The sequence below is a fragment of the Eubalaena glacialis genome, chromosome 2 (assembly GCF_028564815.1).
Source record: "Eubalaena glacialis isolate mEubGla1 chromosome 2, mEubGla1.1.hap2.+ XY, whole genome shotgun sequence".
Taxonomy (NCBI): Eukaryota; Metazoa; Chordata; class Mammalia; order Artiodactyla; family Balaenidae; genus Eubalaena; species Eubalaena glacialis.
The window spans coordinates 37,972,179-38,098,246 of record NC_083717.1 but is presented as its reverse complement, the minus strand read 5'-3'; the positions used below and the strand labels follow the sequence as shown (position 1 = coordinate 38,098,246).

At 41.9% G+C, this 126,068-nt stretch overlaps 1 protein-coding gene, 1 long non-coding RNA gene and 2 pseudogenes across 3 annotated transcripts; all 4 read right to left on the bottom strand.

Annotated features, from left to right (window-relative positions):
- Positions 1 to 14,416: 14,416 nt before the first annotated feature.
- LOC133084583 (EEF1A lysine methyltransferase 2-like) lies at positions 14,417 to 15,572 on the bottom strand (annotated as a pseudogene).
- Positions 15,573 to 16,917: 1,345 nt separating this feature from the next.
- On the bottom strand, positions 16,918 to 21,813 carry LOC133084942 (uncharacterized). 2 transcript variants are annotated; one of them, XR_009699496.1, is made up of 3 exons: positions 21,525 to 21,813; positions 20,201 to 20,275; positions 16,918 to 17,034 (listed from the first exon to the last, which is right to left on the bottom strand). It is a non-coding gene; the product is annotated as an uncharacterized LOC133084942 (long non-coding RNA). The 2 variants fall into 2 exon arrangements; XR_009699495.1 differs by having other exon boundaries at positions 21,531 to 21,813.
- A 2,059-nt stretch (positions 21,814 to 23,872) lies between these two features.
- BLM (BLM RecQ like helicase) lies at positions 23,873 to 112,870 on the bottom strand. The gene is made up of 22 exons (XM_061181761.1): positions 112,854 to 112,870; positions 87,071 to 87,172; positions 85,430 to 86,130; positions 83,299 to 83,461; positions 80,029 to 80,150; positions 75,259 to 75,391; positions 74,083 to 74,786; positions 72,128 to 72,319; positions 70,587 to 70,705; positions 69,521 to 69,634; positions 66,785 to 66,883; positions 66,427 to 66,575; positions 55,720 to 55,826; positions 53,797 to 53,957; positions 47,219 to 47,414; positions 44,874 to 45,064; positions 40,783 to 40,930; positions 34,147 to 34,346; positions 33,516 to 33,708; positions 30,276 to 30,398; positions 27,950 to 28,151; positions 23,873 to 24,119 (listed from the first exon to the last, which is right to left on the bottom strand). The coding sequence occupies exons 2-22, from the start codon at positions 87,166 to 87,168 to the stop codon at positions 23,942 to 23,944; spliced, it is 4,293 nt and encodes a 1,430-aa protein (XP_061037744.1). The 5' UTR covers positions 87,169 to 87,172; positions 112,854 to 112,870; the 3' UTR covers positions 23,873 to 23,941.
- Positions 91,385 to 92,281, bottom strand: LOC133084940 (SIN3-HDAC complex-associated factor-like; annotated as a pseudogene).
- Positions 112,871 to 126,068: the final 13,198 nt, after the last annotated feature.

The window sequence follows — 126,068 nt, the reverse complement described above, 5'->3', positions numbered from 1 at the left end:
CCACTTGTCCCAACACCATTTATAAAAGAGTCTGTCTTTTCCCCACTGGTTGGTGATGCCTCCCTGTCATATAGCAAGTTCTTGTTTATGCACAGTTCCACCTCTGGGCCCTTCTCTTCTTCTGTTCATTTTATCTCTTTATAGCCTGATGCTGAAGGTGGTCTGCTTAATTTCCTTAAAAGGTTTTTTTAAAAAATAAATTTATTTATTTTTGGCTGCGTTGGGTCTTCATTGCTGCGCACGGGCCTTCTCTAGTTGCGGCGAGTGGGGGCTACTCTTCTTTGTGGTGCACGGCTTCTCGTTGCAGTGGCTTCTCTTGTTGTGGAGCACGGGCTCTAGGCGCGCAGGCTTCAGTAGTTGTGGCTTGCGGGCTCTAGAGCGCAGGCTCAGTAGTTGTGGCGCATGGGCTTAGTTGCTCCGCGGCATGTGGGATCTTCCCGGGCCAGGGCTTGAACCTGTGTCCCCTGCATTGGCAGGCGGATTCTTAACCACTGCGCCACCAGGGAAGTCCCAAAAGTTTTAATATTTAGTAGGACACAGTAGAGGACTTGAAGACAGGAAATGGTGGAGTCAGAATGATGCTGTGTCGAGGTCACTTTGATGAGTGAAGAAATGGAGTTTAGAGGCCAAGGCAAAGGGTCAAGAGTCCAGCTGGTGGCTGCTGCAGTGTCCAAGCCAGAGGCGAGCAGCATGGCTGAGGCGTGGGCTGATGTTGGATGTGTAATGGATGTAAAGCAGACGGGATTTGCTGATGGATCAGAAAAATTGGGGATCAAAGATGACTCCTTTTTTTTTTAGCCGAAGTAGCTGGTGGTGCCATTTGCTGAGATGGGAAGGCCTGGGGTGAAGCTGACAGGTGGGCCCTTAGAAAGTGCCTGACGAATGAATGAATGAATGAATGAGTGGGGGGAGTGAGCCGGCAGGGCCGCCCCACTTCCTGCAGCCCTTCCATCTGATGCCTTAGGGAGGATTAAGCACCATCCTCCTAGTTTAACACCATTAGTTGTTTCAGCACGTGTGTGTCATTTCTCCCAACCACGACTGTCATCGCTGGTGGGGAGGAACATCTTCCCTGCCTGTGCGGTGGCACCTCCCCACCCTCACCCTGGCTCAGAGCAGGGCCCCCAGATTCATGGTCCCCGGACACTGGCCTCCAGACTCACAGGAGGCACGAGGCACCTGGGGAGGACCCAGCAGGCCGCTGAGGCTGCAGGACCAGCTTTGTTACTCACCTCCTTCCTTAGTAAAGGAAGTGGCCTGGGTGAGTCTCCATGTCATTTGGGGGTGGGGGGTGGGCAGGGCCTGTGCTATCTGCCAGGGTGAAGGAAGGAGCCCCTGGCACATGGGCATGAAGGAGGTCCTGCCACCACTGTGGAGAAGCTTATAGCCTCAGCAGCCCTGCTTGTGTGTGGGGCCTCAGACCAGGGCGGGTTTTTTTGCTCTGTTTACAGCCTGCTTCTGGCTCATCATCCCCGGCTATTATGAAAACACCTTTAGTCCATAAAACGTGGAAAATTGCGTCTGAGCACTCAAGCTGAGTCACTTTTCTGAGCAAGCCTTCAGTCGGGGCAGTGTTTTGGGCCAGGCCCGGGGTGGGGCTCTGTGTAGGTCGGCGTTTAGCCTGTGGGCAGCCCCAGGTGGCCTGGCCAGTGGCCAGCTCGAGGCCCAGGGCGCAGGCTTCGTTCTTAAAATCAAGAACGATTTTAAGCCTCTTGTGTGTGTTTAGAGTGAAGCCCTGTCACCAGGATGGCTGAAGAGCAGGGAGGGACCCCTGGGTTCTCAAGTCGCCAGATAACCATGGGGGCGTGTTGGGCCGGCGTGGGGGGAAAGATGAAGAGAAAGGGCAGGGAGCGTCTCAGCTGGGGGTGGGGAGGAAGGCCAGGCTCAGCCTGGGTCCTTCGCTGCCAGTGAACCCGGGAGCCCTTGGCCTGAGCACTGCCCATCCCACCACAACCCTGGCCAGGGGCGACCTTCACACTGGGGCCCAGCATGACTCTTGGCTGTAAGGGAAGGAGGGATGAGGGCGGGAGAGGAGAAACCAGTCTTTCTTAAGCAACTACTTCATGCCAAGCCCTTGGCTAAGCTTGTTCTTAGGGCCTCGCGCCTGGTCCAAGAATGCTGGACGCTTGCCGGCTGCAAGGCCTTGGGCCAGTGACTTCACCTCCTAAATGTTCTGTCCTCATCTGCCTCATCTTCCTCATCTGGTCTCAGGCTTGCTGTGAGGATCAAGTGAGATGATGCAAAGGCAGTCAATAAATGGCCCTTCGTGTTTTTATAAACAGTAATGACATGGTTCACATTTATTGAGTACACCCTGTACCAGGCTCTATGCTAAGTGCTTTCCTCACGGTAACTGACTTGATCCCCCCCCAGCAACTTTGAAGTAAGTTTAGTCCCATTTTATAGATGAAAACACTGAGGTGCAGGGACATTAACTTGTCCAAGGCCACAGGAACACTAACGCTGGAGCCAGAATTCTGACCCAGGGGATAATAATTTATGTATTATTAAATACCTCAAGTCAGTTGGATTAAATTGGTGTTTCTCAATGTGAATTCTCCAGAACCTTTGCCTTTGCTCCATTTAAAAACTTTGCTTCGCCACCCGATAAGCATGGAAAATGCTGGAACATTGCATTCTCCTTCTGAGAGATTCATAGGGCACTCTGATATATCAAAGGCTCTCAGATGTGCTGTGATGAAAAGGGAAAAAGCAAAGAAGCTGTTTATGTTTAACCCAGCATTTCCAAGCTTGTCTGCTCTCAGAGCCTTATTTCTGAGATGCCCTTAATAAGATGAAGCTGGAGACGTACACATTTTCACGAGGCACTGTTTACCTTCAACTGCTGCATCACAGGTCTTTTACTGTCTTATGGGGGCACCCCGTGGACCACCTTGGTTTAAGGACTCTGTATTGTTCCTTTGTTCTCTCATTCATTCATTCAACAAATGTCTCTCTGAGTTCTCACAGGAACAATGACAGGTAGAGAAGATGCAACTTCTATTTATTTATTTACTTTTGGCTGCACTGCGAGGCATGCAGGATCTTAGTTTCCCAAACAGGGACTGAACCCATGTCCCCTGCAGGGGAAGCACAGAGTCTTAACCACTGGACTGCCAGGGAAGTCCCAAGAAGATGCAACTTCTTTTTTAAGAACCTCATAGTCTGATGGAGGAGACAGTGTGATCAGAAGTTGCAGGGACTGGGGGAGCTGAGCGGATGGCACCTACCCCGCCTGGAGCCAGGGAGGGTGTCCTTGAGGAGGCGTGGCCTCAAGCAGGTCAGTTGAAGGACTGAAGGACGTTGGGTGGTCAAGGCTGTAGGCGAGTCTTTGTACAATCTGTGAAAAGCTCTGCATTATCTCAATTTGCAGGACATCCCTGGGATTATCGGATTCCAGTCTATGACGGCTATTTTACAACTCTGCAAATTGCAGGTAACTGATAGTGATTAAAACTAATTCCTGTCTACACTGTAGATTCTGAACCGACCTGCAGAACAGATTGACTTCCCCTCCTCAGTATTGCCTCTGTGTCCACATTCATTTCAATAGTCCTGATCAATAAATGTGTCTGTTCTTCACATTCTCTTTTGGACTGATTATAATACCTCTCTTATTGATTTAGGAGTATAATACACTCTTTAACACCTGTTCATTTTTATATATGTGTGACAGTCACGATTCTACCTCTTTTTAAAAGGATAGTAGCAGGAGGCTCCTCAGGCAGAGGGACACGCAGGCAAAGGCCCGGAGGCTTGCTCTCAGCACCCGGCAGTGAGCAGCAGGTGGGCCGACCCCGATCCTCACCGGAGCAGACCATCAGGAGTTGCCGAAATGGGCTGGTTTTTCAGCCTCCACTTACGAAGGGTGGAAGCAGTTGGAGTAAAACGAAAACATGCTAGTTGCCAGGCATCGATGTGTATGGAAACTGGGGATTGCGCGGCTCTGTGTCACCTCCTGATTAGTGTGTCTGCAGGGGAGTTGAATGCACTTCTGCAGTGGGATCCATCGCATCTTCTGACACTGCCATTGAAGCAGTCTTTCCTCACCGGCGGTCAGGGAGCAGACAATGGGCATGGCCACTTTGTTTAATGAGCTCGCCCTGGCACACAGACGCAGGGAAAACTTACCAAGAACAGAAGTGAGCAGGGACACCTGAAGCCTTGTGCCTGAAACCAGGCTTGTTAGAATCCCCAATCCTAGGCACCAGAGCCCTTAAGTTAATCAGCTGAAAAAATTCCTGAAATGCACAAAAGAAGGTGAAAGAAACTGGACTCTCTATCTAGGAATGTCATATAATATATGCACCATTTGAAGGAAGCTGGCTTGGGCTCCTCCAGCCTCGCCCCAAGTAGCCTCAGGCTCTGGGGGAAGGATTTCTTCATTTCTCTTCCTCCTCCCTCGTTAATTTGTTGCTGGTAGCTCTGGCTGAAGTGCTGATGGAACCCCCCTTTCCTGTCCTCCCCAAGGCCGGGTCCTGTTTGGGGGCCCTCGGCCAGGCACGGCTTTGTCCCCATTCCCTGCCGGTGTGCCGCTCTCAGGGTGTTCAGTGGGGCACAGCACTGGGCATCTGTGATGTGCCAGGCTCTGTGCTGGGCACCCAGGACCCAGACCCACTCTGCTGTCACAGAGCTCACTACCATGCTGAAGGGTCAGGGCTGTGGGCACATGGGAGGCCCCATTGGATGTTCCTGCATCAGTGGGGGACCCTGTGTAGGCAGCTGAGGGGCCAGAGCTGGCAAAGGGGAAGGAAATGGCCATCCAGTCTCAGTACCTGCCCAGACTGGCTTCTGAGCTCACGTAGACACTCTGGATGGACTCCCAGGAATGCAGGGAATAGGGCTGAGGGACTGGGGCGATGGCTGGACCCATTTCCCTGGGACTGGGTGGTCACTGCGCCTTCCCTGAACCCCTCAGGCCTTCTGCATGGGTGGGGCCCCTACATCCCCTTATTCCCTGGCAGGCAGCCCAGCAGGAACCTCTCTGCTCCCCAAGCTCTGCTTTCTTGTTTGAGTTGCATAACAATCTGCCCAGACCAGCTCTGTACCTTGTGCACCCAAGGCTGTAGCCCAGCACTGCCCTTTGGCTAAAAAAACCCAACCAGCCAACCAAACAGATCTCTGGCATAGGGAAAGGCTATTGGTGGTTCTGGGCAGTCTTTCTGGGGAACTGGCTCTTGGGGACTGGCTGGCTCTGGAGTGAGCTTGGCTGAGTCCCAGGTGAGGGGTCCTCCTGGAAACTGTGTCCTCCTGGCGAGAGGCCCAGCATCCCATCTGTGGGGCCTGCCGGAGCCCTGGAGAATTTATCCTACACACACACACACACACACACACACACACACACACACACAGGCATGCAAAAAGATGTCATCACAAGGGTAGTCATCACAGCACTGTTGTCTTAGCAAGACTAGAAATAACCTACGTATCCAACAGTGCGGGAGGGGGATCAGGGATTCTGGGCGTCCCCTCAGTGGAGTGCTACAAGTCCGGAAGAAGAACGAGAGTCCCTGGAGTGTGCTCACAGGTGAGGGGGCAGCTCCTCTGTGCCCATCCCTCAGAGGCTGCCATAAACCCTGCAGCTGGGGCTCCCATGTCCCTCAGAGGCCCCTTCCCCATGCAGCCTCACTCAGCGCCCTCTGCATCACACTGCTCTGTCCCTGCTGGGTACTAGGGCTGGGGCAGAAAGGTGAGCTGGAAGACCTCAGAGCCAGGTGGGCTGCTAATCCCAGCTGTGTGGCCTACAGCAACCCATTCACTGCTTTTATGCCTCAGTCTCCCCATCTGTAAAATGGGGACAATTTACCTACCTCGCAGGTGAGGTGAGCACCTGGTACACAGAGTAGGTGTCCGACAGAGGTGAATGTGACTTTTAAGTTCTGCCCAGTGGGAACTGTGGGCGTGCAGATCAGAGGCCGGGTGGGTTCGGGAAGGTGGGGGAGCTGCGGGCAGGGAGGAGCAGGGGCTCAGGCTGCGGCCTTGCCTGTCACACGCTCTGTGTGCGCCCACGGCAGACGAGGGAAAGAGTTCACGCCGCTGTTTTCTGAGGGAGGAGGAGGCACATCAGGCGACACAGGGTGACAGCCCCAGCCCTCACCCCCGCCCCCCCCAGACCCCGCCTGCCTGGAGATTCACCCGGCACTGCTGGGGTGGCGGTGACCTCAATTCACCCACGGGTGATGGGGGCTTGCCCCAGAGCTGCGTTTGCTCAGAGAGCTCGCTACGTGAATAGAGAAAACGATTCGAAGGAACTTCTAGGGGAGCTGCTGGATACTGTGTGGGGTGATGCTTCCCAGCGTTCTAAGGGGCACAGGGGGTGCTGAGCTGGAAGGCATGGGGGTCTGAGAAGGAAGTTCCCACTGGGTCTGGAGGCCGGGGACCCAGCCCTGCCTGGGGTCCTCTATGGTGTCTGATGGTGTCCGACCCCCTGGACCCACAGACCCTCAGTGGGTTCTGTAGGGAATCTCTGTCCCCTCAGGAAAGTTGGACCTTTTTTCCCAATTAAACTCCTTATCACTTTTCTTCCGTTACTGACTTGATGATTTCCCCCTTTCACTTCCCCTCCTCCTTTAAGCTTATATCTCATTGTTATTCTTTTAATAAACTTTAAAATAAGAAATACATGTTATCTTTTTTATATCTTTCAAGGACCTCATGAAGAAGATTTACAATGTCCTTATTAAAAAAAAACAGGGCTTCCCTGGTGGCCCAGTGGATAAGAATCTGCCTGCCAATGCAGGGGACACGGGTTCGATCCCCGGCCGGGGAAGATCCCACATGCCGCGGAGCAACTAAGCCCGTGCACCACAAGTACTGAGTCTGTGCTCTAGAGCCCGCGAGCCACAACTACTGAGCCCGCATACCTAGAGCCCGTGCTCTGCAACGAGACGCCACTGCAATGAGAAGCCCGCGCACCGCAACAGAGAGTAGCCCCCGCTCGCTGCAACTAGAGAAAGCCCACGCACAGCAACGAAGACCCAACGCAGCCAAAAATAAAACAAACAAATAAATAAATTTATAAAACAAACAAACAAACAAAAAGGGACTTCCCTTGCGGTCCAGTGGTTAAGACCTCACACTTCCACTGCAGGTGGCGCAGGTTCTATCCCTGGTTGGGGAACTAAGATCCCACATGCCTCCACACAGAGTGGCCAATAAAAAAAAAAAAACCAAAAAAACAAACATACAATGTCCTTATTTTTCAGATGAGGAAATAGTCAGCGAGGACAAGGGACCTGGCTGAGGTCACCCTACTGGTAAAAGGCCAAGGCCCAGTCTCACTCACATGCCTTCCTGGCTCCCCGACACCAGGCACCGGCTGGCACTGGGCCATAGGGCTGAGCAGAGCAGGCTGGCCCATGGGGGCCGGGGCAGGTCACAGCCCACAGAAGGGGGCAGGGGCCTGACCTGTGGGTTTGGGAGGTATGTCAGGGAGGCCTCCAGAGGAGGGGGTCTTGGGATCTAGGGGTGAGGGAAGGAGGGTAGGAAGGGGATTCTGGTGGAGGAAAAAGCGTGTGCAAAGGCCGGGTGGTGTGGGGAAGGCGAACTCAGGCCAGGGTGGCTAGAGTGAGGGTGCAAATGGAGAAGGATGGGGTCAGGGCTGCACTCAAGAGGTGGGAGTGGGAGGTGAGGGTAGTGGAGTCAGATGGAGCTCGGGTGCCCCCAAGGCTACAGGGAGGAGAACCCTGGCTGGGCATGTCCCAGACACTTACCAAGGCTGGGCCAGGCCCTCAGCTGCCTGGGTCCAGGGCCAGCTAGAATGGGCATCTGTCTCACAGGCTTAGGATCCCAGGACAGGGACAGGAAACTCTGGCCGAGGGGCCAGGAGACAAGCTCAATGGTTCTTCCAGCCAAGAGGGGCTGAAGACCCTGGAAACCAACTCCCCTCTTCAGCTCTTCCCAGGATTTAGGTGCCCAGGTCGGGATCTGCAGAGACTCTGGGTCCTCATGCTGCCTTCCTAAAAACCTTATTTACACTAAAGTGTTAATGACTCATACAGCTTAAAATGTAGTGGTTCTCAACTCTGGCTATTCAGAAGAATCATCTGAGGTGTGCGTGAAGGTAATGACCATTGTTTATATAAAAATGACACATGCTCGTTCTCAGACAAAACAAAACAAGCAATCTAGAAAAGTACAAAGAAGGAAGCCATAAATCCCCCCATTAGAATGCCAACTTCCTGAGCACAGGATTTTTATCTCTTCTGTTCTCTGCTGTATTCTCAGCTCCTAGAACTTTCTGGCACAGAGCAGATGCTTAATACAGCCCATCATTCACTGTTAACATTTGGTGAACGTCATCTGTACACAGAGAACTTCGGAGAGACAACGAGGTACAGGTAGAGAGAAAGGTAAATAGGTGGAAATAATTTTTAAAAATGGGATTGTACCACACCTGCTATATTTTAAACTACTTAATTTTAATTGAGTTTAACAGAAAGAAAATGAAAAAATTGCTGAATCTTAAATAAATTTTTACTTTCCACAGAGATATTAGTTCATAATGAATGTCTCTAACAGTAAGAAAAAAATTATGAAACTCATTAAGAGATTGGAGTCTTGGGGAAAAAGAATAAACCCTTCACTTTGGGCAGGCTCAGTATTTCTTGGGATGAAAAAGATGATCACTTCCTGTATACATCCTCCCTCCCCACACCCTACAGCTCCTGATTTTGATGCTAATATTTTCACTTTGTCAAGGTTTATAACACTTATACTCTGTTTTGCAACTATAATTCTCCTAGTATTTCTTCTTAGTCCTGTACTTAAATAGATTGCATTCCATTTTTTAAGCTCACTGTGCCCCTGAGTTTTGCATTCGGAGTCATTTCTTGGCTGAATCAGGAAAATCTGTGAAGGACTTTGAACTAGACCAACAAAAAAGACTGGTGGGTGTCCTGCATTTAGGGACTCATGCCGTTCATTGTCTTTGAGCAAATCTAAGTTGTAGAAAACCTAGAGTAGGGCTTGTCCATCAGAAATGCAAATGGATTTTGTCCAGTGGAATACAACTGACTGCTGTAAATCCTATGTAAATTCATTTCAGTATTCCTTATCTGCCTATATATGTGTGTGTTGTTCCAATTTTCCCTTGAACCAACTGAAAAATATTACTTGTTCCCTAATTACTTAAGTAATTACATGGAAAATATTACTTGTTCCCTAATTACTTAATTGGAAAATATTACTTGTTCCCTAATTACTTGAGTTTAATAAAAATTTTGACATGTGTTCATTTTATATTGTCTGAGAGTCATGATTTTACCTTGGAAAAAATGGACGCTTTTTTTTTTTGGCTGTGCTGTGTGGCTTGCGGGATCTTAGTTCCCCAACCAGGGACTGAACCTGGGGCCATGGCAGTGAAAGTGCCGAATCCTAACCACTGGACCGTCAGGGAACTCCCCAAAACAAACACTTTTAATGGTTAGCTAGATTTCACGGCTGAGTATGTTTTTTTTTTTTTTCCTTCAAAAAAAGGCTCAAGGGTGCTATTTTCCTCCACCCTTTCCATGTTGTCTATGAATCCAAACAACCTCACTGGGTGTCAAATTCTTGGTTTCCCCCTTTCCATACCACTTTGAACACTCAGCTCCCTTGTCTTCTGGTCTTGAATGTTGCTGTGGAAAAATCTGAGGCTGTCAACCAAAAAAAAAAAAAAAAAACCAACCCTCACAAGGCTACAAATAAGAAAAGAGTTTATTTGGGGTCTTAAGGATTTTAAGTCAGGAGACACACACTTGGGTAAAGCCAAAAGAGTGCTCCAGGGAAGAGGAAGAGTCAGGGGCTTGTAAAGGCAAAAGCCACGAGGCTGTACTGATGCAAGAAAGGAAATATTTGTCCTTAAGGGACTGGCTGTCATGAGTTATTTGAGGGTAAGGGTCCAATAAGTATCTGGAGTTTCTGGGACATTGGACAGATGTTCTGGATGCCTGTGTTAACACGAGAAGATTCCATCTGGGCTGAGGCGTGCTTAAGTCACACTCCCTCAGTGGCCTCCGGCTCCATTTTAGAGAGCTCCCTTAGCAATACTGACTCCATTTTTATTTTCCTTTCATGAGGTCAGATTGATTTTTCTCTCCCCTCGTTGTTGACTTGGTTTTTCCTCATGGGTGCCTGAAGGGTTGTTTTCTTTATCCTTAAAGTCCAGCAACTCCACGTGATTCAGTGTGCTCCCGGTGTCCATCAGTCTGAATCTCTCTTGTACCCTTTCAATCAACACAGTGGGTTCTCCCTTTGTTTCAGGGAGAGTTTCTCTAAACATCCTTTTGCTTTAGCTGTTGGATAATCTACTTCAGGGACTCCAAGCCCTCTGAGGTGGGAAGGTCTGTGTTCCACAATGATCATCTTCTCTTTAGTTGTTTGAATTTATGTGTCCTCTTTCTCTGAATTCACTGTGACTAGTTCAAGTTTCTCTCTGTGCCATGAATTTGCTTTTCAGACCTGGGCCCTGTGTGTTGTAACTCAGTTTTTAGATGTGCAGTGGTCCTGCTTGGGTCCTCAGTGTGTGTCCTTTCCTCAAGCTCTCTTTGCAACTCCTGACGCTATATATATATATATATATATATATATATATATATATATATTTTAATTAATTAATTTGTTTATTTTTGGCTGCGTTGGGTCTTTGTTGCTGCGCGCGGGCTTTCTCTACTTGTGGCGAGCGGGGGCTACTCTTCTTTGTGGTGCGCGGGCTTCTCACTGAGGTGGCTTCTCTTGTTGCGGAGCACGGGCTCTAGGCACACAGGCTTCAGTAGTTGTGGCTCGCGGGCTCTAGAGCGCAGGCTCAGCAGTTGTGGCGCAAGGGCTTAGCTGCTCCGCGGCACGTGGGATCTTCCCGGACCAGGGCTCGAACCCATGTCCCCTGCATTGGCAGGTGGATTCTTAACCACTGCACCACCAGGGAAGCCCCTGATGCTATTTTTAATCATCTCTCCTCTGTGCTCTTTTTATATCCGACTCATCTTCTCATTAACTTTTCTCTCTCCTGAAGCTATTAGTTTCAGGGAAGCTGCCTTTGATCCTCAGCCCCATCCCCTTCCAGCCGTGCCCTCATGAGATTTCCTTCCCCTTCCTGGCAGTTGGCAGGGTGGCCTTGCGAGTTCTTTTCATCTTGCTCAGTTAATTTGAGCAACTCCTGCAGAGTTGGTGGAGCAACTCCACCACTTCTCACACGGGAACCAGGCTGCCTTCCCCCAGAAGGACGGTTTCGAGAGCTGTGTTGTTTTTAGTCTGCTTTTTGGGAGCCCAAATATGCAGGGGTTGGGGGAGACTCCCCCCCACCGAGGCCACCCTTGCTGGGGGCACAGGTCTTCTGTTTCCTGCCATCCCTCACATACCCTGCACCCCAGACTCCCTCTGCCCAGCCAGGCCTGTGTCCTACTCCCATGTCCCAGGCAGCCCAGGATTCGTGAGGACAGAGGGCCCTGGAGGCCACTGCTCTGGAGATTGTCTTCTTAGTGTGTCGGCTCATTCTCTTCATAATTTGGCGTTGTTGCTCACTTTGTCAGGTATTGGTGTAGGTAGAGTCTGTGTTCTCCCCTCACTCTGCCTTCTAAAGTCTGAAATCCTCTCCTAGGCAGCCTCTTAACAAATGCAAATCTCCAGGTCCTGCCCACCCAGAGGCCTAGAGGCCCAGAGACTCGATTCTGTGGGTCTGGGTGGGACCTCTCCCTTCCCATCCCAAGTGATGTGGGTGTACAGGCCAGGGTTGAGGACTGCTGAGTCATTTACCAGGGCCATTTACATTTTTGTCAGATTAAAGGAATGCATCTCTGATTATGTAAAATCACATGGCTATGAACATTTCATAGTTTTGGAATGTCCTAGTGGGTGGGCATATTGGATCATTCATTTTATTGGTGAGGATTCTGAGGCCCAGAGAGGGGAAGTGACTTGCCCAAGGTCACGTAGCAAGTCAGCAACAGGTTTGAAGGACTGAACAGACAGGTTTGAAGAACTGGAAATTCCAACCCCAGATATGGGGCCTCGGGATCAGGGTAGCCAACCTCAGAGGGCAGGAAGGTCTTTGCCTATGGCATGAGCAGCTCACTTCCCATCTTGGGGCCTTGAAGAGAAGATATGGTTGTGGCCCTTCCCCTGGGGAAATTTGGTCTGGAGCGTCACTGGGGAGGGGGGCCAGGCCAGGAGGCACACCACCAATCCCAGCCCTCCCAGGAGGAGTAACCCCACTTCCCCTCATGCCTGCCTCACCCCATTCACCCACTGCCCCATAGCCACGCTCTCATCACCAGCCCAGGACCTGGTCAGGACCTTGGGCCAGGCGGCAGTTTGAGTTGTCCTGGTGAGGAAGCAGCATCCGAATAGGTGGGGAATCTGGGATCAGGGCTAAAGAAGGATCGGTCAGGCCTTTCTGGGAGGGTCCCCTACCTGCCCAGGGAAGGGGCTGCGGGAGCGGTTTGGGCCATGACAGGGCAGTGCAGCTTGACCCTCCATCAAGAGGATGGGCCAGGGACTTCTCTGGTGGTCCAGTGGTTAAGACTCTACGCTTCCACCGCAGGGGTGCGGGTTCAATCCCTGGTCAGGGAAGATCCTGCATGCAGTGGGACCTGGTCAAAAAAAAAAAAAAAAAAAGGATGGGCCAGGAGCCTCTGGGCAGCTGGGTCGAGCTCTCAGCATGTCCTGGGTGTTGTTAGCCCCTGGCCTGTTCTCGTCCTGCCCCACCAGCCTGGTGACATCAGGCAGCCTGAGGAGAATCCCGGGCCCAACCCTGCCTGGTTTCAGGGCTCAGCTGCCTCAGGGACTAGCAGGACCCTCTCACAGGTTGCGGTGAGGGTGGATTCCTGCAAAGGCATGGGAAGCGCAGGCTCCCTGTAATGGAGCTGCTGAGCTCGGAATACATCCATTCCACAGGGAAACAAGAAATACTTTATTGGAGTATTATTGTGAGGAGATGGAGAAAAGGAATCTCATCCTTCCCCATAATAAAGCTGCAACTGCTTTTCTCTCTGGGACATTTCTGCTCTTTCCTTGCTAAACGCCCCCTCCTCCTCCTCTCCCACCCCCACCTGGAGTCCTCTCTATTGTTCAATCCCAGCCCTCTGTTTGCACAGCTCTTGCCAAAACAGGGGGGGCGCTGACAGTAGCCCCCAAGGGTGTCCCGCTGAGCGTGTGAATGAGGATGGTGGCCACGGCTTGCCCAGCGCTCGCCATGCTCTGGGAAGTCCAGGAAGCGAGCCTGTGGCAGGACCACCCTGACCCCATTAGACATAGGAGCGCCCAGGGAGGAAGTGCCAACTCGGGATTCAGACTCAGGCTACCCAGGCCCCAGCTGCTGCTGCAGCCGACCTTGAACCCATCACAACATGCACGGGCTTCTTGGCTCTACAGCAAGCCCAGGAGGAGACAGGCCAGGTATCTACCACCATCCCACCAAATCCCATTTTTCAGATGAGGAAGCGAGGCTAAGGGAAGCTAAGGGCTCACGTGGCTGATAGGCCCCAGAGCCTGCACTCACCCTGTTCTGCAACTCCTTCGGCTGTTTTAGTCTGAGCTGCACCATGGACTCTGCACACCTCTCCATGCCCGATCCTCCGGCTGTCCCAGCCACCCCGCGGAGCACACCATCTGCTTGATCTGTGATGGGGCAGCTCCCTCCCTCTTCCCCGAGGCTTGTCTCCCCCACTAGATTGCAGGCAGCTGGTCATTATGGAGAACTGTCATCAGACTTTTTTGCCTGGGGTTTACACTTCCTAATTTGTTCTCACCATTTTGTAGTGTTGAGTCCTCTCCTCACTTTGGAGAAGGCTTGGCTCTCAGGTAAGGAGGTGCAGAGCTAGCTGAGTCCTGGGTCTTGGTTTCAGGGAGCCCCTGTGTGTTCCTGGGAGGAGCTGTACTGTCCAGGGAGCCTGCTGAGGCCTTCTTCAGCCTCTCTGAGGGTGCTGGCCTCTTTGACCATCTGAAGAAAGTCGTGGCCCTTCTCCCAGAAATCTGCACAGACATACAAAAAGAGTACATACAATTTAGAGGTTTATACACCCTCTGACATCCATCCCTGGGTCTTCCAGGGGTTCCTAGAGTCTGTATTGAGACCTCCTATGTTAGGAGGTGCTGTCTGCCAATTTCCAGAACCCAGAATCTGGTTGCTTATGATGATTAGATAGCTGGATGTGTCCATGCCTGAAGGAGGCTTTTTTTTTTTTTTTTTGCTTTCTGTAAATTCATTTACTGCTTTAAAGTTTTTAACTGTTCGGAGTTACAGGAATCTTTTTTTAATTAGAAAGAAAAATATTTACATCTCAAATACAAAAGAAAAATTTAAATTATTCTTGGTTGATCTCTAAAACCCAACCACTTACATGTGCATGATTTTTTTTTACCAACCCACTTTATCTATTCAACATGTGCATCCTGTGTACTTACTAAACATTTACTTGCACTTGCATTTTCTGTGTCAGGTTTATTCTCTCACCCTGGAGAGAGATTTCACATGTTGCTTCCTCTTCTCAATTGCATTGTCAGGATTAAGGCTTATGGCATCAAAAGTTCCTTTGTCAATACAAATATGAAATCCAGACAGCTTTGTGGAAGGATTCAAAAAGTCTTCTTCATTTTTTTATAACTTTAAAACACAATTAATTAATTTTTGGTTGCACTGGGTCTTCGTTGCTGCACGCGGGCTTTTCTCTAGTTGCGGCGAGCGGGGGCTACTCTTTGTTGTGGTGTGCAGGCTTCTCATTGCAGTGGCTTCTCTTGTTGTGGAGCATGGGCTCTAGGCGCACAGGCTTCAGTAGTTGTGGCACGCGGGTTCAGTAGTTGTGGCCCTCGGGCTCTAGAGCGCAGGCTCGGTAGTTGTGGCGTACGGGCTTAGTTGCTCAGCAGCATGTGGGATTTTCCTGGACCAGGGCTCGAACCCGTGTCTCCTGCACTGGCAGGTGGATTCTTAACCACTGCGCCACCAGGGAAGCCCCCAAAAGTCTTCTACGTTCAACTTAATGTTAGATAAACCTTCTTTCTCTATAATACTTCCAGAAAGCTGTATTGCAGAAGGAGAGTAATCAATTTCAGAAATATTAGAGAAACCAAATTTTGCCTCCTATTCTTTTAGTGATCTCAAGCCATATTCTTCAAGATCTTTGTTTCCTCCCAGTTTCCCTCATTTCCTTCTCTATCAGACCAACAAGTTCAGCCAGTAAAACGCCATTCCCGTTCCAGTATCAAGCACTGATGCATCCAATGGAATCTTGTGTTTCTGCCTCCACCTTATTAGTCAAGCCATAACCAGATTTCTTCTGTATCTCCATATTCTTGGAAAGTTTGCAGCTCTCTCTCACAGACAGCATCCCAATGCTCTCAGGTGCCCAGTACAGACGGGGTGAAGTCATCCTCTCCAGGACTGCCCTCTCGGGTGGTGGCTTCTTTTATTGAGAGAGCAATTTCAAAAAAAGGATCAGGTTGAGAATGGCTGATCTGAGTGAGGACTACATGCAGTTTATTCGCCAATTTCTGCACAGATACAAGCAACAGACAACACAAACATAGGGGGGTCTATGCTACAATAACAAAAGTTCATGTTCAGTGAGTGTCAGGCAGTGTGCTACCTGCTGATCACGCATTATCTCATTAAACCCTCATAACAATCAATCCCATAGGGTTATGCTATTATGATCACTCTCAGGCACAGAGAAGTTAAGTAACTTACTTAAGGTCACACAATAAATGGATTCAGTTGGCCTTTGACCTCAAGCACTCTGACTCCAGAGCCATTTGATAGTCTTCCTTGCTATGAACTGGTGAAACACAGCCCGCAGGGTGACTGGCCCCATTCTGTTCTGAGGTTTGGCTTTGGATGTTGTAGGGTCGAGGCAAAGGGACCAGGCTCTAAGTGGATGCTGAAATGACGGTTTTCTGGAAAGCCTCTGTAGCACATTGGCGCCCCAAGCCCCCTATCTCAAATCCCCAACGGACTGTATCATGAAGTGGCATTTGCCTGGCTTGGCAGGGAGACAGAACTCCACTCTCCAGCAAATTTGGGGGGGTCATGTGACCCCATTTGACTCCACAGGCTGGCAAGGACTGGGAAATCTCAACTTACACTCTTTCCACCGCTTTTAAGGTTTCCTTTACCTCCAGTGTTCTCTGCAAAGCGCCTGCGGGAAACAGCGTTCCTGCTTCTGCTTCCCTGTTGCTGAGTCTGTTGAAGACGTACTTGGGTGCTGGAGGAGCTTTTCCGTGACACCAGACCCCTTCCTGCAAATAGCTCTCACCAAGCAAGGCTGTTCCACCCGCACGTTCCTAAACACCCTCTGGAGGCTTCCGGCCCACCCTACAGCCTCGGCTGACATTGCGGGAAACCAAGGATGAAAGAGGTTGCCTTGCCCAAGGCCCAAAGCTAAGTTCCCAGCAGCTGAGGTTTGTATTCACCCTGAGGGCTGACTCCTGGTGCCCTTTCCTCTGCCCTAGGCAGGTCTCAAAATGTGGGCCCGGGGACTTCCCTGGTGGTGCAGTGGTTAAGAATCGGCCTGCCAATGCAGGGGATACGGGTTCGATCCCTGGTCCAGGAAAATCCCACATGCCGAGGAGCAACTAAGCCCGTGTGCCACAACTACTGAGCCCACGCGCCACAACTACTGAAGCCCGCATGCTTAGAGCCCATGCTCCGCAACAAGAGAAGCCACCGCAATGAGAAGCCCGCACACGGCAAAGAAGAGCAGCCCCCGCTCGCTGCAACTAGAAAAAGCCCACGCGTAGCAACGAAGACCCAACACAGTCAAAAAGAAAAAAAAAAAGTGTGCCCGGGGTGGCTGGTGGCCTCAGCATCACCAGGGAGCATGTTAGAAATGCAGACCCTTAGGCCCCAGTCCAGATCTTCTGATCCAGAAACTGTTTTACCCAGCCCTCCAGAGATGCTGAAGCTTTCAGAACCACTGACCTAGGCTTCTGCCTTCTCAGCTGGGATGAAGCTCTGCACAGGTAGCGATGATTAAAGTTTGAATTCCAAGTCCTCCATGCATCCTGGTCTTCCCCACACGTGAGTGGACTCCAGAAAATCAATAAATGGGGAAATCGGCCAGCTTTCTGAGAATGAGTAAGACACCAATAATCAAAAGCATCAATGCACACATACAAAAGGAAATCTAAGTGAATACTGAGGCCAACTGGAAGGCAACTTTCACTTGTCTTGGTGAAGCCAACAGAAGCAGTAAGGGGGGAGCCTCCCCACAGGCCTGGCAGTGCCAAGTGGGCAGCGGGATTTTAAGATCCAGTGGGCCCCAGGCCCCCGTCCCCATCCTCCTATCTCATCCTCTCATGGGGAGGGCCGTCTAGGCAGGTGCCTTCATAGCGGCCCCTTCACCCACTCATCCAACAAATGTTATTAGGCACCTGCTGTGTGCTAGGTCCTTCCAGCCAGAACCCCAGTCTGGGGCAAAGCGCAGACCTCAGCTAAGGACTGCGGAGGGAGTGGCAGGACTTGTAGGGTGGGGGTCCTTGCAGGCCACCTGGGGCCCCCTTCTCCTTTCCCCCGTGCAGCACCCTCTCCTTGAGCTGGAGTTCCTGCTGTGCTCCCCACTGGCACCTAGGCAGGTGACCCAGCACAGGACACTCGTCCCCTGGAAGTGAGAAGGGTGGCCAGGTGGGGAAGTGTCGCCTTCTGCTCAGGAATGGGCAGGGTGGCCCCAGTGGCGATGGCCAGACCCTGGGCTCCCCAGCCTAGAGGCCACAAGCCACTCCAGCCTCAGCACCCTGTGCAAGTTCAACTCCACTGACGCCTGCTGGCCTCGCTTGGTCCTGGCCCTGGGCTGGCCCTGGGAGGGGGTGCTTGCTCCAGGCCCACAGCCTATTCCTAGTCCACTGGGGGCTCTGACCCCACAGCCCTTCTGGAGCAAAGCCAAACCCCAAGGTGGCCGAGTGGCTCTCCCTTGCTTTATTCTGATTATAAAAATGATAAGAGTTTTTTTGTAAAAAGTCAAGCAATTCAGAAAAGTAAAAATCATCTCAATTCCACTACTGTTAATATTTTGGTGAGCAACCCTATCTAAACACACACACACACACACACACACACACACAGGTAAAGTGACAAATAAAATCTTTACTAGCCATGTTGTTCTGTATCCTTTTTAAAAAAATGAGCTGTCATTTAAGAGACATACAATGCCGAGTGCTGTGCCTTATGGCATGGCCCTTCCTGCAGCCCACGAGGGACCTGGGGTCCCAGGCTGGGCAGCAGGGTGGCATGGATTTACAGCAAAGGAGTAGGACTCTGTTCGGCTCCTCAAAAACATGCTGTGGATGACTTTCTAGGTCAATAAGCAGAGCATTCATCACATGCTCTTAAATATAAAAAATAAATTAGCACAGAGTTGGCATTTTTTTGTGGGGTGTTGGTGTGGCCTTTGCGGAATTACTTGCCAAGCTCGGAGGAGGCAGTGTGGGCTGGACAGAACCCTCATGCGCACACGCATGCATACCCCACACATCGCAGAAGATCCTGGGCCCCAGGGGGGCTGCACTGGGGCCTGGACCAGGGGCTCCCAAATTGACCCCTCAGGCAACAAAGCGTCCTCCTGCCTGCAAAGGGCCAGGACTGTTGGTCTCCCTGATGTGGGATCGCTATCTCTCGGGGATGTCTTCAAAGCATGTCAACAGCCCCTGTCCCTGCCCCATGTCCCCTCCTTGGCCAGTGGGATCTGTCGACTCCTGTCACCTTGCTACCCTGAGAGCTGCTACTTCTCTTGCTGGATGAGCAAGAGCCTCCTGCCTGTCTGCTGGCGTCCGGCCTCACCCACTCCCATCCTTTTCTGACCCTGGGGTCAGAGTAATTTTTCGAAGGCAAATCGGATCATGTCTCTCTGGCTTCAGAGCCTTCCCTGGGGACAGGTTCCCGCTCCTCAGCCAGGACCATCTTGGATGGCTCCTCCACCTACCTCAGCCCGTCCTTAACCCCGGGGAGGTCCCCTCTCAGGCCAAGCTCCATCACACCTCCAGCCTTTACCCCTGCGGTTCCCTGGGGTGTCCTTCTCATGTTCTGAATTCCTACTCATTCTCCAAGGCTCAAACTTCATTTCCTGTGCCCCCTGGACTGGACTAGGTCTCCCCTGGGGGCTCCCGCAGCACCCCCATACCCCAAGGCTGCTTCTCCTCTCCTTCCCCTGGGGTGAGTGATCGCTGTTTCCCTCCCTGGCTGTGACCTCGCTGAGTGCCAGGGCCATGCCTGGGTCTCTGTGTTTGGCCCAGCAAACATTTGTGGGACCTCTGACCAGAGGTGCCGGCAACCAGCTCGGGCGGCAGGGCCAGCGGCTACGTTTACCGTGCAGATGAGAAGTTGAGGCTCAGAAAGGCCACAGAGCTTGCAAAGGTCACCCAGCGAGTACAAAGGGAGCAGGACCGCTGGGCTGGGAGCCGGGACCAGGCGGTGACAAGTGGATGGCGGTCCCCCGTGGCGGGGCACGTGTGGTCTGCACTTGGCAGGCTCGTGGGGCTGGCGTGGGAGGCCTGCTCTCGCAGTAACTGTCAAACCACGGCCGCCGCAGAGGTTGATGCTTCCGTCTTGAGGTTAGCAGGGTTCCCTGCTCCCCAGGTCACGAAAGGCTTGGGGGCCCCTCGCTGGGGAGGAGGCTCCGGGGTGCTGGCCGTGAGAGGGATTCCGGCCGCAGTTCTCCTTTCTCAAACACGCCTCCTTCCAGGCTGGGGTTTCAGACCGGTCCCGAGAGCAGTGAAGGTCACCGGGTCTGGATGTCCAGTCACCTCCCCTGCGGTGCCTGGCTCCAGCTCCTGCCCCACGGAGGGGGACGCAAGGACCTGTGTGCTCTGCTCCCACACAGAGCTGGGCAGGGGCCAGGGCCCGACCTCTGTGGGAGCTTGAGGCTCCTGGCAGGGGCTGAATACGTGGGACCAGGACAGGCCGTGCGTGTGGGACCCACAGGGACAGACAGAGGCCCGCTGGAGTGAGCTCCCGCATCCCGAGTAGGCTGAGGGGCCATCCAGGTTACCTATGGTCACCAAACTCTCTGTGGGATGCTGGAACCACGCGGTCGAGCTGTGACGACACCAAAACCCCATCCCCCACACCTGTAGGCAGTAGGGACACGGCCTTAGGCCCTCCTCCCTGGTTGGGAAATGCCTCCCTTCCTCAGAACCACTTGGTTGTGTGGACTCAAGTTCAGGCTTCTGGCTAGCCTCTTGTCCTGTCCTCTGTCCTCTGCCCCGCAACCAGAACAGGGGCCCAGCAGCCCACTCTAACCTCTATGGGATTCTGTTTCCTTCTTCCTTCTTCTCTTGCCAACAGGGAACACGGGTCTGGCTGAGGAAAGTCGGTCTGGGGGTGGGGAGAACAGGAGAGTGAGTGTTTTTTGAAAGGCAGGAGCTTTCTAAAGGCCAAGGGTGCTTGTCTTAGCAGCTCTGGTGGTGTCTGGCACAACTGTGGAAATTGAGCCCTTGACTCCTAGCAAACGGGGGCTGGGCCCATGGCCTGCGGCACCTAGCAGGGGCTGGTAAAGGCTTGGGTCCCCCGAGCACGTCCCACCAGTCTGCTTCTCCAAATCCTGTCCGTGATGCCACGTGGGGGACATGATTTCTGCCTTGAGTGAGAAGTGACTGCTGGAGCCTCCTGGGGACTCCACCCTGGCCTCCGCTACAGGCCTTAGGGGCCATTGTCCCTCTGCTCAGAGGCCTCTGTCAGGATGGGGGCCCAGGGTTGGGTGAGATTCACCCCTGCCACCAACCCAGGCGGCTGCTCAGAGCAGGAGAGCCAGGGCGGGGACTCTGGGAGCCTCCCAAGCACAGGTTGGGCCCTGGGGGCTCAGAGCAGCTCCAAGCCGTAGAGGAGCAGTTTCTTAAGAAGAGCAAGAGGGCCTGGACCACAGCCTCTGCTTCCTCTTCTGGATAAAAAACCACAGCTTAGCTGTGCTGGCTGATAATTCTGCAGCTTCTGTCCCTGGGGACTGCCCCAGGGGCCTGAAGTTTTGAGCAGGCAGGCCCTGGGGCTTTGGGTGGAAAAATGGGGTTGGGAGAGGAGGTTGGATTGTTCAGGGAAAGAGCATAGACCTGGATTCCTTATAATTTATCTTCTAAACTGGAGCACTTTCAAGAATGAAAGGGAGCTGTCTTAATTATTACACCTGGGCAGCAGATGCAAACTGGGACTCTTCAGGGCAAACTGAGATGTATGTTACCCTAATTACCACCATTTCCTAGCTGTGTGGATTTGGGCAATTACATAACCTTTCTGAACTCTAGTTTCTGCATAAGAAAAGACTGATATCATGTGCCTGTCTCCCAGGGCTGGTGGAAGGATTAAAGGAGTGAATTACTGTGTGTGAAAATGCCTGAACAGTCCTCAGCATAGACTGGGCTCTCCATGTTTGCTCTCTTCCAGTGAGATAGTGGGTTCCCTGTCCCTGGAGATAAGCAAGGACTTGTCAGCTCTCTGGAGCAAGTTCTCATGGTGGGAGAGGGGCTGGGGAAGGTATGTATATAGCTGGAGAGTCAGATTCTAATCCTTCCTGTGCCCTCCAGAGGGGTGATGGCGAGGGTGGGAGAGCCCGAGCCCCCACCCTCAGGCCTACCTGTACCTGTGGAGGGCGGGCCAGTGAAGGGTCCTAGGCTGGAGCTCCTTTGTGGATTTGTCCCCGCCTCTCCTCCCAGGTGGTGGTGATTTCGGCGCTCATGGAGGACCCCTACCAGCGCCCAGCCTGGATTGGCTTTGCTATCACCACCTCTGTCTTCAGCTGCCAGAGGTCCCAGTTTTGGTTCAGGGAAAGTCCGTGTGCTTCTGTCCTCCTAAGATGGCCCTGTATGGACACGGTTGCATTCTCTGGGAGCTGGAGGCTGAACTGAAGGAGGCTGCTTGCATTTTCTGTGGCTGCTCCTGGGGACTGAGAAATTGAACAGACCCTGCTCCAACCTAACATTTTTTAAAAAAATTAATTAATTTATTTTTGGCTGCACTGGGTCTTTGTTTCTGTGCGCGGGCTTTCTCTAGTTGCAGCGAGTGGAGGCCACTCTTTTGTGGTGGTGCGTGGGCTTCTCTTGTTGCGGAGCACGGGCTCTAAGCACGCGGGCTCAGTAGCTGTGGCTCACAGGCTCCAGAGCACAGGCTCAGTAGTTGTGGTGTACGGGCTTAGCTGCTCCGCTGCATGTGGGATCTTCCCGGACCAGGGCTCGAACCCGTGTCCCCTGCATTGGCAGGCGGATTCTTAACCACTGCGCCACCAGGGAAACCCCGCAACCCAACATTTTTAAAGAGGTGGGTGTGGGGCCTGCCTGACCCCGGGCTACTCCAAGGTCTCCAGCCTTCAGCTTCCTGCGGCGAGTTCCTCTTCAGTGCTTGGTGAAAGGCGTAGGTGACAGGGGTGGGGGTGGTGCTGGCCCTGCTCACAGACTCTGCGTTCCACCCTGGGGCTCCCACTGCACTGCCTTCGCCTGTCCTCCCCATTGCTCCGGGAGCCCCTGGAGGCAGAGTGGGCACTGCCGAGGGCACAGCTAGCTCCAGAGTCCCGGCAGAAGAGGGGCTCAGTAAAGGAATGAATGAACGAGTGAGGTCAGAGCCGGGAAGTGACCCGATGTCTGTGGCATCAGCTCTGTGCAGAGGCTGCCCCCTCTGTCCCCAAAGTCAGAGCTGCTGAAGGGTAGAAGGGTGTGACCTCCTGCCAGACACCCTTGTGCACTGCCAGCTCTCCAAGGCGACCTCAGGCCAGTGACATTATCCCAGCAGCCTCGACTACTGGCTACTCTGCCCTCCATTTCCTCTCCTCACCCCAAGGAGGTTCTTCTGGCCACTTGAGTCAGAGCTTGCCAGAAAGATGGTTCCTGAAAATGTCAGCTCTTGCAGGCATCTGGAGGTTAACAGTGCATGGCCCTCAGCAGACTCCTGTCTGGCCAGTCTCTTGCGTTAAACAAGGGCCCAAGGGCCCAGGTGGAGGTCGAGGAGGCAGGAGGTAGGCGTGCAGTTACAAGGGAGGCCCCTCGGGGTGGGTGCAGGGTCTGCCTCAGCACCGTCTCCAGGCCAAGGCCCCAGACTTCCAGCCAACTCCGTCTTCCAACACCTTTGGCCCAGGCAAGGTCTCCTCAGCTCTACCTTCTTGACGGAGGTCAAGGAGAGAAGTGGGACACCAAACAGGTGTCACCAAGGTTGCATGACAGCTAAGAAAAGATGTCTCCAAAAATGAGGGACTGGAAGTCCGAAAAGAGGTGCCAAAATCCCACTGTGAGGCTTGCTGGCCCATCAGCCGATTCAGGGAGGGGTCTTGAAAAGTAAGGCTTCCCTGATGCTAAAGGACGTCACCAGCATTTAATACATTCTTAACATTTGACCCTGTTCTTGTGGACCCCAGATTCGGAATATCATCTAAGTGCTGACAATTTGCTAGGCAAGAGAATGGCATCTCATTGTTCTAATTGGTACTTTTAATGAGGGAGATGGAGCATTTTCCACATATTTGTGGGCTGTTTGCATTTCCTTTTCTGAGAACAGCCTACTCACATCCTTTGTTCATTTTTCTACTAGGTTGTCTTTTTTTTCTGAATGATTTATAGATACTCTTCGTATATTATGGATATTAATCCTTTGCCATGTATTTTTTCCCTTTTTTCTCTGTCATTTATGTTTTAATTTTGTTTACATTGTCTTCTACAAAAAGTTTTACAGTTTCATGCTGTCCCATGCGAGTCTTTTTCTTTGGCTTCTGTGTTTCATGATGTTGTACTTAAAATTTCTCTCACTGAGATGATTCAGCTGCTGCTTCAGATGTTCTGAGAAACGACAGCCACAACACTTGCAGTGGCAGCAAATTATGCATGTGTTTCAAAAGAAAATGTTTATTTTAAAAATAAGAACTGTCACCCCAAGCACTTATTTAAATATTAATAGATATGGATAAAAATTACAAATGGTATAATGAAACTAACAGCTTTATATTCACAGATGGTCAGATGCTGACAAACAACAACTAAGATCTATGTACACTGAGATGAGATTTGGTTGTTATGAAAATGCATATGAAGGCTTAAGAAACGGCCTATTTACAGGCTTTGGTGGAGCCATAATCCCCAATTTTCTACTGACTCCTGACGCTGCTTGAGAGCCATGCAAAGCTGAACTGGGTCCAAATATGCTGGAGGATTTAGTTTTAGAAGGTATCCTTCTGCATGTGCTGGACCCCCTAAAATGCGACAAAGAAAAGAAAATTAAAATGTCAAATAAAACCAAAAGTGAACAGTTTTCTTTCTCTTAACCTGCATGCAGCTATATAATCCATGATTTTCCTTGGTGTTCCATGTCTCTGTGCATTTTCTGCCTATAATGGCCCTGGATGGGGTCAGTTTCCTTTACAATTCAAGGAGTAAAGGACTGTCGCCCTTTACACCAATTTGTCCTACATTTGTCCTCCTAAAACGTCAAGGATTCTGTGACTTGAGCCCAACCCCATGTGCCTTCTCTCTACCCTTTCACAGACCCCTCCCTCTCCCACGCCTCCCTCCAGGCATCTGAGCTGAGATCCACACTCCCCATCTACTCCGACCACAGAAAGGAAGTGAGAATACCTTGTTTTAAGGCCCCAATGCCCAGACAATAGACACTGTGGAATTACTGTGCTCCCACAGTCCAGAGGTAGGGGGCTTTGTGGGTGGGTGGAGACGGAGCAGAGCAGAGCAGAGCGAGCCTCCTCCTGGCCAGCCCTGCCGAGGGAAAGGCTGCACATGTGGTTCCCCGGGTCCCGTAGCAGCTGGGACCTGGCACATCTCTGTCAGGGCCCCGTTGCCAGGGGCTCGCTCACTGGTCTACATTCCAAGATCTGCCTGCTCTCATCTCCCACTCGTTGCCTTTAAAAAAGGGTGAGAGGCCCCTGCCACAGCCTATTACAAAGTCCTTCCAGCACCTCACTTCCCCCACTGATCTGAAGATAACAGCTTTTTCTCTCCCCTGAAAATAAATGGTAAAAAAAAAAAAAAAAATCACAGGGTCAGCATGTTAGCCTTTCCCTAAACGAGTATTTCCCGCCCCCTTGTAACCAGGCTGAATTCGTGCCTGGTGTTAATTCCCTAACATCAGGGCACACAAGTGGCCTCCGATCTGATCTCTGAATTTAGGGGCCCGGGTATCAGGGCCACCAGTCTGCTAATGACATTTTGGTGGGGTTGAGTGAAGAGTGGTTTTTTAAAAACTCTTGCTCAAGGGCAGTTTTACTGCAGAACTGGCAAAGATGTGCTAAACCAGCAGAGAAGCAGCCTTAAATTTCCCTATGCTGATTTCCTGCTGAGAAATTAAGTCCTGAGCAAAACCCTGCTGTTTATGTTGATTTGCAGAATGAATCTGCCATCAGCAGCCTCTATTTCACCAGAGTCATCCATTTTACTCCCACTCAGAGCCCAGAACACAACCCGTTCATTGCGTGTTCTTCTGAAGATGTGAAACTCTGAGGGTAGGGTGGGGTGTTAAGGGTTCTGGCAAAGAGCCACGTTTATTTTGTGGCTGCGTGGATCCTCAGCCAGGTGAGCAGCCTGGACACGTGGGAAGCCACCTTGCAGAGTGGTTCAGTGGAAACGAGGATAACGGGGCACAGATACAAACAGGCTGCTACAGGGTAAAGCAAAGTTACACTACTTCCTGGTTTTAGCCAGTAGGGACTAGAAAATAATCCCACCTTAAACACATGGGCTAATTAAAAAATAGCATAAAAAGTGGTACTGGCTTTTGGACAAATATGAGTTTTACTACTTACTAGCTTAGGTTCTAGGCCATAGGGCAAAGTGCTTCCGTCTTATCAACAAAAGTTGTGAAAACAATAAGGGAGTCAATGGTTTACTTTGTTCTAACTAGCAACAACGAGGAGATCATGATGGGTTTTCAGGAATCTCCGTGGACCAGGAGCAGCAGTGAAAGTGCTCCAGGCAGGCCTGGGCGAGCCAGTGTCCAGTCCCACCTGTGAGACTGGTACCAGGCTGGGGACAGCTTCACCTAAGCCTTCCCCAGGGGAAGCTTCAGGAAGCCTCAGCTTCCTCATGATAAATCCCAGGGAGTTGGACAGAGGCCTTTTAAGGTCTTCTACTCTGTGTGAGTGCCTGAGGAAATGAGTATTTCCCAAAATGGGGGAATAAATGAAGAAGATAAGAAAATGTCCCTACTGAAGAGCATCTGCAGGTCACTGCACACTAAAAACCACAAAAATTATTATTCGGCCATAAAAATGAATGAAATCCTGCCATTTGCGACAATATTGATGGACCTCGAGGGCACTATGCTAAGTGAAATAAGTTAAGGACAAATACTGTATGACCTCTCTTACAATGTGGAACCTAAATATATATATATACATATATATAAACCAAGTTCATAGATGCGAGAACATATTGGTGGTTGCAAGAGGCTGGAGTGGGGTGGGTGTAGGATAAATGGGTGAAGTTTTTTTTTCTTTTAAAAGTTTAAATAGAATTAAAATAAATAAATAAAACCCACAAAATTAAACTAATATTTACTAATGCCTTTAATTTCTGTACCCCAACAGAAGGATTAGCACATACAAGATGTTTGTTTATGGACTTAACAAGGAAATGACAATTTGGTAACATCTGCCTTCCTTTCTTTTCCCCCACTCAATTTTTGGTCTTTATTACCCAGAAGGAAAAGAGGTAGAAAAACTGAAAAAGAAAAACACAACAGCTTGCACAAGTTTCCTGAGGACTTGTTCCCTTTTTCTGTAAGCATTTCTGTTACAATACATAGATGCTTGGGGCCACATTCTCCAGACTGACGGGGTGGTCACTATCCTACCAGACCTTACCTACAAGGCAAGGGCAGAGCATGTCCTTGCAGAAACCAGGAAAAAGGGGCTGTCAGAAGCAGTGTGATTATGAAGAAATAAGATGCTGTCCGGATCGTCACCAGGACCTGACAGTAGTGCTATCTTTGTTCCGCCTTGGTGAGCAGAGAGCACCCAAAGCGGGTGCAACCCAGCTCAGGAGCCAGGCAGATGTAGGAAAGGGAAGATGGCGGGGCTGGACTGACCTCTTGGGGTTCCTGCTGTGGCCTCTTCTCTGCTACCCCGTAAAACTTGGGAGGCTGGCTCTCCCAGGTGTTACTGAACGGCAGGGAGTGTGCGGAGCCTCCGGGTGGAGGCCCTGCAGATTCTGCAGCAATAGAAGCGGTGTGGCAAGTATTGGCGAAAGCATAAGAGTGATGAGAAAACAAAACCCTTTATTGGGACTTCCCTGGTGGTGCAGTGGTTAAGAATCCTCCTGCCAATGCAGGGGACACAGGTTCGATCCCTGGTCTGGGAAGATCCCACATGCCGCGGAGCAACTAAGCCCATGCGCCACAACTATGGAGCCTGCACTCTAGAGCCCGTGAGCCACAACTACTGAGCCCACACGCCACAACTACTGAAGCCTGCGTGCTCTAGGGCCCCCAGGCCGCAACTCCTGAGCCCGCATGCTGCAATTCCTGAAGCCCGTGTGCCTAGAGCCTGTGCTCCACAACAAGAGAAGCCACTGCAATGAGAAGCCCGCGCACTGCAACAAAGAGTAGCCCCCGCTCGCCGCCAACTAGAGAAAGCCCGTGCACAGCAACGAAGACCCAACGCAGCCAAAAATATATATATAAATAAAAAGAAACTTTAAAAAAACAAAAACCAAACAAACAAAAACCCCTTTGTTTATTCAGCTAGTATATGATTTACAGTATTTTAGGTGGAAAATTAACTTAAGAGCAACTGGCAGAAAAAAAAAATGTTTTTTTCCTAAGGTAATGTCAAAATTGGAGAAGTTTTTGCAAACTAGAAAACTTTAGTGATCATCAACCTAGGAGTAGATATCTTAAAAATCTGAAACAAATGTTTTTGTTTGGGATCAGACCTTAATCCTCACTCCACAAACGGGAGAGGCAACATTTAACAATGGCTTATTTTAATAAATGCTTCAAAGCAAATCAGAGCAGCTGTACTTTTATATTTTTCTCCCTTCTACCCTACATTGCAGAAAAGGTGGCAGAACTTACCCTTTTGTCTTGGAACCACTGAAACCAGTTTTTCTCCTCTTAGACCTCTGGGAGGCTGGCATCCTTTTCCTCTTTCTTTCATTTTTGGTTTTATTTGCAAAGTAGTGAGAAGATATGGGTGTTTCCTCATCCAGCTCCTCAGGGGCATTTCTTCCAGTGCCTCTGCTGCTGGAGGGGCTTCTCCGTGAGGAATTATCCTCAGCTACAAATGGACAATGCAGACATTTACCGGTGATGCCATGCTGATCCAAGTGTGGTTATAGTCTACGCGGAGATACACAGCACAGGGGTGCAGTTCAGCCAAAGCCCAGCTGCTTTCCTGTAGCATCTTGCCACTTGGATTCAAACATCCCACAAGAACTGAGCACTTCTTTTATTTCACAAAGCCCCAAAGTAGTCAATGGCAATTTATTTTTAAAGAAAGGGGTTCAGAATTCATTAAGAAAACGTGTGATGCTCTTTAACTTAACCAGAGACGTCAGGTTTTATTAGCTCACATTCTGTAGCCCACGTCCCTGTTATTGTTTGGGCAATTAATCCTGTTAAGTTCTTTGAAAAGTATAAAGTGCTAAACAAAAGACAATTTTATTTATAGTTTTACACATGCTGAAAAAATAAGTCCAACATAAGGAAAACATAACTATGTCCTGCACCTCATCTTTGGGCGATACTTACTTAGTAAATGGCTGTCAGAAAATTCTAGACCACATTTTACTCTTCTTTGCATAATAGTTGTGAACATTTCACATACTATGCAGGAAATGGGTCTGTATGAAAGCACACATTTGCAAAGAAGATGGTAATTTCCATAGGTATTTGCAACCCAAGGCATACCCAAAGCATGAAATCTCCTTCTAGGTTAACAGTGACCAGGTCTTCATTTTCTGAAGATATTTCCTGGCTGGTCTGGTTCACCCTCAGGCTACCCTACCTTACTGCATGGTAGGAAGGACACACGGGCAGACAGTGCAGCTCGGGTGAAGAGTGCTGTCATCCCAGCTGTGGGACTTTGCGGAAATGAAAAGGCCTCACCACTTTTCACCTCTAAAATGGGTGTTGGGGAATTCCCTGGAGGTCCAGTGGTTAGGACTGGGCTCTCTCACTGCAGTGGGCCTGGGTTCAATCCCTGGTCAGGGAACTAAGCTCCCACAAGCCACGTGGCGTGGCCAAAAATAAATTTAAAAAATATATATAAAAAAATAAAAATAAATAAAAAAACAAAATAAAATCAGTGTTATAAGGATTGAATGACACAAAATAGGCAAAGCTCTTGGCTCTGTCCTCCCTCAATAAGTGGGAGTGATCATGACCACACTGTGGGCTATTTCCGCAGAGCAGCCCTACCTTACGTGGGCAAAAATCCCTATCCAAACAAGTTACTATACTAAACAAACGTTAAGTTCCCACCAAGAGGTTAATGTATTTGAAGTAAGGATTTATGGAATAATTACCATACAGAGGAATTAACGAAAACCTGACTCTTTGGCGTTTTGTCAATGGATAAAACACGACTGTGGAGAGACAGAACGTGAAATGCATGCTCACTCATGTCTCATCCTGCTACTCTGAGAAGGACCCCTCCCGTGGTCCGTTACAGAAACAGGGAAACATTTCACTTGGCTAGTCTGCATATGGCAATACGCTGGAGGAGGGTGCCTGACTCCTGCACCTGTATCTCCCACAACGAAATCTTTCTTTGTTGTCGATTTTCCCTGCGCGCATGCTTTCTACAGCTCAGTGTTGAGCTTCGTAATTAGAGGTGCTACATGACAGGCTTCCAGCAACCTTTGGGAACGTCCGCTAATGATGCACTCACTCGGGCAGATTCTTTCAGTGGCTAATAACAGTAAGATTCTCCAGTAGTCCAATTACATGTTCATTTTCCCAAAACATTTAAACTCCACTCTTAAACTTTAGACATGCTTGTCAGATAACACTTCCCGTCCTCAGACATGGAAACTGAAAAACAAAGAGGCTATGTGTGGCCTACCAAGGATTACAGAGTGATATGTGATCTGCACCCAGGGCTCCAGATTCCTCAGGCACTTGCCTTAACAGAACAAGCAACTCCTGGGCCCAAAGGTTGTCCTCTGGGTCCTGTTAGCAAGTTCAGTAACTGGTCTCCCCTGGGGGACCTGAGCACCGGTGTCCTCTAAGAGGTGCCCGGAACACCACCGGGGTCTGCTCTGAGAACCTGGATGTCAGTGTGACAAGGTGTAGGGACCATTAACACAAGCCAGAAACCACATGAATCTAATCCAGTGAGATGCATCGTTTAACATTAAAAGAGGCTTTCAGAAAACCCATATTTGGCTGTATACTGAACCTGGCAATGTCCACTCAGAATATTTCTGTAATATTGGAATCACTTCTGCACCATATTTTTCCAGTTTGTCTTCAGTAACACCATCAATTTGAAGCAAAACCTCAGGATCAGACGATAAAGATTCTGTGCATGGGCATAAAATTAGAAATTTAAATTACCACCCAGAGAAAACCCACTGAATTTATGCTCATTCACCCATTCAGCACATGTTTGTTAAGTGCCAACTATCTGCAGAACACCGGGTACATGGGCTGATTTTCTAAAAGGCAGTTAAATGCCGACAGAGGCAGCGCACAGGCCCAGAGGGCAGGAGCCCGTGGTCCAATCCCAGGAGCAAAGGTGTGTGGAGTCAGGGCTGAGAATGGGAGGGAGCACGGGACGTGGGGGGAAGCGGAGTGGGGGTTCCTGGGCAGTGTGCCCCAGAGGTAACTGGACTTTGCTCTTGGCCCACTGTTCTCACAACCAAGACTTGTCTAGCTACAAGTATGGTGATGCTTGTTTGCAGAGAAGGCCCACATCTGTATTTCCAGCTCTGACTTCTCCCCTGCACTCCACATTTGTATACCCTACTCAGTAAGGCCTTAACTGAATTCTTACTTCCCCCCAACCCAAACCTGTTCTTCAGGTCTTTCTGCACGTGGGTGAAGCAAGTACTCTGCCTTTAACAAGTAGGCCATTAAGAGTCTTCTGCGTAGGGCTTCCCTGGTGGTGCAGTGGTTAAGAATCCCCCTGCCAATGCAGGGGACAGGGGTTCGAGCCCTGGTCCAGGAAGACCCCACATGCTGCGGAGCAACTAAGCCCATGCGTCACAACCACTGAGCCTGTGCTCTACAGCCTGCGAGCCACAACTACTGAGCCCATGTGCTACAACTACTGAAGCCCGTGCACCTAGAGCCCGTGCTCCTCAACAAGGGAAGCCACTGCAATGAGAAGCCCACGCACAACTGAGTAGCCCCCCCCCGCCACAACTAGAGAAAGCCCGTGCACAGAATGAAGACCCAACGCAGCCAAAAATAAATAAATAAATAAATTTAAAAAAAAAGAGCCTTCTGCATAGAGAAGGCACAACAGTCTTATAGCTAGACAAGCCTGTTATTTTAAAGATCACTCTGGCTGCTGTACACAGGAAATGGATTGTAAGGGAAAGAGGGGAAACCGGAGCCTGATGGAAGCCACTACAGGTGCGAGAGAGGATGCTGTGAACTAGCGGGTAGTAGTGGAGACAGAGAGAAGAAATAGATTCGGACATGTTTTGGAGGCTGGGTCTGTAGGATTTATTGATGCACTGGCTATGGGCAGTGAGGGAGTAATAATTCCCACGTATCTGAGTTGAGCAAAGGGTGGATTTCAAATCCGTGATTGTAACATCATTTCTACGTTTAGAGGAAAAGAACAGACCTGTGGGACAGACCAGGAGGTTTATGGAAAGGGTTACTGGAAGATAAAGTGGGGGAGCCCCAGATCCCTGGGACTTCCCTGGCGGTCCAGTAATTAAGACCCCACACTTCCACTGCAGGGGGTGTGGGTTCAATCCCTGGTCGGGGAACTAAGATCCTGTATGCTGTGAGGGTGCGGCCAAAAAATATAAATAAATAAAATAAAAAGAAATGCAGATTCCTGATAGAATTTGTACTTTATCTGGAGAGCTGTTGGAATTTTAGCCAAGTATTTAGAAGATTAAAATGAATATCATGTTCATCATCTGGAGATAAGGAGACCAGTTAGGAAACTTCACTAATAGCCTAGGAACAAAATACTACATTTCATTGATTCTAAGAGATACTCTTTTTTTTTTGCGTTTTGGCATTCCTGAGGTCAAGAGGCGTCTTACAAGTGCTGATGGCCAAATGGCAGCTGTGCTGTCACTGCCTGCGCATGTGAGAACTCAGTCATAGCTATCAGTGCTGCCGGCATGCCGACAGCGCCACTGCAGTGCTGGTCCCTCACATGTTGAATTGAACTGCACATGAAATGTGTTAGAAAAGACTAGACTGTGATTAGCATTGAGAAAATGACTGTGCATGCAGAAAAGCTCAGAAACGGAGTAACGGGGGATAAATTTGGCATTAACAAAGCAAATTGTATGTCCTGGAGGAAATGACAATTCCACAGTTTCTTGCAAGCAACAACCAAGTGCTTTACATGACCTGAAGTAGATGAAGCAGTGTTACATTTGTGTTACTGAGAGACGTGCAGCCTCCCGCGGACACTTTCTGGTATCATCAAGAAAATGTCACCATCAAATCAGAACGGGTGACAAGGATTTTGATCAAAATCTTGGGGAACAAAGTGGAGCATGCTAAAAAGGCTGTATCACTAACGTTCCTGATGACATGAGGGAAAACAAAGACATGGACAACTGACTCAAAAAATGATTCAGAAGAGTCAGGTTTTGAACGTGAATTTTTACAAGTACTTAAATCAATCTACTTTGACTGTATGCATTTTCCATATATGCACAGTTATATATGATAAAAATCTAAAAAAAGTAAAAACAACTCTTTCAATAAAAGCACTGTGTCACAGTTTAATTAGTAGAATTTTTTCTTTCTCAACAGTCCATAAAATAACAATGTGGCACTTTAGAGTTGATGAAATACTGTAATGACCTATGGTGGCAGGAGTGGGAATGGAGGAGAGAGAACGTGATGATTATGAGCTTTTATGAAGGAAGAGGGTGGAAGGAAATGTACACTAGTCAGTCAACCATGTGGCCAACTTATTTTCCAGGGACTTTACTATTAGAATTCTGGGTTGAGCTGTCTGAAGCCATGGAAATAACTCACGTCAGCAAGTATTTATCAAAAAATACTTAGACACAGCAGTGTGTTAGATCCGGATTCAGAGAAGCATAAAACAAAATCTCTTTTCAAAAGGAACTTAGCTCCGCATTGCAAAGACGTGTACACACATAGTTAAACATCATAAGGCAGGCAAATAATGCACACAAATTCATTAAGTGACATCTGGTGTTAGCGATTAGAATTATCCATATCCTAACATGCAGCATTAGACTGAAGTATAAGATTGAAATTATACCATATGTCTGAATAACAAAGTACTGTGTATACCTTAAAAAATATATTTTATCTCAAGAATGAGTTTAAACTGTTTTTCTGAGCTTTCAATTCAGAGATCAAAAAGACTGAGATACATTAATGCTCTTGATAAGTTCCTTAGCAAGATTAACTTTTAGCCTATTAATTTATGCCACGCAACAGAAGACTCACACACACCAACCTGCAAGCTTCTTGAGAGTGACAGTATTAAAAATATTAAAGTAATGGACACCAAAAACTTTTCCCAGAGATTTGCAGACTTCCGTAAGCTCTCCAAGACATTTCTTAACCATCTCTTCCCTCTGAGATACCTTTGCCACTAAAGCTTTTTGTTTTTTCACACTGCTGGAATTTTCCGTTTCCATAAAGTCTACCTTTGTGAGAGAAAATGAGAGCACAGGAATGAGTGCATGCACATAGAGGCTTTATTTAATGCTTAATTACATTTTTTGGGGGGTATTTCTGTTATGCCAAGTAGATAGTAAGTCCCTTGGGAACGGGGCTGTATATTCTCCATCTTTATATTTACCGTGCCAGCACAGACTAGCTTTCTGATAAATGTTTATTTAATGAATATATGATGATTTAATGATCTGACAACCCATTCAATTCATTTTGACAGGTGTTACATTACTTGGGCTCAATTTTAAGATCTCTTTCTAAATTAAGAAGAATAGAATATGTTCATACAGGACAGTATATATAAATTCAGTATCCATAAGCTTTGGAAAAGACACTTGAGTTTGCAGTGAAATAGTTCTGTCTACTCATTGTGAGATAATAAAATAAAATAAACATTTAAAATACCATACCTTTAAATGACCATTTAGTACATGTTGGGCTTTATTTCCAGGCATCACATATGCAATTGGTTGATCATTGGCATTGATATATAAGTCTTCATCCAAAATCCTGTCAAGTATCAGCTTTTTAAAAAGTCTTTCAGCATTGTGTCTTGAATAAGCAGATCCCTTTCCAAATATTCCTGACTGAATTTTTGCACTCTTACTCCCTGGTAAGAAGGTAAGAGAAATTAGATTAGTAAATGTAGATATATCATAACTCTAATAGAAGAGGCTAAAAAAGCCATTTATGGACAGGTCTGGGTAAATGAGATAGCTAAGCTCTTCCGCAGGAAAAACCATGGCACAAATAGACACTTGTTTCCATGAAGTAAGAATATTTGAGTAGAACGCTAAAATAATTGTATGTACTTCTCTTCATCTTTTTATAACGTGCATTGGCCAAAAACAGCAGCAAAATTAAGTTTATCATTTTAGCATGTTGCATGTACAGCTTATAAAATTATATTAGAGCAAACAAATCAAAGACATAGTTCATATAAACCTTAATAGCTTCATATCACTGTTGCATAACACTCCACAAGGCTGTATACTTCCCTCCTCCTCCCACTGACTGAGAGTCCCACCCCCAGCTGGATCCTTGGTTTCACATCCACGCTGCACTAATGACTAATGTTTTCATCATAAACACAATTTTTAAAAAAAATTTTATTTATTTGTTTATTTATTTTTTTGGCTGCGTTGGGTCTTCGTTGCTGCGCACGGGCTTTCTCTAGTTGTAGCAAGCGGGGGCTACTCTTCCTTGTGGTGTGCAGGCTTCTCATTGCAGTGACTTTTCTTGTTGCGGAGCACAGGTTCTAGGCGCGTGGGCTTCAGGAGTTGTGTGGCACGTGGGCTCAGTAGTTGTGGCTCGCGGGCTCTAGAGCGCAGGCTCAGTACTTGTGGAGCACGGGCTTAGCTGCTCCGCGGCATGTGGGATCCTCCCGGACCAGGGCTCGAACCCGTGTCCCCTGCCTTGGCAAGCGTATTCTTAACCACTGTGCCACCAGGGAAGCCTCACAATTTTATTATAACAATCTACTTAAGAAGGCTTGTGACACTGATTATAATCAGAATTAACAATTACTTTGTAAAGCTTTAGCTCTATTTTAAGAGTTCCAAATAATTACATTATTGTAAATTTCAGATGGCTTCTGGTCATAGATGCTGAATGATTCGTTTTTCCTTCTTCAAGTGATTTATATCCCTGAAATGTCACATTCCTGGGGCAGGACTACTGCTCTGGTAACGGGCTGGCTGATGTGGACCAACCCTAGTGTTGAGGATAACTACGAAATCTGGACGAAACGTAAACAATTTTCTTAAAAAACACATAAGAGCTAAGGAGAAACTGAAGAATGTGTCAGAAAAATGTCTGACTTAGCAATCTACATGAAAGGTACAAACAGAGATGTAGAGGAGGGTGTATTTAAAAGGCTATTTATCACATCACTATTTACAATAGAAAAATATGTCCTAAAATAAAACTATTTAAATACATTTCATCAATATGATAAAATATAAATTAAAAACTACTTAAGAATAAAAAAAAAAGAAAATGCTTATATCCTGTTATATAAAAATGACAGAAACTGTACATACAATATGATAAATATGTGATTGTCAGCAAACACACATTAAAACATTAGCAGTTTTTTGGGGAGTTATTTGTATTTTTCGATTTTCTACATATTATAATGTAGAATGATCATGTATCATTCTTATAACAAATTATTTTATCTGCAACCCCTTGTACCCCCAAAAGAGTCCAAACTAGGAGTAGGCAAGAATCCAGAAAGGGAAGACCACCATTAAAAGCTGCTTTGTCCTGAGAAATGTGCAGATCCAGGAGACACAGCTGAGAAACTGAACAAACCATCTTCCTACTCCAATCTAGGCTATTAATTTTTTAATTGCTTTATAGATTTTCAATTAAAGTAATACACGTACATAGGAAAAAAATACAATATAGCACAGGAGGGTTTATAATTAAAAGCAACACTCCTCTGTTCCACCCTTCCCCTCCCTAGTCTTACTCCTCTCCAAAGCAATCACTTTTTTTAAAAAATTTAATTTTTTTTATTTTTAATTTTTTTTGGCTGTGCATCGCAGCATGTGGGATCTTAGTTCCCTGATCCCTGGTCAAACCCGCGCCCCCTGCAGTGGAAGCACAGTCTTAACCACTGGATCGCTAGGGAAGTTCCGGCAATCACTTTTTAAATAGCTTGTTTTCAGCTCTTCTGGTGGTTACCTCTGCATGGAACCCATACTCTTGCTGTCATTCCACTGGCCAGAATCACCACCTGACATTTATATATTGACCCTTCACAATGAAAGATGAGGCTTTATCTCATTTATACCACCCTCTTCACTTTACCCTGCCCTGAATTTTGCTAGTTACATAATACTGGTTCATCTATTGATTTTTGGGGTAACTTTAGAGTGTCTGACCACTCTCCCTCCCCACTATGTAGGAGGCTACCAGCACCCCAAGCTGTCCATATACTCCTCTTTTATTTTTATTTATTTATTTATTTATTTAAATTAATTTATTTTTGGCTGCACTGGGTCTTCATTGCTGCGCGCGGGTTTTCTCTAGGTGTGGCGAGCAGGGGCTACTCTTTGTTGCAGTGCGCGGGCTTCTCATTGCGGTGGCTTCTCTTGTTGCGGAGCACAGGCTCTAGGCACGCAGGCTTCAGTAGTTGTGGCATGCAGGCTCAGCAGTTGTGGCTCGGAGGCTCTAGAGCGCAGGCTCAGTAGTTGTGGCGCACGGGCTTAGTTGCTCCGCAGCATGTGGGATCTTCCTGGACCAGGGCTCGAACCTGTGTCCCCTGCACTGGCAGGTGGATTCTTAACCACTGCGCCACCAGGGAAGTCCCCCCTTTTATTTTTATTTATTGTACTTTTATTTTTACATCAAGATTAACGTCTATATCCTGCTCTGTTCTCTAACCATGTTTAAGTCTATACATTGACTCTATTGTAGCTAATCAGTAACATTTATATTACAACAAGCTTCCTTCCCCACTTAGAACTCATGACTCTTGTGCAACTCTAAGGAGGATGTTCACTGTATTCAGACAAACGGATTATTTTTTTGTACATTTTATTAATTACTCAAAATCATGCAGCCAATTCTTTTGTTTTCTATTTGACCTTGGCTCTCTTTTATAATCTTTCCCCGGGAGTTTCTTTTTTTTTTAAAGATTTTTTTTTTGCTGTGAGCCATTTTTAAAGTCTTTATTTAATTTGTTACAATATTGCTTCTGTTTTTTATGTTTCCATTTTTTGGCCCCAAGGCATGTGGGATCTTAGGTCCCCGACCAGGGATTGAACCCGCACCCCCTGCATTGGAAGGCGAAGTCTTAACCACTGGACCGCCAGGGAAGTCCCTCCCCAGGAGTTTCTAAGTGCCTTTCTCCTTTTGCTGTTGAGAAGTAACATTTGTGTTCTTTACTGTCATCAATAAAAAAATTCATTTCTTGTTCTTTCTCTATATTGCTTGGGACTTATTTTTCCCGACTTTCTGTTACAATTTGTACAGACTGCTTACTGGACCTGCTGCATAGCTGTGACTCTGGGATTTCTTCTCACTGGACCCATGGGTCAGTTCCCCTGTTTATGGTATACATCATATCACCTTCTTTGCCTTCTAGTCTCCAGGGCTACTGACATTAATCTGATGTCAGTTTGGTTTTGGTTTGTTTTTTCTTTCCAAAGCTTTCTGGAGTATCTCTGAAGGGGTCCAGAACATGCCACAGTGGCATAAAAATTATTTTGAGCAGAAGGTACCTGAATTTCTGAAATCCATCTGCCAAAAAGCAGAGACTCCCAAAAGAACTCAGTTGTCTTAAATCCCCTCCCCAGGAGCAACCAGAGAAAACTGACTCTTATCATTGGAGATGAGAAGTCTCCACACAACACCTAAACAGACACTGTCACAAAAACTGCCATGTCTCCCCGCTATCTTTCTCCTAAGGGCCCATTTATCTTTCCCTCAAGTCATTTGTTTCCTCCTAACCCTTCCCCTGCCTCTACTTCCCCTATTAAAATGGTATACAAGCCTCAAATTCTAATTGTCCCTTTGAGTCACATTTTCTATCAACTCCCACACATACGTGATTAAATCTGTCTTTTCTCTTGCTAATGTCCCCAACAATTAAATATAACAGAGTGGAGAAAAAGTTTTTCTTCCCTAACATCTCGTTACTCTTGGTATTCTTAAATGTCATCTTATAAAGCATCTTATTTAGCATTAAGTGGGCATTTAAAAAAAAATTTTGGCCATGCCGCGTGGCTTGTGGGATCTCAGCTCCCCGACCAGGGACTGAACCCAGGCCACAGCAGTGAAAACACTGAATCCTAGCCACTAGACCACCAAGGAACTCCCCAAGTGGGCATTTTTTTAAAATTAATTAATTAATTAATTAATTAATTTATGGCTGTGCTGGGTCTTCGTTTCTGTGCGAGGGCCTTCCCTAGTTGCGGCAAGCGGGGGCCACTCTTCATCGCGGTGCGCGGGCCTCTCACTATCGCGGCCTCTCGTTGCGGAGCACGGGCTCCAGACGCGCAGGCTCAGTAATAGTGGCTCACGGGCCTAGTTGCTCCGCGGCATCTGGGATCCTCCCAGACCAGGGCTCGAACCCGCGTCCCCTGCATTGGCAGGCAGACTCTCAACCACTGCGCCACCAGGGAAGCCCCCCAAGTGGGCATTTTAATTAAGGTTTTTTTCTTTTCCATTCTGGGAAATTTTCTTTTATCATTGGTTTGATAATTCCCTCTCTCTACTTTCTATTTCAAAATTTTATTTGTCAGATTTTACATCTCCTAAGAATTGATCTATATTTTGTCTCTCACATTTTCCATATAGCCTTTTGCTCAGGTCTTAAGAAAATTTTCTTGACTTTATCTTCCAACCTTTCCACTAAATTTACTTGCGTCAATCATTTAAAATTTTTAACAGCTCTTTCTGTAACATTCTATTATTATTTAAGTCTTTATGAAGATACTAATCAGGAGTTTCCCCTCCCACATCCCCGAAGCTATTGCTTATTTTCTAAATTATCTCTATCCCCAGGGTCAAATATGCTACTTATTTGGTCTTTCGCTTTTTTCTTTTTGGCTGCACCTCGCGGCTCACAGGATCTTAATTCCCAGACCAGGGATCAAACCCTCGCCCCCTGCAGTGGAAGTGCGGAGTTCTAACCACTGGACCGCCAGGGAAGTCCCTTGGTCTTTCTCGTGACTGTCTTTTTTTTTTAAAGATTATTTATTTATTTATTTATGGCTGCATCAGGTCTTAGTTACAGTGCACGGGCTCTTCCTTCAGCGTACGGGTTTCTCTCTAGTTGTGGCACGTGGGCTCAGTAGTGGGGCTCAGTAGTTGTGGTGCGTGGGCTTAGTTGCCCTGCGGCATGTGGGATCTTAGTTCCCTGACCAGGGATCGAACTGGCGTCCCCTGCATTGCAAGATGGATTCTTAACCACTGGACCACCAGGGAAGTCCCCTTGATTGTCTATTTATATTTAGTCTTTAGGGACCACGTTAAACTTTTTAGGTGGATTTCTTGTTATTTTATATCTAGGTCTATTTCCCCCCAAATTCCTCCCCTGAATGGGGATATCTAGTTACCAGGTTTGCTTTAGGGTAAGTGGGCTGGGTGGCCCCCAAATGCCACTTAGGGGCGCTGGCCCCCAGCTCAGCTGTCTTTCTACTCCTCAAACAGTTTGTTTATCTTTGTTCTAGAATCAACTGCAGGCTGGTATTCCATGCAGTTCTTTTGTGAGCAGACTTTCTTTTAACCGTCCCCTCCTATTTTTGGCTCCTCTGCTTTTACTCCCACCCCCCAGGCCTCTGAGCTTCCAAGTCTGAGTCGGCCTGGTGATAATGGGGTTCTGCCTGGTTGACAGCCCCTCTGCTATAACTTTCTCTACATTTATTGTGCATTGTGATTTACTGCATTTCATTCCATTTTTCAATATGCTTCCATCCATTTCGTCAAAGATTTTTAAAACCTCTAATCTGATGATGGTCTCTTTCTGGTTTTCTATGCTGTTATGGATTTAATCCTCATTTTATTTCCTTGCTACTATTTTAATGGGGCCTCAAGCGAAAAAAGAAGACAGATACTTATGCTCAGGCTGCCATCCTGAACTGGAAGTCAGTCAATGGGTAATTCTCCAGGGAAGTTATATTCCATTCACTCAGATGAAATTGTATAAACTTTATTATTTTCATTTTTGTTTGTGGACACTCATCTTAGGGACTTACATAAATTCTATAAAAATAATTGGTAATAATTCATAAAAACTGATTTTCTTTTGTTACTCAAAAAGGTTTTATTCTAAAACTCTTAGCTTCTATAAGAAAATAGAAGAGTTTTTTTTATGTACTTGTAATGAATTCTTTAGAGGTTCAACTTTTTTTTTTTTTTTTTTTTTTTTTTGGCTGTGCCGTGCAGCTTGTGCGCTCTTAGTTCCCTGACCAGGGATTGAACCTGCGCCCCCTGCAGTGGAAGTGCAGAGTCCTAACCACTGGACCACCAGGGAATTCCCTAGATGTTCCATTTTAATCGATGTAACTCTAACAATAAAACATATGACTTACCCAAGAAAATGTCAACCAGCATATTCATAGTAAATCTCCCAGAAGGACCTACATGTTTTATATTTCTTGTTCCTTGTGATGAACTGTGTTCTTGAACAAATCTTACAATATTTTTTACATCATCAGTCACATCTCTTGTCTTATAATCCTATAAGAGATAATAAGAGATTATTATCTTATTATAATAAGAGATAATATAAGAATAAAAAGAGATTACCTTTTGCTATAATTAAGATACCGATACCTAGATTGCTAGGATTTAATACTAACTGTAACAGTCCCACAATAAACCATTTCCAGGCTAAAACCAAGACCAAAAACCAAGGAAGTTTCAAATGTTCATTCTTTTCTAAGTTCTTATATTAACCTTGTGTCTACAGTAATTAGCACTCTACCATATCTATTTCATTTCTGTTTCACAGACAGTTACCTGAGAGCACTCAGTGGGTAGAAATATTCTTTTTCTTTCAAAACCCTTCATACCTCTTTCGGTCACTTACTGGATGGTGACCTTTAGGGATGAAAAACATTGTCCAACCATGCAGATGTATGAGTTCTGATCTCTTTTGGGTCTTTGGTGCCACAGTCAATCCTTTTTATCACCTCCGGTCAGTTCCCTTTCTCATTCCCCTCAGTTGTCTCCAAACTCTGCCTACCATTACTATGTGGTCTTTTGCTATCGTCTATCCTAGTTCTCTAACCTAGCAATACTAAGCACCTGCAGTTCTCAAAAGCTGCATCATGCTTCTGTGCCTCTGTATATGCAGTTCCTCTACCTTCTAATCCTTGTTCATCCACCACAGTCCTGAAGACAAATAGGTTTCTTGTCCTATACTAACAATTGGTAGTGATTCTGAGGCTCTATCTGGCATCATCACGAAAGAGTGCCCCATCACTCTCTCCAACATCATTCCTGCCTTAATTCTTGGTGACTAGTGTACAGAGATGATCCTCCCACACCTTGGCCTTTGGCAACTTGATCTCCTGTACTCCAGTGATCCTGTCCTCCACATATGTCAGCCCCTCACTCCCATGGTCACACCCACTACCCAGCCTTACTAGTATCAGCAACCCTTTTGTTCTCTGACCGCTACCTCCTGCCTTTCTAACTCACGCCATCTAGTTTCTGACTCCAGCAATCCACTGGGACAGCCTATCCATTGATCCTCGTCCTCAGATGTTCAGCTTCAATTCCAGAGCCGATCATTATAACATAACCTTTCATATACCTTCAACTCCCCTGCCCTTGGGTCACACTGTTTGACAAAACACGAGATCCAGTTCTCCACCATTCCATGCCTACACCTGTGTAGCTGAACTTGGCAGGAGAAACACACACAACTATGCCGACTGTTTTCACTTTCAGTACAGGGCCACAAACCTCAAGTGGATCCTTAATGCTGCCAGGTAATCAATGATACATGCTTAGTCTATCTCTCCCTCATTCTCTTAGAATAGCAGTCAGCAAATTACGGCCCATGAGCTGTACGCCTGTTTTTGTAAATCAAATTTTATTGGAACACAACTATGGAAAAATCGGTGTATTTATGTCTGCTTTTGGGCTAAAATAGCAGAATTGAGTAGTTGTGACAGAGACTGCCCACAAAGCCTGAAATGTTGGGTTGGCCAAAAAGTTCGTTTGGGTTTTTCCATAAGATCGTATGGAAACCCGAATGAACTTTTTGGCCAAGCCAATATTTACCACCCTCTGGCTCTTTAAGATAAAGTTTGCTGACTCCGTCTTAGATGACAATCTCACACTTTCTCCTTTCTCTTCAATCCCCACTCTTGTCCTGTCAGCTGACTACCTTGCCTCTTACTTTGCTGAGGAAACAAACAATCGGAAGAGAGCTTTCAAAACTTCCTTCACTACGTCCATCCCCAGCACCTGCCCCGCATTTTCTCTTCTTACTTCCTGTTACTATAGACGAACTACCCAAGCTCCTGTCTAAGCCAGTCTTTGTCCTTTTGCACTAGCTCCCAAGCCCCCTTGCTTACTCAGGGACACTGCTTCAGCAATTCTTCCCTCTCCTCACACATCAATTTCCATCCTCCGTAGGTACGTTCCTATCAGCACACAAATATGTTATTTCTCCTGTCTCTTCTTGACTCCACTTCCCCTGGCAGCTACGGTTTCATTTCTCTGTTCATCCTTGAAGCAAAACTTGAAAGAATTCTCCATATGCACTGCCTCCAATTTTGCCCCTCTCCACTGAAACTGGTCAAGTCCAGGTCCCATATTTCCGCGGTGCTAAACCCAACGGTGACTTATGGTACTTGGCTCGGCAGCAGCAGGTGACTAGGTAGCGCTCCCTCCTCCCTGATGCACTCCTACGCTTAGTTGCTTTGGTCTTCCTCCTACCTCACTTGTTCTCTTTCCTGGTCTCCTTTCCTAGTTCTTCCTCTTCTCCTCAACCTCTTCAAGTCTCAGGGCTCAGTCTTTGGTTTTCTTTTCTTCTGTCTAAACTTATACCAGTGAAGATTTCATCTGCTTTCATGACTTCAAATTCAACTATATGCCAACCACTCCCAGAGTTATGGTACCACCAGCCTCTCTTCAGAATTGCTGGATCCAAGACATATCTAACTCACTACACCCCAGACCAAACTCCTGATCTTCCCTGCCAGCCTTCCCCGAACGTCTCAGCTGAGGGCTGCTCCACTCTTCCAGTTTCTCAGCCCTCCAGGCACCGTTCTGGCCGGCCTCACCTCTCCCCCTGGGCAGGCACGTGAGCTCCCTCACTACCCCTCAAAGGCACAGGCATGCCCCCCACCTCAGGGCCTCTGGTTTTGGCTTTAGCGAAGAACATCCGTATTTGAGAGCTGCTCAGCTAACTCCTTTCTTCAAGTCTTCGCTCAGGTCTCATCTTTGCAGTAAGACTTCCCTGGGCCACTGCATCCTGCACCCCATTCATCATTCCTGACTCCTTACACTGCTGTACTTTTCATCAAAGTTCTTTCCTCTTAACATGTACTTATAATGTATATTGTCTTTATTCAGCCTCCCTCTGCTAGAATGTAAGCTCCACAAGAGTAGGGATCTTTATATTTTGTTCAGTGATGTATCCCAAACTCCTAGAACATTGCCTATCACAGAGCAGGCATTCAACAAATATTTGTTTAATGAGTGAACTGATTAGCAATGTTTACAGAGTGGGGTGTGGGGGGTTGAGATGGCCATAAATCCACAGATTCCACCCCAAGAGAGAGTAAATCACCCTCTGCTTGGCTAGCGCTGCCTACGGTATCACAGTGATATGAATACATACATGTCTGTCTCCCCTCCCGTCTGTGAATTGGCCTATATCATGTTCATATGTGAATCCCCAGCACCTTGCAGATATTTCAAATAATATATCAACTGTGAAAATGCTCTGTAAACTGTGAAGTACAGTAGACATTAAAACGTAGAATTACCATGATAGGTACAATACAGTACCTAACGATTGAATTTAACAACCTCCCAAAGTTATTTTTAGGACAGATGATAGCAAACTCATCCTGAAGCTATTGCCCTTACTCTTTACAGTTTTTTAAAAACCAGTTTACAGAGTAATCTAATTGATCTGAATTCAAACACATAGTACACTAGTTATAACCCTTTTGAGAATGAAGATGTTTAAATATAATTAGAGTTGAATGTAAAATATTCTACCTGCCCACGCTGGATCTTTTTGGGTATTTACAGATTAATGATATTTCTTAAATATCCTATAAACCACCAAAACAGGTCTAGTCTGTTTAATAGTATTTCTGTGGAATATCCGTAGAACTAGATAGTTCTACGGATATTCCACAGAAATACTATTAAAATGTTCTACGGATATTCCACAGAAATACTATTAAAATAGTTCTATGGATATTCCACAGAAATACTATTAAAATAGTTCTATGGATATTCCACAGAAATACTATTAAAATGTTTCTATTCCCAATTAACATGGGGAGGAAGCCATCGTCCCCTTGTTAAAATCCCTAGGACCCACTTACTGCAATCTAACTTGTATCTAACTTTTCTAAATTAAGAGAAGAAAAAAAAAAAATCTTGTCAAGTTCCTTATCACAAAGAATTTAAAACTTTCTTATTTTACCTTTGTTTTACAGCAATTATCACAAGAAACATCTGGGTATTTCTTACAAAAATAAGGATTAAATCCATTTTCGCCAAAGTAAGCCAAAAGCTGTATTCTCCTGCATTCTGTTATATTTTCGCAGTAATGTACCATACTATACAAATTATTGAAGTGAGTCTCTTTCGTATGACGGTTTCCATCTTTTTCCACTAAAAGAGATGAAGAACATAGTAAACATACTTATTAGAGTAGAAAAATAGAAAAGAATATCACTTTTAGAATAGGTTCGTATAACTTTAAATATTAAATGAAATAACATTATTCATAGCATTATATATCAACATGACATGAATCTATATTATAATTAACTGAATATTTATGTTCATCTTCAAGATTGTAGTTTTGCAGGAATAAGCATAGGTTGTCAGGAGTAGCTGAAAAAATTTTGCAGCTCTTCATTATTCCCAACGATAAATATCTGAATTATATTTACTATATTTATCAGACAAGGATGTACTGAACCCAGCATCCAAAGTAAGCAGAGCATGGAGCCATGGCAGTGGGCTGTGCATCTCCCCGAGTATCTGGGATCAAAGTGGTTAAGCCAGTGGTTCTGAAACTATGTACCAAGGACCCCCCAGGGCTGGGGTGGGTGCTGCAATGAACTCACAGGGGTGCTGGCAGGTGTTTTAAATTTAAGGGAAACACAGCAATACCTGACACCTGTTGAACACCACACAAGCAACTAGTTGGAGGTAGTTTATGATGTGCTACTTTCCTTCTAATGACATTGTGAAGCTGAAATTTTGGCAGTTGCTATGATAAAAATAAGTACCTCCAAAAAATCAATGTGAAACAGGAAATGAGGGTGGCAGTGTCCAATCTGATTCCAAGGTTTGAGAACAACATGTACATACTTTTCATTTGTAAGCAATTGTTGTTAGTTAAAAATGAAATAAAAAATTTTTTTTCTGGTTTATGAGTATTATTTTTTTCAAATGGTTGCTAAGTGTTTAGCATTTAAATACTTACTAAATTATTTGGACCTAACTTAATATAGGTTCTGCTTAAAAACACAAATGGATGCACTAAGTTTAAAAGTTTCATTTTTGCACTGAGAATTATCTTGGTATAGTGCAAGGGACATGGACTTTGCAATCAGATGAACCTGGATTCCATCAGGGCTCTGCCACTTACCTAGCTCTGTATCTCATTTTCCTCTTCTGTAAAACGAGGAGAATAATAGTAGCATCTTTTAGGGTTGTTGTGAAGATTAAATGAAGTGATATACGTAAAGCATTTAAGACAGCAGCATATAGTAAGTGCTAAGGAAACTTTATCATCATTATCACTACCCTTCCCCTTACCGCTGCTGCTGCTCTTGGGGGCAAGTTACAAAACCTTTCTGAAGCTCACTTTTCTCATGGGACTATCTCAAAAGCTAGTGGTTACAAGCAAATAAGGTGAACATTACTTGGCACAGAGCTTGGTAAGTGCCATTTCCGGTGCTCAGTATCTCTGCCAGAGTTTATTCAAAAGTGGTCTCAAAAGAGGCAATTTTACTTATTTACCTATTAGAAGGGGACTGGTTCAATAAACATGGAATATCATACTATGGAATTCTATGTAGTCAAGCTATGTGTACTAGTTGGAGTCATAATTACACCCTAGTGTTGACTGGAAAAAAAATCAGGTCAACATATACATATTAAAAAAGCACATTTATATAATAACTATAAATAGAGTATAACCTTTAAAAATTGTGAATCACTACGTTGTACACCTGAAACTTATAATAATACTGTAAATCAACTACATCTTAGGAAAAAAAAAAGCACATATAATGGAATCGCATTTATATTGTAAAAAACCTGCATTTGGGAAAGGTAAATATCAAATATAAGATATTGCCTAACTCCAATGAAGAGGTAAAGGGATGAGATAGGAGGGGGCTATGTAGGGGTTTTATTTCCTAACCTGGACGGTGGTACGTGACAATTCATTATTTTTTTCCATTTTACCTTTCTGCATGTTTGAAATATGTTACATACAAGGATGCATGCAAAAATTGGGCCTGGAAGGATACAAAGGAAATCAGTAACTGGAGTTATTTCTTAGGGCAGGACTGCATACGAGGCATGATTTGGAAAATTTTCAGCCTTCAACACATCTGTATCATTTGAATTTTACATAACAAGCATGTAATACTTTTATCGTAAACATGAACTAAAATAAAACTTCCATATCTATCTAAGTGCCTCTATTTTAAGGAAAACTGGACCCAAAACACCACAACTGCAGGGGTAGATGACAATCACGAGACTGAGGAGGACAGCATGTGTCCCCGATGGAGCTCAGCTTACTTAGTATAAGCCTCTTCAGTCTGGTCACATCATGGTAGGTATAGAAGAGCAGGCAGTGAGAGATTTCCCCATCTCTTCCAGCTCTGCCAGATTCTTGGTAGTAACCCTCCATGGATTTAGGGAGGGATGCATGGATCACAAATCGCACATCAGGTTTGTCAATCCCCATTCCAAATGCAATCGTTGCACAGATAACCTGATGTAAAAGCAAAAGCCTATTAGGCTCATAATGCATTTAAAGGAACATTTTTTAAATCAATCAATCAATCAATCAATTAATTTTTGGCTGCATTAGGTCTTTGTTGCTGCGCGCGGGCTTTTTCTTTAGTTGCGTTGAGTGGGGGCTACTCTTTGTTGTGGTGCGTGGGCTTTTCATTGTGGTGGCTTCTCTTGTTGTAGAGCATGGGCTCTAGAGCGCAGGCTCAGTAGTTGTGGCACACGGGCTTAGTTGCTCCGCGGCATGTGGGATCCTCCCGGACCAGGGCTCGAACCCGTGTCCCCTGCACTGGCAGGCGGTTTCTTAACCACTGCGCCACCAGGGAAGCCCTAAAGGAACATTTTAATAATAGATGCTTCTAGAAGCTTTATCTTCTATTTTACTTTAAAATGTACTCATTATATAAGAGTCTAATATCTTAACTTGGTTCCATTATTTAGCATGACTAATATGAGATTTTCATATTGATAATTTGCAGTTCTATTCAGACCCAAGAAAGTAAAGAGAAGCTCGGTGTGGCAGGCACTTGCTTGTGTGATTTGGTGCTATCACCAAGGGAGCCAGGATCAGCAGCAGTCGCCTCCTGATGTGTTACCACTGTTTGCTCCCGTATGTTTTTGATATGGAGGTGTGGGGGTGTGGCTCACCCAGCCATGATATCCCTGTTGCCCCAGTAACTGTGTTTCTCAGGAGCTCTGGTTGTTCCCAGGGCTTGGGCTTTTAGAGGTCACTGCTGCTAGATTTTCCAATGATTCAGGAAGAGTGGCGTTCTCACCTGCTCCAGGTGAGAACTTACTATCTGTTTTTCCAGTGGTAGCAAGTGATCACACACCAGCTCCTTTTATTCATCAGCTAATTTCAGAGTCAAAACTTGTGAAAATTTTATTGGAACTCATGTGGGCAAAAGTCTGAGAGTTGCTTATACTAGGGGAAAAAAAAGGCTGGAGACCGTGGATCTTGGCCTATGCAAATTACTCAGTGGAAGCAAGGTGATAGCTAAATTTCGGGAGCTTGATGTATCAGTTTTTAGTAAAAAATCTCTTTCAAGCCTATCGATTTCAGTGGCAAATTTAGGACCTATAACCCAGCCAAAAATATTATATCTCCAGGCAAAATTACATTATACAAATAAAGCTGCAAGCCTTTTTTTACCACCTAAAAAAATGAATTGCTACTTCAAAAATAGTATTTCAAAAGCAACTGGACGATCTGGCAGCCAGACTGAGGCTAATGACATGATTTCAGTAACTGTAAGTACCACAGCTAGGAACTGCACGCCATGGATGGCAGACGGGGGTGCTCATCAACGCTGGAGATGCTGGTGGCCTGTACTTTAGGTCAGCCATCTGTCTAAATTTATGGCACTGTGATCAAAGGCGAATCTCCTTGGAAAGAGAATGTCTACTGTAGTCTCTAGAGGTGGGAGAGCAGGTGGAGAGGCTGTAAAGCAAGGTGTGTCAGCCCACAGGCGCACAGGTTTCCAAGAAGCCTGGGTGCGTCTCCCAAGGTCGGGTGAGCACAGGGCTGTGAGGGAGGCTGCAAGCTCATGAGGTGACTATGACACCAACGCCTTCTGAGACTCTTTATTTCTTATAACTGGGAATACTGGCTTTGTGGAGTTGTTAATTCCTTCTTTATTTCTGTGTTGCTTTTAAAACTTCAGGCTAGGGACTTCCCTGGTGGCACAGTGGTTAAGAACCTGCCTGTCAACGCAGGGGACACGGGTACGAGCCCTGGTCCGGGAAGATCCCACATGCCGCAGAGCAACTAAGCCCGTGCGCCACAACTACTGAGCCCATGCGCCACAACTACTGAAGCCTGCACACCTAGAGCCTGTGCTCCACAACAGGAGAAGCCACCGCACCGCAACAAAGAGTAGCCCCTGCTCGCCGCAACTAGACAAAGCCCACGCGCAGCAACGAAGACCCAACGCAGACAAAAAAGAAAAACCCAAAAAACAAAAAAACTTCGGGCTACCATCATATCTTTGTGAAGAAAAACAACCAAGTTTTATTCTATCCCACAAATCTAGTAAGATCAAGGCTGTCCAGTTGGTTATATTATTATACCTTGATTGTGAGGATTAGCTGCTGAGAGCAGAAACAATTAGATTAAAAAAAAAAAAGCTCACCAATTAAAAAAACTATATATTTGATCAAAGTGTTTTATATATAAAAATATGTATACATGTATGTATGTATGTTATAGAATATACTATATATAAAGAATTAAAGAACTTTAAAAAATTGGCTTTCTTTTTTATTAGTTTTCTATTCAATTTTTTTATGATTGAGATTACACACTTTTGAATTATATTTTTCCCTACATTTATCCATCATTAACATTCGAACATTTTCATATCATTAAAAAATTCTTCATAAACCATTTTTTAATGGCAGGGATGTACCATAATGTAACCAATCATGCTCTCAGGACATTTAAGCTATTTACTATTAAAAATAACACTGATGTAAATTCCACACCCATGTTTCAGATTTGAGGCTCTTAAATATGGTCTACCACACTGTTTTCCAGAAAGGCTCTCACGAGTACTACAGGAAATCGTCTCTGACAACACGGTCCCCGACAGTTAATAAAAGTTTGCTAATACAACAGGTAAACATGATCTCACTGTTTTAAATTTTAATTCCTTTGATTATTAGCAAAATTGCACTTAAAAATTTTGTATTTAGCCCTCTGTAGTTCCTCCTTTCCAACAGTTTCTTGATAGCCTTGCGTAATTTACTATTTGAGACTCATGTTTTTCTTCTCACAATTTTACAAGCTCTTCATTATGTTTTATTTGAGGAAGCTATAGTTCCCATTTTGCTGTTGCCTTTAATTTTTGTTTTACAGATATAGAAGTGTTTAGTTGTTTAGGTTTTTAATCATTTCTAGCAATTACTTCCTTTTTGGCTGTTTTTAAGCTTAGGTTCTCTTTCACTCAGTGTGCATACATTTAAAAATATCTGTACCTTTATTTACCTATAATTAACTTTGATATGAGGACTCAGAACGATTCTCCCCATCAGGTAACCAGTACCACTAGTTGAATAATCTTCCTTTCCTGATTAATTTTAAACGCCTTCCTTATCATATATTGTTTTTACCTGTTTTCCAGTCTATTTCTGGATTTCTGTTCCATTGATCTTTAACGTATTGCAAAGCCAGTGTTTGTGTGTTATTATTTTCTTGCCAAATTCTTTTGGTTATTTTCACTTGAATATTCTTCCAGGCAAACTTTGGGAAAAGTTTATCAAAGGAAGAAAACACTGCAATTTTGATTAGCTACATATTAATTTGGGAAGAATGCCTTCTACAGTTATGTCAGTGAAAATAAACCAGTATTTTACATATCTGAAAAAGCCTTTCTATTGTTTCCGACATAAATGACAATGAGCTGGCGTGAAACTCTTCAGTCCCAGCCTTCCCTCTTCTGATTCTGGAGATAGTTCGCTTCTGTTTTTTTAATTTAGTGTAACTGTCTCAGGCATGTCTATTACTCGTTCTTCTTTTTTTTTTTTTAAATTTTATTTATTTATTGATTGATTTTTGGCTGCGTTGGGTCTTCGTTGCCATGCGCAGGCTTTCTCTAGTTGCAGCGAGCGAGGTCTACACTTCATTGCGGTGCGTGGGTTTCTGATTGCAGTGGCTTCTCTTGTTGTGGAGCATGGGCTCTAGGCACATGGGCTTCAGTAGTTGCAGCATGTGGGCTCAGCAGTCGTGGCTCGCGGGCTTTAGAGCGCAGGCTCGCTATTTGTGGCGCACGGGCTTAGTTGCTCCGCGGCATGTGGGATATTCCCGGACCAGGGATCGAACCCGTGTCCCCTGCATTGGCAGGTGGATTCTTAACCACTGCGCCACCAGGGAAGTCCCTGTCGTTCTTTGTTGAGTAACCTATTTCTTTACCTTCATGAATACAATTTCTTATAACTGTAAATCAAACAAAATGTTCTGAACTATGTCTACATGTAAGTTTTTCCCCAGTGATTTTGAGATAACTCTTAAATTTGTTACATATTTGTTATGTATTTATTTATAATACATTTGACTACTCTAGCGATCTCAACTATCCCTATTTCTTTTTTGGGTATACTTATTCTTAGGCTGAACCCCTACTCTCCCAGCTACCAATAATTTTTTTGTTTTTTTCCGTTCAATTTTCATATGTTTTTTTCCCCTTCACATCCTCAAGTTATTCACTACATCACTGATTCAAATGTCTGCATTGAATTGAACCATTTGTGTCTTGATATATAATTCTATTTGTTTTGTTTTTCTTGTATTTTCTTATCTGGATAAACTGACTTTTTATTTATCCCTTCATCTCAGCCTCTTCATAACATCTTCTTATGGCAAACTGTTTCTAGTTCATATAAGTCAAGTCTTCTTAAATCTTTCTGAGGATATTAAGCTGATATCCTCTAAGATTTCCTTTTGTTTTCCCTCAGGAAATAATTTTGGGAGATACTTTTCCTTCTGAATCTTCACGGCAATGATTTCTTTTTTTATGAGCTGAAAACTTCATAGGCTACAAAAAAATTATTAGTCATTCTCCTCAAATGCATCCTTGTACGTAGAAAGATCTATCCAAGTTTCATATTTGTCACAGTATGGGATGCCCTAGAGTGTTCTTGCTTCCTTCTTGATCTACTTGGGTGACAAATTTATCCTCTCAGAAGTAGATGCTCAACATCATTAGTTATTAGGGAATGCAAACAAAAATCACAACGAGATACCACTTTACATACACTAGGATGGATATAGTAAAAAAAGACAGTAATAAGTGTTGGTGAGATGGAGACATTGGAACCTCATACACTGCTGGTAGGAATGCAAAATTTTGTAGCTGCTTTGCAAAACAGTTTGGCAGTTCCTCAAAAAGTTAAACAGAGTTCCCACATGACGGAGCAATTCCAATCTTACATCTAGCCAAGAGAACTGAAAACATGTTCACACAAAAACCTGTACAGAAATGTTCACAGACGCATTATTCACAATAATCAAAAAGTGGATACAGGGACTTCCCTGGTGGCGCAGTGGTTAAGAATCCGCCTGCCAGTGCAGGGGACGCGGGTTCGAGCCCTGGTCTGCGAAGATCCCACATGCTGCAGAGCAACTAAGCCAGCGTGCCACAACTACTGGGCCTGCGCTCTAGAGCCTGCGAGCCACAGCTACTGAACCCGAGTGCCTAGAGCCCGTGCTCCACAGCAAGAGAAGCCACCGCAATAAGAAGCCCGCGCACCACAATGAAGAGTAGCTCCTGCTTGCTGCAACTAGAGAAAGCCCGCACGCAGCAACAAAGACCCAATGCAGCCAAAAAAAAAAAAAAAAAAAAAAAGTGGATACAACCCAAATGTCTACCAACTGATGAATGGATAACAAACTGTGGTACTTCCATACAATGGAATATTATCCAGCCACAAAAAGGAGTGACGTCCTGATACATGCTACAATATGGATAAATCTTGAAAACATGCTAAGTAAGAGAAATCAGTCACAGAAGAACACATATTGTATGATTCCATTTATATGAAATGTCCAGAATAGGAAACTACAGAGACAGATTAGTAGTAGTTAATAGATTAGTGGTTGCCAAGGACTGGGTGTTAGGGGAGTGAGGAGTGACTGCTAGTAGATATGGGGTTTCTTTCTGGGATGATGAAATGTTCTGGAATCAGACAGTGGTGACGGTTGCACGACCTTGTGAATGTACTAAACTCCACTGACTTGTAAACTTTGGAAGGGGGAATTGTATGGTATGTGAATTACATCTCAATAAAAAGTTTTTTTGATTTAAGAAAGAAAAAGCGGTTTCCCTGGTGGTGCAGTGCTTAAGAATCCACCTGCCAATGCAGGGGACATGGGTTCAAGCCCTGGTCCAGGAAGATCCCACATGCCGCGGAGCAACTAAGCCCGTGCACCACAACTACTGAGCCTGCACTCTACAGCCCGCGAGCCACGACTACTGAGCCTGTGCGCCACAACTACTGAGCCCACGTGCCACAACTACTGAAGCCTGTGCGCCTAGAACCCATGCTCCACAACAAGAGAAGCCACCGCAGCGAGAAGCCCGAGCACCGCAATGAAGAGTAGCCTCTGCTCACCACAACTAAAGAAAGCCTGCATGCAGCAATGAAGACCCAATGCAGCCAAAAACAAACAAACAAATAAATAAAATAAATTTAAAAAAAAAAGAAAGAAAAAGCAACTTTAGATGTCTCAAAAAACATCAGTTTTTAAATGTGCCTTATTTTGATGTTTACTACCTTTAAGGTGAAAACAATTTTCATCCTACATGTACGAGGTGGCTTATATACTATAAAATATTGTTTCCTTTGTTTATTTTTTAAAATGTTACCTGGCAGCCATCCTGATTAATCCACTTGTGCTGTACTTCATCTCTGGCAGAGTCACTGAGGCCAGCATGATACGCCAGAGCAGCGAGACCATCTTTCTGTAATGTGTCAGCCACTGTGTCACATTCTCGCCTGGAGAGGCAGTAAATTATCCCTGAGTCATCTGCCAAGAAACCAAAACAGTATTGTCAAATGAGGACTTTTAACATGAAGAACACAACCTACATTATGTTCTCAGAAATATCTGAATTGTAAACAGAGGTATAGTTTTGTCCATAGTTTTCTTACAGCAGAGGAAAACCACATAGGTAGAATAAGTCAAGCAACGGATCACGTGCACTGGAAATGACAAGATTTAACCTTTAATCCTGTCCCTCCAAATAACTCCTTAGGTAGACCTGGAGGAAGCCTGGGCCCTGTTTCACACTTGCTATAAAATGGAAAGGCACTCTTACACAAACTTTGTAGAAAGTATATGGCAATACCTATCAAGAGCCTTAGAAATGCTCCTACCTTTTGATTCAGTTTCTTTCTAGGAAACAAATCTAGGAAATAAAGTGATCCAAGGACTTATTATATAAGAAGTTTTGTTTATAATTTTTAAAATTAGAAAAATCTTAAGGGCCAGCATTAGGACAATAATTAAGAAAGGAATTTATAAACTAAAACATATTGCGGGGGATTCCCTGGTGGCGCAGTGGTTAAGAATCTGCCTGCCAATGCAGGGGACACGGGTTCGAGCCCTGGTCTGGGAAGATCCCACATGCCGCGGAGCAACTAAGCCCGTGAGCCACAACTACTGAGCCTGCGCGTCTGGAGCCTGTGCTCCGCAACGGGAGAGGCTGCAACAGTGAGAGGCCCGCGCACCGCGATGAAGAGTGGCCCCCGCTCGCCGCAACTGGAGAAAGCCCTCGCACAGAAACGAAGACCCAACACAGCCAAAAATAAATAAATAAATTTATTAAAAAAAAAAAAAAGCAAAGCCCAAGAGGATTAAAAAAAAAAAATACTGTTTAAAACATATTGCAACTATTAAGTGTTTTCTAAGTTTTTAAAACGACATGAGAAAATGTTCAAAATATAAAACAGGGTAAGGGTAGAAACACTGTATATACAGTATGCTAATGGAAAGAAAAATGCATACAAAAATTATTGGAAGGAAATAAACCAAAATGGTAACAGTGACTTGTCCTATGGTAAGGCTTGTCTTTTGATTCTTTTTTTTTTGTTGCTTTCTAAATTCTCTTCACTATATTTATTGCTGTTTGTATGTATGTTATTTTTAAAATCAAAAAATAGAAGGTATTAAAGAAAAAGTCATCTCTCTGTGGCAGAGCCAAAGATACAGATACACACACAAGCTATTATTTATATTAGGTGCCTGGGAGGGGGGGACTGGAAAAGGAAATTACTGACTTTTTCTTGGTCTATCTCTGCATTGTTTGATTTATTCAAACAAATACGTATACTAATTAAAGAAAATGAAATAGAGATGTTTAACAAAAAAATTCTCCACGGAAAAAGTTGAAAAGAGGTTACATGGAAAACTACCATGAATTTCAGAATCTCGTTTTAGTTAATATAACTCAAAGGCAGACACACTTGGGAGAAGGCACTAAAACAGAGCTGTGTAATTCATTAACTGATAGAAGCCAGAGGAAAGACAGTGAAACCATGAATTACAATACAGGTGTGTAGGAGGGAGTATTTAATATACTTTTTGTTAGGGTTTATTGTTAACAAACCAAATGAGATTTTATAATTTCCAGAATTGAGAGAGTTGCAATATTCTGCTCTATGAATTGCAAGTTAGTGCTATCATAATGAGAAAAGAAATGTTTAATATGCAATTTTATATATTCAATTGTGGTACTAAAAAGACATTTATTATTTCTAGACATGATTTATCACATGGCTGTACTCACGTGGGTGATGCTTTCTGATCCATTCTAAGCAATCAAATGCCACCTTTTTTGGTTTTTTGGGTAACACGTAGTATTTTAGATTATGTCTGTTGAAGCTCATGCTAAACCTAAAAGAAGTCGCAAACATAAAATTTTGTTATTATGAGAAAATATAGTTTTAGCCATCTTCAAAAATTAAATGCTGATTTTCCACAATGCAAACCTAATTATCAAGTTGTCTTAAATTGAATATAGCTACTGGCAGCTTACATGATAAAACACAGATAGAAGTTAGGTAAGGATTAAGAATGGTGATAAGGAGGGAATGTCTACGGGACTAGTTAACAAAGAATCAGAAGGAATGCAGAAGAGAAAAACCTGCAGAAAAGACAGGAGCCCAGTCTCCAAGATGAGGTGGATTAAAAGCAGAGATGGCTAAAACGTTATTTAAAAGATTAAGAAAATCATAGAGAAAACATACATAACTTTAGGCCACCAACGCCCCCAAATTTTGACTGTGTACAGAAGAGCGAGGAGCTGGTTGCAGGGCTGCAGGAGCTCTAGCCTACAGACCCTGATCACTGTACTTCGGCTATGCGCCCAAGGGGAGCGTGGCTGACTCTGAGACAGATGTGCTCCTCTTTCTCTGGCCTTTTGCTCTTGGTCCTGCACTTCCTCCCACTTCCTTAGTGAGCTCTTCCTCTCCATTATGTCCTTTCTTGTGCTTCAGTCTCTTCTGTGAACTCTTCCCTTTTATCTCTGCATATGTTCCAGGACCCCCAATCCTAAAACCAACAAAAGCTTCTCTTGACCCTATGTACATTCCACTGCAGCTGGCATCCCTCCTCGTTCTTTCCCTCCAAAGGCAAGTTTCTAAGAAGACTCATGCCCCCAACCAACCAACCATACATCCAATTTCAACTCTCATCATTTCCATTCTGGCTTTTGCCATTACCATTCTACCAAAATTGTTTTAGCAAAGCTTTTATTTTATTTACTTATTTTGTGGCCGCACCATGCGGCACGCGGGATCCTAGTTCCCCGACCAGGGATGGAATCTGCACCCCTTGCGGTGGAAGCGCACAGACTTAATCACTGGACCACCAGGGAAATCCTATCAAAGCTTTTAAAAACTGAAGGATAAGGGAATTGTTACAGGGCCCTTGGCCCTGACGACACCCTCCAGCTGTGCCAGGTTCCAACATTGCCACGGGAAGGAGAGAGAACACTATCTAATGAGTTAAAGTTAGAGCACAAAGACATCTCAGTGCCTGGGTGGACGGAAGGAAACAAAGAGACCATGAACAGCAATAACCTGTGGTAAGGAGGTTGCCTCTAGACAGGGGGTGGGGATCAGAGGGAGGAAAGATGGGGAATAAAACCACTGCCTTTCTGTCTTTGTATCTAAGTCCAAGCTAGATGGGTCCAGGTTTTGTTGCCATTGATAAGATAAACATTTAGTTTTAGGACTAAAGAACGCAACACTTCACATGTGGAGGGCAGTAGTCGTGTTCCTGAAGGGGCTGCAATGCAGATAAGAAGGCCATGCAGTAGGCAGTGGTAATCTTTCAACTGCATTTGGTGCGTGCACTGGTCTGTAAGTTAGTTAGTTAGCTAGTTACTTATTTATTTATTTATTTATGGCTGCATTGGGTCTTTGTTGCTGTGCGTGGGCTTTCTCTAGTTGCGGCGAGCGGGGGTTACTCTTTGTTGCAGTACACGGGCTTCTCATTGAGGTGGCTTCTCTTGTTGCAGAGCACGGGCTCTAGGCATGTGGGCTTCAGTAGCTGTGGCACGGGGGCTCAGTAGTTGTGGCTCGCGGGCTCTAGAGTGCAGGCTCAGTAGTTGTGGCTCGCGGGCTTAGTTGCTCCGTGGCATGTGGGATCTTCCCAGACCAGGGCTCGAACCCGTGTCCCCTGCACCGGCAGGCGGATTCTTAACCACTGCGCCACCAGGGAAGCCCCACGCACGCTGGTCTTTTGTCAGACCTCATTCTCTTACCTCTCCACGTTGTTGGCTATCCTTACCGAAAACTCTATTAGTGCTCACACCCGTGGGGTTTCTCCCCCTTACCTCTCTTGATTTCTTCCTCTCCTTCTCTCCTTTCCTTGCTTACTCCTTAAATGAGAATCACCCCCCAAAATGCTTGGCTCTTCTTTCTTCTTCCCCTATATTATCTTCTTCAGGGACCTCACCCTCACTGCTTTAAACAGCACCAAATATCATTCCTGCGAGTCCCAACTTTCACCCCCAGCTTAGACCTCTTTTCAGAGTTCTAAACCACAGTCCAACTTCTTTCAGGTCAGTGGTCTAAAGTCGGGGTGTGCATACCCCTAGGGTTCACAAAGACTTTCCAAAGGTACATGAGCAAAGACAATTTTAAAGGAATCAATTTCCAGATCCTCTGTTTTCACACTTATGAATTTCCCCCTAAAAGATGGATCTGAGAATGCCTGTAGTCAGGACTCCCTGCTCGTTACTCCTGCCCCGTTTTTTTCCTTTTACAATTGTCTCTCACTTTTGGAAAACAAACAAATTTTACTTTTCACCCATTCTCAACTTTACCACTGTGCATTGTTTTGGACATAAAAACCTCCAGTACACCAAACAAAACAAATTGAAATATAGTATGGGTGTAGATGAAACTTTCTCTAATCCAAATACCAGAAACTCTTGGTAGGGCTTCATGTCTCTAAGTGTTTTACATTATTTCTGTTAAGGGTAAAGTATAACATCAGGAATAAAGTATTTTGGCCTTTATTGGGGTGTTCTGATTTCAGATATACTGAGAGTAAGGTGGTGGGAGAGAAGATGATTCTCACTTTATGAAGTTGCTTCTTTCATTCCTATTGTCATAGAACGCATTACTCTGAGAGTCTTGTGAGACTACTGTTAAACAGTACTTTGAAACCATCCCTCTTAAGATATCATTTAGGGCTTCCCTGGTGGTGCAGTGGTTAAGAATCTGCCTGCCAATGTAGGGGACACGGGTTCGAGTCCTAGTCCGGGAAGATCCCACGTGCCACGGAGCAACTAAGCCCACGCACCACAACTACTGAGCCTGTACTCTAGAGCCTGCGAGCCACAACTACTGAGCCCACATGCCACAACTACTGAAGCCCGCATGCCTAGAGCCCGTGCTCCGCAACAAGAGAAGCCACCGCAGTGAGAACCCCGTGCACCGCAACAAAGAGTAGCCCCTGCTCGCTGCAACTACAGAAAGCCCGCGCGCAGCAACGAAGACCCAATGCAGCCAAAAGTAAATAAATAAAATAAATAAATAAAATAAATGTTTAAAAAGTGCTGAAAAATATCCATTAAAAAAAAAGATATCATTTATATGTACAAAACACTCAGAGATCTTTTAGTGCTTGAAATGGCAGAAGAATGTGTAGCAGATTGTGGCAAAAAAGATGGTAGATAAAGGACTTGATATGGCCATAGACTCTTTTGATTGTTCTGTTAATCATTTACAATCACTGCCACAGCAAAGGAAACTGCAGTCCTGATAAAATTAAGGCATAAAAAGAATTGCCCAGGAATACAAATGATGTAGATATTCTTGAAACTTATTTGATATGATTTGGGCTTAAGTTGGGAATGGTGCATGAGTTTCCCTACCAATAGGAATGCTGAAATGATTATACACAAGAATGGCTTTACTACTCTTCCCTACATTTTACACTACACTTTAATCTCAGAACCATGTTTTATACATTAAAAAAAAAAAAGCTTTGGGTTAAAAAAAGAGAGACAACAGCAAGTGCTGGTGGAATCAGAACCCACTATACAACTGGTGGGAATGTAAAATGGTGCAGCCACTTTGGGAAACAGTCTGGCAGTTCTTCAAAAGGTTAAAAATAGTTACCATACGACCCAACAATTCCACTCCTGGGTATATACCCAAGAGAAATGAAAATACAGGTACACACAGAACCTTTTGTTTGTGAATGTTCATATGCAGTTCAAACCCATGTTGCTCAAGGGTCCACTGTATTCACACAATTTGTTATAATGAGAAAGTTAACAGTCTCTTAGAGTTCATTACATATAACATATCTTACTTGGCCCGTTGGAAAATGGGATGTTTGGAATTAACAGATATTCTAGTTAGAGTTCACATCAATTGATGAATGGATAAATAAAATGTGGAATGCCTATTCAATGGAAGATTATTCACCCATAAAAAGGAATGAAGTTCTGATATGTGTTACAACACGGATGACCCTTGAACACAGGTTAAGTGAAAGAAGATGGGCACAAATGAGGAGAGAATGGGGAGTGACTGCTGAGTACTAGGTTTCTTTTTGGGGTGATGAAAATGTTCTAAACTTAGATTCGGGGGATGGTTGCACAACTCTGAAAATACAAACAAACGCACTAAATTCTAACCTTTAAATGGGTGAATTTTGTGGTGTGTCAATTAAATCTCAATATTTTCTTTTCTAAAAAAGCTTTGGATTCCAAAATATCTTCACGAAGGGAGTACTGATGTTGCCATTAAAATGGTAAATATTTTTAGGTCCAGGGTGTCAAACTCATGTCATTTTAAGTGATGTGTCAGGAAATGGAATCAATTTGCGCTCAGCTCTTGTTGCTCTTGGAACTGAGGCACTGTCATGAGGATACGCACTAAGTAGTTTATGTGAACTGAAAAACAAAGTTAGAATTTTTTTTTATAGGTAAGAAAATAAGTTTGGCCAATTGGTTTGGCAATGACAACTGGCTTTGCCAGTTAGGTTATATGGTAGTCATGTGCCATTGTTCGAATAGTTTTGACAAAACTATTATTTAAAAGCATATCAGGGACCTCCCTGGTGGTCTAGTGGTTAAGAATCCGCCTTCCAATGCAGGGGACGCGGGTTCGATCCCTGGTTGGGGAACTAAGATCCCACATGCTGCCAGGCAACTAAACCCATGCGCTACAACTACTGAGCATGCGGGTCACAACTAGAGAGCCCTGTGCCACAACTACAGAGCCCACATGCCCTGGAGCCTGTGCGCCACAACTACTGAGCCCATGTGTCACAACTAGAGAGAAGCCCGCACCCTGCAACGATGAGCCCGCTCACTGCAGTGGAGGATCCAGCGTGCCTCAACGAAGATCCTAGTAACAGAAACTAAGAACCAACGCAGCCAAAAATTAAAGAAATAAATATTAAAAAAAAAAAAAAGCTGAGGACTAGGAAAGCATATTAGGAGTCCCTCCACACAGCAGACAGATAAGCTCTTTGAGGGACTGGTATAAAGAAAATTATTAAAAAAGAAGAAAAGCATATCACCTGATTAAAAATATATGTCAAAAATATACTAGGAAAGGTGTACTGAAACTAATAGTATTTTGATTTCCCCAACTCCTTCAAATATACTGGACACAAGATTCACCTGAGTGAAAGAGTAACACAAATACTTAATAGTCATTAGAAAAGTTTTGGTAAAGCATTTTTTTAGGGTATATTTCCCAGAAAAAGTAAAGTGAGTAACTAATGATCTGACTTATTTTGTCAGTCAGATGGTTTTCAATTCTTCGTTTTTCACAAAATTTGCAGGACTCAATTGAGATGTCAGCTGATAGATCATTAAAAATAATTTTTGATGACAGATCATCATATAATTTTGGCATTTACATCAGAAGGAATTCAAATAATTGAGAGTTAATACTGTAATAAAATGTTTTCCATTCCTATCTACATGTTTATGTGAGCAACATTTCTCAATGCTATAAAATATACCTATAAAAATAAGAAATATGAACAGACTTGATTCATCCATAGATATATGTACTAATTGGGAAAAAGTCCTATCTCATTAAGTTACACATTCCCCATCAAAATTGATATTTAAGAATTATTTTCAAAAATATTTAAGCTATTCTGATCAGTCAGGTACTACTAATGATTACATATAATTCAATTAGGACAAAAATTTTGGTATAGGAAATTTAAAAATAATTTATATACATATTTTTCTTGCAGGTAAATATGACAGAGTAAGCAACAGGCTTCATGCATAAAAATAGGATAAAATTAGGATAAAATTCTGTAGGGAAACTGAAAGAGAAATATGAGTTTGAAAAGAAAAGGGGAAATTAAAAAACCTGTTAAAGAGTTAAAATTTTTATTATGTCTTCTATAAGTGGGAGAAAGTAGGTACAGAATTGCTATATTATGTTTATAGTCTACTGGATACATTTAAAAGAGATAAGTAACAATTTTGTTTAAAAATGTTATTTACAACAGACCACTGTTCTTTTTATTTAAACTCATCCTGAGGAATTCCCTGGTGGTCCAATGGTTAGGACTCCGTGCTTTCACTGCCGAGGGACTGAGTTCAATCCCTGGTTGGGGAACTCCCTCAAAAAACCAAAACAAAACAACAAAAAACAAAAAAAGTCATGTTGAAAAATTTTAGGTGTTAGGTTAAAAAATGTACAAGTGGTACAATTTTCCAAAATTCTTTTAAGTCTCGTTGATTCAACTCTGCTTTCTCTCTGGATTCTGTCCCCTCCTTCCTCTTCTGGTGTTGCCAATCTCTCTCCTAGATGGCTACAACTGGGATCCTAAAGGGCCACCCTGCCTCTAATCTCTTGTTCCTCCACTCCATCTTCTGTTCCACTGCCAGGGTTATCATTCAACCTTAGAGTTCAGATCAAGCCACTCCCCAGGTCAAAATGCCTACATAAGGAAGTCCAAACACTTTACCATCATGATATGCAAGACCCTCCAGATCTGGCCTCAAGCCACCTTTCTAGGGTCATCCCTTTATATTTCTCTTCTTATCCAATGGATTATCCACCATTCCTTGGGCCTGACCTGTAATTTCATGCCAGAAACTTCAGCCCTGAATTCTCACTCTTCACCTGTTAAAATGCCATTCACCTTCCACTTCATACCCACTAGGATGAGTATAATCAAAAAGATACAGTAATAAGTGTTGGTGTGGATGTGGAGAAATTGCAACCCTCATATACTACAGAAGGTGAAATGGTGCAGCTGCTTTGGAAAATAATCAGGCAGCTCTTTAAAAGATTAAATGTAGAGATACCATATGACCCAACAATTCTACTCCTAGGTATATGCCTAAGAGAAATAAAAACATACATCCACATGACAATTTGTATACAAATGCTCACAGAAGCATTATTAATAACAGCCAAAGAATGGAAGCAACTCAAATATCCATTACATGATGAATGGATAAATAAAACATAGAATATACATACAATAAAAAAAGGATGAAATACCAATATGTGTTACAACATGGATGGCCCTTGAAAATGTTATGCTAAGTGAAAGAGGCCAATCACAAAAGGCCACATAATATATGATTCTATTTACATGAAATGCCCAGAATAGGCAAAAATCTATGGACACAGAAAGTAATTAGTGATTGCCTAGGGTTGGGGCGATAGGGAATAGTGGGAATTGACTGCTAATGGGTATGGAGTTTCTTTTAAGTGAGACGAAAATGTTCTAAAATTAGGTAGTGGTGGGGTTGCACAGCCCTGTGAATAAACGAAAAATAAAGCAAAACATCAACCCATAGAACTGCATACTTTAAATAGGTGAATTTTAAGGTATGTAATTTGTATCTCAGTACAGCCATTTAAAACTTTAAAAAGACCATTGTTCCTACAAAGTCCACTTCCTTTATAAAACCCTACCTGACCCCTCCTCGTAACAGTTAGTTGTTACTTTGGGTTACAGTCAATCTTGCCTTCCAGCAGTCCATTTACATCTCTAATCACCACTTACTTCATTCTGCATTTGGTACAGTATTTAAAGGGTTCTGAAAGCAGACTGTTTGGGTTTAAGTCCTCACTCCAATACTTGCTAGGTGTATGACTTTGTTTAAGCTGTTTAATTTCTCTGTGTTTCAGTTTCCTCATCCATAAAGTGAGGGAAATAGGAGTACTGACCTCATAAGACTTTTGTGTGGATAAATGAGTCAATACACATAAAATGTCAAGAACAGTGCCTGGCACATTGTATAGGCTAGATATGTAAGTGTTAGCTATTATTGTTGTATTATAGTATTATTGTTGTATTTACTGTCTAAATGTCTATCTCTTTTCTCTTTCTCAGTTCGTATTTTAAGGCCCTAAGGAAAAGGAATAAAGTCAATCCATTTTATTTACTTCCATCCTCATATTTCCCAAAGATGAAGAATATTATCACAGACTGGCAGTAGGAGAGAAGCATGGGGGCCATGGCTTCAACCCTAGGGACACATGCCTTCACCAGGGCCATGACATGGCAGCAGTTGGGAAATTTAATCCAAACAAGAGGCCTATGGGCAGAAAAGAAGATCAGGAAAAAAATGTAACAGAAAGTGTTTGTTAAAATCTTTTACTTCCACTCAGGGATTTAAATTCTCCCAAATATAGAAGTACCAAATATATTGAGTCAACAGACCTGCCCAAATTTTCATATTTTACCCACATTTACCAAAGTTCCTCCATATGTTTCATTTATTCATTCTTACTGAGTGCCAAATATGCACAGGGCACCACATGCTAGACTCAGGAAATGTACAATCTATTACTTTTCCAAGCAGACCTCCCCCGCACATTACTAGGAAAAGATATTAAACCTGTATGTGCAATGTTTACTCAAACAAAAATGACAAATTCTACACTTTCAAAACGTTATTCAAAAGGTGAATTGAATTTATATCACTTCTTTTAACTATGGGCATTTGGCAATTAATATTGCTGATCTAAAAGAATAGTAGATTGCATCTGGCATAAACTGATGGAAAAAAGCTAAAAACACTGCCTATTTAAAAAAAAGCTTTTATAGATCAATGGAGTACCTGTAGAAGCAAATGTCTAGCACGTGGGTTCTTCACTAGAACCTGAAGACACCTTAAATATAATGTTGTAATGTAAATCAATTATGGAAGAAAATATCTTTTTCCCCCAAATTTTATACAAACACTCCTCTGCAAGTAAGATTAAATTAAAATTTTTGCATTCTGGGGTTTCCCTGGTGGCGCAGTGGTTAAGAATCCGCCTGCCAATGCAGGGGACACAGGTTTGAGCCCTGGTCCAGGAAGATCCCACATGCCACGGAGCAACTAAGCCCATGTGCCACAACTACTGAGCCTGCACTCTAGAGCCCGCAAGCCACAACCACTGAACCCACGTGCCACAGCTACTGAAGCCTGTGCACCTAGAGCCTGTGCTCCGCAACAAGAGAAGCCACCACAATGAGAAGCCCATGCACTGCAACAAAGAGTGGCCTCCACTCGCCACAACTAGAGAAAGCCCGCACACAGCAACGAAGACCCGACACAGCCAAAAAAAAAAAAAAAAAAAAAAATTTGCATTCCAATTTTTTTGATTACACGCACAAAATTCTGAGGACTCTAAAATCCTTGGGCTTAAGAATGTCAGTTTAATCTGCAAAGGTCTCTGAAGCTATCTTAATCTCAAACCCCCTCATGTCCCCTCATATGGCACTTAGAGTTCTTCTCATTACCCACTGAGATGCTGTTATTGTTCTTCTTACTGGTTATAATATTTACAGAGCCAGCTTATTCTCTTCGTTTCCAAATGAACAAAGCTTTAAAAATTCACCCCAATACATTAGTCATTATTCCTTCAGACCTTAAAACACCCACTAATTCCATTCCTCAAAGCATTCCATTCCTTAAAACACCCACTAATAAATTAGAAGGAAAAAATATTTTAACCTTGGTAGACAAGAGCTGTTAAGTAAATATTCGCTGAGTAAATTAACCCGTCAGAGAATGTACCTGTCTCTACAAAGTCATACAGAGGCACAAAATAATTCAGTGCAACCTATATTGGGGACATTTTTTATAGTAGTTTTTGCTATTGAATAATTATGGATTTGGTGGCAATAAGAAGCACTTTGCTGTTCAGATGAAAACAAAGTTAAAAAAGCTGTATACATAGTTTCTGGACTGTTTTCAACATCCTGGATATAGCTGGGACGTCAGAGGAAAATGACAAAGCAGGTTCATCTGTTCATTTCATCACGTATACTCTAGGATATACGGGAGCCAAAACTGGATAAATAAAAGCTAGTTTATTACTGGGACTATCCTAGGATTTAACAGGTATGGCATGCACTTTATCCCTATTTCCAAAACAGGTACTGGGATAGAGTTTTAATTTCAGTGAGCGAAGAAAAGCCCCAGGGTCCTGGCTCCCAAATTTTGCTGCACATTGGAGTCACTTGGGAATTTAAAAAACATACTGGCTGGGACTTCCCTGGTGGTGTAGTGGTTAAGAATCCACCTGCCAATGCCGGGGACAACGGTTTGAGCCCTGGTCCGGGAAGATCCCACATGCCACGGAGCAAATAAGCCTGTGCACCACAACTACTGAGCCTGAGCTCTAGAGCCCGTGAGCCACAATTACTGAGCCCACACGCCACAACTACTGAAGCCCGCATGCCTAGAGCCCGTGCTCTGCAACAAGAGAAGCCACTGCAATGAGAAGCCCACGCACCACAATGAAGAGTACCCCCGCTTGCCGCAACCAGAGAAAGCCTGCACGCAGCAATGAAGACCCAATGCAGCCAAAAAAACAAAAAAAAAAACCATACTGGCTCCCAGCCCCCCAAATTCTGATATAATTGGCATTGGGTACAACCTGGGCATTGGGATTTTTTTAAGACTCCATAGATGATTCTAATGTGCAGCAATCTGGGAACCACTGCCCCAGGGTTTTAAAATTAATAACTTTCGACAACTTACACCTGAGGTCTGAGAATCTTCAGCTGAGTGAGGATGTCCTTCTGTACCCTGGGATTAGCTGTGGCAGTAAGAGCCATCATTGGAACAGAGGGAAACTTCTGGCGAAGCATATTCATTCTTTTGTAATCTGGACGAAAATCATGTCCCCACTAGTTGGAAAAAAAAAAAATACTGCTTTTCAGACTATTTGGATCTTCCTTATATAAAGCAAACACTGCTCACTATATTAAGAACCACCTTATTCTTCAGTGAAATAGCAGAATAATTCACTCAATATTTTTTCTCTTGGCTCTGAAAATATATATACTGTTGGTAGTACAATTTATTGGTACCTCAAGACATAGAGAACAGTATTTACCTGACTGACACAATGTGCTTCATCAATAACAAAACGTGCCAAGAGCTTCCTCTCATACAGATTCTCCAGAGTAGAAATCAGTCTGTTACTTGCACAGACCTAGACCAGAAATGCATTAATCAGACATTTAAAAACATTTAAACATATCACCTTAAGGATTTGGTTGTCTTTAAGTTCCACTACGACTTAAGTTGTATTAAAACCTCCACATAAAATTGGTTCTGACTTCGATCTACGAATAGAATTAGAAGTAATAGGAAATAGCAAATGAGACATTTTAGAATGTTTACCCACATTTAGCAAACAGTTTTGTATTAGGTCAGTGGTTCTAAAAGAATTTTTCTGCCTCAGTGTATTTGGGAGCCACCACATGTTTACAGTGGTAGCAGGGTTAGAGACGTGTTATGTGTGTGTGTTGTCTGGGGGAAATATATACATATATATGTACATATATACATATATATATGTACATATATTTATATTTTGTAGCTCTGTCCATAACTGGGCCTGGAAGCAATGACATGTCAGTAGCAATGACCATCTCTGGCACCCACGTCTTGATAGACATGTCAAAAGGTCACAGAAGCCAGTCTGATGGAGCTTTCCCACTGGCCAAACCTAGGACAATTAGAACATCAAAATACATAATAGTAATTATTATAACCTACCGAATAAATTAAGAATCCATGATTTCATATTGATACAAATAAATATGTGGGTAAAGGGAAAAGCCTGTCCTTACAGCAGAATGCCAACTAAATTAGAAAAAAATCATCATTTGGCACCCACTACAATAATAACTAATGGGGAATCGTCAATGGATGATAAAACTCTTGGGTCAAAGTCTGATGAGTAATAGGATATTTACATAGTCTCAAGAGTATTCCACAACAGGATACCTACAATTACAAAAAAAAAATTACATTTATTTTTGTAATTAATAATCACAAAAAAAAAGAGTAATTTTTCAGTGGAAGTCTGGCAGACAACACCTTAACCAAATGATCAAAGTTAACTAACATCACCAGTAATATTATAGGATGAATCAACACCAAATGCCTCCTGATAGGATACACTGAGAACATATCACCACTTCTGTGATATTCCCCTCAAAAATGACGAATACAAATCTAATCAGGAGGAAACATAAACTGAGGGACAGTCCTCAAAACAACTGGCCTTCACTCTTCAAAACTGTCAAAATCATGAAAGACAGAATGCAATGCATAATCTAGGATTTTCTTTTGCTAGAAAGGATATTATTGGGACAACTAGTGAAACTGGAATAAGGTTTACAGATAAAGTAATAGTACTGCATCAATGAATATTTTCTAATTTTGATAACTGTACTGAGGTTATGCAAGAGAATTCCTTGTTTTTAGGAGATGTACAGTGAAGTATTTAGGGTTAAAAAGATATGTCTGCAACTTACTCTCAAATGTTTGAGGGAAAAAGAGAGAGAGAAAGAATGATAGAGCAACTACAGTAAAATGTTACCATTTAGGGTTTCCTGGTGAAAGTTATACAGGAATTCTTGCACTAAGCTGTACATCAGAAATTATGTTAAAAAATTTAAAATATACATATTCTAATGGGCTTTTAAGAGATAACAGAAAAGATACACTGGTCTCTGCTCCCAGTTCCTGGGCACAGCGTTCCTGGAACTCTTGTAAATTCTTAAGTGATAAAGCAGTACAAGTGGGACTCCCCCGGTGGCGCAGTGGTTACGAATCCGCCTGCCAATGCAGGGGACACGGGTTCGAGCCCTGGTCTGGGAAGATCCCACGTGCCACGGAGCAACTGAGCCCGTGAGCCACAACTACTGAGCCTGCGCTCTAGAGCCCGTGCTCCACAACAAGAGAAGCCAGCGCACGGCAACAAAGAGTAGCCCCCGCTCGCCACAACTAGAGAAAGCCCGCGCGCAGCAACAAAGACCCAATGCAGCCAAAAAAAAAAGCACTAGGAGCATCTTTTGTCCTCTTGAGGCAACTGTGGGTGGGCTCCTGGGTGGGGGCTGGTCACCAGAAAGACCAAGCCATGATTAGAAACTTGGAATTTTCAGTCTGACCCCCATCCACCAGAGAAGGGAGTCAGTCTAGAAGTGGAGTCAATAATTGTTCATGCCTATGTGAGGAAGCCTCCATAAAATCCTAAAAGTATGGGGTTCAGAGAGGTTCTAGGTTGGCAAACACATCCACGTACTGGAGGCTGATGCACCCCAACTCCACAGGGACAGAAGCTCCTGTGCTCAGGACCCTCCCAGACCTTGCCCTGTGTATCTTTTCATCTGACTGTTTATCTGTGTCCTTTACCATAGCCTTTAATAAACTGGTAAATGTAAGTAAGTGTCTCCCTGAGTTCTGTGAGCTGCTCTTGCAAGTCACTGAATTCAAGCAGGAGGAGGTCACGGGAACCTCTGATTTGTAGCCAAGTCAGACAGAAGTTGCGGGTACACTGTGGATTGGGCCCTGAAGCAGAGTGGTAAGAATCTTGTGGGACTGAGCCCTTAACCTGTGGGACCTGACACTATCTCTGGATAGTTGACAGAGAACCGCTTGATGTAAGGAAAAACCTCCATACATTTGGTGACTAGAAGTGAAATATTCTATGTGAGTAGTAAAGGAGAGAAACACAGAAGGGAAAGACTGGGTTTTTCCTTACTCAGTAGGGAGAACTGGGTTGTTTTTCTAAAACAGCTTTAATATAGTATTTTAAAATAATGATATAAATACAAACCTTCTCTGGAGTAACATAAAGAAGTTTTATAATCGGGTCTTTTTTTGATAACTGGAGGTAAATACTTGTAGCTTCTGAGTCAGTCTTATCACCTGTCAGATATGTAGCTGGAATCTAAGCATAAAAGTAGTAAACAATTTAAATTTTACCCATTAATCTGACTCAAGATTACATTTATCCATAGGTTTCATAAATATTTTACAAGTCACATATCACACCTGTCAAAGGAAAGAGAATCTCAACATAATAAAAAGTAATCAGTACATATTTAAAAAAAACCCTTGTTAACCATAAGTCAAATATTCTTCCCATTGTTTACTTCCTTTTCTTTTCTTTTTTCCCGTTTCTTTACTTCCTTAGCTTTTCATATCTGTAAGTAAGATAAATATGAATTCAGCATCCAGAAGGTTCCAGTCCTAATGTATGACCACATTTTTTTTTTTTTAGGTAAATGCATCTTTTGGGTTTTAATGCATAACAACAATGAAAGGACCATAACATCATGAATGGCTGAACAATAGCTTCCATCACTGTACTGAGATATCCTTGGGAAGAAAAATCAAACCAGTGGTCTTGTTGAGGGGTGATGGTTCATAACGCTGAAAACAGTTCTGTTTGATCACAGTATGTAGGATTAACAGACTGCATTCATATACTTTCTTAACCTCAGCCAGGAGGAAAAAGGACATATGTGTGTGGGCATGCACATGTGTATGCATTTTAAGATATTAAGGGAGTGAGAGAGAACTAAGCTGATCTGACAGGAGTAAAAAAAGAAATCCTTCCATATCAGAAAAAAAAAATTTAATCAGTAAAATACAGGTTAAAAGTTCTTACCAAAATACATTCTTCTAGAGTAAAATCAGACTGAACTCCAGAAGGTTATCTGTACCAGAATTCTCAAAGACTTGTTCTTAAATGTACAACTTAATATAACTGCCGTGCTTTAGTCTTATAATCCATGAACTATTTAGTGAAAAAGGTTACCCAGAGTACTGAAATATAATTGTTTTTAAATTATGTTTTTATTAGCATTTTTATTATAATTGGTAGTGTTTTAACTTACATCCAAGGAAGTCAGCTTTTGGACTTGATCTACTATAAGTGATCTCAAGGGAGAAATGACAATAGTGACCCCGGGAGAAACACAGGCAGGGAGCTGGTAACACAAGCTTTTACCGCCTCCTAAAAGAAATGACAACAACAAAAAAATCTGTCAGATTCTATTTTGAGAGCATGAAGGCAAAAGTTACAATATAAATTACATATAATATTTAAACTAATTAACTAATAGGACACCAAGCGATATTCTCCATGGTGCCAAAATATGCCGTATTTGAATGAGCCAAAATATTTGGTCAATTTAAATGTGTAAAAATGATCTCTTGGGACATCTTATGTAGGTGCATATCATAGCAAAAGCAAGAATCAGGGCAGAAACTTAAATGCAACAGAATTACTTTAAAAGTCTACTTGAGAAAGACCCTGAAAAATGCCCCCTTGAAACCCTAGAGGATAATGGAAAGCCATGAAAACCACTAGATGAGGGAGGCGAGAATTCTACCATTGAACCAACGCCTCAAACCTCTGGATGAGATCAATGCCAGGGTCCTCTCCAGCTTCAGTTTTGGAGTACCAAATTGGAGTCAAATCAGAAGACACAGACTGAACAAGTTAATGAAGTATGAAATGCTGCTGATTAAACAAACCAACACTGTCTAAAATTTAAAATCAGTTTGAAAAAATTCAGATACCCAGGCAACATTATTTAATGATGATGGCAACAACTAATTGCTGAAGGTCACAACAAAAGTGAGTAAAAGGCAGAGGGAAGACTACATGTGAATAATGAAACTCCAAACTCCCAATGCTGCTGCTGCCTTTTTTTTTTTTCCAATTGAAGTATAGTTGATTTACAATGTCCCCATGCCTCTTATCCTAACGGCTTATTTAATATTCTTACTTGGATGACTATAAATCATTGAACAGCTGTTATAAACTTTAATAGCATGATGAAAAGTCCTGGATCTCTTCAAAACTGAGGACAAGAAAGAACTACACTCAATGCTTTTCACTTAATCCTCAAGACATTCTGTGAAGTGGGCACGTTGGTATTATCCCCACTGCGCACACGAGGAGACTGGGGTTCAGGGAGTGAAGTGCCTTGCTCGAGTCCACACTGTTAATAAGTGGCAGAGCTGTGCTTTAAGCCTAGGGCATCGCTCCGAAGCTGATGATTTTTAACCACCATACAACACTAGGTTGTACCAAATAAACTGCCAGAAATGGTAGTGGTCTCTGACAGTAATTTTTTGGTTCATGTTCCAGGCTAATTTCAACTAGAAAAAAGAAAAATTCCCAAAGGAAAATCCTAGATCAATTCAACACAATGAGCTTTGAGTTGAAAATCTTAAAGGGCAATAAATGCTATCATATCAACAACTAGAATAGAGGATTGAGGTGATACACTTTCCTAACTATGGCATGGGAGGTTTAGAGGTCCCTAAATGATAGAAATACTGTGTAGGTTCTTTTTATTTTTATTAAAGGGCTTTCATTTAACATCTGCCAGTGGATTCCTGCCAATTCATATCTAAAAATACATACCAGTGGGCATTAAGATAAAACAGTCTTCACCAAGTAGTGCAGCATTGATCGCCTCCAGCTGATTAGTTCTAAAATTATGCAGGCCAAATTTTTTATGAAAAATCTTCATCATTTCTTTTGTATGAGGAAAATTAAGACTTTGGAAACGCTCGTGTTTCAGATCTCTGGATGCTAAATTTTGCTCCGACTTGTCTAAGAAAATAATCAATGTTAGAAATCAGGGCATTACTGTAACAAATCAGTTTTAGCATTTTAACCCTTTGCCCTGAATAATCATTGGTGTATGTTTCCCTGCAGCACATCCTTCTTTACCTGTTTATCAGAGTTTCCTCGCTGCCCAGTGTCAAAGCCACCAGAGACCTCCTAAGGGCCAAATTCAAGTCTTTCCTTGACTTTTCTGCAGCATCTACCACTACTATTTATTCTCTCCTTCTCTCTTGACCTTCAAGATAATCATGGGTTTTCTACTTGCTTTAAATTCCCTTTCCTGGCTCCATTTCCTCCACTTGCCCCTTAAATTTGGGAATCTTTCGGACACTTGGGACTGGGCTCTTCAGACTGTTTTTTTTTTGGAATTTTCCTAGTCCTATGACCTTAAACATCACTGATGTGCACACAACGCCTAGATCTCTTTCTTAAGACTTGATGGATGCCCTCCTAAGTTCCAGTCCTGCACGCACCTCCAACTGTCTGCCAGACATTTCTACCTGAATGACTTCCCAACACGTCATGCTCAACAAGCCTTAAAACAGCCCTCCTCAGCTTTGCTCCAAATCTGCCTGCCTCCTGACTTCCCTGTTTCTGTTAACAGTGTCACGGTTTTCCCAGTCACTGGGTCTGAAACCGCAGAATCACCCCAACTTCCTCTGGTTCTTCTTCCATGGCGTCTCTCGCGCCCGCCCCCATTCTGCCTCCTCGCTGTTGCAACTCTGGCTCCGCACAGAGAACAAGAGGTGCTCACGCCAGCCCTGGCGGTTACATCAACCCCGGCACTCAACCACCGCAAAGATAATTGCGAACACCAAGTATGACACGCCCAAACATGACACAAAAATAAATCCATTAATGGTTATTTTAAAGGTCAACAGAAGAACTGTAAGAACAACCTCCGTGACATTAAGTCATCAATGGCAAAAACAGGGTGGACTGTACTTTACGAAACCTTACACGTATGAACTTGTTTCAGTTAAAAAAAACACTTTTTGATAACTTTATAGGGTCGATGTAAGGTTTTAAAATTAATTTTGGGTTTTCTCTGCAGCCTTTACAACGGCTAATTTCACTCTTCCAAAAACTTCTCTCAGTAAACTGTGAGCTCCAAGAGGGCAGGAGCTCTTCATTACTCATCTATTACCAAGACCTGTGCACAGAACATGGCACACAGTGGGCACTCCATAAATATTTGTTGAATGAATTAAAATGATTCTAGACCAAAAGAAATAACTTGACTGATTTAAGAAATTTCTGACTTATCTTTCTTAGGCTGCCTAAATTTTAATATTTGAAGACATAAAACATGTTTCTCTACTTTATAAACTGATCAGTTCTCATCAATCCAGAATTCTAAAAATACACACAATTACATTTTTAACATAAATTCAGCTTTGCTTTTTATCCATCCCCCATAATCATTAAAAACTTGGCCCTCATGAGCTTAATTGTTTTAGGGACTAAAAAATGTTAATTTAAAGGCAAAGCACATTTGTAATGACTTTAGAGCTTTACTACAATAGGTTATAATTACACATTTTATAAAACTACAGCTGCTACAGAGACAAAAGAGCAACTTGCTTTTGAAATTGTGATTTGTAATTCATATTATCAGCAGAAATTTGCATAGAAACAATGTCGTTTTCAGGCCATGATGATTTGCTATGGTTTTTCTTATACGATTCCTATTTTGGACAGTTTTGTTTTCATATAAAATATAAGCATTCAATTTATTTTAAACTTACCAGTGTAATTCTGAATTGACTCTGAGAAGTTTTTATTCTGAGCAGTAGATGCCAGAAAACAGTCTGTCTTGGCTGAAGAAGAAGTTCTTTCTGATACTGATTTAACTGGCCGACCTTCCTTTATAGGTTGATAGGCAGCTGTGGAAGACTTGCTGGCTGCTAAATTATGCATCACATTTTCCCAGTCATCATCATCATCATCAAAGTCATCTATGTCAAAATTGTCAATATCATAGGAAGCCTGGATTTCTCTTTCCAAGTCATTCATAGAGGTAGTGTGTTTATTCTTATCTTTCACAGCAGTGCTTGTGAGAACATTTCCTGGGAAATAAGAACTTTCATTTCTTTTTTCTACCCTTGGTGTTTCAGCCCAGTTGCTACTTACAAAGGACTCCTGTAAATGGGAATTGAATAACGGTCTTTCAAAGAGATTCTTGGTGGTGGCTGAGAATCCTGTCTTTCCTGGGGTAGGAGTCAGTAAACACTCCCCAGTAGAAATGGAATTTGAGGAAAGGTTTGGAAAAGTGAACTCCTTAACAGAATTCCCTGTAGGACAGGAATCACCCTTTGGAAATGCACAAGGTGGGGAAACAGATGCCATATCCTCCACAGAGCTACCAAGTGAATCAGGCCTGCATCTCCACAATGAGCCAAGAACAATGGCATCACTCGTATTAAAATCTGCTTCAGCGAGGAGTTTCCTTCTGAAGAGAGAGCACAGAACATCAAATTAATTATAAGTAGTCAGCTATGGTAGGCACACAAGTTTATCTTTAGTTTTCATGCCAAATTGTGGCAAAATATATCCTCTCTTTTCCAATCTTAAAAATTTGAATACAAATGCTAAAGGAACAGTTTGAAAAAGTAATAAATTTAAGACACAGTGTATAGCACAGGGAACTCTACTCAATACTCTGTAATAACCAATATGGGAAAAGAATCTGAAAAAGAATAGATATATGTACATGTATAGCTGAATCACTTTTTTTGTATACCTGAAACTAACACAACATTGTAAATCAACAACATTCCAATTTAAAAAAAAAGACAAAGTGATAATTATCCTATTCAATTTCCTGGCCAGAATGCCTGGAAATCTTGCCCTATACATTTGTGACTTACAGTGGTGGTGGAAACACAATCAGATATATTCCAGAAGGAGAAAAATCAAGATACCTTATGTCCCGCTGCTGGAGCAGTTCGTTCCCACAATCCAAAGTTTTCAGCTTGTCATCAGGAATAGTGTCAACTAATTTACAGATATGGTCCATCACACGAATAAGTTGCTGCTGTAAACTTATCTGTCTAGCTATAAAGTATTTATGTTGTTAATATTTTTTGTCAACAACAAAAAAGACTTAAAAATTTGAAAGCCATGCATGTAAAACTTGAAGTAGTTTACAAACGAGATTAGAAACAACCATATATTCTCCCATTATCTGCCTATGAAATAAATTGAAGTCATACTGTCTCTATTCTAGATCATAAGAGCTCATAACTATGTTATCCTTTCATTTCATGTTAATTCTTATTATTTCTCTTAGGGTAACCAAAGTTGTTGTAAGATACAAAAGTTTATGATTTTTTTACTAACTTCAGGTGTAAATCTCACCATGCCCATACAAAGTACATCATAAAGTATGGACAGGTAAGAACCTCACCTGTTGCTCTGGTTTGCCTGCCAACCAGTGTTTCCTAACAGTACAGCACTTGGACTTTCTTTTTGGAGACTACTCCCATCCCCACTCCCACGTCCTCAGTGGGCATCTGATGTAAGGCAGCTCAATGAGAATTAGATCTAAGAGTTTTTCGACGGACTGGAAAAGAGGACTTCTCTCTTTAACAAGTTGGACAGGCTGCTGGTGGCCATCTCTGCCACCACGGAGAAAAACACAAGCTTGAAAATGAGGCCAACACAAGGAAAAGCAGAAAACAGAGATGGAAGGAAATGGGAGATTGAGATGGAGAGATGGGATGAAAGAGAAGAGAGAGAAGGCAGGTGTGAAAGAGAGAAATTCCTGATAACAATGTCTGGACATCTGAATCTGGCCAGCCCACTTCACACTTTTAAATTTCAGCTATGTAACTAAGAAATAATGTCAAAGGAGGGGTGGCTTTATATGACGGAAAGAAAAAAAAAAATGGGTTAGGGTAGCAATGGGAAGCAAGGAAGATGCCTACCTACCTCTGGGGCCTAAGGTGTGCAGGAGAAATAAACAGTTTAGGTGGGCTGCAGAGGCAACAGTATTCTCAGAAGACAATCAGAGAAGAGAATGAGGCTACTGGGAAATTGTTGACTGAGGGCAGTGGGTTGAAGGGTCTAAGGGGCAGGAAGGAGAGGAAAAGAGGACAGACGGGGGTGGTGGTGGGGACAAAACACAGACGATGGGACGCATGAGTCTTTGTGAAAATGACCTGGGGGTGTGGACTTTTACTAGTTTTGGCTGATGTAAATAGGGTCATGAAGTATGAAATGGTAAAAGTGTACTTGCTGGGTTCCTGTTTCACATCTGTTTTCTCTGCAAGGAGAATGGGCATTGGATTGGAGAGAGGAGCATAAACAACAGTCCAAAGGAAATGAAAACCAAGACAGGCTCAGAGAGATACAGCTACTGGAAAGGAGCTCAAGCCTCTTCGCCTAGACAGATTACACCTCAGAGTACAAACGAAACCTGCAAAGAAAATGTCACTGATGCATGCGGCATCTAGTGAATAGGAGAGGTGATGGAAGAGTGAAGACAGGCAAATATAGTTCTAATTTTCAAAAAAATTCTAAAGGGATGCCAAAAGCTTCAGGCTGGTGATCTTAAAGTTAATTCAAGGCAAAATTCCAGAACATGTTATCAAATGGCTGCTTTGTGAGCTCTAAGAAAAAGAGGAAACAATTATAGAGTTAGCAAGAGTTCATAAAAATAAACCAGCCATCTCAACGTATTTCCTTCTTTGAAAGGATTACTAGACTAGCAGATAATGATAGCTACCATTTATTGAAGGTCTACAGTGTGCTGGGCACTTTACCTTGAATCCTGACAACTACTGGGCAAGGCAGACACTATTTTCCTCATTTAACAGAACAAGAAACTGAGGTCCAAAGAAGCTTAATTAATTAGGCATAGTCACCCAGCCAGGAGTGGGAAGAGGCAGGCTTGTATACTAGGTCCACATCACTCTACAGCCAATGTCCCACCTGTTCCCTCTTGCTGCCTCAGACCTTGAACTTCTAGAGTCATATGACTGAGTCTTTTGCATCCCCGTGGACAAGGGAGAGAAACACAGTCTGAAGGCAGACGTGTAACAAGATGAACAAGAAGTGGTGATGAAGGGACTGATGTCAGCTGAGAGGGAGGCCGCTAATGACATTCTGTGGGACTCTGTCCTTGCTCTCATCCTCACTAACCATTTTACCAGTGAAACTTAATGAGGCAGAAACAGTATACTGCAGTGGCTATCAATGTAAACTCAAGAACCTCAAGACTGCTGGGTTCAAATCCTAGCTCTGCTGCTGTCTAACTCTATGACAATGAGTAATTATTTAACTCTCCTGTACCTGGGTTTCCTTATTTGTAAAACAGGATAACAGAAACCACCTTAAAGGATCATTGTGAGGATTAAATTAGTTAATATTAAGGCACTTAGAAGAGTGCCTACAACATCAGGTTTTTCAGGAACATCTCTAACAATAAACTCAGAGACCAAAATAAACAAAAAGAAATTCAGAGGAAACAGGAACAACACACAGAGATCACTACACATGTGCGTGTGCATGCACACACACACACACCATAAGTACAGCACCCATCAAACAAGAATAGAAAACATTACAGAAATACTCAGAGAATACAACACAGCTCTTGGAAATTAATTTGATGAAAATGAAAAATTCCATCGAAGAGTTAATTTAAAAATTGAGGAAATCTCCCAGAAAGCAAAAAGGCAAGAGATGAAAAATAGAAAAGTTAATTAATGGAGGTCTAGTAGCCCAATAATTAAAGTTCCAGGAAGAGTGAAAGAGAAAAGAAAAAACAAAAAAAGAAAATAAGAAAAAAAAAAGAAAAAAAGACACATGCACCCGAATGTTCATTGCAGCACTATTTACAATAGCCAGGTCATGGAAGCAACCTAAATGCCCATCAACAGACGAATGGATAAAGAAGATGTGGTACATATATACAATGGAATATTACTCAGCCATAAAAAGGAACAAAATTGAGTCATTTGTTGAGATGTGGATGGATCTAGAGACTGTCATACAGAGTGAAGTAAGTCAGAAAGAGAAAAACAAATATTGTATATTAACGCATGTATGTGGAACCTAGAAAAATGGTACAGATGAGCCGGTTTGCAGGGCAGAAGTTGAGACACAGATGTAGAGAACAGACATATGGACACCAAGGGGGGAAAACTGCGGTGGGGTGGGGATAGTGGTGTGCTGAATTGGGCGATTGGGATTGACATGTATACACTGATGTGTATAAAATTGATGACTAATAAGAACCTGCAGTATAAACAAACAAACAAAACAACTAATACTAATCTTTCATTGGGTTATTTGTATGGAAATATGTTAATATAAATGTTTCAGACATTACATGAAATTTCTAAAAATCTTATATGTTCTGGTATAATGTTATAAGTCATAATCCTAGTTATTACTTTAAAATGTATATCTCAGAAATAACTAATTTTCTTGTCAACTGCATTATTATGAACTTTCATCAAATCTTTAACCGTGGTCATTTTTAAGTCTTTTGTCATTTACAGACAGTTCTGGGCGTACTCTGATGCTTTTGTAAATATGTTCCTATAAAAGGGTTTCATCTTCAGGAAATTCATGGAAAAGACTCTGACAAGTACAGGTTTCTGGTACCTGACTGTACTGCTGAACTGAATGAATAAGTATTTTCAGAACTCTAATGAAAAACTGATGAGCTCATAAAAGTGCTAACAAAAGATCAAGATGAAAAAAAAAAAATTAATTGCATGGGACTGAGTGAACTGATGAGGATGAGTATAATTTTTGTGACTTTCTGGTTGAATTTAAAAAAAGAAAAAAATCCCACAAGAACTCAGAGGCAAAGAATATACAAATCAATTTTCACTGCAAAGTAAAGGAGCTGTTACAGTGGAGGATTACTGGACTGAATGTCAATATTATGACATAGCATGAGTGTGTTTCATGTTTGGTAATTGCAATCATTGTTGCTTTTGTTGTGGTCATCCATGTACAATGCTTGGTGTCAGTCTATTTATCTCTTGTAAAAATAAAATACAGTGTGTGTGGAAAAAAAAAAAAAAAAAAAAAGAAAATAAAAAGGAATGATACCAGAAAAAATTTCAGAATAGAAGGACACAAATCTCAAGCCTAAGAAAGCCTCTGGGAAGTAGAAATCAGGAGTGGGAAAGGAGGCAGCTGTTTTTCAAAGCCTTGTAGTGCTACTGGATTATTTATACTAGATATTTAATAGAAAATTTAAAAATGAATTAGAGACAAATCAAACAAACAAAAAGTATTAAACTTCAAGAGGACACCAAGAATCAAACCCAGAGAACCAGGAGGATGAAAGGTCCAGAAACCAGTACCTATAAAGAAGAGGTAAAAGATCTAACATTATTTAGCGCTAGGCGCTTCGGACTTATCTCACAAAGATTAAAGTTACAGGAAGGCAAAATTTTGGTTCAGTAGGAGAAATAATTCATTGTCTATTTTGAAAATGTTACTTGTTAGAAAGTCACCTTGTGAGAAAACAAGTTTCTCGGTTTCTGAGCTGTTTGAGCAACAATGGTTAACCCATGGTGGTTGGTTATTACGGATGATTCACTGTTACAGGAAAAGGAACTATGAGCTCGCCATCGTGTACTATACTGTCACAGGTTAAGAATACAACCTTACTTTGTTTTCAAAAGTAAGCAGTTACAATACGTGTTATGTCCCAAACACTTTTGTACCATCATAGCTTGTGCAGGTTTCTTGATTAGGCTGCTGTGTAGTCATTTTCTCAGATTTTGACAAGTCTTCTGATGTGCTAAGACCATCCTTGCTGTCAGAGGTGTCGAGATCCTTCAACACACTACAAATTAAAAAATATTAAACCGATCACAGTATAGACTAGACCAAATGCATACTTTTTCCTCTAATATTTTCCACAACTGGTCAGATGCTATGTAACAGAAAAGAGAAACATGTCTTTCTATCTCCTCTATTCTAAAACCTCTTTAGCTGGCCCTCAAAGTTTTCCATCTTTTGGCCCCAATATTTTTTTTAAATTAATTAATAATTTATTTCTGGCTGCATTGGGTCTTCGTTGCTGCGCGTGGGCCCTCTCTAGTTGTGGCTAGCGGGGGCTGCTCTTCGTTGCAGTGCGCGGGCTTCTCATTGTGGTGGCTTCTTTTGTTGCAGAGCAAGGGCTCTAGGCGCGTGGGTTTCAGTAGTTGTGGTACGTGGACTCAATAACTGTAGCTCACGGGCTCTAGAGCACAGGCTCAGTAGTTGTGGTGCACGGGCTCAGTTGCTCCGTGGCAGGTGGGATCTTCCCGGACCAGGGATCAAACCCGTGTGCCCTGCACTGGCAGGCGGATTCTTTTTTTTAAAATAATTAATGGTTTTTAAAAAAAATTATTTATTTATTTATTTATTTATTTATGGCTGTGTTGGGTCTTCGTTTCTGTGCGAGGGCTTTCTCCAGTTGCTGCAAGCGGGGGCCACTCTTCATCGTGGTGCGCGGGCCTCTCACTATCGCGGCCTCTCTTGTTGAGGAGCACAGGCTCCAGACGCGCAGGCTCAGTAATTGTGGCTCACGGGCCTAGTTGCTCCGCGGCATGTGGGATCGTCCCAGACCAGGGCTCGAACCCGTGTCCCCTGCATTGGCAGGCAGACTCTCAACCACTGCGCCACCAGGGAAGCCCTGGCAGGCGGATTCTTAACCACTGTGCCACCAGGGAAGACCCTGGCCCCAATATTAACACATATAAACATGGTCAGTCTGATTGGATATAAAAAATACTTTAAAAGTAACAAAATAAATTAGTACTAAAGGAGTATTAAAGAGAGGGTACTATGGCAATCCAAAGAAAGATAACACTTTCTGGAACTTGAGAAGGCTTTGCCAAGAAGGTAGGATTTGAGGAAACCTTGAATGATGGGTATGGGAAAGTGACAGCTTACAAAGGAGAGATAAAAAAGACAATTCTATTTACTCGATATTCAGGAATCAACTGTACTTTTCTAAAGCAGGATTTTGGAATGCAATCTTCTAACTAAATCAAAGAATGATGAATAACTATGTTATAAGTCTCATTAGGCTATTGAGCTTAGGGTTACTGTAAGAGCATAACTGGAGATAAAGCTGTAAAGGTAATTTGGGGTCTGAAGATGGAGGATTTTGAGGCCCAGCTAAAGAGGTTTAGGAATACAGGAGTTACAAAAACATGTTCTCTTTTCTGTCATATGTTATCTGACCATTACATCTCTGAAATTAATTCAGAAGTCACAACCAGCACTTTAAAATGAAATAAAATATAACAGAAAATTTGTGTGCACTGCACATATAGTATCATTTGTGAAACTTCTATTTTAGTTTTATAATGTATACAAATATGTATACTAGGTTGCAATGGAAAAATATAGAGAGAATTTACCTTGGAAACAACCATTTTCCAACTGCTGAAGATCTAGGTAAAATAAATTATGGTATGACAACTCATTAAATTATGTAGCCATTAAAAGGAATAAAAATAATGACTATGTAGCAATATGGAAAATGTTTAAAAAATAATGTTAAAAGAAAAGCAGATTGAAAAATTATAGCTACATGTTGATTACGGCAATGTAAAAATCATATACACATGTAGAGAAGAAACAAAACAATGTGGCTAGGGAACGGGGGAGGAACAAATTAGGAGTACAGACACAAAATAGATATGGAATAAGGATTTACTGTATAGCACAAAGCATTATACTCAATGTCTTGTAACAACCTATAATGGAATATAATTGAAAAAAAAACAAAACAAAACTGAATCACTATGCTGTATACCTGAAACTAACACAATATTGTAAATCAACTATACTTCAATTAAAAAAAAAATAAAAAAACTTAATGTGGATACAGAAAATGTTTGGTTTATTGGACTGTAAGACTACCAGTAAGTATCCTGTTAATGTGGTTACAATGTTATCTGTGCAATACACACTTTTTTAATAAACAAAGAAAAAAGCCAGGCAGTCAACAGGGAATGGTGTGGCCCAGGAAATAACCCTACACTGGATCTTAGTCCATTTGCCGTTAATTATCACCCCAGACAATCCCCTGCTCCTCCTTAGGCCTCAACTGCTTCTCCTGTTAAAAGAGAATGTTGATGAATGCTATATGAACTCTTGCTCAGTTTTTTTTCTACAATTCTGTCTCAATTTCTATTGGGAGGTGAAAGAGGGGAGCTCTTACAGTTTTTCTGTTTTGTTGTCTAACAGCAATCATGCTTCAACCTTTCCCACCTCTTTAAACATCTCAACCCACCTGTTAAAACAAAAACCTAGGGAAAACTAGGTTATGCAGGCAAACACCTCCTTCCTGCCTTCAGGTGATATACTAGAGGGATTTGTTTCTCATCAAAATATGGTTAACAGCAGAGTATATACCAGACCACTCAACTGAACTGTGATTTAGACTGGGGTGAGGACGGAGGTAACAAAGACTATTAGTATTTTCAGCTATTAATGAACTATGTGGACTCTATTTTTCCCATAATACTACCACTTAACCACAATCATGTCACTAATTTACCAAAATTCAGTGAATGACAAATACAATAGTCAATTCTATTTGGATTTTTAAAAAAATTAAAAAAAAAAAAAGAAGACGAAGAAGAACATATTACTTACTAAGTCACTTCACAAATAAGGTGTTAGTTTTGGGTCATTTCAGGTACATGAGATTGGAAATACAGTATCTTTAGGACTATATTCCACATGCCAAGATCAATTACATAAAACTGTTTAGAGGTCCCATGTAATGAATCATAATGGAACTTTACAGCTTTAGAATAACAACAATTAAATAAAATGTAAATAAATAGGGACTTTTTGATGCTTTCATTTGGATACAAAATAAATTGTGCAGAAGCATGAAATTAATCAATTTTGAGATGACACTACATAACTAAATTAAATTATTTCAGCTACCCCAGAATCAATGTTTATTAATTAATAAACTATTTTACCTAGAGCATTTTAAAGAGGATGAAGAGGCTGAAGTCATTCCTTCTTCTGGAGAAGGTGGAACAAAATCTATGTCATAATCATCTTCATCAAGCTCAACACATGAAGATTTCTCAGTTGAATGTAATTCCATTTCTTCCAAGTTTTTCTTCTTTTCACGATTATCTAAAGTACAAAAAAACAGCTGATAAACATAGGTTATTTTAATATTAATGAGACAGAAAGAACAGGGTGTGAGCACTTGTGAGTGAGTGCTCTGAGCAAGTCATAAGCACTAACACCACTCTGTGCGATGTAAGTTCTCTCCTTTCACACGTTAGTGTTGCCTTGTTTTTTCATAAACGATGATTGAGTCAACTGGATTAAGTCCAGTGAGTGCTGGATTGAGGCTGATGATTTGCTTAAGGATTTTCATGACTGTCTCTGGTTAAATTATGAAACCCATCCTTATTAACAGTACTTTCGTTTCTCTGTTTTTCATTCACACTTAAATAAGGGTAAAGTACAAGTAAGCCTGATAACTGTACAAACACTGTTGTTTATACAGATAAACAATCTCTACTTTACCACAAAGGTGTCTTAGTTATTTAAGTCTCCCAGAGTGTCTCTCTCTTGACTATGTGGGAAAACACTGCCGAACTGTTGCTCTCTAGTTTACCTTTTACCAAATTTTCTCTTCATAAATAGCAACACGTTTGATTAGACTACACTTTTGCTTATTATCAATCACTTTTCAGTCCTCTCTCACCCTATAGTAACCCTGATGGGATTCAGGTGTTTAAAAATATTTGTCTCATATTTACAACTGTTTCATAACATGGGTACCTCCACATATGGCTAATGTCAGCTATTAAGTTCTAGACATCTAATAACTATGAGACCTAAACAGAAAACAATTTGCATGTAATTTACAATACTTTAATAGCATGATTAGATCATATTATACATCAACATTAGGTGGTACAAACCATAAAAGAATTATAACACAAAGGCTTAGTTTCACATCCCATTTCTACTACCAACCAGCCAGTAGACCATTAAGAAGCCATTTTAACTTCTATGGACCTTCTTTTCTTTTCTTTTTATTGAAGTATAGTTGATTTACAATATGGTGTTAGTTTCAGGTATACAGCAAAGTGATTCAGTTTTTTTTGCAGATTATATTCCATTATAGGACATTACTAGATATTGGGTATAATTCCCTGTGCTATACAATAAATCCTTGTTGCTTATCTATTTTACATATAGTAGTTTGTATCTGTTAATCCCATATTCCTAATCTGTCCCTCCCCCTTCGGTAACCGTAAGTTTGTTTTCTATGTCTGCAAGTCTGTTTCTGTTTTGTATATAGATTCATTTTTATTATTTTTTAGATTCCACATGTAAGTGATATCATATTAGTATTTTTCCTTCTCTGACTTATTTCACTAAGCATTATATTCTCTACATATTTTTTAAAAATTAATTAATTAATTAAATTTATTTATTTGGCTGCGTTGGGTCTTTGTTGTTGCACACGGGCTTTCTCTAGTTGTGGCGAGAGGGGGCTACTCTTCATTGCAGTGCACGGGATTCTCACTGCAGTGGCTTCTCTTGTTACGGAGCATGGGCTCTAGGTGCGCGGGCTTCAGTAGTTGTGGCTTGTTGGCTCTAGAGTGCAGGCTCAGTAATTGGGGCTCATGGGCTTAGTTGCTCTGCGGCACGTGGGATCTTCCTGGACGAGGGCTCGAACCCGTGTCCCCTGCACTGGCAGGCAGATTCTTAACCACTGCGCCACCAGGTAAGTCCCTCTACATATTTCTTCATATATAAAATCACGGAGCTATCCTTGTTGTTTATATAAATAGCAGAATAAAATCTTTCATTTCCTTAGTATGCCCTGCCTCAAGAACGTGGCCAACAGATTGTGCTTAGGATGTATAAGCACTTCTGTACATCCTAAGGACAAAAGCTAAATCATTATATGACTGTCGTGTGTGGGTTTTAAGTAAATTCAAGAATAGGCCAATAAACAGCGATTTTATTGGCTTAAAAAAAAAAAAAAAGCTAAATCATATTTGCTGCTGTTCCCAATGCCTAGTTTTGAATAAACTAATACAACCTTTTGAAATGAAATAAAACAATAATTTTTACCTCTTTCCTCTCCCAAATGAGTTTTTAAAGGGTGATCTTCCTGAGTATCTTCATTTATCAGCTCTTCGGAATTGGGGCCATCATCAATGCAAATCACATCACTATTTAACCATTCTGAGTCATCCTTCTGTTTCTTAGTCAAATATGCCTGCTTGCTCTCAGAGGAGGAAGGAGTCAAATCAGTCTTTACTGTATTTGTTTTATCAAGGTGTGCTTTTAGAAAGTTCCTCTTAGACTTTTTTGATTTCTGAGCAGTGCTTACTCTTATGAAGTGGTTTTGGTGTGGTGTCACAAATGCTTTTGAATCTCCAGAAGTATCAAAGTCCTCCATATCATCCCAATCATTGAAGGTAATAAGAGAATCTGATGAAGAACTAAATTCTAATTTCTTGAAAGTAGCATCGCAGGATTCCTTTACAACCAGTGTGTTCTGGGTACTGCATAAAACTTCCTGAGGAACCTGTGACAAATTTGGCAATAATGGTTTTGAACCAACTCTCTTAGTTTGCTGTCCAGCTGGAGTATTTTTAAAGTCATTGATCTTTGTCTGCTGATTTGTGGTGTGGGGAAAAGGTTCACTGAAGGAAAAGCCCTCAGTAATATTAACATCTTTATCATTCAACACAGGAGCTTTTGCTACTGACACACTCGTTACAGATACATCGTTGGCTGAAGATACTTTCTTTTTAAAAGTGAAACCTCTGAAAAATAATCGAAAAACTGAATTAGATGGATTAATTTCAACAAACCCAGCAAGTATACAAAACCCAGCAAGTATACAAACCCAGCAAGTATACAAACCTTTAATTTATGTAACAACTTACTTCCTTGCATCACAAATGAGCGAGTGAAGAATCTATCTCCCTCTCTGATTTTAAAATGTGTAAGGTAACTTAAATTATGCTTTGTATGCTCTGATTCTTCCTATTCAGAAGCTAATTATTCAGCTTTGAGAGTAGCTGGGCCATTCCTACTACTTTGTTTCTCAGGCCCATAGTCCTTAATTAATAGCCTCTCCAGAGGGAGGGGACGGCGTAAGCGAAAAACGTGGCTACTTGTTTCTACTCTGATAAAAGTTTTATGGGGAAGAGTCAAAAACTGCCAGCTATGCTGAAATCTGAAAGAAAAGTGAAAGAGGCAAGAGTCCTGGACATCGAATGGATTTAGTGACATGAAGGTCAATGGTGACTTTGAAGTCAAGCACACAGAATGGTGTCTAGAACCTGGTAAGGGCACAATAAAGATTATAAAATATTAGGTATTGTTAGAAGGAGTTTGGAATATAGCTTGGAGGAAAGAACAGAACTGGAGAGCTATAGTTTCCTTAGAAACGGTTTTTGAAAAGGATATAAAATTATAATAAAATATTAAAAACACCGATTTGTCCAAATTTACAAGATTTGTATTCATTCATTCAATGAATATTTACTGAACAAAAACCATGTGCTAGAAACCATGCAAAGGTGCTGAACAATACATTACCTAGCGTTGCTAAAACATGCTCTACCATTAATTTGCAAAGTGGGAAAATCACTGACCCTCTCAGCTTCATTTCCTCATCTCTACAACGAAAGGGTTGAAAGAGAAGGTACTTCACTTGTGTTAGTGCCTGTATGGAAGCAAACCAACCAAAATACTTACGAAGATTTTGTTTTTGAAAGACTTAATTTATTATTAAGTTTTCTGGCTGAATGACGTTCCAGTTGCTCCTGTAGATTATTTTGAGGAACAGCAGCCATGATCCTAAAAAGTGAGGGAAAAAAATGTCAGTGGAGTTATGCACTTTCCATTAATCACAGTATTTATTGGGGGGTAGAGCATTGTTCCAACTGTGTCCAGAGTAATGAGGTTTTTTTTTTTTTTTTTGGTCAAAAAACTGTTCTGACATTTACAACCGGTAACATTTGAAATATATAATCTTTAACTACCTGAAGTCTCACTTAAATAACAAATGACCTGGTTTTCCCCCAATGCTAAAATAAGCACAAAAGACATTAGGCAAGGGCTTATTAGGAAAAGGCTTGCAGAAAAATGGGACCTGGCCTAGGCTTGAAGCATAAATGGAAGCCGAATGGGGAGTGAGGTGGGAGAAAATGACCAAAGCACACTGAAAACCCAAAGAACAAAGGAATCACTGAATTCTCTGCCTACGGGGAAAATCGGGAAAAGAAGGAAGAGCACCACCAATGACAGCAATGGTTTACCAGCAAGATACGTGCTTCATAATTACCTAGTTTCAACCTGAAAGAACACTTTTACCAAGCATATTTACACCTCTTGCGTAACAAATTGTGACACTGCTGAGCTACTGCCTGGAATAATGTGTAGCTTAAGCCGCCTTAAAATTACTGGGGCCAAAGGAAGACGGGATAGCAGAATATATGGCTAGTAAACAATTCTCATTCATTTGAGCTGAGAGCTATAACCCTCTTTCCCATTCTATGTTTACCAGAGATCTCCTTTTACTTTATACCATATATCTTAGAAGGAAGGATTAACAACACTAAATGCTATTCATGGAAATATGAAGTTTTACATATATCATACTCCACTCACTAATTATTAAAATAATCTATGTTTAACAATTGCGTTACTTTAGATAACAGTGAAAAAAGAAAAACTTGGTAGAAAGTTCAACTGGGAAATCTCCATGTGCTGAGCTTGATGAAGATGATTATGATATAGATTTTGTTCCACCTTCTCCAGAAGAAGGAATGATTTCTGCCTCTTCTTCCTCTTTAGAATGCTTTAGGTAAAATAGCTAATTAATAAACACTGAATAATTCACACTGATACGTGAATTATATCTTAATAAAGTTGTTACCAACCCACCACCCATTGTCAACATTTATCAACTCATCAACTATTATCAACTCATCCAATACTGTTTCATCTGTACACACATCCCAAGGTTCTCACTTCACCATTCTGGAAGTCGACCTCCCAAAATAGTGATATTTTAATTCTGTCATTCCTTCTTCATTCATTAGCTGCAATAGTTCTATCAAGAGAAATGTTCTCTGATCTATTATTTTGTTACCCAGTGGTACAGCTGACATAGAAAAGACAGGATAAATGTTGGATTCTTTTCCTTTATTTATTAGTTTTCAAAATAATGAGTTAATTATCTAGCAGCCTCTAATGGTGGTCAATCTTTTTCTCAGTATCATTATAAACTCATGAATTAACCATTAGGTATGTTTTAATCCAATATAATTATCATCCTTATCGATTCTCAAACTGTTTCATGTTTGCCCAGTGGAAGCCTTTCCAGGTTGACTCTTCAGTACTTTTGACATAAACTTAGTAGGTTTTGAGAGCTTCCTTATTAACTGGAATGAAAAGACATCCCAGACTTATCTTGTGCATTTTTTTGCCCCAGACTTAGAATCAGCCATTTCCCCAAGGAGCCCTGATTTTTATTTTTAGTGGAGAATATTTTAAGACCACAGTCCCTGCACATCCAAAGGCACCTCTCCATTTTACATCCAGTTTAAAAGCACTGGCCTTTCACTGAAGTATGCTCTCTCCAAGGTCCTGTCCAATATGGAAGTTTTTCACAGAATAAATGATAAAGAGTGAAGTCACACTACTGTCCTCTCAAAATTTCAACCTCAAACGATTAGATGGCTGACACGGAGGCAGAGGCACACAGTCCTTCAGCCTGAAGACAAAGCAGGACAAAATGGTCCATGGCATCATTACTTAACCTTTCCCCACATTCCTTCTAAGTTCTTATTGTTCCTGTCTCAACTTTCTACAAATTTGCATACCTTATTTATTTTTATATCAAAACTAGCCATGGTATTCTTTTTTTTTTTTTAGAAAGAGGGTTTATTTATTTATTGGCTGTGCCATGCGGCATGCAGGATCTTGGTTCCCTGACCAGGGATCGAACCCGTGCCCCCCTGCAGTGAAAGCACTGCGTGCTAACCACTGGACCGCCAGGGGATTCCCCTAGCCATGGTATTCTAATAGAGTTTTCCAATATTATTCCACAGTACGATTTGATATGCATATTTAGTCATCTCAATAGTATATGTGTTTGATTCGTAACTGTAGTGATACATTATGGATTCACAGTTGGCATGTAGTCAACCTTAACCCTGGGGCACCCTTCCCTACTTTCAAGCTACACTGCTCTTTGGTTATTCCCACAGGGTAGCATCCTCTAGTCAGTCATATTCTGAAGCATGGTAGCAAGTACACAATTTTCCTTCTCAACAGCCTTCAGCAGTAATGCTTTTAAGGAGTTGGTGAGTACTGAGAAGCAAAAAATATCAATAAAATTGTTTGACACACAAAAAAATTGTTCATCAACAGCAAAGATCAGTGATACAAAATTAAAAGAAGAAAATAAATGGAAAATAAATAGAGACTAGTGAAAAGTTTCACAATACTAAAGGGGATGAACAATGAGAGCCCAGAAACGGATAAGGCTTCTGAATTAGACTCACCACAAAAGTCACAAGTATAATTTGGAAAATGATTAAAAATTTCTCTCATGTACATGAAGGAAGTTATCATGGCATTGTAAAATAATATAAATAAGTAAAAAGCCGATTGAACAGTGCAAAAAAATTTATTGAATGAAACAAGTAAACTAGAAAACCATATCCATACATAGAAAGAATAAATAAATCAATGAAAAAAAAGGTATGAGAGAATGGTAACAACCCAGGGCTGGAATATAAAAAATATATCCAGCGAATGAGACTTCTTGAAGTAGTAAAAGAAACCACTGACAAATAATAAATGATTAAAGGAGTCCTATCTCAACAGTATCTTGAACAAATAAAAATAATTCAGGCCAGAAATTGAGAGGAACTTTACTGAACCAGGTAAGACTAAGACATAGTCTCCTGAAATTAAACTAAAGGGAAACATTTTTTTTTTCTTTTAGTAGAATTTTACTTTAATATAGAATGAAAAATAAAAAACAAAAACCCAAAACCCAAAACCCTAATAGGTTAAAACAAGTCAAACAACCATTCTACACAGATAAAACCTTCACAAAGGTCAACCGAAGTAATCCAGAGCTAAAACTGAATTGTGCAGATTTTCAATGAAGTCACCAGTCATGTAACATAAACAAATTATTTACACACTTGCAAGCCCTCTAAGAAATGTGCCCCAAGAAGCATTAACCTTTGTGTTTTTCATGTGCCATCCTGAAGACTTGCACATTTTATTTTTCAGATAATTTAACATTTTTAATAGAGTGCATTCTCAACCAAGGGGTAATGCTTTGGTACTATTATAGGATTGCCTATCCTAAAGATTTGACATTTCCCCAAGAGGAACTTTGATTCTGCTTTAGAAGTTTCATATAAATTAAAAACTTTATCAAATATCAATATGGAGGGAGGTGACACAGGATGCAACATATACAGTCAAGTTACCTCTGTATATTTAGAAATTACTCCTTCAAGATATTCGCACTAGAGAGCTTAGTCCGTCCTGCTTAATATTCAGTAGTACAGGTTTGAATCATCAGAACCTTGGCAACACCTTAATATTTCAAAGTTATTAACAGCTACCTCTAGGGGCAAGTCTGTGTTTACTGAGTTATGACAAATTTATTATAACGAAGGAAAACAAGTGTAGCCAGCCATCTTAAAAAATGCCCCAACCACTGCTTCTCAATATAGGAAGACTAAAACTACATACATTTATCATACAACAAATCCCATCTCTGTCCCCTGAAATTCCCCTAATTTCATTCATTAGAAGGGGATTTTTAAAAAAAGCCTTAAAGAGCACTTTACAGCAGCATTCAGCTTTCCTATGAAATACTCAGCATCTTAAATATTATGTACACTTCTTTTTTTTCTTTTAGTAAGCTAGATACTGGCTTCAGACTTTGTGGAACTGGAGGGAAAATAACCCACTCAAAACTATTCTAGAAATCATCTTTTGGCAGAATAACAGGTATCCAAGTTAAAAACAGGAGGGTCATTTTGTTGGTGTTTTCCAAAATTTAAATCATTTTTTGTTCCCCTTCTACATAAACCTCAGTCACCACTCCTGAGTGGAGATGGGCAGAGGCTCTGGCCCCTGTTCCTCCGGCTTCTCAGCAGCTGCTTTCTTATTGCTGCAGCAAGGCTTGAATAGATGTGTGTCAATGAGGACTTCCCCAAAACGGCCTTTATAGATAATGCCACAGCATATTTTGTCTTTTCCAGTATGTGAGATCTAAAAAGGAAAACACTGGCGTTCTGTTAGAGCCAGAAGCCATCTCTGTATCTGAGCCACCATCTGACTGGTTACTATAACAAGGAGATTGAGCTGGAGAGGCACTTGAGGTGGTACTGTGAGCATCAGACTTGTGACGTTTAAATTCCTTCTGCAGTTTACTGATCTGGTTGCTTTTTATCCTGTTTCCAGATAGAGTTTTCACTTTCTTTGGTTTCAGTGTAGTCTTTAGACTGGGTCCTGCCCTTGCATCTACCACATGATTCCAGTTTTTTTTTGATCCTGCTGGCAATTTCTTCCATCTTTTCACAAGCAGGACACAGGCATTACAGATGTCTCCTGAACGAGTCTCATGTAACCCAAAACAGCTCTGGAAGTCCTTTTCATAGCGTTTACTGTCAGTGAATCGAGAACTGGAGGATTTAGCTCTTCAAATACAGCAGCCCTCTATACTTCGGTACATCTTTGGCTTGTGAAAACCAAACATCTTTTCTTCTGGGCAATAGTCTGCCAAAAGCAGACGTTCCACGCGCAATAACGTTCCCGAGGTGCGGAGTGCACGCCAAGCCAAGCCCACCTCCAAACGCTCCCTCCTCCTCAACTGCCTTGTCTAGAAAGATTGTCTTCTGCAGTTCTGCAGTTGCTACCGCTGGCGTGGAAGGTCGAAACATTTTTTTAAAAAACCCTACAAGTGGCTAAGCAAGAAACATATCACATGTACAGTAACAAACAGAATTACTTCTAACTACTTCTCTGATCTTAAGTGTATGTCTAATATAGTTTTACTTATGTATATAACTGCATGAACAACATTCAAATAGAGATACAGAACATTTCTAGCGCATCAGTATGCTTTCTTGCGCCCTTTCCCAGTTAATACACCCCAGATATAACCACTATCTGACTTATTCACCATAGGTTAGTTTTGCCTATTCCTGAACTTACATGGATATATGGAATCACACAGTATGTATTATCAATGCATATTTGAGATGGCATCTGTCAAACTCAAATCATTTCTAACAGATATATTAAAACATAAAATTAGAAGTACTTAAAATCAAGACCCAATACAATATCTTATATTTTACAACAGGATGAACCCATTAAAAATAGGGGCTAAAATGAGACTGTTCTCTTATTTTCACTCTCATGTTAGACATTCTTACCAATGCAAAGATATTCAAAAAGGGAAATACTAGAAAAGAAGAGATGAGAATATCATACATGTAGACAATTCGATTATATACCAACACAATTCAAAGAAAATCAGTCATAACAATAGATAATTAAAATTTCAGTAAAGTGGGTAAATAAAAGATAAATATAAATCCACAAAAGTCAAATGCATCCTCATGTAGTAGTAATAACGAGCTAGAAAATACAATTTTTAAAAAGCATTCAGTTAACAATAGCCAAGGAAAAACATTAAACTACCAATTAACCTAACAAAAGACATACATCTTCATGATATAAAGAAAATGACCAAATATTACTAGGAGAAATAAAGAAAGATTTGGATAGAGAAATATTTCATGTTCTTAAATGAAAGGTTTAAATATCACAAAGGTAACAGTTTTTCATAAATTAATTTGTGAGTTTAACAAAATTCAAATTAAAACACCACAAGAATATTTCACAAAACTCAACAAAAACACTTCTAAAATTCATTTGACAAAAACATGAAACAAGAATACTAAATAACAACGGGGTGGGAACTAGCATTAGAAATATTATAATCATATTAAATGTAACTAATTTAAATGGCATGGTACTCAGCTTTTTTTCTTTTAAACATTTATTTATTTATTTGGTTGCACTGGGTCTTAGTTGCAGCAGGCAGCCTCCTTAGTTGTGGCTCACGGGCTCCTTAGTTGCGGCACACAGGTTCCTTAGTTGTGGCATGCAAACTCTTAGTTGCAGCATGCATGTGGGATCTAGTTTCCTGACCAGGGATCAAACCCGGGCCCCCTGCATTGGGAGCATGGAGTCTTAACCACTGCGCCACCAGGGAAGTCCCCAAATGGCATGGTACTCATCTTTGAAAAAGAAAATCCTAGGGCTTCCCTGGTGGCGCAGTGGTTAGGAATCCGGCTGCCAATGCAGGGGACATGGGTTCGACCCCTGGTCCGGGAAGATCCCACATGCTGCGGAGCAACTAAGCCCGTTCGCCACAACTACTGAGACTGTGCTCTAAAGCCTGCGAGCCACAACTACTGAGCCCACGTGCCACAACTACTGAAGCCCGTGCACCTAGAGCCCGTGTTCCACAACAAGAGAAGCCACTGCAATGAGAAGCCTGTGCACCGCAATGAAGAGTAGCCCCCACTCGCCGCAACTAGAGAAAGCCCGCGCTCAGCAATGAAGATCCAATGCAGCCATAAATAAATAAATAGATAGACAGACAGATAGATAACCAACAAGGGCCTACACTATAGCACAGGGAACTCTGCTCAATACTCTGTAATAACCTAAATGGGAAAAGAATTTGAAAAAGAATAGATACATGTATATATAGAACTGAATCACTTTGCTGTACACCTGAAACTAACACAACATTGTTAACCTGCTATACTCCAATATAAAATAAAAATAAAAAAAAAAGCAAAAAAAAAAAAGAAATTATTATATACAGTAAATCTCTGACAAGAAGTTAAAATGATCAGGCCAAAAGTGGGAAGCCAGAGAGGTAAGGAGAGCACTGACAGTCGTTTTCGTCCTGAGGACAGCTGTCTAATCCTGAGAATCTGAACATCAGTTTTGCTAGCCTTGGAGGAAAAAGATGGACAGAATCAAAGTTAGGGCACAACCATGGTGGGAAATGTTCCCCTATAAAACCAGCACCCCAAAGGGCTATACCATCTGGGCAAAGGTAAACCAAAATTAAACCTCACTTCTATCCCCAGGTATCTATAAGTAAAGTTACCAATTGCTGAGGGACTGAGTGGGAGAGACTCCGAAACCACAAACCTGAGAATCTTCTGAACCCAATTTTTATCACCCACATATTTTAAAAAACATCCAAGTCATGAATTTAGATTAAAGTGATCCTAACTCCAAGGCATCTTCCAAATGCAAATGCAAAAATGTCTCTGGAGGACTACGCCTTTATCTTAGGCCTTAAATAGTTCCCACAACAAGACAATATATAGCAAATACAGACAAAAATAGTCAACCACACAAGTAAACAAGGCACCAGGAATGAGAACTAGTTGTAACAGAAATAGTCAAACAGTATCAGACATACCAGTATAAAGCAATTAAACTTATGTTTACAAAAATAAAAGACAAGCTTGAAAATATCTACAGTAAACAGAAAACTATAAAGTTGACCTTGCCAACAAAACTTTTAGGAATGAAAGATACAATAACCAAGATTCAGAATTCAACAGATAGATTTACCAGCAGACTACACACAGCTAAAGAGATAATTAGTAAAGTGGGGGGAAAACCAGAAGAAAGTATCCAGGATCTGGCTCCATGGATTTCTCACATTCTTACACGGTCCAAGCCTTCCGAGCAAAGGACATGTGAAGTAGCAGATGGTCTTGGCTGCTGTATTCCTCTGGTGAGATTTGGAGTCACACTTCCCCCAGAGACATCTCACAGTAGTAAAGATAAAGCCCTTTCTTTTCTCTCCCTGGAGACATTTCCCTACATTCAGGATAATAATCCCAAGGCCCCTTCCCCTCTCACCCAGGGGAGATTTGCCTACATTCTAAGGTAAAAAGTGATCTCTCTGGAAGGGAGGATGTGCAGATGTGCCAGAAATCCTCGAGTGCTCAGAGTCTCTGAATTTTGGGGTTCCTTTCCTGTGATGCACTCAACTGTATACACAGGTATCATCTAGCCCTTATCACATCACCTTGTGGGAATTAGGGTGTAGGGAATGGATGCAAGGTATTGCTGCAATAAACCATCTGTATCTCTGACCCAGGGGTCTTTATGTCTTGTCAGTACATGTGTAAACATTTATGTGTGTGTGTGTGTGTGTGTGTGTGTGTGTGTGTGCGCGCGCGCGCATATAAATAACTGTTAGAGGCTGACTTGTTAGCTTAAAAGTAGGGTAAATTTTAAGATTCCCACATAGTTTCTGACTTAATAGATGCATACACGGAAAACTAAAGAAAGAGATTGAAAATATGAGAAGTTAAAAGACACGGGAGATAGAGTAAGAAAGTCTAACATAAATCTAGCTAGAAATCTAGTTCCAGAAAAAGAGGAGAAACTGGGGCAGAATATTTTAAAAGATAATAGCTGGGATATTTCCAGAATGAAGGACACAAATCCTCAGATTCAAGAAAGCAAACAGGGATTTCCCTGGTGGTGCAGTGGTTAAGAATCCACCTGCCAATGCAAGGGACATGGGTTTGAGCCCTGGTCCAGGAAGATCCCACATGCCGCGGAGCAACTAAGCCCGTGTGCCACAACTTCACTCACTGCCAACTAGAGAAAGCCCGCACGCAGCAACGAAGACCCAACACAGCCAAAAATAAATAAATTAATTAATTTTTTTAAAAAAAGAAAGAAAGCAAACAAATTCTGAACAGGAAAGATAAAAATAAATCCACACCAAAATACATCATTGTGCAAAATTTGGGGGTTTTTTTGGTTGTAACAAGCAGCTTGTTGGATCTTAGTTCCCCAACCAGGGATTGAACATGGGCCCTGGCACTGAAAGCACCAAGTCCTGGGATGTCCCTGGTGGTCCAGTGGTTAAGACTCCGTGCTTCCAATGCAGGGGGGTGCGGGTTCGATCCCTGGTTGAAGAACTAAGACTCCACATGCCATGCGGCACAGGCAAAAAAATAAATAAATAAAAGAAAGTAAGCATCAAGTCCTAACCACTGGACTGCCAGGGAATTCCCCTCATTGTGCAATATTTGGACAGATAATTGATTTCTCTTCAGCAAAATTGTAAATCATAAGACAGTGGAATATAACACAACATTGTAAATGAACTATACTTCAATTAAAAAAAAAAAAAAAGACAATGACGACAGTGGAATATCTTCAGTCTGCTGAGAGTAACCTAGAACTTTTCCCCCAGCAAAAATATCCTTCAACAATTGAGACTGAATTGCATAAGGGTGAATTTTAATGGTATATAAATTATATCCCAATAAAGCTTTTATTTTTAAAACTGGCTATAATAAAAGCAACAGATAAAGTGTTGGTGAGGATGTGGAGAAATTGGAACCCTTATCCATTGCTGCTGGGAATGTAAAATGGTGCAGCTGCTTTGGAAAACAGTCTGGCAGTTCCTCAAAAAGTTAAACACAGAGTTACCATATGATCCAGCAATTCTACTCCTAGATATATACTCAAAAAAACTGAAAACAGGTATTCCAACAAATACTTGTATCTGAATGTTCACAGGGGCATTATTCATAATAGCCAAAAACTAGAAACAACCCAAAGTCCATCAACTGATGAATGAAATGAAATGAATGAAAGGAAATGTGTATATCCATATGGAATGTGTATATCCATATGGAATATTATTTGATCATACAAAGGAATGACCAAAGCATACTGATAAATGCTACAATAATGATGAACCTTGAAATATGCTAAGAGAAAAAAGCCAGTCACAAGGAACCACATATAGTATGATCCCATTTATATGACATGTCCAGAATGAGCAAACCTATAGAGAGTAATTAGTGACTGCCGGCCGGGGAGGGGCGGTTGCTGGTTAGATTGGGGGTTAATGGCTAGGGGTGTGGGGTTTCTCTTCAGGCTGACAAAGCTGTTCTAAAATTGAGTGTGACAACTGCTGCACAAGCTTATGAATATACTAAAAGCCTCTGAATTATATACCTAAACTGGGTGAATTTTATGGTATGTGAGTTATATCTCAAAAGAGTTGTTATTAAAAAAAATCAAGGCAAAATAAAGATATTTTCAGATCATCAAAAACCAATAGTTTGCCACCAGCAGACTCTCATTAGATGAAATTCTAAAGGATGTACTCTGAGGTAGTAGAAAAGTGAGCCTGGGGGGAAGTTCTCAGATGATAGCTGGACTGAAGGACAAAGGAAGTGGTAAATATTAGGTTAAATTTATGCAAACCGTGCCTGTACAAAACAACAATAATAATGTTCTCTGGGGTTAAAAAAAATAGTTAAAATACCCAACAATAGGGCTTCCCTGGTGGTGCAGTGGTTGAGAATCTGCCTGCTAATGCAGGGGACACGGGTTCGAGCCCTGGTCTGGGAAGATCCCACATGCCATGGAGCAACTAAGCCTGTGAGCCACAACTACTGAGCCTGCGCGTCTGGAGCCTGTGCTCCGCAACAAGAGAGGCCGTGATAGTGAAGAGGCCCGCGCACCGCGATGAAGAGTGGCCCCTGCTTGCCGCAACTAGAGAAAGCCCTCGCACAGAAACGAAGACCCAACACAGCCAAAAATAAATATAAAAATAAATAAATAAATAAAAGATTACTATTAAAAAAAAAAAAACCATTTGTTGGTTTCCTCTTTAAAAAAAAAAAAAAAAAAACCCCAACAATAATGACTCATAAGTGAGGAGGGAGGTAAAGAGAGTGAATGTGTTCCGAGGCCTTTGTATTGCCTGGGAGGAGTGTAAGGTGTTGATAAGCTTTAGACCTGGAGAGGATAAATATGCATGTTGTACTTTCTAGAGTAACTACTAAAGAACAAAAACAGAGCATGTAACTTAAAATCTAGAAGGTGAAATGATTTAAAAAAAAACCTTCACCTGTAAGAAGCTACATAAAAGGGGAAAAAAGGAAAAATATAATATAAAGAAAAAAATAAGGTAGTAGATTTTAATCCAAAAATTTATGAATTATAATAAATGTAAACATTTACATGCCTTGATTAAAATCAACTGCCTTGATTAAAAGATTACAATCTGAATTTTTAAAATGATATCTAACTATTGTACTTGCTGTTTATTAGAGACACATCTAAAACACTAGGTGTATAGCAAGGTTAAAAGTAAGAAGATGGAAAAAATATACATGAAGTAAAACTGATAGAATGACAAGAAGAAACAGAAAAAAGATTGTAATTCTAGTATAAAATTAGCTCTCTCAGTAATCGATAGAACAAGTAACTAAACAATCAGTAACAACCCAGAGATCTGAATAACACAAATTTGACAACAACAAAATGTACACATTCTTTTCAAGAACAGACATTTACAAAAGCTGACCATGTCCTGGGTCACAAGGCGTGTCTCAACAAACTTCAAAGGACTGACATCATAATGGCATGTTTCCAACCAAACGTAAATTAGCTAGAAATCAATAATAAAAAAGATAACTAGAAAAAAACCGTTTTCATATCCACTGGAGATTCATACCTGAAGAAATAATATGATTATACAATGATGGTCTTTTTAACCCCAGTCATTCTTTAGTAGCTGGCATCATCATTTAGTAATTGGCATTCCACTATAAAGAACTTTCCCTTCTTCCCTATTTGTTTTCTATCAGTAAAGATTCTTAATTTATTCAGTGGGTTGTAATCCATACTGTCATTATTTATGCTGATGCTCAAATTGTTTCATATATGGGCAGTGGGAATAGAATTCCTTCAAGCCGGCTCCTTTGTCCTTTTTTATTTTTAATTGTGCTAAAACACACCTAACATTAAAAATTTACCATCTTAATCGTTTTTAAGTGTACAGTTCAGTGATGTAAAGTATATCCACATTGCTGTGCAACCAATCTCCAGAACTTTTCTGCCTTGCACAACTGAAACTGTGTGCCCATTAAACAACAACTTCCCATTTCCCCTTCCCCCCAGCCTCTGATAATCACCATTCTACTTTCTGTTTCTGTGAATCTGACTACTTGAGTAGAATCATACAGTATTTGTTTTCTTTGTGACTGGCTTATTTCACTTAGCATAATGTCCTCAAGGTTTATTCATGTTGCAGCATGTGTCAGAATTTCCTTCCTTAAAGGCTGAATAATATTCGGTTGTACGTACATACCACATTTTGTTTATCCATTCATCTGTCGATGGGCATTTGAGTTACTCCCACTCTTCGGCTATTGTGAATAATGCTGAAATAAACACAGGTGTACAAATATCTCTTTGAAACCCTGATTTCAATTCTTTTGGGTATGCACCCAGAAGTGGAATTCCTGGATCATACAGTAATTCTATTTTTAATTTTTTGAGGAACTGCCATACTATTTTCCACAGTAGCTGCACCATTTTACATTCCCAGCAACAGTGTGCACGAGTTCCAATTTCTCCATAATCCTCATTTCTCTACATCCTTACCAACAGTTGTTATTTTCTAGTTTGATTTTAAATTCATATTTATATATTTATTTATGGCTGCTTTGGGTCTTCGTTGTTGCACGCGGGCTTTCTCTAGTTGCGGTGAGCGGGGGCTGCTCTTTGCTGTGGTGCGCGGGCTTCTCATTGCAGTGGCTTCTCTTGTTGCAGAGCAAGGACTCTAGGCTCGCAGGCTTCAGTAGTTGTGGTCTGCGGGCTCTAGAGCGCAGGCTCAGTAGTTGTGGCGCACGGGCTTAGCTGCTCCACAGCATGTGGGATCTTCCCAGACCAGGGCTCGAACCCGAGTCCCCTTCACTGCCAGGTGGATTCTTAACCACTGCACCACCACAGAAGTCGTTTCTGGGGTTTTTTGATAGTAGCCATCCTGAGTGTGAGGCGATATCTCATTGTGTTTTTGATTTGCATTTCTCTGATGATTAGTGATGCTAAGCATCTTTTCAAGTGTTTGTTGGTCATTTGTGTATCTTCTTTGGAGAAACGTCTATTCAAATCCTTTGCCTACTTTTTCATTGGGTTATTTGTTATTTGTTCGTTTTAAAGAACTGTAGGGGTTCTTTACAGATTCTGGACTGGGGGAAAGGGAGCAAGAGTGAGGCATTACACAGGGGCATGAAGAAACTTTTGGGAGAGATGGATATGTTCATTGATCCGACTGTGGTGATGGTATCTCCTATATATCAAAACTGATCAAATCATAACTTAAATATGTGCAGTTTATTGTAGGTCAATAAAGCTGCTTCAGAAAAAGCAAACTCAAAGAGCATCTAGAAGACTGAAAAGTGTTTTGGAAATTTTACTTCCCTTCAGCCCCTTGACAACAACTAGATATAGATGACTAAATCAGTGACTATAATATGAAGTATCTAATTCAAAAAAAAGAATTTCTAAGTTTTCCTTCCTTCATCTGAAACAATTTATTAGCACTGTGATTATCTAGACTCTTGAAGTTTGGTAGAATTTCCCTATGAAACCATTTGGACCTAGTGTTTTTTTGTTTTCATTGGGATAGTTCTTTCAAAACTTTGTTTATTCTATGGAAATTGAGGTATTTAACTTGTAATCTTTACGGGGATCCATTTTGTTAAATTGTATTTCCCTAAATAATTATCCATTTCATATAAATATTCAAATATGTTTAGAGGTATGCAAATTAATCTCGTATTTTAAAAAATTTCTTCTATATTAGTGGGTTTTCCCCCCACTTGTCATTTTGCATTTGCGATTTCCTCCTATTTTCTTAAGTTAGCTATTAGTTTGCTGGCTTGTTAAATTTTTCAAGATACAAGATTTTGATTAATCACATGTTCTTCTGTTCTCTATCATTAATTTCTGCTTCTATCTTTATTATTTTTTAGCCTCTTGTGCTTTCGTTTGGCTTACTTTTTGTTCTTTTTCTAACTTTCCAAGTTTGGAATTTAGTTCATTTATTTTCCATCCTTCATTTATAATGCCTTTAAAGCTATAAATTTCCCCCCTTCACCACTGCTTTATATGTGTCTTATAAAATCTGATTTGTTGTGTTTTCATTTCATTAATTTTCAGGAATCCTTTATTTCAGTTTGTATTTCCCTTGTATCCAATAGTTCTTTAATAGAAGATTTTTCATCTTTCAGGGCCTTTTCCTTTTTTTTTAAATTTCATTTTAAATTTCTAGTTTTGTTGTACAATGATAAGGACTGTTCATAATCTTTCTACTTTTGGAAAATACTAATGTTTTCTTTCTGACCTAACATACTGTAAAATATAATACTAATACTAATGTTTTCTTTCTGACCTAACATACTGTAAAAATTAATAAAGGGAAACTTCATTTAAAATGGAGTTGTGAAGTCTTGAAGGGGGAGCTCTCCACACATGTACCTTCCTTCACAGCTTACTTCACGTTCCTGGGCGGGAAGCTTACTTTATTACCCGATTCTCTCCTTGTTGAGCAACAGCCCAGTCAATGAGAACTCCAACAACTCAGCCACCCTGAACGCTCACATTCCTCCAATGGACTGTGGTTTGGAGCAGCCCTTCACAACTTCTCCTTTTTCTATATAAAGTAAGGTTGCTCTCCTTTGTTCTCCAGACCTACCCGTGGTTTGCTATAGTTTTCATGTCCTAAATGGCAATTCCTCTGCCATTCCTGAATAAGCTCATTTTGCTAGTAAAATAACTGGCTATTTTATTTTTAAGGTCGATAATATGAACTATTTTTAGAATGCAAAATGCACACTTGAGAAGACATATTATTACTGGACTAACCCTGCAACTTTTCCACAGGTTTTTAATTTTTCAAAGAAAAAAAAAAAAAGAGAGAGAAAGAAGGAGAGAGATGGATCCAGAAAATCCTCATGTTTGGAAATAAAGAAATATACTTACTAAAAAAAAACATGGATCAAATAAGATAACAGAGTGGGCATTAGAATATATTTTTGAACTGGACAATAATGAAAGTCTACATATAAAAAAACTTGTGATACGCAACTAAAGAAGTAATTACAGGGAAACGTACAGCCTTAACTGTTAGAAAGGACAAATGAAAATTAATGAGCAGAAGGCATCTATCTCGTATCTATTTCATTTGTGAAAATGAAAAAACAAAATAAGCCCAATGAGAATACAAAGAAGAAAATTATAAAGATGAGAGCTAAAATAATAAATATAAAATAGAGAGAATCAATAAACCAAGTTGGTTCTGTGAAAAGACTTATCAAAGGGGCTTCCCTGGTGGCACAGTGGTTAAGAATCTGCCTGCCAATGCACGGGACATGGGTTCAACCCCTGGTCCTGGTAGATCCCACATGCCGCGAAGCAACTAAGCTCGTGTGCCACAACTACTGAACCTGTGCTCTAGAGCCCACGAGCCATAACTACTGAAGCCCACGCGCCACAACTACTAAAGCCCGCACACTTAGAGCCTGTGCTCCGCAACAAGAAAAGCCACCCCAATGAGAAGCCCGCACACCACAAAGAAGAGTAGCCCCCGCTCACTGCAACTAGAGAAAGCCCACATGCAGCAATGAAGACCCAACGCAGCCAAAAATTAATTAATTAATTAATTTAAAAGACATCAAAAAGAAGAGAAAAGGCCTAAATAAACCAATATTGGGACTAAAAGAAGAAACTCAACCACGTATAATATAGATATTAAAATATAGTAATAGGTTGTTATGAACAACTTTGGGCCAATAAAATCTAAAATTTAGATGAAAGGGACAAATTTCTTCACAAACTTACTTATCAAAACTCACTCAAAAAGAAATAGAAAGCCTAATAGCCTATAGCCATTTTAAAGAAATATCTGTGGCTAAAAATCTACCCATAAAGACAGCATCAACACCTGAGAGCTGGTGAATTCTTCTGAGCATTTATGACAATATTCCAATTTTTAAATGAAAAATTTATTTAAAATTCCAGTTTTATGAACGATTCCAAAGTACAGAAAGACTGAACCTCGCAACTCACTCTATGAGGCTAGCATAATTTTGGTACAGAATTCTGCAAGGGCAGTTCAACGTGAAAAATTACAGGCTAATTCTTATGCATAAATGTAGCTGCAAAAAATCCCAAACAATATGTTAGCAAACCAAATCCAGTCATGTATAAAATATACTATGACCAAGTTGTACTGTCTCAGGAATGTATGATTGGCAACATTAAAAAAATCAATTAATATAGTTTACCAAATTATTAAAGAAGAAAAATCATATGACTTTTCTCAAGAGCTCCAGAATATGCATACGATAAAATCAAATATCCATTCACAATGAAATCCATTCATTATGAAAACTCTTATCAAACAAGGAATAAAAGGGAACTTCCTTAACCCTACAGAGGGGATATAGAATTAAAAAATAAACAAACCTCCAATAAGGTGATATTTAGAAAGCTTTTCCTTTTAGATCAGGAACAGTACAAGGATGCCCACTCTCACCACTTCCATATGATGTGCACTGGAAATTTAAGCCAGAGCGATAAAGTAAGAACAGTAAATAAGCTGGAAAGAAGCAAGAACATTAACGTTCACAAATGATACAACTGTGTATATAGAACAACTAAAAGAATCTTCAGATTAATGGAGGGGGAAAGCCTCAAGAAGCTGTAAAGGGCAAGGAAGCAGATTCTTCCCTAGAGCTTCCAGAAAGGAACACAGCCTTGCTAACACCTTGATTTTTAGCCCAATGAGACTCATTCAACTTCAGAACTACAGAACCATAAGATAATAAATCTGTGTTGTTTTAAACCACTGAATTTGCGGTGATTTACTTATTTAAAAAAATTTTTTTTAATTGGAGTATAATTGCTTTACAATGTTGTGTTAGTTTCTGCTGTACAATGAAGTGAATCAGCTATATATATACCTATATCCCCTCCCTCTTGGACCTCCCTCCCAACAACCCCCACCATCCCACCCATCTAGGTGGTCACAGAGCACCGAGCTGAGCTCCCTGTGCTATACAGTAGGTTCCCACTAGCTACCTATTTTACACATGGTAGTGTATTTATGTCAAATCTAATCTCCCAATTCATCCCACCCTCCCCTTCCCCCACTGTGTCCACATGTCTGTTCTCTACATCTGTCTCTATTACTGTCTTGTAAATACATTCATCTGTACCATTTTTCTAGATTCCACACATATGTATTAATATACGATATTTGTTTTTCTCTTTCTGGCTTACTTCACTCTGTAAGACAGACTCTAGGTCCATGCACATCTCTACAATTTCATTCCTTTTTATGGCTGAGTAATATTCCATTGTATATATGTACCACGTATTCTTTATTCATTCATGCCACTGGACATTTAGGTTGTTTCCATGTCCTGGCTATTGTAAACAGTGCTGCAATGAACATTGGGGTACTTGTGTTCTTTTGAATTATGTTTTCCTCCAGATATATGCCCACTAATGGGATTGCTGGGTCATATGGCAGTTCTATTTTTAATTTTTTAAGGAACCTCCAAACTGTTCTCCATAGTGGCTGTATCAGTTTACATTCCCACCAACAGTGCAAAAGGGTTCCCTTTTCTCCACACTCGCTCCAGCATTTATTGTTTGTAGATTTTTTGATGATGGTCATCCTGACTGGTGTGAGGTGATACCTCATTGTAGTTTTGATTTTCATTTCTCTAATAATTAGTGATGTTGAGCATCTTTTCATGTGCCTCTTGGCCATCTGTATGTCTTCTTTGGTGAAATGTCTATTTAGGTCTTCTGCCCATCTTTTAATTGGGTTTTTTTTTTATATTGAGCTGTTTGTATATTTTGGAGATTAAACCTTTGTCCATTGCTTTGTTTGTAAATATTTTCCCCCACTCTGAGGGCTGTCTTTTTGTCTTGTTTATGGTTTCCTTTGCTGTGCAAAAGGTTTGAAGTTTCATTAGGTCCCATTTGTTTATTTTTGTTTTTATTTTCATTACTCTAGGAGGTGGGTCAAAAAACATCTTGCTGTGGTTTATGTCAAAGAGTGTTTTTCCTATGTTTTCCTCTAAGAGTTTTACAGTGTCCGGTCCTACATTTAGGTCTTTAATCCAATTTGAGTTTATTTTTGTGTATGGTGTTAGGTAGTGTTCTAATTTCATTCTTTTACGTGTAGCTGTCCAGTTTTCCCAGCACCACTTACTGAAGAGGCTGTCTTTTCTCCATCGTATGTTCTTGCCTCCTTTGTCATAAATTAGGTGGCCATATGTGCATGCATTTATCTCTGGGCTTTCTATCCTGTACCATTGATCTATATTTCTGTTTTTGTGCCCGTACCATACTGTCTTGATTACTGTAGCTTTGTAGTATAGTTTGAAGTCAGGGAGCCTGATTCCTCCAGCTCCGTTTTTCTTTCTCAAGATTGCTTTGGCTATTTGGGGTCTTTTGTGTTTCCACACAAATTGCAAAATTTTTTGTTCTAATTCTGTGAAGAATGCCATTGCCAGCACCTTGATTTTTAGCCCAATGAGACTCATTCAACTTTGGAACTACAGAACGGTAAGATAATAAATCTGTGTTGATTTAAGCCACTGAATCTGTAGTAATCTGTTACAGCAGAAAACTAATGCAGTGAGTTTAGGTAGACTGCCGGATATGAGGTCAATATACAAAAATTAATTCTATTTTTATGTACCACCAATAAACCGTTAGACAATGAAATTTCAGAAAACTTACCATTCACAATGGCATAAAAATTTAAATATCAAAAAAATAAATCTACCAAACTATGTCTATGATTCTATTCAGAAAATTATAAATAATTATTAAGAGAAATTAAGGAGTAATCAAACAAATATTTGTACCATAATCATGACTGGAAGACAACAATACTGTCAAGATGCCAATTCTCTCCAAATTGATCTATAACTTCATGCAATTCTAATAAAAATTCTATTTTTTCCCCCTGGAGGAACTTAATAGCTGAGTGTAAAGTTTATATGGAGATGCAAAATTCCAAAATTAGCCAAGATACTCTTGAATACCTATAGGATGAGAAGACTTGCTCTGGCAGACATATAAAGACTTATTAAAAAACTACTTTAAAAACAGTGAAATATTGATGCTAGGATAGGCAAACACCAGTGGAAGAGAATAAAGAACCCACAAGCAAGCCAATATAAAGACACTTAATTTATGACAAAAGTAGCATTGCAGAACACTACGGAAGGAGTCTTTTCAGTAAATCGTGCTAGAACATCGGATATCTACGTGGGAAGAAGTGAAATTTAAATCCTACTTCACTCCATACACATCATTTTCAAGTGAACTGCAAATCTAAATGTAAAGGGCAAAACAATAAAGTTTCTGGAAAATAATACAGAAGAATAATTTTATAACCTCCAAGAGATTTCTCAAACAAGATACAAACAGCACTAACAAAAAAGAAAAAGATTAGAAAAACTGAATTGCATTTTAATTGAGAATCTATCGTGTGCCAACTAGCTAAAACAGCACTAAGACTTGAGACACCTGAATATAAAGAAAAGCAATGTACTGATTAGCACAAAAGTCAGGATAATAGTTATCTTTGGGGTAGAGGATAAGACAGGGGCAGACAGGAGGCTTCCTTTTTTAAAAATTTTTTTTATTTTTATTGAAGTATAGTTGCTTTACAATGTTGTATTGCTTTCTACTATACAGCAAAGTGAATCAGCTATACATATACATTTATCCCCTCTTTTTTGGATTTCCTTCCCATTTAGGTCACCACAGAGCACTGAGTAGAGTTCCCTGTGCTATACAGTAGGTTCTCATTAGTTATCTATTTTATACATAGTATCAATAGTGTTGATATGTCAATCCCAATCTCCCAATTCATTCCACCCCCCCTTTCCCCTTGGTATTCATACGTTTGTTTACGTCTGTGTCTCTATTTCTGCTTTGTAAATAAGATCGTCTATACCAATTTCTTCAGATTCCACATATATGTGTTAACAGACAGGAGGCTTCTAAGGGTGTTAGCAATGTTCTGTTTCTTACCTGGGACATAGGTACAGAGGTGTTTGCTTTGATACATGTCATTAAACTGCTGTTTCCGGGGTCCCCAAAGACCACTCCCTCATGTTCAGTGATGAACGACTGCAGGCATACCGTCCTAACTCACAGCTAAGTTTTATTACAGCAACAGACAGTAAGGACACACCAACAGAGCAACAAGAGGAAAAGACACATCAGTCTGTAGGAATCCATGTGCTGGCTTCTACATGCTCTCTACCTCCCAGAGAGCACATTCTCTCTCAAGAAAAGTGCAGCTACACGTGCGCAATGTTTTTGCCCCAGGAAACCCACCAGAGATGCATTGTCTAGGGTTTTTATCTGGGGCTGGTCACAGAGGAACACTTTAACACCAAAATTTCAGATTCTCAGAATGAAAGCAATTGTTAGTGCCACAGGTGGGCAAAAGAATCTTATCACCTTAGGAAAGGTTTCAAAACCCAAGTTCCCAGGCCTACTATGTTAACCCATTCCTGCACAGCTTATATAGATATTTTCTGCACTTTTCTCTATGAAATATATAATATTTCACAACAGGGTGGGGGGAAGGGATAATTAGGGAGTTTGGGATTGACATGTACACACTGCTATATTTAAAATGGATAACCAACAAGGACCTAGTATATAACACAGGTAACTCTGCTCAGTATTATGTAACAACCTAAATGGGAAAAGAATTTGAAAAAGAACAGATACACGTATATGTATAACTGAATCACTTTGGTATACACCTGAAGCCATCACAACATTGTTAATCAACTATACTCCAATATAAAATAAAAAGTTAAAAAAATATTTCACAATAAAAGTGTTTAAAAATAGTTGACTAAAATTATACTAAATCCACTTTTAAAAGCCACAGAGTAGAAGATATTTGCAATATATATAACTAACAAATAAATAACCACCATGTGGAATGAAAAAATAACTCCTACGAAATAAGAAAACGATAGACAACTCCATGGAAAAGACAGAAAACTTGAAGAGACACTTTTAAAAAGAGGAAACAGTCCATAAATACAAGGTGCTAGACTTCATTAATAATCCAGGGAATTAAAACCATAAGAAAATACATACACCTACCTGATAGGCAAAAATTAAATACACAATATCAAATATTAGAAAGGATGTGGAGCAATGGAAAATCTAATAACACTGGTAAGGGACTTCCCTGGTGGCACAGTGGTTAAGAATCCACCTGCCAATGCAGGGGACACGGGTTCGATCCCTGATCTGGGAAGATCCCACATGTCGCAGAGCAACTAAGCCCGTGTGCCACAACTACTGAGCCTGCACTCTAGAGCCCACGAGCCACAATTACTGACCCCATGTGCCACAACTACTGAAGCCTGTGCACCCTAGAGCGCATGCACCACAACTACTGAGCCCACGCGCTGCAACTACTGAAGCCTGCATGTTCTAGGTCCTGCATGCCGCAACTACTGAGCCCGTGCGCCTAGAGCCCGTGCTCCGCAACAAGAGAAGCCACCGCAATGAGAAGCCCGTGCACCTCAATGAAGAGGAGCCCTTGCTCACTGCAACTAGAAAGCCCATGCAGCAATGAAGACCCAACGCAGCCAAAATATAAAAATAAAATAAAATAAATAAACAAACAAACACTGGTAGGAGTGCAACCACTTTTGAAGAAAATTTGGCATTAGATTCAAAAGTAAAACCTATACATATCCTTAGACCCAACAGTTTTACTCTTAGTTATATACAAACTTATTAACATGTGCAGCAGTGAATATGAACAAGAACATTCACAGCAACATTAATAGCTCAAATCTGAAACCAACCTAAATGTCATCAAAAGCAGGATGGATAAACTGTGGCACAATCATACAATGGAATATTCTATGGCAACAAAATAAATTTTTATTAACAATTATAAAATTATTTAAAAATTTAAAAAACCTGTATCTACAATACAGAAGAATCTCACAAACATAATGTTGAACTAAATGAGAAAGACAAAGTAGAATACACAAACTACCATCCCATTTATAGAGTTCAAAACCAAGCAAAACTGCACTACATTACTTACAGGTTGCATATATGCGTAAATTAAGAAGACAAGAGAATTATTATTACAAAAAACAGGAAAACAGTTATCTCTAGTGTAGGGAGGAGGTCATGATGAGGGAAGCATACTTTTGGGGTACTATTAAGTACCCCAGATTTCTTGATTTGGATGACAGTTACATGTAATTATAATTTTATAATTATTCTTTACATTTATATAATTTTAATGTAAAATTAAACTTTATAATTTTTCTTTATAATTGTTTATATATATACACATACTATATAGTTTTAAAAATGTATCTACTTTCACATACGAAATTTTTTTAAAAAGAAAATTAGTAACAAATAACAAATAAAGGATTAATATTAAAAACACATAAAGTTCCTGTGAACAAATGATCAGGGAGTATAAACACATAGTTCACCAGAATATACACAGACAAAATAACCTCATGGAAAAATGTTCAATTTTTCTAATAATTAATAGCATGAAGCAACATTTCACACTTATTAAACCACGAAGGAGAGTGGAATAATGTGATAATTTACAAGATAAATGACTACCATGGAGACTGAGAAGCTGCATGGAATAATTTAAAACTGAAAAAAACTCAGTAAATTATGAGTATATTAGGGTTACAGTATGAAATTTGTATAGTTAAAATTTAGAAAATTTAAAAGTTAAATTTCATGAAAAAATAAAAATAGCTGAAGTGTTTGGAAGACAGGATTATGACTGCAATATTTTTCTTGACATTGAGAATATGGTTCATTAAGATATAGGACTTTTTAGACAAAGTAAACTCAATAGTTCCTTGCCATTCTAGAGAACAAAGTCTATATGTCATAACACCAAGAACTTCCATTAGTTGATTTTGACTTGTATTTTCACTCTGTGCCAGGGATCGTAGGAGGCACTAGAGGACAGAGATAAGCAAGACATAATTACTTCCTTCAATGAGCTTCTAGACTAGCAGGAAATAGACATGTCAATAAAAAATTATAATGAAATGGGGTAAGTCCTACAATAAAGTCTTTTCTTAAAAGTCTTATGGCTTCCCAGATGAAGGTAAAGCTCAGGAAAATCATAGAGCAGTTTTCCAAGAACACTGAATTGGATCTTGAAGGACAACTGGAACCTTCCAAACAGGGTGGAGGTTGTGAAAGGTTGTCTACGCACTATTCATGCAAAGACTGAGGTAGACTAGCAGGTGGTTAGAGGAGACTGCTCAAAGGCCTCATGTATCATGCTACAGGCAATGGAGACCCACAGGGGCTTTTGGCATTTAGCTCCCCCAAATATTCTATAATTACACTGGACCTCTTTTTCTACCCTTCCTTCCCTTAAAAGGAATATATACAGAATATAATGCAAAGCAATATACAGATGTAATGCAATCCCACATTTTTCACAGAATTGAAACAAAGAATCCTGAAATTCACATGGAATCATGAAAGACCCCGAAGTGCCAAAGCAATCTTGAGAAAAAAGAACAAAGCTGGAGGTACTGCCCTCCCAGATGTCAGACTATACTACAAAGCTACAGTGATCAAAACAGCATGGTACTGGCACAAGAACAGACACATAGATCAATGCAACAGAATAGAGAGCCCAGAAATAAAACCCACACAACTATGGTCAATTAATCTACAATAAAGAAGGCAAGAATATATAATGGAGAAAGGACAGTCTCTTCAACAAGTGGTGCTGGTAAACAAAAAACCCAATCAAAAAATGAGCAGAAGATCTAAATAGACATTTTCCCCAGAAGACATACAGATGGCTAACAGGTACATGAAAAGATGCTTAACACTGCTAATTATTAGAGAAATGCAAATCAAAACAACAATGAGATATCACCTCACATCTGTCAGAATGGCTGTCATCAAAAAGCCTACAAATAACAAATGCTGGGGAATTCCCTGGGGGGGGGGGGGTCCAGTGGTTAGGACTCCACGCTTCCATTGCAGGGGGCACGGGTTCGATCCCTGGTCGGGGAACTAAGATCCCACAAGCCGTGGGGTGCAACCAAAAAAAAAAAAAAAAAAAACCCAAAAAACAAATAACAAATGTTGGAGAAGTGGAGAAAAGGGAACCCTTGTACACTATTAATGGGAATGGTGCAGCCACTATGGAAAACAATATGGAAGTTCCTCAAAAACTGACAATTGAACTACCATTTGATCCAGAAATTGCACTTCTGGGTATATATCCAGAAAAAATGAAAACACGAATTCAAAAAGATACATGCACCATATTTCTCCTACTAGACTATAAGCTACTTTCTGATAGCAGCCTGGCTAACTAAATGTTGGCTCAATTTAATACTATTTACTATTCCTCACACAGAATACTCTATCTCCCACCTTCTCCAATTTCTGGTCTCTCACCCAGTCTCTCTCATTACTGCCCCTTCATCTTGACAGGGGCACAGGAGTGCTATTTACCCACGTTGGTGGCACCAGGAGCTGTCAGGTATCCGCTCCATCTCAGGCCACTAGGTGTCCAAAGTGCCAAGTAACCTAAGGGCAGGTGAGGGGTATGGGTGAAATCCCCATGTTGTGCAAGATGTTTTGGAGTCAGGCAGTTCTCAGTTCAAATCCTATTTCTAGCATTTAATCACCAAATGCCCTTTCATCACAGAGACAATTGTTTGTGCTTCAGAGTCTCCTTGTATAAAATGAGGACAACCTTATCTAGTTCTCTGGGTGGTTATAATAGAACCCTTACTATGTTGTCAAGTACTCTTTGAAGCACTTACTGCATATATTAAGTCGTTCAGTAATAACAAAAACTCCAGGAGGTAGAATAGGTCATTTCCCTCATTTGACAAAAGGAAACTGAGGCACTTTAAATAACAGCTGGATAGTCACATACCTAGTACGTGCAGGAGCCGGCTTCCGAACTCAGGCAATCTGATACAGTCTCTGTCCTTAACCATTTCCCTTTGCTGCGGTATTGTGAAGCTACAACTGTAAGGTAAAGGGGTGCTGGGCATGTGGCACACAGTAGATACTAATAATACACGCAGCCTGGCTCATGATTGTAGAAAGCCATAGAAAAAGTACAGAATATTGGTTATCCCTCGGGAGGGAAATGGGGTAGTGCCAGAAATCTGGGAAGTGACTGTTCTGTGCCAGGCACCTTGGTAGGCACTGGAGTACACGAACAAGAACATACTGGGTGCTAGGCCGGTTCTGCCACCGACGCCCTGGGACAGCCTGGGAAAGCTCGCCCCCGCCCCCGGGCCTCTGCTTCCCCTTCTGAGGATCTATGTGCGTCTGTGCTCTCCTCCCATGCTGCTCGCCAGACGAGAGGACCCAGCGGGCCTAGCCGAACCGGGGTGGGCAACGGGAGGCACCGGAGAGGCCTTCCTCTCCGGCCCCGGGCCGCGTGGCCAGGAGCGGGGCTGGGACAGGCGGACGGGCCCGTAAGTCAGCGTGCGCCAGCACTCACCTCTTCCACAGTCTCGAAGCGGGCGGAACCACTATCCAAACTCCCCGCGCCGCAGCCGCGCCCCGACGCCGCGCGCCAGCTCACTTCACGCCGGAAGTCGGCAGATTCCGATTGGCTGCGTCCTGAAGAAGCCGACCAATACCGTCACCCCGTGGCACCTTTCCCCGCCCCCGTGGGCTGCTGGGAAGAGGTCCCCGTAAGGGTCTGAGAAGGAAGGGCACGTATTCCCAAAGCCCAATCAGAGCCTGGAATGCAAGGTCAGATGACTACGGTTGAACCCAGGGCTTCCCGGGCTGCTGGGCTTCTTTGTTTTCAGTATGTTACGTGGTGTCGGTAAAGACTTAAGTAAAGCACGCACCTGGAACCGGACCGTGGCGGGATTGAAAACCCCGGAGTTTAAGCGAGCCTGAGATTTACTAGTTCCCACAGACCAGGCCAGGGCTCTACACCCCGATCTCTTTGGTTCTGACCGTCTGTCTCTGAGGCTTTGGCTGTCTGTCCTCTCCACCCTCCTGGTAACGCTGGCCTCTGCCCCACCCATTCTCTTCTAAATGAGCAACTGGAAATTGTCATTGACGGAGAAAGGGGTATCAAACTCAGATGCCTCTAGGGACGTGTGCAGTACCTGAGGTTCCAGCTGATTGTTCCCACGAGGGACTGTGGGCCCTGTGATGCCAGATCTTTCTTTTCTTCCTTCATTTATTTCTCTTTTAAGAAAAACTTAAAATCTGCTTCTGCCCTGTTTTGTGTGTGATATCTGCCTTTTTTTTAAATGTTACAAAAACAAAACCGCACGGTGCAGCCAAACAAAACGCATCGCTGTTAAATTACTCTCTGTAGGAAAAAGCAAAAGCAGAGTAAGTTAAGCAGACTTTTAATAGCAAAAAAGGCCACATAGGAAGCAGGATAGGGACAAAGCCCAGGTGTGAATAATCTACCAAAAGAATAAAGCCGCTAACATTTAGACTCAAAGGGTACACAAGCTATAAGAATGCTGACCCATGTTATGGAGGCACCTAGGATGGCAGATTTGCACACACACAATGAAAGGTATGGAGCCCAAAAGAATCAGATATTCCAGAAGGGTGTGCTAGACAGCACCTTGTTTTTCACTGGACACTCAGTAATGTTTTTTAGACCATTTCAAAGTTTTTCACAGTTTTCCTCTACATTACACAGTAATAAAAGAGAATGAACTACTGGTACACAAACAGATGAAGCTCACAGCTACTATGTTCAGGGTAAAGAAAGGCAGACAAAAAAGAGTATATACTGTATGATACCAGGTTACTCTGGGGGTAGAGATAGACTAGATAGACTTAGTAAGGTAAGGCTTTCAGAAGGTGTCCTGATACCTGCGAGATAAATAACAGGTATGATTTGAAGGCAAAGGCCATGAAACTGGTAAGACTAAGTAAGGTACTTTTGAGACACTGTCAGGAAAAGGGGAAATAGAAATGGTACACGAGAGGAAACAGACAATAGACCTCAAGTTTGGACTTCACTCTGAAGGTAAATGGCAATTGTTGGATTTGGGGGCAAGTGGGATAGGGAGAGTCTTGTGTACTAATCTTAAGTAAAATCAATGATTTTACATATACTATATATATATGCCATATATATATGTATCTCCACCACCCAAATCAAGTTATATACCATTTCCAGCACCCCATAAGATTCTCTTGTGGAGCTTCCTTTGTGGAGTCTACCTCTGCCCCCAGAGTAAGCTGGTATCATACAGTATATACTCTTTTTTGTCTGCCTTTTTTTACCCTGAACATAGTATCTGTGTGCTTCATCTGTTTGTGTACCAGTAGTTCATTCTCTTTTATTACTGTGTAATGTAGAGGAAAACTGTGAAAAACTTTAAAATGGTCTAAAAAACATTACTGAGTATCCAGTGAAAAACAAGGTGCTGTCTAGCACACCCTTCTGGGATATCTATGAGGGCTCCATACCTTTCATTGTCTTTGAGGTAAAGAATAACTCTGTTAGTTTTTTAAAAGACCTATTCTTGTGTATAGAAATGCAAATTGTGTTCAAGGGGATGTATTTTATTATTGCACTGTGGGTTTGATCAGTTCTGCCGGGTTTTGCATCTATTTGTAAAGCATTTCGTTATTCCTCATTTGAATATATATGTGCGTGCGGTACTTTGAATTTTCCTCTGAACTCTGTAATATCTTTCTGGGTCTCTCATTAATTAATGACTTAAATAAAACCTTTGACACATTCATTTTATATCTGTGTGAGTCATGATTATACTAGATTTTTTAAATTATTCTTTAACAAGATTATGCAATTGTATGAACACACCACAGTTTATTAATCCATTCACCTACTGATGGGCATTTGAGTTTTTTCCCTTTGCCTATTATAAAGCCGCTATGGACATTTTTGTATAGGTCTTTTTGTGAATATATGCATTAATTTTTCTTGGGTAAGTATCTAGGAATGGGATTTCTGGGTCATAGGGTAACTGGTAAAAATGGACTTGTTTTCAAAGTGATTGTACCATTTTACACTCCCACCAACACTGTATGAGTTTATTTTCTGCATCCTTGCCAACACTTGGAATTGTCAATCTTTTCCATTTTAGCTATCTGTAGATACTCTATGGTATCTCATTGTGGTTTAATTTACCATAGGTTTTTATGAGGGAAGGGACTGAACAGAAAGCTCTTTCTGGCTATTATGTACAGAATGATATTTGTACACCAAAGCTCATAGCAGCATTATTCACAATAGTCAAAATGTGGAAAGAAACCAAGTGCAGATGAGTGGATAAACAAATGTGGTATATACATGCAATGGAATATTATTTGGTCTTAAAAAGGAATGAAATATATGCCACAACATGAATTAACTTTGAGGACATTATGCTAAATGAAATAAGCCAGTCACAAAAAGACAAATATTTTATGATTCTACTTATATGAGGTACCTAGAATTCAGAGAGAGAACGCAGAATAAAGGTTACTAGGATTTGGGGGTGAGGGGGTGTCATAAGGAGTTACTGTTTAATAGGTAGTGTTTCTGTTTGGGGTGATGAAAAAGTTCTTGAGATGGATAGTGATGACGGTTGCATAACAGTGCGAATGTAATTAATGCCACTGAACCGTACATTTAGAAATGGTTAAAATGGTAAAATTTATATCACATATACTTTAACGCACACACACAGATGCACATACATGCACAAACCTGGTGTCCCAGTTCTGAGAACTCAGCAGTGGCAGCTCCTGTCTCAACTGTAACTGCAGAATTTTAATTTAGGGAAGTGACTGAGTGACAGCATGGAGAAAAGTGATGCCATTGAAAGAAGAATTTATTACTTATGTTTCCCAAGAAGAGGAGGCACACCACATGTGGCCACATGGGGAAGCATCAGGTTTGGTCAGGAGGCAGAAATGAGCAAGGGGAAAGCCAAAGTCAGAGCCTTTACTGGGGTTTCTGCAGGAAAGGCAAGCTATAGCAGGGAAAATAGCTTAGGATCGGCTACTTTAAATAATTCTTTTGAACTGTGGGGCACAGGAACTGTTCCTAGATGTCTGGTACCTGGCCTTGGGTTGATTTAGGGCAGGGGAAATATTGACATGTTGTGTGGGATTAGATAAAGGAGGTGGCTGTGGATATGAACTCGAGATTGGTTGGAGAGTCTGTAATATGACTTGCATGCTCACAAAAGCAGGATTGCAGGGGAGATGTAAACAACTTTGGTTATTAGTTTGGCCCTGTGGTTAATAGATGTCAAAAGGCTAAATACAGAATCTAAGAAAACACAAAACAATTGGCCCTGTGGTTATCTGGCATCACTTTAAGAAACTTTGGGGTACTTATAAGGAGACTTTTAGGGAGTAAGGCATAGGATGTCCTAAACGATATAGGAAACATTTTATTATGAAAGTAAAAAGGAGGAACACAGGTAGAAGTATAAGGAGTGCTTCTAGGTCAGTCCATAACTGACTGGAAAAACTGGTTTTCCATTTATATGGCATTAGACAAGAAAATAGATCTGAAACTTCAGGAGTCTCTAATAATATTTTGGTGGAGTTGTACAGTATGTTAAAAGTATGAGTGACAATAACATCTTGGTGTATTTCTTGGGTCAGGCAGTTATGTTGTGGGAGGGTATGAGCTGATAATTTAGCAAAGTATATGTAAAGATTAGTGGTATTGTGTGTAACCAAGGGGAAGGAGAGGTCATGTTCGAGATGCAGAGCACAAGTAGGAGACAGCACTGGGGAGTGAGTGGTCCTCTCCCCAAGGAGTCAACGGGTTGACTGACATGAGGCAGGTGCCTTCTGGGGAAAGTAATAATCTCTAATAATTTTTAGAATGGCACAGATAGTAATAATCTCCACCAAATTTCCCTTTAGGCATGGGAGTTTAGGGATGTATGTTTTGGCAGAGAGCAAGGGATATACCAGAGTCACAGGCTAAGCAGACAGCAAGCTCAGAAACAGAATATCTAATATCAAAGGAAGAAAAGCAAAACTGTCCTGTGTCCAATTTTTATCTTAGGAGAGGCCATCCATGGGCATCACTGGGGTGGAGGTTTCAGTGTCCAGGTGAAGTCATCTCTGGCACAGGAGGGCAAATCATTTCCAAAGGTGAGGTCTTCAGTTGGGGTGACGGCATCTCCAGTGGTGAACTCCTGGGCCAGGGCAATGTCATCTGGGATATGGGACTTGGGGTATCCTTTTTAAGTGGGCATCCACTCAGGTTAGTGTGGATCTTAGCATTTGCCACACTTGGTTGAAACAATGGAGCTTGGAGAATTTGGCCCATGGATTGTAAACGAATGAAAGTGCCCCAACTTTCTGTAATCAACAGAAAGTGTACAGCTGCACTTGTTTTTTTAGCTTTGTTTATGGTGGAAGTTTAGGTTCAGCTGGGTCCCATATCAGGCAAGCAGCTGCCTGGCCCATGGGACAATCTATAGTTAATGGGTCTCAGCAGAGTATGAGCCTAGATCTGGCCTCCAGCCCTTATGGAATGGAGACAGGATTGAAAATTTGCAGATAGGTTAAAGGCCAGGGGCAACATAGAGACACATTTAGAGGTTTATTTCCTGGGCTGGAATCTTGAGTTATTTTAAGACACCATTAGTTCTCTCAGTTAAACTGGCTATTTAGGTCCTATTAAGGACATGCAGTTCTATTGAATGCCTTGTCCAAGAGCCAAGCATTGTGTATTTTGAAAAGTGAAATGTGTGTCTTGGTTACTACCAGTAACGTCTGTAACCCCAAAGGGAATAAGGAGGGTCCTGACAAGGCCTTGTATTGCAGCCTCAATACATGTAGAGACATGTGTGATTTTGATTTATATTTTGGGTATCTATGAGGTAAGAGATTCCCAGAGTCTTTTACCTTGGAAGGGACAGTTTTTACGTAATAGCCAAATAGTTTATAATAAATGTGAAGGTGGGACCATTTGTTGGCCAGAGCATCCAGTGTGAAGATGACTGCTTAAAGTTTGGCCAACTGTGTTGACCTTTGGGTCCCGTCCTTCATCAGGGACATCCAGGTTAAGGGATGGAAAGCAGCAATATTCCATGGAGCTCCATCACATATAATGGTTAGCAGTACCATTCACATTGTCTACAAACTCGCATTGCTGTTCACTCAGTTAATGCCAATGGGCTTCTCAGGGAGCCAAGGGGTCTCAGAGTAGGGAGACTTCCTTCAGCACAATGGCATCTGGCAAGGGACTGAGACAGGGGAAGCCACCCCCAACCCCCTGCAGGTGGAATATGCCAGAGGGCCCATGTTTGGTTCCATCCTGTCTTAGGGAGGACTCTGTAGCTGTGCTGAGCTTGTGGGATGCAGTGTCCATGACCCAAAGCATAATGGGTAGCTGCGTACAGAGGGTCATGGTCTTGGGGGTCTGTGAGAGCCTCTAGTTCCAGGAGAGCCCAGTATGTAGCCTGCTATTTGTTGTTTTAATAGTGTACAGCACGAGGCTAAGACGGGTAGTTTCTTGCATCACAGACTCTCGGGCAACTTACGGCCATCAAAAGTGGTGTAGACACAGATGAACCTATTTGCAAAGCAGAAATAGAGACACAGACGTAGAGAACAAACGTATGGACACCAAGGGAGGAAGCAGGGGTGGGATGAATTGGGAGACTGGCATTGACATATATATACAACTACGTATAAAATAGATAACTAATGAGAACCTACTGTATAGCACAGGGAACTCTACTCATTGCTCTGTAGTGACCTAAATGGGAAGGAAATCCAAAAAAGAGGTGATATATATATACATAGAGCTGATTCACTTTGCTGTACAGTAGAAACTAACACAGCAAAGTTTACAGCATTGTAAAGCAAATATACTCCAATTAAAAAAAAAAAAGGGCTTCCCTGGTGGCGCAGTGGTTGAGAATCTGCCTGCCAATGCAGGGGACACGGGTTCGAGCCCTGGTCTGGGAAGAGCCCACATGCCGCGGAGCAACTAGGCCCGTGAGCCACAACTACTGAGCCTGCGCGTCTGGAGCTTGTGCTCTGCAACAAGAGAGGCCGCGATAGTGAGAGGCACGCGCACCGCGATGAAGAGTGGCCCCTGCTTGCCGCAACTAGAGAAGGCCCTTGCACAGAAACGAAGACCCAACACAGCCAAAAATAAAAATAAATAAATAAATAAATAATAAAAATAAAGGAATTCCAAAAAAAAAAAAAAAAAAAGTGGTGTAGAGACACCAGGAGACATGAGAAGAGGTTGCCAAAGACTACAGTGAAGGAGTTTCTGAGGGCACTAATGGAAGTGTCTGCTGATTTGGAAGTAAAATTTGTAAATACATTGCCACCGGACGCAAAAAGGACTAAAAAATGTTGGACTTATATGTCCATAAACAGTGTGTTAAATGAGTCTCATTGAAGGAGGATGTCATCAATATAATGCCATACCTGTGCTCCTGGAGAAAGGTGAACACAGTGAAGATCGTGTTGCAAAGATTGTATGTGGTGGCAAAACTGCTGAGGTACCCCATGCCTGGAAAAGGTATCTTGTGTCCTTTCAGAAGTGAAGGCAAACTGCAGCTGAAAGGCTGTTGAAACAGGCATGCAAGAGAATGCTTTTAACCAAATTTATAAGAGCAAAATATTTATTAGCTGGATAGAGTCCGTAATTTTAATAGTATCGGATATTGGGTATGGGGGCCCTAATGGCTGGGACCAGAGCATTAATGTTGTAGTAATCCACCATGAGGCACCTGTTATGGACTGAGTGTTTGTGTCCTCCCCAGATTTACATGTTGAAGCCACAACCGTCAATGTGACTGTACTTGGAGATAGGGCCTTTATGAAGGTAACTAAGGTTAAATGAGGGCGTAAGGGTGGGCCCCTAATCCAAAAGGACTGGTGACTTTAGAAGAAAAGGAAGAGAGAAATACCTCTTCCTCTGTCTACCATGTGCAGTCACAGCAAGAAGGCTGCTATCTACAAGCCAGAAAGAGAGGCCTCACCAGAAATTGAACCAGCCAGCACCTTAACCCTTGACTTCCCAGCCTCTAGAGTTTTTTTTTTTTTAATTTATTTATTTTTGGCTGGGTTGGGTCTTTGTTGCTGCACATGGGCTTTCTCTAGCTGCAGCGAGCAGGGGCTACTTTTTGTTGTGGTACATGGGCTTCTCATTGTGGTGGCTTCTCTTGTTGCAGAGCACGGGCTCTAGGCACGCAGGCTTCAGTAGTTGTGGCACACGGGCTCAGTAGGTGTGACTCACGGGCTCTAGAGCGCAGGCTCAGTAGTTGTGGCGCATGGGCTTAGTTGCTCCACGGCATGTGGTATCTTCCTGGACCAGGGCTCAAACCCGTGTCCCCTGCATTGGCACCAGCCTCTAGAATTTTGAGAAAATAATTTTCTGTTGTCTAAGTCACCCAGTCTGTGGTATTTTGTCTTGACAACCCAAGCTAACTAGTACAGCATCCTTTATTTTTTCCCAGCAGAAACAGGCAAAGTTGGGCTATCAAACGGAAAAGCAGTGCGAACAATCACATCTTTATTAATTAGGTTTTATATAATAATTTTTAATCCTTGAAGGCCCTCTTTTAACTTACAATGGGCCATATTAACTATTTTAACTAAGGGGTCTGTGGAGTCCCATTGTATCAAGCCAATGTGCAATGGCCAAAGATTTAATTTTAATTCAGTATTCATTGTGTTAGAGTGTGTGTCCCCAATGTGAGATATTTTTAGAGCAATAGGTATTATGACTATGGGAAACTTGGGTAAGGCTGTAGTTAAAGGCTATTTTTTTCTCTATTTTATGTTTAGTCCCTTTTTTAAGATTATAGGGGGTACAATGTTGAAATTTAGTGGGATCCCCAGGTATAATTTGAGCCCCAGTATTGATTAAGTCTATAAAGTTTTCTCAGTCAATACCTTTTAGCAAATGCTAAAGTTAATTTAGAACCAAGGTTGCAGATGCACAAAAGCCAATCAGCACCCTTTTTTATCTTTTTGTGATAAATTCTTTTAATATATACATTTTTATATATAAATTTTGGATTTCCAATTGAGTCAAATTAAAGACCTGTTTTAATTTAGATATCATATATACATATATATCTATTATGTATTAGTTAAAATATTATATATATATACAAAAATTTTTTAGTAATCTTTAATTTTCTCCTCCTGTTGTCTAGGGTTTTGTTTTCTTTTCTCTATTCCCTGCTCACCCTTTTTTCTCCTGTTTTAGGCTTTCAGCTCCCTGAAGCCAGTGGGTTTTAGTTTCTGCTTTAAGGGGAAAGAGGGAGGGAAAGGGCCCAGTGCCCCTAGACAGCAGCCTCCTCTGTCCCCTTCTCAACATCCCCTACTTTTTTCCCCTCTTAAACAAAATCTTTTAGAACAGCTGAACAGCTGTATCTTTAGGTGGATAAAGTCCCACTCGCCACGCTTTTCTTTGTCTCCTGTCTCTGACCATTTCCCCCACTTCTTTTGAGTGTTTACCTGATAAACTCCTGGTTTGAATAATTCCAGCAGGATTTGGGGTGTAGAGGTGTCCCTAGATGTCTAGGGTACCTGGCCCTGGGTTGACTCAGGGAAGGGGAAATACTGACATGGTGTGTGGGATTACATAAAGGAGGTAGTTGTGGGAATGGATCCGGGATTCGTTGGAGGATTTGTTATACAACTTTACCTGCTCGCAAAAGCAGGATCCCAGGGCAGATGTAAAGAACTTTGTCTGTTAGTTTGGCCCTGTGGTTAATAGACATTAAATAGACAAATACAGAATCTAAGAAAACAGAGCAGCCCCTCTTCACCTTGCGGCATTTTCCAATTGGCCAGTGCTAGGAGCCATGTGTGGCCTCAGCTATACACGTGTTAGGCATAAAATAGCAGCTTCCAGGCATGAAAGAGCCAAAAAAACAAAAACAACAAAAGAGCACCTTTTGCAGTAGACATCTGCTGCTTTCAGCTGTGAAGGACCTTCCACTCATAGCACCTTGATATCCCTTTGGAGAACCACCCTGCTTCCCAACTCCTGGTCCATGTGACTAACGCCATTGTCGGAGTGACTGCTCTCAGCCTAGGGAATCCAGAGGTGGTCATGTGACTTGGGCCTGGCCAATCAGCATCACCCTCCCAGCCTGGCCTCAGTGATTGGTTCAGAGATGGGTCTGTGATTCCAGCTAGTCCAATGGCAGCTCTCCCTAAGACTTTTGCTAGGGTTCACTGGGAACATGGCCGGTACGCCTTATTTGGTGGGGTTATCAAACTGTCAGGATGTCATCCTGAAGCTGGGACTGGGAGGGAAGCACCATGTGGAAGACGGGTGGATGCTAGCCTGAGACTGAAGCCACCACAGAGGAGAGTGCAGGCAAGACTGGGAAAGAAGCTGGGTTGTGATATGATTGTATGAGGCCCTGGATACTGCAGTGCTATCAGCCATGGACTTTTCAGTTACACGAGCTGACAAATTCCCTTTCATGTTTGAAAAAAAAAAATTGCAAAGTGTAAAATAGTAGGCATAGGGCTTCCCTGGTGGTGCAGTGGTTGAGAATCCGCCTGCCAATGCAGGGGACACGGGTTCGAGCCCTGGTCTGGGAAGATCCCACATGCCGCGGAGCAACTGGGCCCGTGAGCCACAACTACTGAGCCTGCGCGTCTGGAGCCTGTGCTCCGCAACAGGAGAGGCCGCGATGGTGAGAGGCCCGCGCACCGCGATGAAGAGCGGCCCCAGCTCGCCACAACTAGAGAAAGTCCTCGCACAGAAACGAAGACCCAACACAGCCAAAAATAAATAAATAATTTAATTAATTAAAAAAAAAAAAAGAATTTAGGTGAACCAATTTAAAAAAAATAGTAGGCATAGTATGCTACTGTTTGTGTAGAAAAGGAGGGGGAAATTGTGTTTATATGTATCTGCTTGTGTATGCATTTGAACTTTTCTGATAAGTAAGAAACTAATAATCATGGATACCTGTTGGGGAATGGAAACCGGTGGATGGCGGAAGAAGTCATGGGAATGACTTCACTATATATCCTTTTATATCTTTTTACATTTGCACATTTGGGATTGTTACCTATTCACAGTATTAATTACATAATTTAAAAAAATTTTTCTTATTTATTTATTTTTGGCTACATTGGGTCTTTGTTGCTGTGTGCGGGCTTTCTCTAGTTGCTGCGAGCGGGGGCTACTCTTCTTTGCAGTGCATGGACTGGACTTCTCATCGCAGTGGCTTCTCTTGTTGCGGAGCACGGGCTCTAGGCACATGGGCTTCAGTAGTTGTGGCACGTGGGCTTAGTTGCTCCCCAGCATGTGGGATCTTCCTGGACCAGGACTCGAACCCATGTCCCCTGCAATGGCAGGCAGATTCTTAACCACTGCGCCACCAGGGAAGTCCCACATAATTTTAAAAATACAAAACACTAGAGGTTGCAATGGTATTTTATAAGCCTTAGTAAGAAAAAATCCTATTATACGAAATACATTAAATTTTCAAAGTATGTAAGATAAGTATATTTACACTCCTAACCACTCAGGAGCAAAGTAAACAGAACACAGTCAAGAGACCAGGTAGATGGGAAAAGATCTCAATTAAATTTAAAGTTATGCATAGTCTGTCTTTTGTTATGTTTGCTAAGAAGATGCAAGAAGCTTTCTGAGATATCCAGTGTTAACTACAAAGTTCTTTCTAGAATATTCAATGTTATTCATAAAGAACTTCTGCTTCTGGGTAGGATGTAGTCAGTATCAGTAGGTCTTCATTTGTGCTGCAACAATTGGGGGAAAAAAGGGATAAATTACAAAAACCATATTTTAAAGGACATCAGAGAGCAGTGGGAGCAGAGAAGGAAGAGCTGAGATTGTTGGTCATTTTTTCCTTGGGTCATTTGTGAAGTCTGGGCATAGGCTGAAGATTGAGCTTAGTTTACAGAAACTGTTGAGGCCACTCAAGCTGCCATTATAGACTAGAATCTAGATGCGAGGCTCATTTTTCCTATGGGATACTTGCTAAGTGCTGGGGTAGACTGAGGGGTGGTGATGGAGTGGGGTAGGGCCTGTCTGGGGGCCTGGGCTGGAAAGGCAGCACAAGATTTACATCTTTTGGTGTTTGGAGGATGGAGTCTCACTAGGGAGAAGGGCCTGCAAAAACATAAGATAGATCTCACTCTCAAGATAACTAAAAACAGAGGTGTACTGAGTCCAGCTAAAGCTGCAACTCACCTCAACTCAGCTCAATTCCTGATTGGATTGAGGCATCATCCCTTTAAGATATATGTCTAACAGAGGATAAGTAAACCCTCTAGGGGAAAATATGACTAACCTCAACATCTGTGATTCTTTTATACTCAATATTTGGCATATGACAAAAAATTACAAGTCATAGAAAAAGCAGGTGTGGTAGCCTGAACAATATCCTCCCAAAGATGTGTCTGTCCTAATTCCTGGAACCTGTGAATGTAGTGACTTTGCAGATGTGATTAAGGATTTGAGATGGAGAGAGTATCCTGGCTTATCCAGGTGGGCCCAATAAAATCACAAGGGTCCTTATGAGAGGGAGGCAGGAAGGTCAGAGTTAGTAGTAGATGTAAGGATGGAAATGAGAGGTAGGAGTTATGTGAAGAAGGGGTCACAAGCTAAAGAATGCCGGTGGCCTTTAGAGCTGAAAAAGACAAGGAAAAGGATTCTTCCCTACAGCTTTTAGAAGGAACCCACCCTGCTGACACCTAGACTTTAGCCCAGTGAGACTGATTTTGGACTTCTGACCTCCAGAACTGTAAGATAATAAATCAGTGTTGTCTGAGACCCCTAAATTTGTGGTAATTTATTATAGCAGTAGTAGGAAACTAATACAACAAGACAATGTGACTGATAATCAAGAGAAAAAAATGAGACAATAGAAGCAGACCCATACCTGATTTGGATGTCAAGGACTTTAAAATAACCATTTAAGGGAATGTAAACTGGTGCAGCCACTATGGAAAACAGTATGGAAGTTCCTCCAAAAACTAAAAATAGAGTTGCCATATGATTCTGCAATCACTCTCTTGGGCATATATCCAGAAAAAATATATAATTCAAAAATATATATGTACCCTGATGTTAATTGCAGCACTATTTACAATAGCCAAGACATGGAAGCAACCTAAATGCCCATCGACAGATGAATGGATAAAGAAGATGTGGTACATATATACAATGGAATATTACTCAGCCATAAAAAAGAATGAAATGATGCGATTTGCAGAAACATTGATGGACCTGGAGATTATCATACTAAGTGAAGTAAGTCAGAAAGAGAAAGACAAATACCATATGATATCACTTATATGTGGAATGTAAAATATGACACAAATGAACTTTTATTAAATAGAAACAGGCTCACAGACATAGAGAGCAAACATGTGGTTGTCATGAGTGAGGGGAGGGTAGGAGACAGATGGATTGGGAGTTTGGGGTTAGCAGATGCAAACTATTATATAGAATGGATAAACATCAAGATCCTACTGTGTACCACAGGGAACTATATTCAATATCCTGTGATAAACTATGATGGAAGAGAATATGAAAAAGAATGTATATATATATGTATAACAGAATCATTTTGCTGTACAGTAGAAATTAACACATAAGTCAACTATACTTCAATAAAATAAAATTTAAAAATAAAATAACCATTTAAATATGTTAAAGACAGTACTAGGAACAATGAACAAATGGTGACAAAATGTGGAATTTCAACAGAGAATTAGCCAA

Excerpts from the sequence above, each read along its gene's own strand:
- BLM (XM_061181761.1), bottom strand. The coding sequence starts at position 87,168 with ATGGCTGCTGTTCCTCAAAATAATCTACAGGAGCAACTGGAACGTCAT. Across the intron at positions 55,827-66,426 it reads AAGATTCTCAGACCTCAGGT|GTTTAGCATGAGCTTCAACA; the intron begins GTAAGTTGTCGA and ends GACTTCTTTTAG. Across the intron at positions 24,120-27,949 it reads AGTGGTTCCAAGACAAAAGG|GGGGTCCAGCACATGCAGAA; the intron begins GTAAGTTCTGCC and ends GTCGCATTTTAG.